We start from the raw sequence: 133,816 nt of genomic DNA on the forward strand, positions 1-133,816 counted from the left end.
TATTTATCAGAGATATTGGCCTGTAGTCCTTTTTAGTGGGGGTCTTTGTCTGGTTTTCACATTATGCATTTTAAAGTTAGAGAATAAAAAAACACAAAAGTGTAGTCATCCCCATTTTCTTTTATTTAAAGACTTTATTTATTCATTCATGAGAGACACAAGAGAGAGAGGCAGAGACATAGAAGAAGAAGTAGGCTTGTCACAGGGAGCCCAATGTAGGACTCAATCCTGGACCTGGGATAACACCCTTAGCTGAAGGCATATGTTCAACCACTAAACCACCCAGGTGTCCCTAATTCCCATTTTCTGATTAGTGGTCCTTACCCTTATCCTTTATTTCTCATTAAAAGTAGTCCTCAGCTAATCATTTTTAAAAAAACAACAACATATACTTCAAAGAATAAAAAGCTAAACACATTATTTTAATAGATTTTTTTTTAAAGACCCAAAGAAAAGTTATTTCAAAATGCAACAACCCAGATTTAAATTTCTATGGATAGGTCAGATAGCAGGCTGGATAGCAGGCTAGGTAAATGAATAAATAATTGAGAATATAGGAAAGATCAGATAGCAGGCTGGATAGCAGGCTAGGTAAATGAATAAATAATTGAGAATATAGGAAAGAGACTAAAAACAGCCATGGAAACATGCAAAGAGAGGTTAAGAAATATGGAGTCTACATAAGATCTAACTAAATATGTTTAATCTGAGACATCAAATCACAGATTCAAAAAGCCAAATGAATTCCAATTATGGAACATTATTAAGATAAATAGGACATCCAAATCTAGACACAGAATAGCATAAAAACAAGGAGTAAATTCCTTTTTTTACCCCCAAGAGTAAAATCTTAAAAGTAACCAAAGATTGTGCAGGAAAGGAACATGGTGGGGAATAGATTATGTTCAAAGGAGAAAAAGGTAGACAGCCAATTTTTAAATAGTAATTCTGAAAGACAAAGGGCAGTGGAATGACATTTTCTGTATGATCAAAAAAAAAAAAAAAACTCACCTAGGACTCTCGAGATGCAGTTAAAATGTACATCAAGAGTAAGAGGAAATAAAAACATTTTTAAACAGAGATTGGTTACCAGGCAGATCTCACTAATGAATATTTTAAAACATGTACATAAGCAAACAGAAGAAAAATAGTCCCAGATAGAAGTTCTGAGATGCAATAGGGGGAAAAAATTAAACATGCAGATCACTTTAAATAAACATTGACAATACATTATAAAAATTACAAAAATGTCAGGACACCTGGGTGGCTCAGTGAATGAGCATCTTCTGCCATGGGATCAAATCCCATATCCAGCTTTTGGTAGGGAGCCTGCTTTTTCCTCTGCTTATGTCTCTGCCTCCCTCTGTGTGTCCCTCCTGAATAAATAAAATCTTAGGGGGAAAAAGGTTGCAAAAATGTATTTTATTAGAGATACAAGACAGAGTTAAAACACAAAGCAACAATACACATAAGTTTGGAGATATGTAAGTTGAGTTAAAATATTCAAAATTCCTTGCATTATCATTATCCATGAATAGAGAGGAAAAAAATCCTCACCAAGATATTAGCAGATCATGAGTAACACTGTATTAAACAAATGAAATTACAACTAAATTCAGTTTACCTGAGGAATGCAAGTTTGGTTTAATATGAGCAAATATAATTCACCACATTGACACATTTAAAAAAAATTATCTCAATATATGCAAAATAAACATCTATTATCATTCAACATTCACTCATGATAAAACTTAGAAAACTAGTATTATAAGGAAATTTTTTCAATATAATTGTAATATAAAGATCCTCGGTGGCCCCATAATAAATGCCCTTTGGTGTTCTCACCTTTTCTAAGCGTAGGCAAGATCTATGATTTGATTCTAGCCATTACAACATGGCGAATGTAAAGGAATTTTACAGATATAATTAATTCAGTTAATTTTGAGTTAATCAAAAGGGAATTATTCTAAGTAAGCCTGATTTAATCAGGTGAAATCCTTAAAAGAGGACTGAGGCTTCTCTGCAGTGAAATTCTCCCTTTTTAGCTTCATGAAGCAAGCAGTCATAGTGAGGAAGCCTACATGGCCAAGAACAAGGAACAGCCTTGCTCTAGACTGAATATTTCTGTGTCCCCACTCCCAAACTCATTGTTGTGCCCAAGACTGTGAATCCGAGAAAACCACCAAGGAGCCGACACCGATGCAAGTACATGAGGGTTTAATAACAAGCTCGACCTTTGGCCTAAGTATACCTGACACAGCAGAGCAGGGACTTGGACCCTGAGGTGGGTTACAGCTGGGTTTTTATGGACTGGTCTAGGGGTAAGGTGGGGTTTTTCAGTAAGGATGGGGGTGTGAGAATCTCCAGTAAAGAGGTCTCACAAGCTCTTGCTTCCTTATTCCGATAAGCAATAAGGTGGTTTTTTCTGTAGCCGGAGTAGGGTAGAGTTCAGTTCCTGGTCAGAGTGGCCTGGTCACAGTGGCCTGAGATGGCTGCCAAAGCTACAATGGCAATAGTTGTGCCAATGTTAAACTTGAATGGCCCTAATTTTCTCAGCCTCCATTCTCATGACTTAAGTCTTAGTGTTCAATGTGATACTATTTGGAGGTGGTGGCCTTGGTAAGTGATTGTCATGAAGGTGGAGCCCTCATGATGGAGATTAGTGCCCTTATAAAGGAGGTTGGAGGGAGCTCCCTTGGCCCTGTGCCTTATGAAGACAGAGGAGGAAGACGAACACTCATGAACCAGGAAGCAGGCCCTCACTGGACACTGAATCTGCCAGTGCCTTGACTTTGGACTTCCCAGACTCCAGAACTATAAGAAATAGTAAGACAATTTATCAAGATAGCTGATGCTATGCTCAATATGCAATATAATTTTATTTCTATAAGCTATAAACAGGAAATGAAATTGATTTTTAAAAATAACATTTAAAATAGATAGAAAGTACCAAATAACTGGAAATCAATCTAATATATATCTTGTAGGACCTTGATAGGAAAATTTTTAAAATACTGAGTTAATCAATTAAAATATCATTTGGAAAACTCAGTGTTATAAATGTCTCTTCCCTACAAACTATTTATAGATTCAATGCAATTCCAATCCAAATCTTTGTGTTGTAAAGCTTGATAAGTTGATTATAAAAGACCCATGGAGCCCTTTCCCCTTTATTCTTTCTCTTCCCAAAGATTCCAGTTCAAAAGCGTAGAAACAGAAACAAGGAGCAGTGGTGTCCCAGAGTGAGGTGTTGGAGCCTGGCATAGAATGGGGAAAGTATAAATGTAGGAGGGTCACCCTACACAGTGTTAGAGCTCAAGACACAGCATCCCTGAAAGGTGAGTAACTTCAAATGAGGTATCACAGACTTCACAGGGTCAGGAGGCATCTGCACAGGGAAAGAACAGACCAGCATGGGTTTTCAGAGCCTGTGAGTGTGGCATGTCATCTGCAGAAGTGGCCTGGCACAGAGTGTCTCAGAAAGGAGGTATTTATTTTTAATTTTTTTTAATTTATTTTTTATTGGTGTTCAATTTACTAACATACAGAATAACCCCCAGTGCCTGTCACCCATTCACTCCCACCCCCCGCCCTTCTCCCCTTCTACCACCCCTAGTTCATTTCCCAGAGTTAGCAGTCTTTACGTTCTGTCTCCCTTTCTGATATTTCCTACACATTTCTTCGAAAGGAGGTATTTAGATGCCTCAAAATACTTCTCCCTAAAATGCTAATTAATTGTAAAGTACAACGTTAACATTATGGAGGAGAAAACTGAAGATACTACTCCAGCAATCAACATCACCAACAATGGGACAAATCAAAATTGTAGGTCACATGATACAATGCAATGAGAAGAGTAGAGGACCAGTTCAGTCATGCTCTTGCTAAAATATATGATCTGAATTTTATCATAAGGAAATATAAGAAAAACCCACATTGAAAGACATTCTAGGGCAGCCCGGGTGGCTCAGTGGCTTACAGTGGCTTACCACTGCCTTTGGCCCAGGGCACAATCCTGGGGACCAAGGATTGAGTCCCACATCAGGTATGGAGCCTGCTTTTCCCTCTGTCTGTCTCTGCCTCTCTCTCTCTCTCTGTCTCTCATGAATAAATAAATAAATAAAATCTTGCTATAAAGGATACTACAGACAAATGTCAAAGCTTTAAAAGAATATGAGGTTTGAATGATAGAGGGTATAGTTCATATAGCAATTGCACAACTGGGTATTTATCCCAAAGATACAAATGTGTGAAATGAAGGGGCACCTGCACCCCAATGTTTATAGTAGTAATGTCCATAATAGCCATTCTGTAGAAGGAGTCAGGATGTCTTTCAACAGAGGAGTGGATAAAGAAGATGTGGTATATATACACAATGGAATATTACTTAGCCACCAGAAGGGATGAATACCTACCATTTACATCAACGTAGATGGAACTGGAGGGTATTATGCTGAGCGAAACAAGTCAATTGGAGAAAGACAATTATTGTATGGTCTCACTCATAGGCAGAATATAAGAAATAGTGCAAACTGAATGGGGAATAATCAGAAAGGAAGACAAACCATGAGAGACTTAAGTCTGGAAAATATATTGAAGGTTGCTCAAGGGGAGGTGAATGGGGGGCTGGGGTAACTCAGTGATGGCATGGAGAAGGGCACGTGACTTGATGAACACTGGGTGTTATACACAACTGATGAGTTATTGAAAACTACATCTGAAACTAATGACCCTTCTAAATGTTGACAAATTGAATTTAAATTAAAAAAAAAAGAAAAAAATAAGAAAGGAATGTATACTTAACATACTTTGAATGGGTGTACATACATGCAGATTTTTAAAAATACAGTACTGTAAATGCATTTTATCTTCTTTCTGATTTTTCTAAATAACATTTTCTTTTCTCTAGCTTACTTTATTGTAAGAATATAGTATGGAATATATATAACACACAAAACATAGGTTAATTGATTGTTTTGGTACTGATAAGTTTTCTGGTCAACAGCAGATTATTAGTAGTTAAGTGCTTGGGGAGTGAAAAGCTCACAGATTTCTGACTACAGAGGATCAGTGCCCCTAAGCTCCACATTATTCAAGGGTCAATTCTATTAGTGTTGATTTTCTGATTGGCAGGGTTGTACGGTAGCTATGTGGAATGTACTGACTTGCAGGATAAAAATGCTACAGGAGTTGGGCATAATTTAACAATTTACTTCCAAAGGTTTTTGGGGAAAAGTTCTTTTTCTTTATTTTTACTTTTCTCTAATTTTAAGACTGTTCTCAAAAAGTAAATAAAAAATAAACAGAAAAGGTAAAAAGCCTTAGGCAAATCTTATCTCACCATGAGGAAAGAGCTATGAATAATATTTAAAATTAAAATTATACACAGGATTTATGGCATTATAAAAATTGTATTACATGTACCATTGGTGATAGCCTTAGCAGCAATATATCAAAATGATGTCTGTCTAAAGCCATAGGTACAGTAATAGAAACTGTAAAATACAAAAAAGCTATCAGTTAACACCACTGAAATATTGACAACTTGGTTGTTTAAGTGCTATTTAAAAGGCTGGTACTTGGGCAGACTGAAGCATGCTAGTTTCCACGTACAAAATATGCTTAAAAGTTAATTAGATGCCAAGAAACAGCTTAAAATAGTATATAAACTTTTATTACACACGATACAAAAAACATTTTCCTTTAATAAAGATTTTCGTACATCAGATATTTACTGGGAAACAATTAAAATGTTATATTAAATATCTAGGTAATAAACTTTTATTATAGATCTTTCAGATCATATAATTTTTCTTTAAAATCTCTACATATTCTTGTGATGCTTGCAGTACTAGATGTTGATTTAGATTTGATTCATCAGTAGATCCTAAAGAAAAGGATCTACAGGATCCTGATTCAAGTTCACCAGCAGCTGAAAAGAAAAAGGAAGATTTATATTCTTTATCTGAAATACTTTGTAGTTAACCACAAGTTAGTATAAAAAAGTTGGAATCTTATGAATGTTAAAAATGAAAAATATCTACATAAACTACAATATAAAATACAAGATTACTATTAAATATAGTTTGCTCACGATTGCCCACTGAATTAATTACTACTGTGGATAAACACTAGAGCTTCTGGTTTTCTCATTACAAGATGAAATTGCAAGACGATGACACAGTCCACCCCTGAATAATCATATACTATAAACTGAAAAATCAAACAGGCAATTTCTAGAGTCAAATATACCATGACAGGTTTAAAACAAGACATTATAAGAACACATAGAAGGGACATCCTGGTTTTCTATCAATGTTGTCTGCTTTTCAGTGAAGGGAATAGGTAAGCTGATACCTGAAAGATTACTCTCTGCAAAGCAGCAGAGTAGGGTAATAGCGAGAGAAGGCTCAACAATGTGGCAAGAACCAAATTGATTTGGGTGTTTGTATTCCACGCTAAGGAACTTGGAATTTTACCCAATGGCAAAACAAGTGGCTGGAGATTGAAATGTCACCTGTCAAGGGACAGCTATATGAACTATATAATTGCTTAATTAAGTATTACTAAGACAAGTCTGGTCTTTTTGGTCTTCTACCACTAGCAGAAACAAGAATTTGAGAACACCCACATTCAGATTGACAGTTCCATAGCGATGGCACAAGTGAAGGAAGATTACAGCCAAAAGTGAGAACAGGCACATAGACTTTGCAGATTTTTAAAAAGGTGTGAAACATGATGACCAAATGAAGAATAAATCTGTTATTCATTATGTTCATGTTTGACATTTTTTATTAGATATATACAAAAATTTTAACATAGAACCTATTACCTAAATAATGGAAAGGGATGCCATTTACTATTTGTAGTTTATTTCAGAAATTAATGACTATCTAAATTCGTAAATTTGGCAACATACCTTCTTTTAGTTCTCTAGTTATATTTTCTTCCAACATCTGCTGCATCTGAAATGTCAAATATTACTTATAATGTGCAAGTTAAACAAGAGATATTATTGTAGGAATTATATTTTGCTTATGAAATGTGGTCTGGAAATAATACTTTTAGAGAGTAAAAGTTACAGATTGCTTAAATAGAAAGATAATCACATAAATAAAATAAATCCCTACTTATTTTAATCTGGATAACTGAGAAGAGACATGTAATGCTATTTAGAGGAATAATAAAAAGTACAATTAATATTGATCAAACTGAATATACAAAATTTCTGGAAGAAGAGGACGATGGTGGAGGAGTAGGAGACTCTAGTTTAGTCTGGTGCCTGGAATTCAGCTACATAGCTATCAAATCATTCTGAACACCTGTCAACTCAGAGAACCAAGAAAAGAATTATTGCAATTCTACAAATAGAACAGTGACTTCTTTCTGCAAGGTAGGAGGTGTGGAGAAATGAATCCCAGGCATATATCAGAAGATAAACCATGTGGGCAGGGAGCCTTTGGAAGCCAGAAGCCAAGTCCTAGAAAGTGATATAGCAGCAGAGTGCACAATCAAAACTTTTAAGAAGTCTGTTCCAGTGAGGACATCCCTGTCTGAGAGGTGCTCAGGTGCCAACAGGGGGCAGCATCCTAGGTGGGACAGACAGTGTGGTCTCAGGATCCCCGGGTCACAGAAAGAATGGGGGCACCTGAGTATGGCAGTTTCCAAGGCATCTGAGTGGGGAAGCCAGCTGCAATCAGTGAGCTCAGGAGTGGGCATTCAGCTCAGTGTTGCCATAAATCTCAAACCGAGGAAGAGTCAGGTGACCACTTTCCAAGCAGGGGTCCAGAAATCAGCAAAACTGGGGGAAGACCTCCTCCTCCCCACTGGAGGAAAAGTGTGAATGGGGGCTACAGGAGTCTGCAAAGTTTGGAAAATTGAAAAGGGCTCATGTGCTTGAGACACAAATTCTGGTGCACAGGCTAGGTGAATACAGAGTGCAGACAGAAACCAGGGAGACACAGTAGGGAGAATAGGGAGTGAGATCTTTCAACTCCAGGGCTGGAGATTAGGAGGCTGCCATTTTCATTTTCATCCTCTAAAGCTGCCCAGAAAGCCTTCAGGGAACAAAAGCCACAGAGAGCAATCTGGAGCTGCTTACCTGGCTTGGCCCCCAGGCAAGGGTGGTGCAATCCCACCCTAAGCAAAGACACCTAAGAATCAGTGCAACAGGCCTCTCCCCCAGGAGGTCAGCAACAACATCCAGCTAAGACCAACTTTACTCATCATAGAGAGCTGCAGAACTCCAGTGCTAGGGGCAAAGAGTATATAGAATTCATGGCTATTTCTCATGACTCCTTAGTCTTTCTATTTTAATTTTCTTTTTCCTTTTCAACCAATTTTTTAATTTATCAACTCTTTTACTTATTTTTTAATTTACCTTTCTTATGGTTACATTCGATCCTTTCACTGCATTCAATATTATTCTTAAATATACAGAATTTTTTTTTTCTGTACCATTTTGGGAAGTAGTTTCATTCTAACAAATAGACTAACAATAGCCAAACTGTGGAAGGAGCCTCGGTGTCCATCGAAAGATGAATGGATAAAGAAGATGTGGTCTATGTATACAATGGAATATTACTCAGCTATTAGAAACGACAAATACCCACCATTTGCTTCAACATGGATGGAACTGGAGGGTATTATGCTGAGTGAAGTAAGTCAATCGGAGAAGGACAAACATCGTATGTTCTCATTCACTTGGGGAATATAAATAATAGTGAAAGGGAATATAAGGGAAGGGAGAAGAAATGTGAGGGAAATATCATAAAGGGAGACAGAACATAAAGACTCCTAACTCTGGGAAAGAAACTAGGGGTGGTGGAAGGGGAGGAGGGCGGGGGGTGGGGGTGAATGGGTGACCGGCACTGAGGGAGGCACTTGACGGGATGAGCACTGGGTGTTATTCTGTATGTTGGTAAATTGAACACCAATAAAAAATATATTTATTATTAAAAAAAAAACAAAAAAACCCCCAAAAAACCAAATACACTAAAATACACCCAGAATCTAGTATAGTGCTCTATTCTTATCTGTCTGATTATATTCTTTTTAAAATCATTCTTAATTTTCATATTTACAGTTACATTCTAACCTTTCATTGCATTTAATTTTATTTTTGCATATATACAAGTTTTTCAAGCTTTACAATCTTGGGATGCAGTTTCTTTTAACAAACAGACCAAAATATACCTAGTATATAGTATATTGCTCTGTTCTGTTCAACTGGCAGATAATATCTTTTTATTTTGTCTTTTAATTTCCATTTTTACACTTACATTCTATCCTTTGGTTGTATCTAATTTTATTTTTGTATATATACAAGGTTTTCTTTCTGTACCATTTTGGGATGCAATTTCCTAACAAACAGACAAAAATATACATAGGATCCAGTGTACTGTTCTGCTCTGTTCAGCTATCTAATTACATTATCTCCTTTTAAAATCTTTTTATCGGTTTTGGGTCTCTTCTGAGTTGTTTAGTGTACATTTCTCTGGGGTTCTTGTTGCTATTTTAGTAGTTTGTTCTCTTGTTCATCTATTCTTCTCTGGACAGAAAGATAAGATGGAAAAACTCACTGCAACAAATGGAACAAGAGGCAGTACTGACTGCCAGGAACCTAATCAGTATGGACATAAGTAAGAGGCTGGAGCTAGAGTTCAGAATAATGACAATAAAGATAATAGCTGGGCTTAAAAACACACAGAAGGCACTAGAGAATGCCTTCTGGAGAAATAAAATAACTAGCATCTGATCAAGTTGAAATAAAAAAGGCTATTATTAGTGAGATGCAATAAAAAATGAAGGCCCTAACTGCTAGGATAAATGAGGCAGAACATAAAAATAGGGAAATAGAAGACAAAATAATGGAGAATAAAGAAGCTAAGAAACAGAGAGAAGAAACCACCGGATCATGACAGGAGAAATTGAGGGATGAGTGGTACCATAAAGCAAAAACAATATTAGGATAATTGGGATCCCAGAAAAAGGAAGTAGGGGGCAGAAGGCATATTTGAACAAATGAAAACAGAGAGACCTTCCCTAGTTTGGGGAAAGAAACAGGCATTCAAGTGCCAGGAGGCACAGAGAACCTTCTTCAAAATCAATATAAAACAGGTCAATACTTCAACATGTAATAGCAAAACTTGCACGTTTCAGAGACAAAGAGAAAATCCCAAACAGGGCTTGGAACAAGAGGACCTGAACTGACAAGGAGAGAAACATTAGACTGGCAGCAGATGTATCCAAAGAGACCTAACAGGCCAGAGAGAGCTGGCATGATATATTCAGGGTGCTAAATGAGAAGAATATGCAGCCAAGAATACTTTCTTTATCCAGCAAGGCTCTCATTCAAAATAGAAGGAGAGATAAAAAGCTTCCAGGACAAACAGAAACTAAAATAATTTGTTATCACTAAACCAGCCCTGCAAGCAGTAGTAAAGGGGGAACTTTAAGCAAACAGAGAGACCAAAAGTAACACAGACTAGAAAGGAGCAGAGACAATACAGTGAAACAGGGACTTTATAGGTAATACAACGGCACTACATTCATATCTTTCAAGTTACTCTGAATCTAAACAAGCCAGATATCCCAACCAAAAGTCACATGGTATCAGAGTGGAAAAAAAGCAAGAGCCATCAATATGTTATCTGCAAGGGACTCATTTTAGACACAAGACAACACCAGATTGAAAGTAGTGAGTGGAAAACCACTTTTCATACTAATGTATATATATATATATATATATATATATATATATATATATATATATATATAAGCTCTGCTTTTTTTTTTTTTTTTTTTTTTTTACCATTTTGGGAGGATGAATGGGAATGAATGGGAATGGGAATGAATCCTCCCTGCTAGTTGGGAGGATTCAACAATACATTAAAAAGATTATATCCAGTCTCAAAGACTGGCAATCTTTATATCAGATAAATTAGATTTTAAACCAAAGACTGCAATAAGAGATGAAGAAGGACACTATAAAATAATTAAAGGGCCTATTCAACAAGGAAATAAAATAATTATAAATATTAATGCCTCTAAACTGGGAGCAGCCAATTATAGAAACAAATTTTCCTTTAAGATTTAAAAGACAGAGACAGAGGTGGGGGACACAAGCAGGGGGAGCAGGAGAGGGAGAAGCAGACTCCCCATTGAACAGGGAGCCCAGTCAGGGCTCAATCCGAGGACCCTGGGATCATGACCTGAGCCAAAGGCAGACGCTCATCCGACAGAGCCACCCAGGCCATTTTATAGACCAATTAATAACAAAATTAAAGGAATACACTGATAGTCATACAATAATAGTAGGGACTAACACACCACTCACTGCAATGGCCAGATCATCTAAGCAGAAGATCCACAAGGACACAAGGGCTTTGAATGACACACTGCACAAAACGGACTTCACAGATATCTTCAGAGCATTCCATCCTACAGCAACAGAATACACATTCTTCTCGAGTGCACATGGAACATTCTCCACAGCAGATCACATACTGGATCACAAATGAGGCCTCAACTGGTACCAAAAGATTAGGATCGTCCCCTGCATACTTTCAGACCATAATGCTTTGAAACTGGAACTTGATCACAACAGGAAATTTGGCAAGAATTCAAATACACAGAGGTTAAAGAATCAAACTAGGGAATTAAAGCACAATTTTAAAAACTCATAGAAAGAAATGAAAATGGGGATCCCTGGGTGGCGCAGCAGTTTGGCGCCTGCCTTTGGCCCAGGGAGAGATCCTGGAGACCTGGGATCGAACCCACGTCAGGCTCCCAGTGCATGGAGCCTGCTTCTCCCTCTGCCTGTGTCTCTGCCTCTCTCTCTCACTGTGTGCCTATCATAAATAAATAATAAAAAAAAATAAAATAAAAAATAAAAAAAAAGAAAGAAATGAAAATGGAAACATAACTGCTCAAAACTTTTGGGATGCAGCAAAGTTCATCCTAAGAGGAAAGTATATAGCAATACAAGCTTTTCTTAAGAAACAAGAAAGGTCCTAAATACACAACTTAACCTTACACCTAAAGGAGCTGGAGAAAAAACAGCAGATAAAGCTTAAATCCAGTAGGAGAAGAGAATAAAGATCAGAGCAGAAATCAATGAAATAGAAAAGAAAGGAACAGTAGAACAGATCAATGAAATCAGGAGCTGGTTCTTTGACAGAATTAATAAGATAGATAAACCCCTGGCCAGACTTCTCAAAAAGAGAACGAACCCAAAGAAGATTGTGAATGAAAGAAGACAGATCACAACCAACACCAGAGAAATACAAACAACTATAAGAACACATTCTGAACAACTGTATGCCAACAAACTAGGCAATCTAGAAGAAATGGATCCCTTCCTATCAAAACTGAAACAGGAAGACACAGAAAACCTGAACAGACCCATAACCAGCAAGGAAATGGAAGCAGTCATCAAAAATCTTCCAACAAACAAGAGTCCAAGACCGGGTGGCTTCCCAGGAGAATTCTACCACACATTCCAGGAAGAATTAATCTATTCTTTGGAAGCTGTTTATAAAAAATAGTAATGGAAGGGAAACCTTCCAATGCTCTCTGTGAGGCCAGCATTACTCTGATCGCAAAACCAGACCAAGACCCCACCCAAAAGGAGAATTACAGTCCAGTATCCCTGATGAACATGGATGCCAAAATTCTCACCAAGACGCTAGCTGGGAGGATTCAACAGTACATGAAAAGGATTATTCACCATATCCAAGTGGGATTTATGCCTGGGCTGTAAGGGTGGTTCAACATCTACATATCAATCAATGTGATACACTACAGTAATAAAAGAAAGGACAAGAACCATAGGATCCTCTCAAAAGATGCAGAAAAAAACATTTGCCAAAGTACAGCATTCTTTCTGGATCAAAACTCTTCACAGTGCAGGGATGGTGGAGCATATCTCAATATCTTAAAAGCCATCTACAAAAAGCCCACACTCAATGTCATTGTTAATGGGGAAAAACCAAGAGCTTTGCTGCTAAGGTCAGAAACACGACAGGGAGGTCCACTCTTACCAGTGTTGTTCAGCATAGTACTACCAGAAGTCCTAGCTTCAGCAATTAGACAACAAAAAGAAATAAAAAGGCATATGAATCAGAAAAGAAGTCAAACTCTCACTCTTCACAGAGGACATTAGATATCCCATGTGGAAAACCCAAAAGATTCCACCCCAACATTGCTAGGACTCAGACAGGAATTCAGCAAAGCAGCCAGATATGAAATCCATGCACAGAAATCAGTTGCATTTCTATACAGTAACAATGAGATGGAAGAAAGAGAATCTGAGGAGTCAATTCCATTTACCATTGCACCAAACACCATAAGATACTTAGGAACAAACCTACCCAAAGATGCAAAGGATCTGTACTCTGAAGACGATAGGACATTTAGGAAAGAAATTGAGAAAGATGTAAAAAACTGGAAAACCATTCCATGCTCATGGATTGGATGGACAATTATTATTAAAATGCTATGCTAGCTCAAGTAATCTATACATACATTCAATGCAATCCTTATCAAAATACCAGCAACTTTTTTTCATAGAGCTGGAGTAAATAATACTAGTATTTGTTTGGAACCCAAAAGACTCCAAATACCTAAAGGAATGTTGAAAAAGAAAGCCAAAGCTGGTGGCATCATAAGCTGGTCTTCAAGCTCTATTGCAAAGCTGTGATCAAGAGGAGATGGTCCTGGCACAAAAGCAGACACGTCGATCAATGGACCAGAAGAGAAAACCTAGAAATGGACCCTCAACTCTATGGTCATCTTCAATGAAGCAGGAAAGAAGATCTAATGAAGAAAAGACAATCCCTTCAGCAAATGGTGTGTGAAAATCAGACAGCCACATGTAGAAGAATGAAACTGGACATTTTCTTACACTGTACACAAAAGTAGACTCAAATGGATGAAGCCTCCAATTGTGAGACAGGAATCCATCAAAATCCTAGAGGAGAATGCAGGCAGCAACCTCTGTGACCGCGGCTGAAGCAACTTACTTGACATTTCACCAGATGCAAAAATGACCTACTGGGACTTCATCAAGATAAAAAGCTTTTGCACAGCAAGGAAACAGTTGAGAAAGCCAAAAGACAACTGACAGAATGGGAGAAGATATTTGCAAATGCCTTAGTAAATAAAGGGCTGATATACAAAATTTATAAAGAACTACTCAAACTCAACACTCAAAGAAAAATAATCCAATTAGGAAATGGGTAGAACAGATGTCTCCAAATACGATATACAAATTGCCAACAGACACATGAAAACATGCTCAACATCACTTGGCATCAGAGAAATACAAATTAAAATCACAATGAGATATCCTCTCACACCCTTCAGAATGGCCAAAATGAACAAGTCTGGAAATGACAGATGTTGACAGGGATGCAGAGAAAGGGGAACCCTATTTTGCTATGGTGGGAATGCAAGCTGGTGCAGCCATTTGGAAAGCAGTACCAGATGTTCCTCATAAAGTTGAAAACAGAGCTACCTATGTATGACCCAGCACTAGTAGGCATTTATCCCAAAGATCACTTTGTCAGTGATCTAAAGGGGCAAATGCACCCCTATGTTTATAGCAGCAATATTGACAATAGCCAAACTATAGAAAGAGATCCAGATGCCCATCGACAGAAGACTTGATAAAGAAGATGTGGTATACATAGAATGGAATATTACTCTCCTGCAAAAATAGAATGAAATCTTGCCATTTACAATAATGTGGATGGAACTAGAAGATATTATGCTAAGCAAAATAAGTCAATCATAGACAATCATCATGTTTTTTTGTCATGACACATTATCATATCATATGCAGACTTTAAAAACAAGACAGAGTAGCACAGGGGAAGAGATGGAAAAATAACAGATGACAGCAGAGAGGGAAACAAACCAGAAGACACTCTTTTTTTTTTTTAATGGAAGCATTTTATTTTATTTTTTAAATAAATTTATTTTTTATTGGTGTTCAATTTGCCAACATACAGAATAACACCCAGTGCTCATCGCATCAAGTGCCCCCCTCAGTGCCCGCCACCCAGTCACCCCCACCCCCACCCTCCTCCCCTTCTACCACCCCTAGTTCGTTTCCCAGAGTTAGGAATCTTCCATGTTCTGTCTCCTTTTCTGATATTTCCTACCCATCAGAAGACACTCTTAATCATAGGAAACTGTAGGTTGCTGTAGGGGAAAGAGTTGGGTTGGGTGGGTAAGTGGGTGATGGGCATTAAGGAGGGCATGTGATGGAATGAGCACTGGGTATAAGACGGATAAATCAATGAACTCTACCTCTGAAACTAAGAATATATTATAAGCTAATTAATTGAATTTAAATAAAAATAGTAAATAAACAAATGGAATTAGGAATGTCAAATAATAGACATAACTTCTGAAGAATATTGTTTGATCTTATTGTTACAAAAAGTTTATCTTTTTATTTTTTAAAAGATTTCATTTATTTATTCATGAGAGACACAGAGAGAGAGAGAGAGAGGCAGAGGCACAGGCAGAGGGAGAAGGCTCCATGCAGGGAGCCTGATGTGGGATTCGATCCCGGGTCTCCAGGATCAGGCCCTGGCCAAAGACAAAAAGTTTAAACAAGAGTCATTTTACACTTAATGTAATACTTTATGATTTTCAGGAATAAGTGCCCTTTATGAAAGTTTCATCAGTTATTTGCTTTAATAAATTATTCCTCAGAATGAGCTTTCCACTTCTAGAAAAATAAAATCTTAAGGTATGTTGTATGCTCTATTTTCCAGCACAGACTCTTAAATACATAAAATGAAGAAAGTGGTACTATCATAAAATCATGTGGAAATTATACTGGCAATATTGAGTAAAAATATTTTGTTATCTATATGATGACTGATAGATTTCACGTGGACACAGATTTCAGAAAATCTGTTTGAGGACAGGAAAGAATATAAGCTAGGACCAGTTTTCAAACTTAGCTTCTCATTGATAAGTTTCTAGAATTAGAAAAAAGGAAAAGAAATTTTAATTGTAACTTTGTTTCCTTTCTATAAATTAGGACCAATTCTTGAAACATTTGACTTACTATACTTATAATTATCTACTTAATTATGAAATAATTGGGAATATTTAAAACTACTGTTGACCCTTGAACAACACAGGGATTAGGGGCACTTACGCCTTTGCAGTGAAAACTCTGTATGATTTCTGATTCTCCCAAACTTAATTACTAATAGCCTACTGGTGATGGGAAGCCTTACTGATAACACCATTCATTAACACATGGTGAGTACATTACATGTATTTTACAATATATTCTTAAAATAAAATGATCTGGACAAAAAAACGTTGTTGAGCAAAACATAAGAGAAAATACAGTACAATACACAAAGAAAGTCCATGTGTAGGCAAACTAGACGTGCACAGTTCAATTTCATGTTGGCCAAAGATCAACTGTATATTACAAATATTCCTGTCTAGAATGTTCTTGCTTAGACTTTTCTTATAAAAGGTATCCTGTCATTGAATGCCCAAAATAGTGTCTAAATACGGTACTAAGTGGTACCTAGGTGGCTCAATCAGTAAAGTGCCTGCCTTCATTTGCTTAAGGAACTACCAATGTAATGTAATTATCTTTTTCCCAAAAGCACCTTTTCTAAATATTTACTTCTTTTTTTTAAAAGATTTTATTTATTTATTCATAGAGACAGAGAGAGAGAGAGAGAGAGAGAGAGGCAGAGACACAGGCAGAGGGAGAAGCAGGTTCCACACCAGGAGCCCGACACGGGACTCGTCCCGGGTCTCCAGGATCACATTCCAGACTGCAGGTGGCGGTAAACTGCTGCACCACGGGGGCTGCCTTAAATATTTACTTCTGTGACCTTTGTTTATTTCCAAGTGAGAATTGAGTTAGATGGTAGAAATAGCTTGAAATCCACTAATAGAACATATTTGCAATTTTATTTATATTTTTCCATTTGCCAAAAACATAGGGGGGTAAGAAAATTATACACATAAAAACAACATACCAGTAAATTTTAATTCAAAGATTTATTAATTAAAAGGATTTTCTCATAGCAGTTAGTTTTCAAACTACCAATCATAGAAATCTAAGGTTCCATTGGGGACACTGTAGGATTGAGGCACAAAAAGTCTACAGCTATAGTCTCATCTCTCTTTTAGCTACACAGCTCCACTTGTCTCTGCTTTATATAATACAGTTTAATGCCAAAAAAAAAATTATGTTCCATTCTTTGGAAAAAAAATTTTCCCAAAGGCATCAAAGACACTAATTTAGTCAAAGTCCCTAATTTTACATAAGAGATAAAAAGGGCCTCATAGAGATTGCAGTTTGCCTCAGGTCAAAAAAGCAGAGCTGCAGGCTAGGAATGTGCTTTCGGTCTTCCCAGGGCCTAGAGTTTTATGCCAGTTACTTCATCACCTTCAGGAAAAATACCTACATTTTTAACTATAACTGACAGTAAATGAACACATAAAAGTTTGGCATGTGGGTCAATAATGTCTAGGCATGAGGCACAAAACAGCTTTCTAATTAAATTATAAATTTTAAAGTCATGAATAAAAATAAAGCCATAGAAATGATCTTAACTCCTATTAGTAACAGTTAATATACTCCATTTATAAGCACAAATTTTTTAAAGCATAAGACAGGGAACCTGAAGGAGAAAATCTTTAGTTGAAACAAAGAAGCTGAAATGGAGAATATTCTTCCTTGAAAGAATTATTCATTTCCTCCAAATAAAACTTGGTTTACCAAAATCAATCAACAAATGAGTTATCTATGTTGTGGATTATTAAACACAAAGCAGGGATCCCTGGGTGGTGCAGCAGTTTGGTGCCTGCCTTTGGCCCAGGGTGCGATCCTGGAGACCCAGGATCGAATCCCACGTCAGGCTCCTGGTGCATGGAGCCTGCTTCTCCCTCTGCCTATGTCTCTGCCTCTCTCTCTCTCTCTCTGTATGACTATCATAAATAAAATACAAAATAAATAAAAAAATAAATAAACACAAAGCAGATTTCTCTTTACCATCTAATATACTCTGTCCAACTTCTCATCATTATGAGATTTGGTATGAACAAAAGACATGACTAACTTTAATTTAAATCCAGTCAGAAATCCAGGTAAACCATCATGACCCACAAGTGGACTTATCTCTACCTTCCTCAGAATAGGAAGGGAGATTTACCTAATGGGTGAATTGGGGAGAAGGCACTAAGCAGTACTTATGAGACTCCAAATCCCTTTTTGGAAAAGATGTGCTCACGCATGGTAACATGAATTCAGGTCTGCTCTCTTCTTTGTGGGATGGGCATCAAACATTTGTTTCCTCCATTAATGACTGTGTGGGGAAGTGCCTAATTTGGGATAAAGAATTGGGAAGCCCACTGTGGCTACATACCCACCCAAACCACATTCTCCAATCTGTTAGTATGTATTAGTAACAAAGCTAAGTTTAACTCCATCTGCCTGACTCCTGTGCTCTGAACTCAGAAAAAGAAGAGCACTGTCATCTGTCACCTACCCCACCACAGCTCCAATGAGAAAAATGACCACACAACACTTATAAAAATGTTTTCTAAAAAGAAAAAGTTTTCTTCTTGCTTGACTTTATAACTAACATTCATTGTTGAAAGCAATGTATTTTAAAGAGGGAAAATTTGGAAAGAACAATTTTAGAATAAAACAGAGAAAGTCAGACAAAATGAGGAGACAGAGGAGTATGTTACAAATGAAAAAATAAGGCCACGAGACAAAACCTCACAAAAATAACTAAATGAAACAGAGATAAATAGTCTACCTGATAAAGAGTTCAAAGTAATGGTCATAAAGATGCTCAGCAAACTTGGAAGAATGGACGGATTCAGTGAGAACTTCAACAAAGAGAAAATATAGAAGAGAACCAATTAGAGGAAAAGAATACAATAACTGAAATGAAAAATACACCAGACACAACATACAGCAGATTAAAAGATGTGAAGAACAGATCAGCAATCTGCAAGATAAGGTAGTAAAAATCATCTAAGCTGAAAAGCAAAAAGAAAAAAGAATTTGAAGAACTAAGATAAGGCAACCTCTGGGACAGCATCAAGTGTAATAATATTCACATTAGAGAGGTCCCAGAAAAAGAAGAGAGAAAAGGATGAAGAACTTATTTGAAGAAATAATAGCTAAAAACTTCCCTAACCTGGGGGAGAAATCAGGCCTCCAGGCCCAGGAAGCATTGACAGTCCCAAATAAAAGGAACTCAAAGAGGATCACATCAAGACACATAATTAAAGAGAAAAGGAGAATCTTAAAAGCAGAAAAAAGAGAAAAAAGAAAAGCAACTAGTTATATAAAAGCGAACCACCACAGGGATATCAGCTGATTTTTCAGCAGAAATTGTGGCATGATATTTTCCAAGTGCTAAGAGGAAAAAACCTAGGATATTCTTGGCAAGGTTTATAACCAGAACTGAAAGAAAGATAGAGTTTCCCAGACAAATAAAACTTAAAGGAGTTCATCACAACTAAATAGGCCTTATAAGAAATGTTAAAAGGACTCCTTTAATCAGAAAACAAAAGGCCAGGGTACCTGGGTGGCTCAGTGAGTGAAGAATCTCCCAGGACCCTGGGATCAAGCTCTGCAAGGGACTCCCTGCTCAGAGGGGAGTCTGCTTCTCCCTCTCCCCTCATCCTTTACTTGTGTTCTCTCACTCACTCTGCTCTCAAAAAAAAAAAAATAAAATAAAAGAGAAGAAAGAAAGAAAGAAAGAAAGAAAGAAAGAAAGAAAGAAAGACCCACCATAACCAGAAATAAGAAAATTATAAGAGACAGTTTTATAGTAAAAGCAAACATAGAGTAAAGGTAATAGAGCAATCATTTTTATAAAGCCAGTATGAAGGTTACAAGACAAAAGCAATAATATCAATTACATCTACAGTAACTAGTTAAGGGATACACAAAATACAAAGGTGTAAACTATGACATCAAATATATAAAACAAGGCAGGGTGTAAAAATTCAGTGTTTTCAAAATCTGTTTGAGCTGAAGTAACCATCAACTTAAAAGAGATTGCTATACATACATAGGATGTTTTATATGAACTTCATGGTAATCACAAACCAAATATTTATAATAGATACACAATAAAGAAGAAAGGCACCCAAACATAATACTAAAAGTCATCAGAAGAGAAGAGAGCAAGAAGACAAGGAAGCCGAATGAAAGATCAAGACTGAGGCCTCATTTAACATGAGCCTATGCTACCTTTCTCTACATTAATAAAACTATGAATATACTATCGAAATCATAAGCCTATGTACATTGATTGAAATGGGTATTTTAATAACAATGATACACCATGGAAATGAGTTGCTATTTAAAGACTCCCTATCACTGTCATCTTAGTCATCAATCATTCAAGTGATGGCATCAAGGTAAATATACGTGAATTTCATTTTAAATATCCAAATATTTGTGGGGTGCCTGGGTGGCTCAGTCAGTGAAGTGTCAGACTCTTGATTTTGGCTCAGGCAATGAGACCGGGCTCCACTCTGAGCATGGAGCCTGCCTAAGATTCTCTCTTCTCTCTTTCCCTTTACCACCTGTTCCCTTTCTCTCTCTCAATAAAATAAAATAAAATAAAATAAATAAAATAAAATAAAATAAAATAAAATAAAATAAATAAAATAAAATAAAATAAAATAAAATAAATAATAAAATAAAATAAAATAAAATAAAATAAAATAAAATAAAATAAAATATTTGCTTGACTTACTTATTTAGAAAATATCTACATTTGCTCAACAAGCCATTTTGTAAAAATTGAAATAGAATATAAGTAAAAAAAAAAAGTGTTATAAGAAAGCAATTAAGGATGTACTCTCATGTAAGAAAATGCTTTTATTTATTTATTCATGAGAAACACAGAGAGAGAAGCAGAGACATAGGCAGAGGGAGAAGTAGGTTCCCTACAGGGAGCCTGATGCAGGACTCAATCCCAGGATCCCTGGATCACGACCTGAGTCAAAGGCAGATGCTCAACCACTGAGTCACACAGGTGCCCCCAAAACATATAACATAAAAAGAAAAATCAATCTTTTTAGTGTTACAAGTTTATTTAATTCATAAAAAGGACTTACCATGGAATTGTTAAAATAATAAACATCCCTACATGGTTAAGCATTTGGATTCTAATCATTCACTATGTACAGGGGTGGAAAATTTGGGTTACAACAAGCTTTGAACTTCTTATAAACTATTGCTAATCAGAAAATAAGTTAAAGCATCTAAGTGTACTTCTGGTTAGTATGTAATAATATTTACTTTCCAAAATCCAATTTAACATAGCATTTCAAGAAATTTAAAATGGGTCCATTTGGAGGTGCCTGGGTGGTTCAGTTGGTTAAGCATTCAACTCTTGATTCCAGCTCAGATCATCATCTTGGAGTCATGGGATCAAGCCCCGAGTCAGGCTCCATGCTCAGTGGGGAGTCTGCTTGAGATTCTCCCCCTCTCTCTGCCTCTCTCCCTGCCTGGCCTGTGAGCACAGTCTCTTCTCTCTCATATACATAAAATCTTTTAAAAATAATAAGATAGACTGTGTTAGTTTAGTTGTATTTATTGAATAAAATTAATAATTGGTATCTCTTGAAAATAAGAGCTCCAGGAACTAAAAAAATACCATAAAATTTCTGTCCTATTTCCTTATTAGCACAAACAAGTATCACTTTTACTTACTGAGCATTATTCAGTTAACTCAGAATTTCACCAAAGTAAAAACAAAAATTTTATTGGAAATCTGAAACTCAAGAAAAGAAAAGATAATATAACTGACCTTGGTCAAGTAAGTATCAATGCTGTTATTTGAAGGGCGCGAGCTTGAGGTAGGAATCACTACATTTTCTCTTGGAGTAACATTTCTATCCAGCAGTAAACTACTAGTCAGATTTCCAACATAAGGCAGTTCCAAGACGGGTCTCATAGTAAGAGTGCTGTGGAAAGGTCTGTTCTGCTGTTTCTCCACCAGATATTTGGTAGTGATATCTGCCAGCCTCTCACTAGTCCTGTGAAGATTACACAACACAAATGCTTAGTGTTTCATTTTTCTCCAAATCATTCCTAAATGACCTGCATTTTTTTAAGTTTCCAGATAGTAAACAGAATGTGCCATTAAACAGTGTTTTAATGCTGAAAATGTGACAGAGCAGAGCTACTATATATAACCATAGGTTTAAAACTGTTCCAAAGGAGTATATATGATTCTAGGGATTCCTAACTAACAAGAAATTCAAATTAGGGGAGGGAAAGAAATGGCTGTCCGTGATGTACATGGATTGACAGGTAATACTTGCTACCTTCTGGAATGGCTGTAATTACAAGATTCTGGAGGATGCCATTACACATATTTATATCTAGTAAACCAGTTTAGAGACATAAAAATAAACCATCCCTCAAAGACATTTTCAAGATTGTGCTTTCACCACTCTTGTACATTTCACTCATTACCTCAGAGAAATTGAGTATTTGGCACCGAGGAATACCTCAGACCAATAATCTCTAGGGGCCAGGTTGATCACAGAGCTGTGATCAGAAAGGACTGAAACAGCTCCAGAGGCAATTAGCTGATAATAGTTACCAAGACCCTGGAGGTAGAATCTGCCCTTTTTGTCTTCCACACGCCCCCTCATGCCCACCATGATGCTATTTTTATCCACGTTGGGATTTATTTTTATTTATTTATTTATTTATTTATTTTTTAACATTTTATTTATTTATTCATGAGACACAGAGGCAGAGACACAGGCAGAGGGAGAAGCAGGCTCCCTGCAGGGAGCCTGATGCGGGACTTGATCCCTGGACCAGGATCACGCCCTGAGCCAAAGGCAGACACCCAACCTCTGAGCCACCCAGGTATCACCACTTTGGGATTTATACTGCCTTTCACCCGTATGTGAATCTTTCTGTATTTCACATGTACACCTTTATATAAATTAGAAAAGCTACAAAGGATAGTTTCCCTCCCCCCACCCCCAAGGCTCTCTAGTAATAATACCAAAGATACAATCAAGAAAGTTAATTTACCAATCTGCCAGGATGTGCAGTATTGGCACTTGATCTTTTGGGTTAAAGATGTAATCTTCTAAAAATAAACTCACTAATATTTCTATTTAGGGTAATTCTGACAATTTTATAATAGTATGCTGTCTAAATTATAAAGCTTTAAACAATTAGTTTGTAAAGACGATGAGACCAGATTAACTGAGAATATTAAGGGGGAAAAAATAAAGTCATATAAAACCAAAAAAAAAAAAAAAATGGAGGAGAGAGGCTAACTGTCCTGGATGAATATATAAAGGTAAGTTTATTTACAAACATTATTTTCCAAAATTATACTATTCAGTTGGTTTTCACTTCCTCACTTCCTACTCATCTCATAAACCCATCTCCATAAAAATTATGCTTTAGAGACAAATTAATAAGCTAAATCTATTTTCTATGATTCTGTTTTAACTTACTTGCTCAGTTTATTTGTCAATGACATTCGAATTTTTGATTCTTCTAGGTAGAGTTGCCTGTATTTTTCCAATTCTGCTTTATCTTCTTGAGAATTTTTGATTTTGGATATTTCAGATTCTAGCTCTTTAATTCTGAGTTCCAGTTGACCTCTTATTGAAGCATTATTACTTTCTCTTAACTGTTCTAAGTTTTCTTGAGATGCTGCTTGTGTCTAAAGCAAATTAAAAGCACAGTTTTAAAACAGCTATAACCTGGAAAATTATAGTATATTTCTTTCCTTTAGCTGTGAGTCAATGATTCAGAGAGGAATTTGAAAAAAAAAAAAAAAAAGTTAAGTGTAAAATATTTATCATCAATGTCACCTGAATTAAATCTGATTGATAAAAATAAAGTTCAATCATTCTTATATTAGTACTAGTGTGATCTGATAATTCAAAGAACAAGAGAATCAATTAAAAATTTTAAAAAGTGCATAATACAACCTAAGAATAACCCGATTCTTGATTTCTTCTCAGAGCATGTTCTCAGGGGTCCTGAGGCCAAGCCCAATGTCACAATCAGTATGGAATCTGCCCAGGATTCTTTCTCTCCCTCTGCCAATCCCCCTGCTCATGCTCAATAAATAAATAAGTAAATTAAAAAAATAAATAGAATCTTAAAAAAAGAAGAATAACCCAGGAATGGAATACGGAGCCCAGTGCAGGGCTTGATTTCACAAGCATGAGACCAAGACCTGAGCTGAGATCAAGAGTCTGCTGCCTAACCAACTGAGCCACCCAGACACTCCACGGTAAAAGTTTTAAATCACAATTTTTTTCTTTTCCTCTTAATAGTCTTGATTCATACAAACTGGTCTTAAAAATAAAGTGATTCTCAGGAGATCAATTTAGTGAGAATAATGATGAAAACAGAAATCTTTACAGGGAGGAACGAATGCCTCCAGAAATCTACCAAACAGATTGCTATAAAGGAAGCAGAGGCAGCATACACAATGCATATAACCAAAGTGTAATTTGTAGTGAAATAAATGCAAGCATATCACATACAGATTAATAAATTAAAAAATTAACCTGTAAAAATAGATTGACTTCTTTTAATTTTTCTACTATAACCAATCTTGCTCTCTCTTCAATCTCCCGTTTATACTTTTCTACTTGACTGCGTTCTACCACATTGACTTCTAAATGACTTCTGAGGTTTACTACTTTTTGTTCCAACTTCTTTTTATTCTTTTCTAGTTTTTCACATTTCCTCTCTGTTGCTTTCATAGATAATAACTCTTGTTGAAGAACTTGATTTTTTGCGTCCAGGTGTAGACACCTTGAAGATTCAGTTTCCAGTTTTGCTGTAAGATCATCAATCTGCATGAATAAAACAATACAGTTTGGAAGTGGAGTGAAAATAGTTTAATTAAAAACTATAACCAACATTATTTTTAAACATTTTATTTTTAAGTCTCTGTACTGAACCGTAGGCTCAAATTCATAATGCCGAGATCAAGAGTCACATGCTCAGGCAGCCCTGGTGGCTCAGTGGCTTAGTGCCACCATCAGCCTGGGGCATGATCCTGGAGACCCGTGATCGAGTCCCACATCAGGCTCCCTGCATGGGGCCACTTCTCCCTCTGCCTGTGTCTCTGCCTCTCTCTGTGTCTCTGTGCCTCCCATGAACAAATAAATAAAATCTTAAAAAAAGAGAGTCACATGCTCTAAAGTGTAAGTCAGCCAGGTGCTCCCATTTTAAAAATAAACTCATTTGCAATAAAATATAATCTATATTGTAGTAGAGTCTTAAAATGTGAAACCTTGAAGAACTTAGAAAATTAAGAACAAAGTTAAAACCACTAGGAGTTACTAAAATAGATTTCTGCTATCATTGTCTTTGCCACACAACATTTGTACTTCATTTTATGCTTTTATTTTTCTATGACTGCTTTGGATATTTCCTCCATAAAATACCTGTAAGTCACCTCTTAGTAGAAACTCTCTTATACAGGCATTTAATTTAAATAAATTTTTTTAAAATTTTTATTTATTTATGATAGTCACACAGAGAGAGAGAGAGGCAGAGACACAGGCAGAGGGAGAAGCAGGCTCCATGCACCAGGAGCCCGACGTGGGATTTGATCCCGGGTCTCCAGGATCGCGCCCTGGGCCAAAGGCAGGCACTAAACCGCTGCACCACCCAGGGATCCCTTAAATAAAATTTTAAAAAAGAAAAGAAAGTCTCTTACCCTTTCCCCCATCCTAACATGCCATACTTTTTAAAAATTTATTTATTCATGAGAGACATAGAGAAAGAGAGAGAGAGGCAGAGATACAAGCTCCACAGGGAGCCCGATGAAGGACTCGATCCCAAGACCCCAGGATCATGCCCTGAACCGAAGACAGATATTCAAACCACTGAGCCACTCGGTTGTCTCAATACTCCATTAATTTTTAAGAAGTTTTAGTAATATCATATTGACTTATGTAGGTCTGAGAAAATAAATGCTTCCTAAGAGAAGCCTTTGAAAATAAGACTCTAATTATTGAATCTATAATTACTGATTCTAATGCCACAAGCTTTTTTCTGAATTACAAATGATTTACACTAATTTGAATTGCACTCCCAGGAGAAATGATTCTCAGGGTTAAGAAATCACACCTCTCAGTATAAAAATTTAGTGAGATGAATCATATACTTTTGGACAAAAAAAAAAAAAAAAAAAAAAAAAGAATACCTAATTGAATAGTGTTATCTTATAATCCTCTGTTACTTCCCACAAAACAAGAGAACATACTAAGCAACAAAAACAACCAAAAACCTGACAGATTTTCACTGATGCTGAGTTGGGAAGAACTTCTTTCTTCTGGATATGATTGATAAGACAAGGTGAGTGGATGTGGCGGTTTTATAAATTTTTTGACACTTCTCCCATGATAATCCCACCCCTTAAAATGTGCTGACCTTAGTAACTGGTTTCCAGTGAATAGAATTCAGCAGAACTGCTGTGTAATTTTTAAGACTAGGTTAAAAAGTGTGATATAGCTTCCATTGACATTCTTTTTCTAGGGAAACTAACCCTTAGAATCTAGCTGCTGTGGGGAAGCCCAGGCCACCTGGTGTGTCTTCATGTAGACATTTCAGCTGAGACTGACTCAGCTAACATCCTAGCCAAAAGCCAGCCTCAACGGCCAAACATTTATATGAACATGGTTTTAGATGATTCTAGTCCCCAGCTTCCAATCATCTCAGGTGATACCAAATGAAGAAGAAATGAGTTGGCCTTATTCAGCTTTGCCTAAACTAAACACTTGTGAACCAAATAAATGCTGTTTTGAGCAACTAGGTTTTGAGGTGGTTTATTATGCAGCAATAAATAACTGGCACAGATAACTGATATTAAAAATAGGGTGCTGCCATTAAAAAAAATTAAACCTAAACCTCCTTTGAACCAAGAGGTAGGTGGAACCTGAAAGGATGTAGAGAAAAGTAAGAATGAAAACCAAAAGAGCTTCCAAGAGACTGTTAGTGGAAACCTGATGGCCCTTGAAGAGGCTGACAGCAAGGGTTCTAGGTAATTGAAGAAAATGACACTAGAGGAAAAGTAACTCGTGCCACAAACCACTTGAAAGTAAAATTGATATGAAAGATAAACTAAAGAAGGTCTATTCAGTATGAAAGAACCAGGACTAACTGGGTTCAAATATTTTTTCCACATTTATAGCCTTTCCATATGCTGAATTGTCAAATAATGCTAAAATAAAGAAATGGATTCTAGGTCAAGAACAAATCCAGGAAAACATGGCCTATGGATGAAGCCAAGACTATAAAATGTTTTGTTAAGACCTCAGAAGGACTTAAGGTATGCCTCAAATTTCTTTAAGGATCTTAAGAGTATGAGCTTCACAGGAGACCTCAGGTGAAAAGTTTATCTCAAAAAGACCTGGGAGAGTGGCTTTTCTACTGACATAAAGTCCATTGATAGTCACAGAAAAACTCAAAAAGTTAAGAAAATTACAGCATCAAAAACACTGTTTGTGAGTCTGGACTAAAAGAGACCTAGATAGCACAGATTGAAAATAGGCCTTTGGGTCTTAGAAGTCCCACAGGGAGGAAGCAGGCTGAAAACACAGCTGCAAACACAAGTAATTTCTTAAGGACAGACAGCAAAGAGCCATGAAGAAAAATTTCCATAGTTAAGACTAAGTCCTAACTGAAGAACTGATAGCATGCATTAGGCTGCATTTCAAACCTGCTATGGTCTAGTGTGACTTCCATCTTCTTTCTGAATGTAAGAGTCTTTAGCAAGTTACCAGAATGTTGTGTTTTCAATAGTAGAGAACTGTCTCTTTAATTCTCAAGTCTTCATTCCTATTGAGAAGACTTGCACTCAAGGGACTACACAACCCCGGCACCTTATCCCTGCTGCATCTGATTAAGATGGCAAGATCTTGGACTCCATCCTGAACCCGATGCCATGATAACTGAGATTTGTCGGAGGTACTAGGAGGAGATGAGTGTATTTTTCATGTGAAAGGAATAATGAAAATTATGGCCGGTGGGTAAATTACACTAAAAATTTGGTTCTTTAAAGGTGTCCATAGGTTTTAAAATACTCCATTAAAAAAAAAAAAAAAAAAAAGACTGTGGGCTAACCTTAGTGACTGGCTACTAACGAACCAAATATGGTCAATGTGATGTTGTGTGCTAGACTACAAAAGGCAACACAGCTTCTGCCTTGTTCTGTATCTCAGGCTGCTTACTTGGAATTTAGCCCCTCCTCTTGTGAGAAAGCTCAGGCCACAAAGAGAGTCCGGGTGAGCCAATGTAAGCATTTTGGCTTGCTTGCCCTAACTAAAATTCTAGGCAATAGTCAGCATCAACAATACCAGACAGGAAGTTTTTCTCTTGGTTTTTCCCCATTTATGATATTATCTGTGATTTTTTCATATATTCCCTTTATTATTGAGGTATGTTCCCTCTAAACCTACTTTGTGGAGGGTTTTTATCATGAATGGATGTTGTATTTCATCAAATGCTTTTCCTACATCTATTGAAATGATTATGATTCTTCTCCTTTCTTTAATTAAGATGGTGCATTACACTGATTGATTTACAGATATTGAATCACCCGTGTAACCCAGAATAAGTCCCATTTGATCATGGTGGTGATTTTCTTAATGTATTGTTAGATTCAGTTTGCTACTATTTTGTTAAGGATTTTTACACTAGAATATTGGCCTGTAATTCTCTTTGTGGTGTCTTTATCTGGTCTTGGTATCAGGGTAATGCTGGCCTCATAACATGAATTTGGAAATTTTCCTTCCTTTTCTGTATTTTGGAATGGATTGAAAAGAATGTGTACTAACTCTTTCTTTAAACACTTGGTAGAATTTGCCTCTGAAGCCATCTGGTCCTGGACTTGTGTTTGTTCTGAGTTTTTGGATTAGTGATTTAAGTCGTCTGCTGGTTATTGGTCTGCTCTAATTTCTTCCGGCTTCAGTTTTCATAATTTATGTTTCTAGGAATTTCTCCATTTCTTCTAGGTTGTCCAATTTGTTGGCATATATTCTTCATAATATTCCCTTATAATTGTTTGCATTTCTGCATTATTGGTATTTCTCCTGTGTCATTTGTGATTCTAATTGGGTCTTTCCCTTTTCTTTTTGGTAACTATGGCTAGAGCCTTGTCAATTTTATTAATCTTTTCAAAGAACCAGCTACCGTTGATCTGTTCTATTTTTATCTTTGTATAGTTTATATATAATTTATTTCTGTCCTAATATTTTTTAAAGATAGAAGGCGGGGGGCGGGGGAGGGGACCGGGCAAAGGAAAAGGGAGAGAGAGAATCCTCCAGTAGATTCCTTGCTGAGGTTGGAGTCTGAAGCAGGGCTCAACTCCAGGACCCTGAGAATATGACCTGAGCCAAAATCAAGAGTTGGCTGCTTAACTAACTCAGGCACCCAGACACCCCTATTTTTGCTCTAATTTTTATTATTTTCTTCCTCTGCTGGCTTTAGGCTTTGTTTGTTGTTCTTTTTCTAGCCGTTGTTCTTTTTCTAGCTGCTTTAGGTGTAAGGTCAGGTGGTTTGAGATTTCTCTTGTGGCTTGAGGTAGGCCTGTATTGCTATATAGTTCCATCTTAGAATCACTTAGGCTGCATCTTAAAGGTTTTGGAAAATTGAATTTCCTTTTTCACTTGTTTCCATATATTTTGAAATTCCTTCTTTTTTTTCCTGGTTGGCCCACTCATTGATAGATGGATGTTATTTCACCTCCATGTTTTTGTGGTCTTTCCAGACTGTTTTTTGTAGTTTACTTCTAGTTTCATAGTATTGTGGTCAGGAAAGGTGCATGGTAGGACTTCAATCTTCTTGCACTTATTAAGGCCTGTTTTGTGGCCTAATACATGATCTATTCTAGAGAATATTCCAGATCTGTATTCTGCTGCTTAAGGATGGAACATTCTGAATATCTCTTTAGTCCATCACCCATGGCCCAGTGTGTCATTTAAAGCCACTGTTTCCTTGTTGACTTTCTGCCTATTCATATAAATGGGGTGTTAAAGTACTGAATTAGGGATTTCTATGCCTTCCTAAAATATCCAAATTGTACACTGTGTTCATGGATACTTTTGTGATTAGGAATAAAAGCAACTAATTCCAATTAAAATATACATATAAAATAAAAATAACATGCATACAATTTTCTTGTATTATTACCAATTAGTTCTTTCATGTTTGTCATTAATTGTTTTATGTATTTGGGTGCTCCCATGTTAGGTACATAAATATTTACAATTGATAGATCTCCTGTTTGTCCACTTTGTTGGCCCTTCTTTATCTCTTGTTACAGCTTTGTTTTGAAATCTATTTTCTCTGATATAAGTATTGCTATTCTTTCTTTTGACATCTATTGGCATGATAAATGTTTCTTCATCTCACTTTCTTTTTTTTTTTTTTTTTAAATTTTTATTTATTTATGATAGTCACAGAGAGAGAGAGAGAGAGAGGCAGAGACACAGGCAGAGGGAGAAGCAGGCTCCATGCACTGGGAGCCCGACGTGGGATTCGATCCCGGGTCTCCAGGATCGTGCCCTGGGCCAAAGGCAGGCGCTAAACCGCTGCGCCACCCAGGGGTCCCTTCATCTCACTTTCAATCTGCAGGTATCTTTAAGTCTAAAAGGAGTCTCTTATAGGCAGAATATAGAGTTGTTTTTTAATCCACTCTGACACCCTATGTCTTTTGATTGGAGCATTTAGTCCATTTACATCCAAAGCAATTATTGATAGATATGTATGTGTCATTTTGCAACTTGTTTTGTGGTTGTTTCTGGAAATTTTCTCTGATTCTTTTTTGTGTCTTTGATGTTTTGCTGATTTTCTTTAGTGATATATTTGGATTTTGTTCTCTTCTTTGCATGTTTATTAGTGGTTTTGCCTTTGGTTTTGGGGTGTGTGTGTATGTGTGTGTTTAATATTTCTTGCAGGGCTAGTTTCACAAACTCCTTTAGTTTTTGTTTGTCTGGAAAACTCCATCTGTCCTTCTATTCTAGGTAATAGGCTTGCTCAATAGAGTACTCTTGGCTGCAGATTTTTCCCACCACATTGAATATATCATGCCACTCTCTTCTGGCTTACAAAGTTTCTGTTGAAAAAACTCCCACTAACCTTAAGAGATTACCCATGGAAGCTTCTGATTTGTTTTCCTGCTTTTGTTTTCTTGATTGGTGTATTTTGCAAATTTAATTATAATGTGTTTTGATGTGGGCCTGCTTTTGTTGATTTTGATGGGAGTTTTTTTCTGTGCCTCTTAGATCTTGGTATCTGTTGCCATCCCCAGATTAGAGAAGTTTTCAGCTATTCTTGCTTCAAATAAATTTTCTTACCCTTTCTCTCTCTCTTCTTTTACTGGGACTCTTATAATATGAATATTACTACATTTGATGGAGTCACTGATTTCCCTAGGTCAAATCTCATTTTGCATAATTCTTTCTCACTCTTATTCAGCTTCCTCGCTTTCCATTACTTTGTCTTCTATGTCATTAATTGGTTCCTCTGCTTCCTCCAGTCTGATGTTCACTGCATCAGGTGTGTTTCTAATTGCATTTATTGTACTCTTCATCTCGGATTTTTTTTTAACTCTTTTATCTCTGTTGTAAGGGTCTCACTGATATCTTCCATTCTTTACTCAAGTCCACTGAACATCCTTATGGTCACTGCTTTAAATCCTCCATCAGGCATGTTATTTATATCAGTCTCACTTTAATCTCTGGTACTGTGGCCTTATCGTGTTCTTTCATTTGAGATAAATTCCTCTGTCTTCTCATTTTGTCTAGGTCTCTGTCAGTTCCTCTGGGTTAGAAAAGCCAGTTATGTCACCTGTTCCTAAAGTAATGGACCACTGAAAATGGTCACATAGTGCCCAGGGCCTGGTGCTTCAGGGAGTGTCTCTAGGGTGTGCGGCATGCACTCTGCTACTGGGTTCTGGCTCCTCTATCCCTCAGGCCAGTCATCTGAGAGATAGGCTCTCAGTATCTGCTGCGGGCAGTGTTTGGTACTTGGCCTGAATCTAGCAGGTTTGAACTAGCTTGTGAAATGAGACCTGTCACACTCCACTGGAACTGAGACCCTGCAAAACTCTGGTCGGGACACATGGTGTCCGCAGGGGTTTGTACTGGTCTTCTGGGGGAAGGGCTTGCTGTGCTGGAACTGAGGCAAGCATGATTGAAAACGGCAGTTCCCCTGGAGTGCAAACGGGTGGTGGCTGGTGTAAGCAAGTTAGGCAGCTGGTGTCAGAGTGGCACTGATTCCCACAGGTGGCTCTGTGTTTGTGCTCAGGGTCAGGGGAGGGAAATGGCACCAGCCAGCTGGTTCCTTTGTTCCCAGAGACGTGTCTCCATGAACACTGCCTCTCAGGGACATGGTCTGAGAAGAGTGAGTAACTTCTCCACTCTGTGCCCCTGGTACTCTTCAGATCACTATTTCCATGCTGTATGCTCCGAGGTAGATTGCCTGCTGCCTCTCTCCAAGCATAGTGCCCTACAGATTCTATCCCAGCCAAGCCCAATAACCTTTAAAATTCTAGGCTTTAAGCCCCCTTTGTTGCAAGAACTGCCAAAATTCAGCCGCTCTCCTTTTCCAAGGCAGTGGCTATGTGCATTCCCAGGTGTTCCTCTCTCCTGCCCTTCACCATGACCACTACTCCCTCCCATCGGCAGCAAATAGGATCCAAGTCAGTGGCTATGTGCATTCCCAGGTGTTCCTCTCTCCTGCCCTTCACCATGACCACTACTCCCTCCCATTGGCAGCAAATAGGATCCAAGTCAGTGGCTATGTGCATTCCCAGGTGCTCCTCTCTCCTGCCCTTCACTATGACCACTATTCCCTTCCATCGGCAGCAAATAGGATCTGTTTCTCTCCTAAACTATGTCTCTATACTTCCTACTTTCTTTGAAGTGGCCTCTTCTCTCTCTTTAGTTATGGCCTTTGTTTTTTCAGTCTTCAGGTAGGTTTCTGAGGCATTTAGTATGACTTGATAGGTATCTAGTTGTATTAGTGGGACAAGGTGAGCCTAGGCTCCTCCTACCCTGCCACCATCTTCCTTTCTCTATGATATTTTTCTAAGATTCTCTTCAAATTACAAATTATTAAAACTAAGCAGGAACATTTCTTTTGAATTTCCCTTTAAGTTAAGGGAGAACAAAGACTGACAAGCAGAGAGACATATGATTTGAAGTGTAACAACTGAACTAGAAAGAGTTTAATAAGCAAAATGGAACCTTTTACCTGATTTCAATTAACTGCAATTCTAAAAGAAATAGGCAGCTTTGAGGGTTTCTAAATCAATAATCTTCATTCTACCTTCATCAGTGATGAAATAAAGAGAACATTAGGGAATAATTTATAATCTTTTCATTAACAAAACAAATGTATTGTTCTTTGGCACATTTAAGTTAAATACAAATTCTCCTTTATCTTACTGCAAGCTTATTTTTGTGGGGAGGTAAGACTGTCTCATCTTTATATTGTACTACAATGCTTCTCCATATCATACAAATTGGCTTTGAAATTCTTTTGTAATTCAAATTGCTAACCTAATATTTGTCTCTGATAATTCAATTAGATGCAACCTGATATTTTACAGGTGTATTCTTGAAATAATGTAATGAAATGTTTATTCCATTAATTATGCATTGAGCTATCAAACTACGCTATGCATATCTCTCTATTTCAGTAAAATAAGATGGATGTGGGCAACTGCATTTTCCAAGAATTTAAGATCTGTGCCAAGAACAGGATCAGCACCAGTGTTGTATGCACAAGAACCAGGTCAAAAGAGTATCTAATTGTGAACTTTAAAGATGATGGATGGATCAGCAAGACTTCCAAACAGGAAGGCTGATAGCCCAGAGTTAACCTTTTATATAAATGGTACTGAGACAAATGGATATCCACACACAAAGTAATAAAATCAGACCTCTACCTCATAACATATATACAAAATTAACACGAAATATTAAGAGCTAGAATTATAAAACAGAAAAAAATATAGGTGTGTATGTTTGTGATTGGATTTGGCAACAGTTTCTTAAATATGGCATCAAAAGACAGAAACAGATTAAATATTTCTCAAAATTTAAAAAATAAAACCTTTTTTTTTTTAAATAAAAACTTTTATGCTTTAAATGTAACCATCAAGAAAAAGTGAAAAGGCAAGGTAACGAATAAAATATTTGAAAATCCTATATCTGATAAGGGATAAGTAGTTAGAATATATAAATAACTCTTACAATAATGAAAAAACAATCCAATATAAAAATGGGCAAAAGAAATGATTAGTTCTTTAAGGAAGATATAGAAATGAATAATGACCACATGTAAAGATGCGATACTCAACATGACCAATTCTAAGAAAAATGCAAATTAAAACCACAAGATAGATGAAACTCAACAAGTGTATTATGCTAAGTGAAATAAGTCAGAGAAAGACAAATACCATATAGTTTCACTCATATGTGGAATTAAAAAAAAAAAACAGATGAACATAGGGGAAGGGGAAAAAGAAAGAGGCAAACCAAAAAAGACTCTCAACTATAGAGAATAAATTTAGTGTTGCTGTAGAGGTGGGAGGAGTTTGGGCTAGATGAGTGATGGGTATTAAGGAAGACACTTGTTCTGATGAGCACTGGGTATTTTTTTTTATTCAAGAGAGACACAGAGAGAGGGGGTGGGGCAGAGACACAGGCAGAGGGAGAAGCAGGCTCCATGCAGGGAACCTGACATGGGACTCGATCCTAGGCCTCCAGGATCATGCCCTAGGCTGAAGGTGGTGCTAAACCGCTGAGCCACCAGGGCTGCCCAGCACTGGGTATTTAAATGAGTAATCACTAAATTCTACTCCTGACATCAATATTACATGATATGTTAACTAACCAGAATTTAAATAAAAAATTGAAGCAAATGAAAATACCCCCACAACATGTCATTTTATACCCAATAGGATAGTTATAATAAAAAATAACAGATAACGACAAACATTGACAAGAATCAGCAAAAATGAGAACCCTCAAACACTGGTGATAAAAATGTAAAATGGTGCAGCCAGTTTGGAAAATAGTCTGGCAGTTCCTCAAAGGTTTAAAAAAAATGTTAAAGACAGTTACCATATGAACTAACAATTCCATTTATAAGTATATACCGAAGAGAAATAAAATGTTCATGCAAAAACTTGTACATGAAAAAAAAAAACTTGTACATGAGTATTCACAATAGCATTGTTAACGACAGCCTAAAAGCAAAACAATCCAAATATCCACCAAATGATAAATACATAAATAAAATGTGGGTTGTCCATACAGTGGGATATTATCCAGCAATAAAAATAATAAAGCACTGACACATACAAAATAATCTAAAGATGTGCTAAAGGAAAGAAGGCAGTCAGAAAAGATAAAATATTTTGTGATTCCATTGATACGAAATGTCCAAAATCAGCAACAAATCTATAGAGACAGAGAGTAGAGTAACAACTCCCTATGGCTAAGAAGAATAGGGAAGGGGAAACTAGCATGAGGTGACAGTTAAAGGGTGTAGGGTTTCTTTTTAGGGTGACAAAATGTTCTAAAATGGATTGTGGTAATCTTATGTTCATTATATCTCAATAAAGTTATTGCCAAAAAAATATATCAAGTATGCAAAATTAACATACAAATCAGTATTTCACTGCTCAAAGCATGGAGTGATTTATTTCTCAATGATTTTAGAGTCCAAAAACTAATTAAAAATTACCTTATGTTTTAGCATATTAATCTGAATATCCATTTCCGTTTGACTGGTTTTTAAATCTCCATAGAAAGGAAGCTCTCCATTTTCATATTTACTTAACATCCTTCTTGTCATGTTTAAGAGGTTCTTAAATCTGCAGAAGGTATAGAATGAGTAAGTCAGGTCCTTTAAGAGAAAATATTTAATATTCAGTTATTTATTTAAATATTTATTTAAATAGATAATATGTTCTATCATATAAACAAATCTATTAATTATGATATCTCATTTGTTCTAATCTCACGTTGTTTGAGAAAATACCAACTAAATTATATTCCTAGGTAAAAAAAATATGAAAAAGATTTTTACGACACATATGGCAGTTAAAGAGTTAATAGGGTCACTATATTAAGAGTTCTTGTAAGTTATTTTTAATATCTATTTTCAGTATTTAATATAAAAACTGATCTATTATTAAGTGGCTATCAACCAGAGACTAGCAATCCACGGTGAAGAGGAAAAGCATCCTCATCTATTAATGTTTTAAAAAGACACAAAAAATACATTTTGGTACCTACCTACCTGTCTACAAGAAGAAAAGAAAATACAGACAAAAAACATCAAAGGAGATCATTCAACAGAAAGAGAAAGAGGAAAGAAAAATATTTAAAGTCTGAGTTCAGAGGAAGAAGAAAGAGGCAGAGCTTTAGAAGAAAAGAAATCAGCAGAACGATAATGTAATAGTCTATGAGACTGTTTTAAAAAGAAATCTAATATCTTGGCTAGCAGACTCTTAGTAAAGTGAGGGGATGCAAAACAATGCAGAGAACACAGTTAAATGAGAAAGTATTGACGAATCAGAGCACAAGTTAAGCACTCAGCAAATAAACAGAAAGGAAGCCAAGTGGGAGCTTCAGAACATCAGAAAGACATTTTTTTTATCTGAGTGGTAAAAATGCAATTGTTCATTTTATTCTTAAGTCAGACATATATTTTTGTATGAATGATATATTTTATAACTAAAAAATGCAGGAAGAAAATGTAAGCCACTTGAGTCAGAGATGGCAGAGCAAGAGGAGAACATAGTTTTGTCTGATCCCAGAAATTCAGCCAGAGAGCTATCAAATCATTCTGAACACCCTGTGAAATCAACCAGAGATCTAAGGGAAGAATTGCAGGACTTCTACAAATAGAAAAGTGTCCACTTTCTGCAAATCTTTTTTAACTTTCATTTTTACAGTTACATTCTATTCTTTCATTTTACCTAATTTTAATTCTGTATACATGTAAGTCATTCTATCTTCTCTTTCCTTTGGATAAATTACTCTAAAAACAGACCAAAATGTACCTTGGATATAGAATATTGCTCTCTTCTGTTCAACTGGCTGATAATATTGTTCTCATTTTGTCTTTTAATTTCCATTTTTACACTTACATTCTATCCTTCGGTTGTATCTAATTTTATTTTTGTATATATACAAGGTTTCCTTTCCTTATCATTCTGGGATGCAATTTCCTAACAAACAGACAAAAATACACATAAGATCCAGTGTACTGCTCTGCTCTGTTCAGCTCTCTAATTATATTATCTCCTTTTTTAACCTTTTTATCTTTTTTGGGTCTCTTCTGATTTGTTTAGTGTATTTCTCTGGGGTCATTTTTGCTATTTTTATATTTTGCTCTCTCATTCATCTATTCTTCTCTGGACAGAATGACAAGATGGAAAATCTCACTGCAACAAAGAGAACAAGAGGCAGTACTGACTGCCAGGAACCTAATCAGTATGGACATAAGTAAGAGGCTGGAGCTAGTGTTCAGAATAATGACTATAAAGATAATAGCTGAGCTTAAAAACACACAGAAGATGCTAGAGAATGCCTTTCTGGAGAAATAAAACAACTAGTATCTAATCAAGTTGAAATAAAAAAGGCTATTATTAGTGAGATGCAATAAAAAAATGTAGGCTCCAACTGCTAGGATAAGTGAGGCCTCAGTGGTTGAGCATCTGCCTGTAGCTCAGGGCGTGATCCCGGAATCCAGGATGGAGTCCCATATCGGGCTCTCTGCATCGAGCCTGCTTCTCCTCCTTCTTGCCTCTGTCTCTGCGTCTCTGTGTGTGTGTGTGTCTTGTGAATAAATAAATAAAATCTTTAAAATATTCTAAAAAGAAAAATGAAATCTTGCCATTTGCAATGATGTGATGGAACCAGAAAGACAATCAGAGTAAGACAATTATCATATGATTTCACTCATATGTGGAATTTAAGAAACAAAACAGGGCAGCCTGGGTGGCTCAGCGGGTTAGCGCCTGCCTTCTCCAGAGCCTGGTCCTGGAGACCCGGGATCGAGTCCCACGTCTGGCTCCCTACATGGAGCCTGCTTCTTCCTCTGCCTCTCTCTCTCTCTCTCCCTCTGTGTCTCTCATGAATAAATTTAAAAAAAAATCTTTAAAATGAAAAGAAACAAAACAGAGTAGCATAGGTGGAGGGAAGGAAAAGTAAAACAAGATGAAATCAGAAAGGGAAACAAACTGGAAGACACTCTTAATAGAAAACAAACTGCAGGTTGCTGGAAGGGAAGGTGATTGGGGAATGGGGTAAGTGGGTGATGGGGATTAAGGAAGGCACGTGATGGAATGAGTACTTGGTGTTATATAAGACGCATGAATCACTGAACTCTACCTCTGAAACTAATAATTCACTGTAAGTTAATTAATTTAAATTCAAATTATAAAATAAAAAGAAATAGAAGTCAAACCAAGATAATTTTTGATATTGTTACATGATGACAGGTAGGTTTTTAGATATTAGAATATCTGTTTTAAGAACACTACTAAAAGGAAAGATTATCTAAGAACAAAGATATCTTGCAGAAATAATTCAAGGTGGACAATGAAAAGTGCAGTTGACTACCTATGTTAAAGGCATTGTTGTTATTATTTAAGGAATCACTGAACAGTAAATCTAGTATTTTGCAAAAATTTCTATTTCTGATTTATAAAATAAAATTACAATTAAATCAATTAATTAATGGTTAAAGTGGTGTGAAATATTATAGTCTTACCCAGTATTCTCTTTTTCTAATTCATAATTTTTCTTCACCTCTTGATCCAAACTGAATTCCAGAGATTGTTTTAACTCCATACATTTCTTTAGACTTTCCTTTTCATCGATAGGCTTTGAAAAAAATTTTTCAAGAAAATTAGTTTCAAAAATCTAGAGACTCCTTTTATAAAATATTATTTCTCATGAATTCATGAGTAATATGTATTTAGACAGGTTTATAAAATACATATAAAATATAGTTTATGAACCAAATGTCAATAAAAACAGATTTCAAAAATAAGGACATTTCTTAAAACAGCTTAAACTGATTCTATATTTTCATCATTTTTTCCTAGAATTTAAATTGCCAAAATTTACTCATGAAATACAGAGGTTTTTATCCATATTAATACTAAGTATTAATGAAAAAAATTAAAGTGGTTATACTTATATTTTAGTTTCTAAAGATGCCCTAGAAACATTTTCATCAATATCTTAAGATACTCTTGGTTTTGTGAGATCATACCTTATTAAGATAATATCTGAAAAATTCCCATGCAGTACCCATTATAATTTTGAAGATCATCTAACTTTAGGATACTCTCATTCTCTGGAAGCATTTCAAACATTCTCTGCAAAATTTCAATTTCTTTTTTTCCATTAACCACTTTTCTCTTTAAATAAAATTTAAGTCTTCCCAGTATTATATAAAAACATTTTCTTACTCTTGTGGCATTTTTTATCATCTTGCTTTTCCCCTTTCACTGGACTTGAACATTCTTTAATGTGTCATCTCAGCCACAGATTCATCTTTTCATTGCTTCTTTTACACTAAAATCTGGCTTTCAATCCTGGAATTCCACTAAAAAATCTTGAGGGCCATCAAGGATCTTCTTTTAATTTTTTTAAATTTATTTATTTATGATAGTCACAGAGAGAGAGAGAGAGAGAGGCAGAGGGAGAAGCAGGCTCCATGCACCGGGAACCCGACATGGGATTCAATCCCGGGTCTCCAGGATCGAGCCCTGGGCCAAAGGCAGGTGCCAAACTGCTGCGCCACCCAGGGATCCCAAGGATCTTTTGTTGAAAGTCCTTATCCTGCTTTACTACTCAGCAGCAGCTGAAAACAATGACCATACCCTCCCTCTGCTCTTCTAATCCTATTTAATTTCTAAATGACACCAACTGCTGACATTTACTCCCTGACCCTTGCTATTCCTCTTTTGACATGCTCTCAGAGTTCTCCAAATCTCAAGGCTTCAAAATCAGAATCTCTAATCTACATTTTCAGCCTTGACCCATTTACTGAGGTCATCTGTCCTTTTCAATCTTCCTTCTAGTTCTTCATAGACATTATTTTCAACCACTCACTCAAAAGCTGTTACCTGATGTGGATTACCTTTGTAGTTAGCTAATCTGTTATTTTTATATTTTTAAAATTTATGTACTTGAGAGAGAGAGCACAAATGGGGAGAAGAGCAGAGAGAGGGAGAAGCAGACTCCCCGCTGAGGAGGGAGCCTCATGCAGGACTCAATTCTGGGACCCTGAGATCATGACCTGAGCCACAGCAGACACTTAACCCACTGAGCCACCCAGACACCTCAACACATCTAATCTTGTACATTTTATGTTGACCCTTTTTGATATTACTTTGAGTGTATTTTTTTTAAGATTTTATTTATTTATTCATGAGAGACACACACACACACACACACAGAGAGAGAGAGAGAGAGAGAGAGAGGCAGAGACAGGCAGAGGGAGAAGCAGGCTCCATGCAGTGAGCCCCATTTGGGACTCGATCCCAGGACTCCAGGATCATGCCCTGAGCCGAAGGCAGAAGCTTAACCACTGAGCCACCCAGGCATCCTGAGTGTATTATTTTTTAATCTCAGGGGGCACCCTTACCCTCAGGATGCTGACCATTGTACTTTGTCTTGCCTTTTTGTTATATTGCAAAAGTTCTTCCCAAGGGTCAGATTATGAATGGTTTGTCTTTGTTTCCTTTTGAATACTTTCCTATTCCATAGAGATTTGGACTTAAGGAAGTTTTCTTCTAAATTCTTTTCAGATACACACTTGACTATATTGTTCAGAAGCTTAAGTCGGCTAGAGCTATCTCTTCTTCTCAATCCAGATTTCTTCACCTCAAAATTGTGTCCATCAAATATCTTAACACAGGCAGTCTCTGTCCTGGGGATTTATGAGGTAAGAACCTTCTACAGAAATTAGGGCTATGAATGAAGTTGGTGGAAAGCTATTTAAGTTTCTGTTTTAAAGGGTAAGCTTAAAGTGGCTAATGTTGGGCTGGCAGGATCAAGGGGGAATTGGGAGGCACCAATAAAATGGTGGCGGGCCTTCCATTTTGTTACCCCCGCCTCAGAACTTTCCTGCCATCAGCAGACCACCCAAGCACACGTCATCAGGGGTACACAGGACCTATGTAGCTAACCTGAACCGTACCTTACCCAACCTCCATATAAGGGCATAAGCAGTTATTGCCCCATACCAATTCTACCAGTAATATGCCCTAATACCTATCACCCCATACAGACATAACCCCTTACCTCTTCCCTTAGAAAGCTCACATGTACTCCTTTTGGGTGTGACTTCCCTGGCTTCACTCCCTTGTGGGGCCATGGAACCTTGCCCCAGAGCGTGTTCCATTAAAAGCCTGCCTCAACCAACTTTTGCCTGGACTCTATTTCATTTCACTACCAATCGGATGAAACCTGACAGCTAATAATTTTATACCATTACTCTAATTCATTTCTCTAGGAATCTACAGAATATCTATGGATATTCTTACAAAGTCTGTAACATGTGATGGCTTCCCTAATAGATTCCTGTATGACATTGTAGGGGGACAACTCATGGCACTCTCAGTCACAGAGATAAGACTCCTTACCAACATTTTGTCATGTTAACTGCATGAAAAGTACAGTAAAACAATTTGAGTAGTTTATATGAAGTCATGAAAAAAATTTTTCTTTCGATGTTTCTTTGGCCACAAAAAGGACCAATCAATAGAATGTGCTCATTCTAATGAAATTTGCATGTACATAAACTTGGTGACTGAAAGAAACTAGTTGTAGGTCCTTCTACCTCACTGTTCCAACTTAGAAGTCACAATGCAATCTTCTCATTGATAACCACTCCTATAAAGGAGGGTATGAATGGCATGATAATCCTGTACTGCTTGGTAAATAGTTATATAGTTTTCACTACCTATCAATGAGCTGGTATCCTGGATTGCACATTAATCTTTTCTGAGATTGAATTGTTAAATCTCTGAAAGCCAGATTAACTCGAGGGAATAGAAAATAATTAGTTGCAATGAATACTAAGAGCACTGTGTTACTATGTAAGGTCCTGACTGAGCAGTCATTTCTACTTTTTCACTGGCATTTCTTTTCTTTTCAAAATCCAACAAAGACAAAACTACGTTCCTTTGAGAAAAATGTTTGTATAATTACCTAGTAGTCATTCTTTTTTTTTTCCTAGTAGTCATTCTTAATGAAGACAAGTTACAAGTTTGTAATTACAAATCACTACAAATTATTAGTAAAGTAATCCATTCTCAAAATCTCAGTAAAGGGTTTAGATTATAAGAGAAATTCAGAATTCAAGATCAAATTATTTACTTAAAGTTTGGGGAATTTTTAAACATATTGAAAAATATTAACAGGGACGCAGACATTAGTATACCAATATTCACAGCAGCATTACTAACAACAGCTAAGAGGAGAAAAACCCAAATGTACACTGACAGGTAAACAAAATGTGATATATATAAAATGTTGCTTTGTTTAGGCTATCACAGTCTATTTTATTAAAGTCTTAACTACAAAAATTATTGATTTATGAATTCAGTGAACTTTATCTATAAAGAGGAATTATACCAATAGTAGTTAAGTAGCAACAATATGAATATTTTTATGAGTGAGAATGTTCATATTATCCAAAATGTTCTTATACACTACTACTAGAGAAATGAAACTCCTTCTCAGTAGGACAGAAATTAAGAGACTGACTTACCGAACTTGGACTTAACAGGTCTTCCTGAAGCTGTTCAATTTGGCCTGCTTGCTTCTTGATTGTAACTTTTAACTTGGCATTTTCAACTTCAAGCCTAAAATGCATATTTTAAAATATTTATTCTCAGACACAAATTTTAAACATACCACATAATTTCTAAACAAACATCTAAAGGTCTTACATAAATTTTTTAATTTTTATTTATTTATTTATTTATGATAGTCACACAGAGAGAGGGAGAGGCAGAGACACAGGCAGAGGGAAAAGCAGGCTCCATGCACTGGGAGCCTGACATGGGATTCGATCCCGGGTCTCCAGGATCGCGCCCTGGGCCAAAGGCAGGCACCAAACCGCTGCGCCACCCAGGGATCCCGGTCTTACATAATTTCTTAAAAATTTAAAAAGTAGATTTGGCAATTGTGCCATTTTTCTGGATGTATTTCATAATTAATGTACAAAATTTAAAGATCATAAGCAAAAATTATGCATTTCAATATCACGCAAAGCTGAAATTTTTACCCAGCTAAACAATGATGTATTTATCATAATGGATATATTTCTTATACTATACTACTTATCTGCTTTATAAATACTCAAGTTATTTTCTGTGCTGCTTTAAATTATCTCTGCCTCTCTGTGTGTCTCTTATGAATAAAGAAATAATCTTTTTTTAAAAAAAATTATACTTTTGTATGTGATCTTGTGACTTCTCAATACATCCTACAGCCTCTGTATATCGATCCTGTGCTTCACGTAACTAAAAGAGAAAAGAAATACTTTTAACTACTGACAATCTAGTATAAATCATAACCTGTTAAACAAAATTTCACTGGACATAGACACTCTACATACTGATTTATGGTTACAGCAGAATTGTACTGCTACAATAGAGACCTATATCTACAAAGCCCAAAATATTTACAATCCCTTTACAGAAAAGCTTACTGACCACTCTTCTAGTATTAAAACATAACATTTTTAATGTTTTTAAATTATGTTTTATCAGTAGATATACATATTTATATATTGTTCAAAGGAGGAAAGACAGGAAATTACCTTATAGTAAATATTTCTAATTTTCTATTCCCAGCACCACAATTATAATTTTAAATATTCACATTTATAAATGACCATGGTTATCCCAGTGATTATAAAAGTTAACATGCTACTTTCAGTGACAATCAGATATTTCAAGTAATAGTATAAGAGGCAGTATCTTAGTAGGAAGCAGAATATGCCTGGATCTGAATTCCCAACTCCTCTGGGTATTAGCTGTGTGACCTTAAACAAATTATTTCAAATTTCTGCATCTCACTTTCTTCATCTGTAAAATGAAGATAATAATAGTATCTACCTCATTGTGATGCTGGTAAGATTAAATTAGGGAATATACATGAACTACTTAGAAGAGTATGTGGCACATACCAAATTCTAAGTGTCTGCAATTAGCATTATTGTTGTTGCTGTATTTTATGTTTTAACAATACTTGATATTTTAGGCAGATAGCAGGCCAATGGAAGTACTCTCTTACACAAGTTATATTGAAATCATTCTTCATACTACTTACTGAAAGTGGTAGCAAATGGGGAGCATGAGGCCCAGGATGTAGCCTCAGAACTCCAAAAAAAATTTCACTAGGGATGCTTAGGTGGCTCAGTCAGGCATCTGCCTTGGGCTCAGATCATGATTTCGAGGTCCTGGGATTGAGCCCCCCCACATTGGGTTCCCTGCTCAGCAGGGAGCCTGCTTCTCCCTTTCTCTCTGCCCCTCCCCCTGCTTGTGCACTCAGGCACCTTTACTGTCTCTCACAAATAAAATCTTTAAAAAAAAAAAAACCTTTTACCAATTCCACTAGCCAATGGTACTTTCTTCCACTTACAATAATTTTAACTTACTTCCTCTCTATACTACTCAATGAACAATACTCATGGACTATGGTGCAAACAGTAACTCCTAGACTGATTGTTAAATAACTTACATGACCATCAGAGGCAAGGTAAAGCCACTGACATGGAAATAATGGACTCTTGCTAAACCAATGTTCCCAAATTGTTTCATGTTCATATTGTTTATCTTAGCAACTGTTTATGTTAGAGGGCTTTAGCAAGTACTCTGATGAGTAGAGATTTAGGCTCTGTGGTGTGGCATATCAGAAAAACTGTCCCTAGAGGCACCTGGTTGGCTCAGTTAAAAGAACACCTGACTGTTAACATTCAGGTCTTGTTCAAGCCCCACAGTGGATGTAGCAATTACATAAACAAATAAACTTAAAAGAAAAGAAAACCTGTCCCCAGAACTTTATAGTTGGTAAAGTGCTGTAAATCTGTAAATCTCAGTTCTGGCTGCATAATGAAGGAAGGCATATTTAGACTGTTTTTCCATAATGAAGGCGGGAAAAACAAGCATCTGTTTGAATACATTGTCTTATCAGATTAAATGCTTTTAGTTTTACATTTAATTGCTTAAAATACATTTAGGATACAGCTTTGTTATGTCAATGTTTTTCTATCAGAAATTACGCTATGTATAAAGTACTTAATTTTATCCTAAAAACTAAGTTAAAATATTCTTAAATTTATACAAGGATAGGTGTCATACATATAAATATAAAATATTTTCCCTCTTAGATACGTTTGTACATAGACAAAATTGTCATTCATGAAAAAAATAAAAACAATGTAAAATAAAGGACTAAACTGGTCTGTACAGACTGGATAACAAGAGTGAAAAAAGTATGTTCAAGGGGAGTTAGAATAGTTAAAGAAAGCCTCTTGGAGAATAAGAGACAATGAGCCAGGTCTCAATAGTGTAGGATTAGGCAAGAGAAAGGGAGACTAAAAAAACAGAAAGGGTAAAATGAATAAAAGGCTAAGAGATGGTAAAATCAACCTAATTAACTCAGAGGATAAAATCTGATGGCAGAGAAATACAAACAGATGTCCAGACAACAACTAAATCAATGTTCACTGCAGCATTATTAATGGCCACAAAGTGGAAATAACCCAAAGGTGCATCAAATGATGAATGAACAAGGGCTTTAGCCTACAATGGAGGACTGTCTGACCATCAAAAGATGAAGCACTGACATATGCTAGAACACAGGTGAACCCCAAAAACAGGAAGTGAAAGAAGCAAGTCACAAAGGACCACACATTGTGTGACTCTCTTTATATGAAATATTCACAATAGGCAACTCTATAGAGACAGGAAGTAGACTCTTGGTTGCTGCAGGTCAGGGGCAGCAGCTAAGGGTTTCTTTCTTTTTTTTTTATTTAAAAGAATAGTTTTATTGGTGTTCAATTTGCCAACATATAGAATAACACCCAGTGCTCATCCCGTCAAGTGCCCACCTCAGCTAAGTGTTTCTTTTCAGGGTGATGAAAATGCTCTGATGGCAGTGAGAGTCGCACAACTCTATAAATGTACTCAGAGACAACTACACATGTTAAATTGGTAAAGTGTATGGTAGATGTATTATATCTCAGTAAAGTTTTAAAAAAATCCAATGGCACCACCTAGATAATTTTCTTAATTCTCTCTTTTGGGTGTATATACTATACATCATCTGAATTTTTCCATGCATTTATAATATATCTAAAAGGAAAAGAAAACGATGGAAATGCCTCAGTTGCATTAGTCATAAAGTAACCTTTCTGTAAAAGTTATCCTGAAATCAGTACAGAGTCTATATCTATCCATAAAAGTGAAGATGAGAAATAAGATGATTTTCCAAAACATTCCATTAATATCTTCTGATTTTAGCTAGCTCGCCTCATCATGGTAATAGAGATATTATTAAAAAGCATTGTTTAGGGCACCTGGGTGGCTCAGTTGGTTAAGCATCCACCTCATGATTTCAGCTCAGGTCATTGTCTCATTGGTGGTGGGATTAAGCTGGCCTGGGGCTCTGTACTCAGCAAGGAATCTGCTGGAGAGTCTCTCCTTTTCCCTGTGACCCCTTCCCACTACACATGAGTGTGCATGTATGTGCATTCTCTCTCAAATAAATAAATCTTTTAAAAAATTTGTTTAGCAGGAAAAAAAGTCCCTCAATTTGTGTGAATAATAATTGCATAAGTCTCAACTTTCCTAGTAAATGCTATAAGCAAAAACATATAACACAGATAGCAGAATGGAAAGTCAGAATTTAATAAATAAGTGCATGGTGAAGACACTAAAATTATGCTAAATTAAAATGAAAATACAAAACAAAGTGGTCCATGGAAATTAGCATTCTACAACACTTTATATTATTTAACAGCTACAGACAAACTGTTGACATGTTATATTTAATACATACCTGACTTTTGATTTGATCTAATTTCTTCTTTAAATCCTGTACCTCATCTTCTAAATTAATACGATAATGCGATGTAACCTCCAATGAAGCCTCTGACATAGATTGTTTTTTCAGGGCATCAGCCAGTTCTTGTTGAAATTGTCTCATAACTACCTAATAAGACACTTCTGTTACTGATTTTATAAATGATCTTATTATTATGTTAATAATATGTAATTCTAACATATGTACTTTATCACCACATACATCAACTCACCTTCTTTTCCTAAAATGTACACACTGCTGTTTATTGAATTTGGCTAAAGATACAAAAAGTGTTACCCTCCTGCTTAGTCAGTGTTATGTTACTTAGATAATTATTTCAACCTCACTACCCATTCTTTGTTGATGAATTTGCAAAGCTTCCCAGCCTGCTGAAGTCTCAAAAAGAAATCAGTATATAAGTGAGACTAGCAGTGGTAAATTCTACATTAATGAAATGTTTTCTCTCTTTTTTATTAGAGGCTTAAATTAACTTCCAAGTTCTTCACATAGTCAACCCTTTGCTCAAAACCTTCCAATAGGTTACTATCTCAGAACAAAAGTGAAGTCATTCTAATGGCCTTCAAGCCCCCTACATAACCTGGCTTCTACCTCCCTCCTTGACCTCAGCTCCTAGGGCTCCCTTCCCTGCTCATGCTCATTCCACTCCTGCTACACAAGAATCCTGCCACCCCTCAGTAGCTGGAAATGGAGATCCAGGGACAAATCAATAAATCACAAAAGTATAATTTTCTTTGTATTGGAAAAATTTATGCCCAAATGATAGTTAATTGAGTTTTGAAATGAGCAAATTATTTGAGTTATTTGAGTTTTGCTAAAACTCACCACAGTTATCCCAAATTATGATTTGATGAAAAATAGATGCCTTCAAAGAGTCAAAAGGTCATAAGAATAAATGATTTGAGAGTAAAAAATTAAATTTATATAAATAAAGATAAAAGTATGCTAACCAAAAATGTATAAAAGGCTACCAAAAGAAAAGTACTGAGATACAGTATCTACACTTCAGTTCATGTGACAAATCTGGAATTAGCTGTCAAATTAATCCACTTAATTGAACTTCAATTTCAAAATACTCATTTAGGTATGAGCCTTTCCAGTTTTCTGTTCATCATGGTATTAAAATGTGGTGACAATAACTACAATTATTTTAGTAGTATTAACACTAAATTATTTTTTTAACACTCAATTACTAATATCAGCCTACTTTTTTAAAAAATTTATAACTTAACCTCTTGAAGTTTCATACATGACATGGCATTTTTAATCAAATTAAAGCACCTCTTAGGTCTAATTTTTATTTGCTGGATACAAGTACGCTGACTTACACTCTCTATATTTTTTATGCTCAACTAGATTCAAAATTGAGCCATAATCAATCAGGTCATGAACTCAGGGTCATGAGTTGGAGCTCTGCACTGGGCATAGAGCCCACTTTGGATTCTCTCTCCCCACTCCCACTTAGGTGCAGGCACATTCTTTATCTTCAAAAAAAAAAAAAAAAAAAAAAAAAAAAAGAAGAAGAAGAAGCCATAATCAAGCATTACTTTGAATTTTCTCTCAGGAAGCTTGAAAAATATTTGTCTTTCTGAATACTTACTTCCCTTTCTTCTTTCTCCTTCTCATACTTATATATTCTTTCTTTTAAATGGTTACATTCAGTGATTAACTCCTTATTTCTTTCTTGCAGTATAACACTTTGTTTTTCACTTTCAGCTTGAAGATTTCTTACAATAACCTGAAACTGGTCTTGGATATCAATTACAGTCTTTTCTTTACAGTCAACTTTGCTGTAGGCATCATCTATTTGCTGTCGGAGCAACATATTTTCACTTTGTAGTTGAGATAATCTCTCTTCTAAGGATCCCTGCTTTCCAAAGTATTTATTCACTTTACTTTGCTCATTTTGATACTTCTGTTCAATTTCCTTCTTCTGACACTGGGTTTGTTTTAGGTTTCTTTGTACATGTTCTAAAGCCAAAGTCTTTTCTCTGAGAGCATCTCTTGTGTGATGCAGCTCAATTTCTAGGGTATTGAATTTACTTTCAGCTTTAGAAAGTTGCTGAGAAAGCACCTCATTGTTATCTTTTAGGTTAGACACATCAAAGTTCATTTTGTCCTGTAAACGAAACCACTCATCTTTTGCTCTCTGGAAAGCAAGTTCTAGGTCTCTTTTTGATGCCTGACTTTGATCATGATCTTGTATAGCAGTAGCAAGTCTAGCTCGGTATGATTGAATTTTTGCTTCTAGTCTTTCTTTGTTTTGCTTTTCATTGTCCAGTTGAGAGTGTAGCATTGTATTCTCAGTTGTCAGAACATTGAGCTGTCCCGTATATTGGAATACTGTATTTGTTAATGTTACCTCATTCAGTTTTATGGTCTTTTGAAGACTGTCATTCTTTTCTTTTTCAATTTCAATGTCTTCACAATATTTCTTTTCCTTTTCCTGATTCTGGTTCCTTATTGTGTCTATTTCCAGTCTTAGCATGGCAATTTCATCCTGCAACATGCGGTTTTTATGTAACAGATCTTTTGCTTTTTCATGAGTAGGAGAAGCCTAAGTAAAATGAGAGTCTTTTAGTTGGAACTCAATAAAATGACATCATGATTTTCTCTGAAATTAAAAAATAATCTCTGTTTATACAATGAATAGGTTGCAGTAAGTGGATATCCAACTAGAAAAACATAAAGTTGGATTCAAGCCTCAAACCTTTATACAAGCATAAATTCCCCAAAGTTCAAAAATGTAATTGAAGACAATGAATGCATGAAAGGAAAAAAGAAATCATGACAAAATTCTAAGAATCTCAGAATTGGAAAGGTCTTTCTCTGATTTACAACAAACTCAGAAGGCCTAAAAAAAAAAAAAAAGACTAATATATCTGACTACACTAAAATTGAGTTTACTCTCTGATATCGAACACAGTCCACAGGAAAATACTTAGCTCTGCATATATTTGGACAGATTAATTTCCTAAAATTATTTTTTCCTGAGAATATTCCATAGATGTTATACTTTTGTAACATTTCTATAGTCAGTTATAAGAATTATATCTACTGATAAATGACAAATCTAGGCATCATACTATAAACACTTCTGCATACATTAATGATCTCTTTTAGTTATCATAATTCCAGAATGGGGAGGTTAAAAATACTAAGTGAGCTGCAGGACTTTCCCCAGGTCTTCGTACTCCATTACTAGTGTTTTGCACCAAACTGCAGCTACTTCTCTAATGTAAAACATAAATACAAAAGAAGCCTTATATTTCAGGAGTGGCTGGGTGGCTCAGTCAGTTAAGCCTCTTCCTTCAGCTCAGGTCATGAAAAGGTCTTGGGGTCCTGAGATTGAGCTTCATGTCAGGCTCCCTGCTTGGCAGAAAGCATCCTTTTCCCTTTCCCTCTGCCTGCCACTTCCCCTGCTTGTACTCTCTCTGTCAAATGAATAAACAAAATCCTTTAAAAAGAAGCCTTATATTTCAAAATACCAATGCCAAACAAGGTAAAATTTATACAGCTCCTAAAATATCACGAGATTATCTGTGGCTGCAATAAATTTTATTTCCTCTTCAGATGTTTACACTGGCAATAAATGCAAAATAGGGGAAAATACACTGAGCTATTTTATTAAGAACAAAATACTAATCAGTAAATTTTCATTAAGTATATATTACAGCATTTGATTGTTTCAAAAGCTCCTTGTAATGAAATTGGATACTACTTGGAGCAAATTGTTAACTTTTCACAAAAGTACGAGCCTAACATCCAAAGTAAGGTCTCTGAACAGGCTATACTTTTCCTCCTGTTCATCAGTGGAAGTGTGAAACTAACCTCTCTATGAATATAGAGGTGGTGAAGTAATTGCCAAAACTAAAACCTATGTTGTTAATAGCAAGAGTTTTGAGCTTATGGAAAGCTCATCAATTCCTATGGAAAATAATAAAAACCTCTTCTTCAGATAAGGATATTATGAATGTCACTATTTGACCCTTGTAGACAAATGCATTTAAATTAACTAATGAAAAATAAGGGCAGCCTTGGGTGGCTCAGCGGTTTAGCGCCACCTTCAGCCCAGGGCATGATCCTGTAGACCCGGGATGGAGTCCCAAGTCAGGCATCCAGCATGGAGCCTGCTTCTCCCTCTGCCTGTGTCTCTGTCTCTCTCTGTGTCTCTAATAAATAAAAATTTAAAATTAATTAAGTAATTAACTAATGGATCAAAATGCAACTCCCCTCACTTCACTCCCCAATATATATATACTTTATATATACTGTATATGTATAAAAAATATTATATATTTATTAAATATTGTATTAATATATATTTATCGGGATCCCTGGGTGGCGCAGCGGTTTGGCGCCTGCCTTTGGCCCAGGGCGCGATCCTGGAGACCTGGGGTCGAATCCCACGTCGGGCTCCCGGTGCATGGAGCCCGCTTCTCCCTCTGTGTCTCTGCCTCTCTCTCTCTCTCTCTGTGACTATCATAAATAAATAAAAATTAGAAAAATATATATATATTAAATATAAATTAAAAATATATTTTAGAAATATATTTATATATTATATATATACAAATATATACACATACTTTATATTTTCCTCTATACTTCCCATGATGTACAGTGTTGTTTTTTAAAATAAATATACATATATGGAGAAAAATAATAATTCCAATATACAGATATATACATACAAATACACACACACATGTACTTCAAAATAACTAAAGAAAATACCTCAGAATTCATTTTTGTATGAGATATTTCTATTTCCTTTCGTTTGCAAAGGTGATTGTTTAGAATTCCATCTTGTAATATTCTGGCATTCTGTTCTTGAGAGAGTTGCCTCTGAATGTCATTTCGCTCTTCTATAACCTAGAAACACATTTTCATTAGGAGTTTGGATCATATGATTAAAATAAAGTCAAAAGCCTTAAGAAAACTTAAAAAAAGTCTTCAAAAGTAGTCTTTTAAAACAAGGATTTTTATCCTGCATGAATAATTCAAATTTTAATTGAAATGACAGCTAAATGTGTCATAGAGTAAAAATATAAGTAGACATAGTATTGTGAAATAAAATTTCTTTATAAAACATTTAACTAGTTTCATCATGGTCTCAAAGCAATTTAGCCTCTATTTTAACATAAAAAAAATCCAAAACTGGGGCACCTTGGTGGGGCTCAGTGGGTGAAACATCCGACTCTTTTTTTGGCTCCGGTCATGATCTCATAATATCAGGGTTGTGAGATTCAGCCCCAAGTGAGGCTCTGTGCTCAGACCAGAGTCTGCTGGAGATTCTTTTCCCTCCCTCTTGCTCTACTCTGTCCCCCTGCCCATGCTCTGTCTAAAAATAAATAAAATTCATTTTAAAAACAAAGAAAACGAAAGCCAATATTTATTGGCTTTTATCTCAATTTACATTCAATCCCTTCATTGAGAAAATATACATACAACATATATGAGAAACCAAGAATTCCAATAAGGTAATAATTTTAGCTATAAATATAATGGTTGTTCCTATTAGGATAAAATTAAATTTTTAATCTATTTCAAACCTAATAATATATATTAAGTCAAAAGGATATTATAAGAAATATTGATGGAAATATAAAATTCTTGTCAAAAATTTACCTGATTCAAATTGTTTTTTACACTCTTCAATTCCAGGTCTAGTGTTCTAAGATTAAGCTCAAGTTGTTGTTTCATTTCGACTTCTTTACTATATTGCTCTTCTTTATTTCTTAATTGCTCCCTAATTTTTTCATATAACATATCAGCACTTTTTCTCTTTTCTTTTTCCTGTTTTAAGGTAAATCTGCAAATAAATGTGTTCATTTTAAAATGTGTTTTGTTAGCAATAAAAAGTTTATTTTATAATCTGGTTCCAAACATGTTGTTTCATTATCCAAATGAAATTTTTATGTTCTCAATTTTTTTCCTTTCTAGGGCTCATGTTTTTAATTTCTCACTTCAATCTCTTCCAAAGGATAGACATAGATATATATACAGTTGAAAAGAAAGAATGAGAAAGCATTATACCATTTAGTAACTTTTAGTCAGTAATAACTCTGGTAGTTGTTGTAAGGAAAGGAATTCTGAAATTATTCAGGAAAGTTAGAGTTGAAGATTACCATTTTCCCCACATAGTCATAATTACTCTTCAAATAGGATAGATAATTTAGTTACTAACTAAAAAGAGAAGTTACTGTTTATCAACAACTTTATAAATTCACTAGAAATAAATTTTTACTTCATAAAACATCAAAGGTACCTCTAAAAATAATCTACAGTGTAAGACAGCATCTGCACATGTTGTTTACACAACATACACCTGCAGATTACTGTGATCCAGCAGTAGACTAGGGAGTCTAATATTTATTGCCCCATACTTTTTATGGTTCTTCTTTTGCAATATTCTCAACCTTATTGATTATTATAAATTTTATAAATAATTTGAAAACTCCTTTTAGAACACAGGATCCATATTAATTAAGAATAAAGAGTAATATGTGCTTTCAGCATAGACTTTTGAAATAATTTTCTTTACATGAGAGAAATGTTGAAAACACTTAACCATTAATCATTTTCCATTTTACTTAATAGCCCCTGCATATGTTAAGAATAAACCCAAGTTTAAAAATTTTTTCTGTCTTGAGAAAAATTGACCATTTTACACTGTTGGTGGGCATATAAATTATTATTTTTTTAATTTATTTATTTATGATAGTCACAGAGAGAGAGAGAAAGAGGCAGAGACACAGGCAGAGGGAGAAGCAGGCTCCATGCACCAGGAGCTCGATGTGGGATTCAATCCTGAGTCTCCAGGATCACGCCCTGGGCCAAAGGCAGGTGCTAAACCGCTGCGCCACCCAGGGATCGCATATAAATTAATATAAACTTTCCTGAAAACAATTTTAAAATATGGATCAGAGACCTTCATTAAAAAATTTATACTTTAACCAAACAATACTACATTAAAGAACTTATTCCAAGTAACCAAAACTGTAGAAACAGAATTAAATAAGACATTCCTTATAGCATTAAAATATAGAGAAATGAAAAAAAAAATAGAGAGAAATGTAAAACAACCAAAATTCAATTTGTTAAATAATGAGGTCTCCATATGGTGAATTTCTATATGGTCATTAAAATTATGATTTGGAATATACATTAAATTGTTAGAAGTATTCACTGTTAAGAACTTGCTATATTATTTCAAAGAAACTCATACTTCACATTACTAAAGAAGTTTTCTTCCCTATAAAATCCCAGAAGGCAAATTAACAATTACAAAACTTCTCCTACACAACTATAGTATAAAAGTAAATATTTTAAGGGGTTCCTGGCTGGCTCAGTTGGTAGAGCATGTGACTCTTGATCTCATAGCTGTGAGTTTAAGCCCCATGTTGACTGTGGAGCCTATTATATATATATAAAAAAAGTAAATAGTTGAAATATTTCCAATATTTCCTTAAAACCAGGATGTCATACCTCAAACTGCAGAGTTCTTGTTCCCATTCCACTTTTTGATGCTCTAACTGTGATTTCATTTCTTTTGTTTCTGATAGCTCCTTTTGTAGTCCATTAATCTTATATCCCATTTTTTTAATTCTTCTTATAAGTTGTTCACAGTCATTTTTTTTAAGTTCTATTAATCTTTCATATGAAAGAATTGCATCCTGGATTTTCAATAGACTAACAGAATCTACATCAGAGGGAAAACAAAACCAGAAACAAAATATATGAGGTATCTGGGTGGGTCAGTTGTTAAAGCATCCAACTTTTGGTTTTGGCTCAGGTCATGATCTCACGGTTTTGGGATTGAGCCCAGCATTGGACTCTGCATTCAGCACAGTGTCTGCTTAAGATTCTTTACTCCCTCTCTCCTTCCCCTTCTGTTTCTCTCCCTCACCCCCTGCTCATTCTCTCTCACAAATTCATTATTTAATAAAATAAAATATATGAGTACTTTTTGCATATAAAGGACTGTGTATTTTCACATTCATTCATTCATACATTAAACAAATATATATTAAGTAACTTCAACATAAAGATATTATAGGGGCACCTGGGTGTCATGGGATTAAGCTCCATGTTGGGCTCCCTGCTTAGTAGGGAGTCTACTTCTCCCTCTCCCTCTGCCTCTCTCCCTGCTCATGCTCTCTCTCTCTCTAATAAATGAATAAAATCTTAAAGAAAAGAAAACATAATCAAAACCTTTCTAAACTTAATGAAAACTATAATCTCACAGATCCACAAAAGATCTGGCTAGGAGAGAAGAAATGGAACTAAACTATTGTAATTTTTTAAAAGATTTTTTTAATTTATTCATGAGAGACATGGAGAAAGGCAAAGACACAGGCAGAGGGAGAAGCAGGCTCCCCGAGGTAGCCTGATGTGGGACTTGATCCCAGGACCTTGGGATCACAACCTGAGCCTAAGGTAAAGGCTCAACCACTGAGCCACCCACATGTTCCCTATTGTAATTTTCTTAAACTACATATGATGTGGTATAACATTACAAGAAGGTGGACTGTGATACTGGAGTCATATGCTTTAAACTCTAAAGCAATCACTAAAATAACATTACAAGAAGGTGGACTGTGATACTGGAGTCATATGCTTTAAACTCTAAAGCAATCACTAAAATAGCAAAACTAAAGAATTATAGTTATGTAAGCAAAGCACATCCATATGTATGTATGTATGTATACGTATAAATTAACTCATAAAAATTAGTTGATTAATCTAAAAGAAAGCAGAAAATGAAGAAAATGGGAACAAAGTAGATAAGGCAAATGGAAATCAAACAGGATGAGAAATTCATATCAACTGTATCAATAATCACATTAAATGAAAATGGTCAAAAAAAAGAAAGAAAATGGTCTAAAAGCCTCAATTAAAAGGCAGACTGTCAGAATGGATAAAAACAGTAAAAGCCAACTATATGCTGCCTATAAAAAACTCACTTTAAAGGTAAAGACACAAATTTGTTACAAGGACAGAAATATGATATACCACATTCACACTTGACAAAAGAAGGCTGAGCTTGAGTAGCAATATTAATACCAGACAAAATAGGTTTCAAAGCAATATATATTATCAGTAATATTTAAGGTCATTTTTTAATGATAAAGGATCAATAAATAAGCATAACAAACCTAAATGTTTATTAATCTATTAATAAGGTCAAAATACATAAGGCAAATATCAACAGAACTACAAAGAGAAACAGGCAAATTCACAAATATGGTCTAGGATTTCAACAGGCAGAAAACCAGCAAGGATATAGTAGACTTGACCACCACCATCTTTCTCAAGTATCCCATGGAACATTTCCCAAAAGAGATTATATTCTGGGTCATAAAATAAACCTTAATAAAAGGGTAGTCAAAAGGACTGAAGTCATGAAAGTGTGTTCTGTGACCACAAAGTAATCAAATTACAAATCAAGAACAAACATATCTCTGGAAAACACTCAAATATTTGCAAACTAATTAATGCACATCTAAATAACCCCTGCATCGGGGTACTGAGGTGGCTCAGTTGGTTAAGTGTCTGCCTTCAGCTCAGGTCATGATCTCAGGGTCCTGGAATCAAGCCCCATGTTGGGCTTCCTGCTCAGGGGAAGAGGGCTTTCCACTGCCACTCTTGCCCACCTATGCTCTCTCTGTCTCTCTGTCTCTCTCTCTCAAACAAATAAAATCTTTAAACAACCCTTGGGTCAAAGAAGTAATGAAAAAAAGAAATTAGTATTCTGTACTGAATGAAAATAAAAACACAATATGCTACAAATTTCTGGAATCCTCCTAGAGTAGCACTTATCTCAACATTTATAGCACTGAATGTATCTATTAAAAAACAAGAAGGTGCCTGTGTGACTCAGTCAGAAGTGGCTGCCTTTGGCTCAGTCATGGTCCTGGAGTCCTGAGATCGAGTCCCACATCAGGCTCCCTCCTCAGCAGGAACTCTGCATTTCCTTCTCCCTCTGCTCTTCCCCTCCCTATTGCTCATGTTTTCCCTCTCTCAAATAATAAAATCTTTTTTTTAAGTTCTCAAATCAATGACCTTTAGCTCCACCTTAAGAAACCAGTAAAATAGTAGTTAAAAAAAAAAAAAAGTTTGAAACGTATGGTTATATAGAAATCTGACAGAATTTTTTTAAAAACTACTAGAACTAATAAATGAACTCATCAAGGTTGGAGGATATAAAATCATTACACAAAAATCAACCATATTTCTAATATACCAGCAAAAAAACCAAAAAATTTAAAATATATTATTACAACTTCTTTGAAAAATAAATAATCACAGGTAATATCATAAAAGATAGGCTTATACACACTAAAAACTATAAAATATTGCCAAGAAAATTAAAGAACACTTCTATAAATGAAGAGATATACTCTGTTCAAGAGTTGAAAAGTTCAGTATTGTCAAAAAGCCAATTCTCTCCAATTAATCTGTAGATTCAACATAATCCAAACCTGATTTCCAGACCACCAGTGGTTTTGTTTCTGTTTTTGTTTTTCTTAGAGAATGACAAGCTGATTCTAAAATTCATATGGAAACACAAAGTATGAAAGGATCTAGAATAGCAAAACAACCCTGAAAAGAAAACTGGAGGACTAACACCACCTGATTTCAAAAATTATTACCAACTGGTAGTAATTAAAACAACATGATTTTGGTGTAGATAGGGCCAGAGAGATCAATGGGAAAGAACAAAGTCCATAAATAAACTCATACATATATGGCCAACTGATGCAGACAAAGATGCAATGGCATGAATTGGAGAAAATAGAGCCTTTTCAATGAATACAACTGGATATTCACAAAAGAATGAACTTGGGTCCATACTTTGCATCATAAATAAAAAAGAATACAAAACAGATCACAGATCTAAATTTAAGACCTAAAACTATAAAACTTTGTTTTTAAACTGCAAAGATTCTAATATAAAGCATGAGATAAGACCTTTGATGTTGTGCTAAGCAAAGATTTCTTAGATCGAAAGCAAAAATCCATAAAACAACAAATGGATTAACCAAACTTCATCAATAAGAAAAACGGCTCTTCAAAAGACACTGTGAAGAGAATGAAGAGTTACAGACTGCAAAAAAATCTTTGCAAAAACAATATAGGTGATAAAGGAACTGTATGTAGAATACACAAATAATTCTGAAAACTCATCAAATAAGAAAACAAGCAACCTAATTTTTAAAATGACAAAAGATTTGGACAGTTCAAAGAAGATATACAGATGGTAAATAAGCACATGAAAGTATGCTCCACATTATCAGTTATTAGGGAAATGTATATTACAACCATAATTATATATTATATATATATATCATATATATATATATATATATAACATACCCATCAGAATGGCTAAGATTTAAAAAACTGATAAGACTAAGTGCTCATGAATATATATGGAGGAATTAAAAGCCCTAATACGCTGCTGGTGGGTTTAGAAAAAGTACAATTATTTTAGTAAATAATTTGGCAGTTTCATAAGGGAATATAAAGGGACATGAGACTAAAGAGTGATGGATATGTTAACTGTCTAAATTATGATTATGTGTATACATGTCAAAACTATCAAATTGTACACTTCATACATGTGCAATTTAACTAAAGCTGTTGGAAAAAGAAAACCTCTATTATATGAAAAAACATCTAAAACAGTAGCTGAGACAGAAATGGAAAGACAGATAGGAACCAATACAAGATGATGCTAGCAGACTATGATCTTTCACCTCATAGCATTAGTAATAGCTAAGCTTTAAGCAAGGGAGTAACACAATGAAATGTAAATGTTTAAAAATGTATGGTAATTATGGTTGCAGTGTACACCAAGATCCTGAGAGGTGGAATGGCAGGGAAAACAGTCCTGAGGTTAGCTCAGTAAACTAGGAGAAAAATAATGGTAACCTGACCTTGGGTGAAGGCACAGAAGAGAAGCAGAGTTCACTAACACATCAAGTGTGCCATTCCCACATAGACAACTACAGTGGAAATTATAGTTCTTTGGCTGAGAGTATTCAACAGGTCTCTATTTTAATAAAAAACATATTTCTGAGATGAGTAGCTCTATAACACATCAGTGTTGTGTGGCACAGCGCTAGATGAGATGTGCACATATTACTACAATCATATACACAGAAAAAGGCTTTATATTTATACAACAATCCTACCTGTACAATCCATGCCAAGTTGTTCAATGAGCAACAGGGAACTCTTAAAATCAGAGTAATGCAACTTACAATCCTCTGAAGGTGCTTCAGATGACTGAGTTAAGTCATCAAGGTGTTCCACAGAATTCATTTGCTTTTTGACCTATAAATAAATAATACTATATCAAAATGTCATCCAAATATTTATAAAATATACTAAGTGTACAGAGATGATAAATATCCATCTTTTTATAAAAACAAAAGCATAGGTAGTTTTTAAGTGAACTGATTTTTATCAAAAAGACATTTATCAATAATTAGTGTTTCTGAATTTTTTGACAGTAAATGTCTATACAACAAAGGAAGATTTTCTATTTTTTTTCACTATGTCTTTCATAAAGTAACTTTTTGCCATGGAATAATATTTCTGATAAATATGAAATATCAAATAATAAAATATATCATAAATGAAATAAAATTATACATATATATTTTTTTTTACCTTGTTCTTTTCCTTAGACATTTTCTTTGCAGGTCTAGAAAAACAAATGATTCTTTTCAGGCAAATATTAAATATTTAAAATACAAAAAATATTTAAAGCATATCTAAGTAATATTAATGGTAATATTAACAAAGTATTAAATTTAGATCAAGGTGGAAAAAGTAAAGGAAAATCATATTACTTGCATTATTTGATGGGGTAAATATATTACATTTTTTGTTGTCATTTTCAATAAAAAAGTTTTTACTGGCACTAAATCAATTTGAAAAGTGCAAATTAACTTTTTTTATGAAAGAAACCCTTTTTAAATAATCATGATATTAGTGTTTTGAGGTTTTATTCTGTAACTTCTATGCATTATTTTGAACACTTTACATATCCTAAAGGTATTTTAAGCCTTGCACCAGTCCTATGAAGTAGGTAATTATATGAGGTATTTTACACAGGAAGAATATGAGGCACAGAAAATCTAAAGAACCTCCCCAAGCCCGTACAGCTGGCAGGAGCAAACCACCCAGAACTCAAGTGCAGGAAATGTCTTAACAGATACCCAAAGATTGGGATTGTCCCCTGCATATTTTTCAGACCATGATGCTTTGAAACTAGAACTAAATCACAAGAAGAAATTTGGAAAAATTCAAACACATGGAGGTTAAAGACCATCCTGCTAAAAGATGAAAAGGGTCATCCAGGAAATTAGAGAAGAATTAAAAAGATTCATGGAAACTAATGGGAATGAAGACACAACCATTCAAAATCTTTGGGATAGAGCAAAAGTGGTCCTGAGGGGGGAAATAAATTGCAATATAAGCATCCATCCAAAAACTGGAAAGAACTCAAATACAAAAGCTAACCTTGCACCTAAAGGAGCTGGAAAAGGAACAGCAAATAAAACCTTCACCCAGCAGAAGAAGAGAGTTAATAAAGATTCAAACAGAACTCAATGAAATAGAGACCAGAATAACTGTGGAACAGATCAACAAAACCAGGAGTTGGTTCTTTGAAAGAATTAATAAGATAGATAAACCATTAGCCAGCCTTATTAAAAAGAAGAAAAGACTCAAATTAATAAAATCATGAATGAGAAAGGAGAGATCACCACCAATGATTCACTATGACCAAGTGGGATTTATCTCCGGGATACAAGGCTGGTTCAACACTCATAAAACAATGTGATAGATCATATCAGCAAGAGAAAAAATAAGGACCATATGATCCTCTCAATAGATGAAAGAAAGCATTTGACAAAATACAGCATCCATTCCTGATCAAAACTCTTCAGAGTGTAGGGATAGAGGGAACATTCCTCAGCATCTTAAAAGCCATCCACAAAAGGCCCAAGGTAAATATCATTCTCAATGGGGAAACACTGGGAGCCTTTCCCCTAAGATCAGGAACAAGACAGGGATGTCCACTCTCACCACTGCTATTCACCACAGTACTAGAAATCCAAGCCTCAGCAATCAGGAAACAAAACGAAATAAAAGGCATTCAAATTGGCAAAGAAGAAGTCAAACGCTCCCTATTCACAGGTGACATGATACTGTACATAGAAAATTCAAAAGACTCCACCCCAAGATTGCCAGAACTCATACAGCAATTCGGTAGTGTGGCAGAATACAAAATCAATGCCCAGAAATCAGGGGCATTTCTATACACTAACAATGAGACTGAAGAAAAAGAAATTAAGGAGTCAATCCTATTGACAACTGCACCCAAAAGCATAAGATACCTAGGAATAAACCTCACCAAAGAGGTAAAGGATCTATACCCTAAAAACTATAGAACACTTCTGAAAGAAATTGAGGAAGTCACAAAGAGATGCAAAAATATTCCATGCTCATGGATTGCAAGAATGAATATTGTGAAAATGTCAATGGTACCCAGGGCAATTTACACATTTAATGCAATCCCTATCAAAATACCATGGACTTTCTTCAGAGAGTTGGAACAAATTATCTTAAGATTTGTGTGGAATCAGAAAAGACCGTGAATAGCCAGGGGAATCTTAAAAAAGAAAACCATAGCTGGGGGCATCACAATGCCAGATTTCAGGTTGCACTACAAAGCTGTGGTCATCAAGACAGTGTGGTACTGGCACAAAAACAGACACAGAGATCAATGGAACAGAATAGAGAATCCAGAAGTGGACCCTCAACTTTATGGTCAACTAATATTCGACAGGGGAGGAAAGACTATCCATTGGAAGAAAGACAGTCTCTTCAATAAATGGTGCTGGGAAAACTGGACATCCTCATGCATAAGAATGAAACTAGACCACTCTCTTGCACCATACACAAAGATAAACTCAAAATGGATGAAAGTTCTAAATGTGAGACAAGATTCCATCAAAATCCTAGAGAAGAACACAGGCAACACCTTTTTTGAACTTGGCCACAGCAACTTCTTGCAAGATACATCCATGAAGGCAAGGGAAACAAAAGCAAAAATGAATTATTGGAACTTCCTCAAGATTAAAAGCTTCTGCACAGCAAAAGAAACAGTCAACAAAACTAAAAGACAACCTACAGAATGGGAGAAGGTATTTGCAAATAACCTATCAGATAAAGGGCTAGTGTCCAAGATCTATAAAGAACTTAGTAAACTTAACAGCAAAGAAACAAACAATCCAATCATGAAATGAGAAAAAGATATGAACAGAAATTTCACAGAGGAAGACATAGACATGGCCAAGAAGTGCATGAGAAAATGTTCCGCATCACTGGCCATCAGGGAAATACAAATCAAAACCACAATGAGATACCACCTCACACCAGTGAGAATGGGGAAAATTAACAAGGCAGGAAACAACAAATGTTGGAGGGGATGTGGAGAAAGGGGAACCCTCTTGCACTGTTGGTGGGAATGTGAACTGCTACAGCCACTCTGGAAAACTGTGGAGGTTCCTCAAAGAGTTAAAAATAGATCTGCCCTATGACCCAGCAATTACACTGCTGGGGATTTACCCCAAAGATATAGATGTAGTGAAACGCCGAGACACCTGCACCCCGATGTTTCTAGCAGCAATGTCCACAATAGCCAAACTGTGGAAGGAGCCTTGGTGTCCATCGAAAGGTGAATGGATAAAGAAGATGTGGTCTATGTATACAATGGAATATTACTCAGCCATTAGAAACGACAAATACCCACTATTTGCTTTGACATGGATGGAACTGGAGGGTATTACACTGAGTGAAATAAGTCAATTGGAGAAGGACAAACATTATATGGTCTCATTCATTTGGGGAATATCAAAATTAGTGAAAGGGAATAAAGGGGAAAGGAGAGAAAATGAGTGGGAAATATTAGTGAGGGTGGCAAAACATGAGAGACACCTAACTCTGGGAAATGAACAAGGGTTGGTGGAAAGGGAGGTGGGTGGGTTTTGGGGTGACTGGGTGATGGGCACTGAGGGGGGCACTTGGCGGGATGAGCACTGGGTGTTATGCTATATGTTGGCAAATTGAACTCCAATAAAGAAAAATTTAAAAAAAAATGCTGAGAGTGAGAACCACACACCAAGAATACTTTACTCAGCAAAATTATCATTCAGAAATCAATAAAATCAAATCGATTAATTTGATAAATAATAGAATGAAAAAAATTATATGATCATTATATGTGTAGAAAAAACATTTGACAAATTCAATTTCTTTTCATGATTAAAAACTCCAAATAAATTGGGTACCAAAATGTCACACCTGAACATATATGAGAAGCCATAGCTAACACCATATTCAGTGGTTAAAAAAAACTTAAGGTTTTTCTTCTAAGTTCAGAACAAATCAAAGCTGCCCACTTTAACACTCCTAGATTCAACATGGTCCTCGAAGTCATAGCCAGAGTAGTCAGGCAAGAAAAGGAATAAAAGGCATCCATATCAAAAAAGAAGAAATAAAACTGTCTTTGTTTGCAGAGGATATGATTCTATATGTAGAAAATCCTGAAGACATCACCAAAAAGCTGTTAGAACTATTAAAGATGAAGGATATAAAATCAATATACGCAAATCAGTTATATTTCGATACACTAAGAACAAAATATCTGGAAAAGAAAGAAAAAGATCCCATTCACAAAAGCATCAAAAAAACCAAAATACTCAGGAATAAATTTAACCAAGGAGGTGAAAGATTTGTACACTAAAAACTAGAAGACATTGATAAAAGAGACACAAATAGGAAGAGGTCCTGTTGTTTATGGATTGGGAAAATTAATATTTTTAAATACCCACATCATTCAAAGCCATCTACAGATTCAATGCAATCCCTGTCAAAATTCTAGTGACAATTTTTTCAGAGAAATAGAAAAACTATTCTTTAATTTGTATGAGACAAAAAAGACCCCAAATAGTCAAAGTATTCCTGAGAAAGAAGAACAAAACTGGAAGCACCACACTTCCTTTTTTCTGTCACAAAGCTATAGTAAGTCAAAACAGTATGGAACTTGCATAAAAGCAAACATAAAGACCAATGAAATAAGGATGCCTGGGTGGCTCAGTGGTTGAGTGTCTGCCTTCGGCTCAGGTAATGATCCCAGGGCCCTGGGATTGAGTCCCACATCAGCCTCCCTACAGGGAGCCTGCTTCTCCCTCTGCCAATGTCTCTGCCTCTCTCTGTATCTCTCCTGAATAAAAAAAAATCTTTAAAAAAAAGACCAATGAAACAGAATCAAGAACCTAGAAATAAATCCATGCATATAGTCAACTACAAGTTGATAAGGGAGCCAAGAATATTCAAAGGCAAAAAGATAATCTCTTCAATAAATGATGCTAAGAAAACTGGATATTCACATGCAAAAGAATGAACCTGAATTCCTAACTTACACCACTCACAAAAATTAACCCAAATTGGATTAAAGATTTTAAATGTACAGCTTTAAACCATAAAGCTTCTAGAAGAAAAGAGTGAAAAAGCTCTCTGACATTGATCTTAGCAATGATTTCAGAAATGGCATCCAAAGTACAAGCAACAAAAGTAAAAACCGTGGAACAACCAATGTTTCTTTCTGCACAGCAAAAGAAACAAGCAACACTCCAATTCCATTCACACTGAGCATAGGGGAAGGGCAGGAAAAATAAGATAAAAACAGAGAGGGAAGCAGACTGTAAGAGACTTTTATTAACTGGGTCACTCAGTCAGTTAAAATTGCATCTGCCTTTGGTTCCAGTCATGACCTGGGTCACTCAGTCAGTTAAAATTACATCTGCCTTTGGTTCCAGTCATGACCCCACGGTCTTGGGAACTAGCCCTGCATAGGGGCTTCCTGCTTAGCAGGGAGTCTGCTTCTCCCTCTCCCTCTGCACCTCCCCCTGCTTATCCTCTCTGGCTCTCTCCCTCTCTCTGTCAAATAAATAAAATCTTAAAAAAGAAAAAGAGAGAGAGACTTAACTATAGGAAACAAACTGAGGGTTGCTGGAGGGGAGGCAGGTAGAGAAGATGGGGTAAATGGGTGATGGACATTAAGGAGAGCTGTTGTGATGAGCACTTAGTGTGCTTATATGCAAGTGATGAATCACTACATTCTACCCCTGAAACTGATAAAACAATATATGTTAACTAACTTGAATTAAAATAAAATCTAAAAAAAAAAAAAGAAAAAAAGAAAAAAAAAGCAACATAATTAAAAGGCAACTTACAGAATGGATGAAAATATTTGCAAACCACATATCTAAAAAACGGTTAATATCTAAAATATAAAAGGAATTCATACAATTCAATAGCAAAAAACAAATACTTCAATTAAAAACTAGGGAAGGCACCTTAATAGACATTTCCTCAGTAGATATTCAAATGGCCCATGGTACTGTTGTTGGTACACTTTCGTATAAATTGGTATAGCCCCTATGCAAAGCAGTGTGGAGGTTCCTCAGAAACTAAAAATAGAACTATCTTATGATCCAATAATCCCATTTCTAGGAACATAGCTGAAGGAAATGAAATCATTATCTCAAAGAGATATCTGCACCCTATGTTTATTGCAGCACTTTTTACAATACCCAAGACATGGAAACAACCTAAGTGTCCACCAGTGGATCCATGGATTTAAAAAATGTGATATATATTTACAAAGGAATATTTTTATCCACAAAAAAGAAGGAAACTCAGCCATTTGTGACATAAATGAACCTCGAAGGAATTAGGCTAAGTGAAATAAGCCACACAGAAATACAAATACTCTATGATCAGACTTGCATGCAGAATCTTAAAAAAAAAAAAAAAAAAAAAAATCACAGAAACAGACTGGTGGTTGCCAGGAGTAGGAAGCTGTGGGAAATAGGTAGATACTGGCAAAGAGTACAAACTTCCCCTTACAAGATTATTAAGTTCTGAGGGTCCAAAGTACAGGACTGTGATTACAGTTAACAAAACTATATCATATATTTGAAAGTTGCTAAGAAAATAGATCTAAATGTTGTCATCACAAAAAAGAAATGATAACTATATGAAGTGACAGAATTAACACTATTATCATTTTACAATATAAAAGTGCATCAAATTAATACAGGCATACCTTACACCTACACTGTTTTATGTCACTTATAATTCAATTTGGAAAAATTCAAAAATACTCATATGTAGTTATATGTCATTTGAAAATAGCAATAATCTGATTATTTTATTTTAATTTTGTTTGAAAATAAAATGATTTGGGGGCACCTAAGTGGCTCAGTCGGTTAAGTGACTGCCTTCAGCTCAGGTCATGATCTCAGGGTCCTGGGACTGAGCCCCCTATCAGGCTTCCAGCTGAGTGGGAAGTAGGCTTCTCCTTCTGCCTCTGCCCCTCCTTCCTGCTCCTGCACCCTTGTTCTCAATCTCTCCCTCTCTCTTCAAAATAAATAAATAAATAAATAATTTAAATAATATTTTAAAGGGAAAAAAGAAAAGAAAATGGTTTGGTAACTTTTGCATACTTTTACCCTAGTATCTAATCCTAATACGAAAAAGCTAGATTTAAGGGATGCCTTGGTGGCTCAGCGGTTGAGCGTCTGTCTTTGGCTCAGGGCATGAGCCTGGTCCCAGATTGAGTCCCATGTTAGGCTCCTTGAGAGGAACCTGCTTCTCCCTCTGTCTGTGTTTCTGTCTTTCTCTATGTGTAATGGATCAATGCCGTCTGGCCTCACTCACCAACCAAACAATGTCAGCTTCTCCCTCCTGAAAGATAGCCAATATGGGACAAAATCACTCTGATACACATGCCTTGAGTGCTAACCAATCAACAACAGTTTTACTCACATTATCATTTGCTTCAGATGATGACAAACCATTTAATTCTCTGAAAGTCTCCCAAATCTTAAACTCTACTTTTCCTGAAACCCTATATAAGAATTGAAGACTAAAAAAAAAAAAAAAAAAAAGAATTGAAGACTACTCTGTCAGAAAAGACAGTAAGTGATCAGCATAGTTCCCTCTTATTAAGCAATAAATTCCAACTTCATCTTTTTATTTCAGATATTGAGGGCTCAGAATCCTTTGGAAAGTTTTTAAAAGTCCTACAATAATTTACCACCATATTTCATTTTCCTTAATGAAACATAAATGAAGTTTGCTCTTCCTTTGTTCAATTCTACTATAATTAAGACTAACATAAATACCAGTAAAAGAATAAGTAGCAAGTAACCATAACATTAAACCCCCCCAAATCCAAAAAATGCAGATAGCTGACAGGTTAAATTGTCAGAATGGACCCATGTTAAACTTTCTTTTTGTTTAAGTGAGAATTGGTATTATGTTAAAAACAAGACACACGGGTTAAACTCCATTCACTCAACATTTATTGAATAGCATTATATATGCTAAAATGTTCTCTAAGCACTGAAGACACAGCCATGAACAGAAAAATCCTACTCATGAGTAAAGTAAACATAATAACAATAGACTACCCAGGCAAAATACACAGTATGAGAGGAGAAAAACTAAAGCAGAGAAATCAAATTTCGATGTGTTGCAGGGAAAGGGGTGGTTGAAATACTAGTCAGGATAAACCAAGAAGGGCCTTGCTGAGAAAGTGACCTTTAAGCAAAAACCAGGGAGAAAAGGAGGGAGCAAGGAGTAAGCCATGAGGATACCTGAGAGAAAAGCACTCCAGAGAGAATTACTGGCAAGTACAGAGGTATCCCTGAAGTGTTTATAATTTGAAGCAGGGTGGAGAGGGGGTGTGGGTGGGGGGGGGAAATAGTGAGAAATTCAAGTGTGGCTGGACAGAATGAAAGGGATAGAAAGTAGTTCAAATCAGAGAGAGAGAGAGGGAGGAAAGGATAGGGAGAGACCTGAGATGAATAAGTCATATAAGGCCTTGTAGGTATTAGAAAGAACTTCAGCATGTACTCTGAGGAATGGGAAGCAATTAGGTTTTGAGCAGAGGAGGACATAATCTGACTTATGTTTTAATAGATCCACTGTGTTTAGAATTAGTGGAAGCAGAGAAAAAAGAAAAAAACAAGAAGACAAATTAGTTGTTACAATAATATAGACAACACATGATAGTGGCTTGGTCATGGAAGATGTGTTTGGCTTTTGGATATATTTTGAGAAAAGACCTGACAAGATTTGCTGACAGATTAGATGTGACATGTGTGAAAAAGAAAAAAGACAGGAGTCAAAGACGATACCAATTTTTTTGGCCGAGCAACTGGAAGAACTGTCATTAACTCAATTAGGAAAGACAGGAAGGGCAGTATAAGAAAGAATATTAGTAGTTCAATTTTGGACATGTTAAGTTTGCCATACCCAATAGCTATCCCAAAGAGATATCAAGTAGGCAGTTTCATACAAAGGTCTGGAATTATGCAGAGAGATTTGGGCCAGAGACATAAACTTGAGGAGCATTAGAATATACAAAATAGTAAAAAACAAGAGAAAGAAGATCAAGGATTGATTCCTAAGACTTCAAGGTGTAAGAGGTGAGGGATGAGGTGAAAGAAGCAAATCAGGATGAGATATACAGACTAGAAAGGCAGGAGGAATCCAGGTGAGTGAATGATATCCTGAAAGCAAAATGAAGACAGAATTTTGGAGAAGAGAGTTTTCTATTGGGGCAAATATTGCTGATAGATTCAATAAAATGAGATCTAAGAAATTATGTCTAGAGTTATTAAAGTGAAAATCAAATGGTAACCTTTTTATTAAAGTGAAAATCAAATGGTAACCTTTTTATTAAAATGAAAATCAAATGGTAATCTGAAAAATCAATTCTGGAGTAGTGGGAGTGAAAATTAATAGAGTGAATTCAAGAATGGATGGGAGGGAAATGAGGATCACTGAGTACATGATTCTTTTAAGGATTTCATAGCTAAGTGGAACAAGCATGGGTGATTTAATTATCTTGTTTAGCTGTAGTTTTCAATCCTTATACAATGATGTAGAATTTTTGTAATATTTTGGAGTTTTTAAAATTATATACATGTAGCACTAATTTTTTTTCTTAATGCCAGACCAAGGGACAACTGGATGGCTCAGTCAGTTAAGCCTCCAACTCTTGATTTTGGCTCAGGATATGATCTCACAGTTGTGGGATCAAGTCTTGCATTGTGCTCTGCTCTCAGTGCCAAGTTTGCTTGTTACCCCCATGCCTCCCTAACATAAATAAATAAAATCTTGAAAAAAAAAGCCAGACCAAGACATCAAATAATTCACAAAATTATACAACCAAAACACTCCTCAAAACTTTTCTAGATATATAAGAGTATATAACCTGATTATCATTTTTCTCATGCTTAGAAAGACTATGGAAAAACTAAGTTTCAATAGCAGTATTATACATTTGATAAAAATCATTTAACTCTAAATTATCTTATACTATCTAAAATAATTAGTCATATTAAAATTCTATAAGTATAAGGGGTTTGGAATGCAGAAAGTATTGCTATTTTGTAAACTGAATTTTCATAAATTATATAATATGTAGTCACTATTGAAAAATTTGGTGTGGTGCATGTTGAAATATATTCTGTTTTAAAAGGATGGATAAGGGGCACCTGGGTGGCTCAGTCTGTTAAGCATCTGCCTTCAGCTTAGGTCATGATCCTGAAGTCCCAGAATCAAGCCCTGCTTCAGGCTCCCTGCTTAACAGGGAGCCTGCTTCTCCCTCTGCCTCTGCTGCTCTCTGCACTCATACTCTCTCTCTCTCAAATAAATAATCCTAAAAAATTTTTCAAAGGAAAAATAATAGCATGTATGCAAGGTACCTTAAAAAGAAGACTCACTGCATTAGCAACCTCTTGGTTTATAGCGCAGGGAACAAATGTTTATATAGAATATGGGACAAGTTGCCAGGTGAAATCTCTTGGGAATGTTCAGATCAATTTGAGAGTCCAACATTTGAGCACTCATGCATTGGGAACCAAAACCAAAAACCTAATAATTAGCAATTTTGTTGGTAATAAGGTAGAGTGCTAGCAGGCAATTTCCTTTTGCAACTCAGCAGATATTAACAGTATCCTAAAGTTTCTGTTAAGATATCAAACTAAACACTTTAAATATATTTTGTTAAACAATCAAAACCCTGTAGACCTAAATTCATTTTTTCAAATCATCACATACTGCAGTTTTATAGGTGTGAAAATTTACTTCCTTATGGATGGATAGTTGGAGTACTTCCCACTTTTTGATAAGTGAATGCTGTAATAAATAATCTTAACATATATGTATATATACATATATAACATGTTTATGTAAGTATTCTTAACATATCTGTCATATTTTATATATATATACTAATATATAATAAATTTGCTTAAAATGTGAGTGTCTAAGTGTTGACACAAGTCATGTTTTCCTCTAGGATCTACTCCTGGCAATGAAACTGTTGGGATAAAGGGACAGCATATTTGAAATTTTGAAATGCACTGCTACATTGCCCTTCAGAAAGGATTTGTCAATTTCTTTTCTTTTTTTTAAAGATTTTTGTTTATTTATTCACAAGAGACACACAGAGAGGCAGAGACATGGGCTGAGGGAGGAGCAGGCTCCCCATGGGAAATCTAATGCAAGACTCGATCCCATGACCCCAGGATCACAACCCGAGCCAAAGGCAGACATTCAACCACTGGACCACTTAGGTGCCCCAGATTTGCCAATTTCATTTAACAACAGTGTATGAGAATGACTTTTTCCTCACATTTGCTAACCTAGGTTATTATTTTTTTAATTAAATATTGATCACTATGCCTGCAAAAAAAAATGGTATCTTGTTGGTCTTCGCATTTTTCTAACACCCAGAGTGGAATATCTCTACTAAAAATATAAAATGTGTTAATTATGAACATTAGATCCAACTAGAATTTGCTTTGTAGAAAAATGATAATTATCTACTGTTTTAATATTGCTATAGGCTTACGCATCAGAATCTTCATTCTTCATAGTAGGAAACAGGTGGTTATCAGTTTTGCCATTCTTTCTTTGTTGAATTAGTCCAGCAGCAGCAGCAGCATATATGTTTTCTGCTCCTTCCATTTTACTACTCTTCTGCTTCTTCCTTTTTTTTTCAATCTTCAATGGAAATTTGATACTAAGGATAATTGTTACTACTTTATTCATTAAAAAGAATTTTCTTCATTAATTATATCATTTGACTCAGTTCATCATAATTTTAATCAATAAAAATATTTTGCACTTCATCATTACATGTGATTGCAATTTTTGTAAATTCTGCTTCATTCCTGTTTGAATAAAAACAGAATTTTCTAAAATTTCAAAAAGGGCATTCTTAATTTTATATTCATATCTATACTTTGCCACCTAATATTCCCAACTTCACCACATCTGATCAGCAAATTTCAAAGAAATAAAAAGACAAAGACACAAAAATTTGTCCTCTTCTGTCTTTACCACCTGGGTTTGCCTAAACAGACAGATTTAAAGGATGTGACATTGTGGTGCTCCAGGAACAAATAGAAAGGTTTCCATTTTTGCATTGAGCTGTTCTTTCCCCAACTGCTTCTTATAATTCTTTTTTTCATTTGGATCCTAGGGCTATCAAAAGTCACTGTTCATTAAAATATGTGAAGCAAAGTTCACCATAAAACAAAGCAGAGCAAAACTGATATTAGTGTAGAATTTTGGGAAATGAGTAATGCTCCCCAAATTTCATATTTGATAACCATAAAATTTTATAGCTAGAGGGTATTAAAAGTAATTATCAACTTTAATTCCATTTCCTACTGATAATGGGAGTAAAACCAAAAAAGGTTACATGATTTGTCCAAAGTTCCTAAAGTGGCATTACCTAGCATCAAAAGAGATGAAACAATTCCTTAATGCTGAATGAAATAAATTACCAAACAAATTCATTAAATTAATTAGCTACACTAAAAGTGTGACTTTGGCACAGTTATTAAATACCTTATTTGAGGATGAGGCACTTAGCTAATTTTTATTTTAAAGGAGGATATCTCTAGATTTTTGTTTATTTTTACCTCTAAAGTCAGTTGTCTCCATTAGAGTCAAATACTGAAGGTTTGCTGTAAATCTATGCTACCTACATGATAAAAATCATATATGCCAAAATATACCATACTTTATTAAACATAATGTAAAGGTTTGACTCAACAGAAATACCTGAGAATGGTGATTAAATAAACATATATATATGGGCATCTGGGTGGCTCAGTTGGTTAAGCATCTGCCTTTGGCTCAGGTCATGATCCCCAGGTCCTGGGATCAAGCCCCATGCATCAGGTTTCCTGCTCTGCTGGGAGCCTGCTTCTCCCTTTCCCTTCTACAGGTGCCCCCCCCCCCCCCAGTTGTGCTCTCTCTCTCTCTTTGTCAAATAAGTGAACCTTAAAAAAATATTTTTAAATGTGGAGGAGATGCCTGGGTGGCTCAGTCTGTTGGGCCTCCAGTTCTTGATGACTCAGAGCTGACTGAGGTCATGATCTTGTGGTCATAGGATCGAGCCCAGCCTCAGGCTCCTCACTCACTGGGGAGCCTGCTTCTCTCTTTAGCTCTCTCTCTGGCTGCCCCTCACCCTGCTCACACTCTAAATAAATAAATAAATAAATAAATAAATAAATAAACAAATTAATTAATTAATTAATTGATTAAATTCTGTAAGGAAAAAAGTCTGTTTTTAAAGACACGTAGAAAAAACTGTTGATAATGCAAATATTTGTTACTAAAAATATCTCAAAGTAGTCATGTTGGAATTCTACGTTCAAAGGATTTGAGGAAAGCAGAGAGGATTGCACATACTGAAGCAATAAATAGACTGGTTTAGCTGAAATATTTGTTTATATCCCTTCTCTTAGTTATTGCTTCTTTTCCATTGTATTGTTTATGGAAATGCAATTTATATTTAAGCCAATAGATAAAAACCCTAGACATTGTGATATATTTTTTAAAGATATATGTATTTTAGAGAACAAAAACAATAGCATGAGAAAGGCACAGAGGGAGAGAGAAACTCCAGCAGACTCCATGCTGAGCACAGAGTCCAATGTGGGGCTCTATTTCACAACCCTGAGATCACAACCCAAGCCAAAAACAAGACTTGGACTCTCGACTGACTGTGCCCCCCAGGCACCCCAAGATAATCACATTTTTTACAGCAATATTCTCTATGGTTATTTTGGTTCATGAAGTCACAGGGTGCATAGCTAAATCAGCTTCCCAGTTCATACACCACTTGGGAAACTGAAAGAAACTTAAGGAAAACAAATATATTTTCTTGCATTCCTATCATTTAGATAGCAGAAATAATCTATTTCCAAACACAATTATATATTGAGACAACCCATTTTATACATGAGCTTTCTTCATAAGTGGAAAATCAAATTGGCTCAGATAATTGATAAAGAGGAAAAAACAAAAGAGCAGCAGCTCTTTTGGAAGTTGAACTTTCAGGAGTTCTACTTGTAACATGCTTTTCTCATTCTTAAACCTTTGCATATCTTGCTGTCATTCTTCTTTTAGATATACTTCTGATGTTCTGAAACTATGAGGTAAAGAACTCATGTTTTCTAATTCAGGTTCCATACTTTTATAGTTTTATAGCCTGCATATAATGGCTTCTAGAACAAGTCTTGTATTGGTTTTGTTTTCTTGTGTTTGTAATAGCAGAAGTATCATGCCTTTTCATTTGAATCATTTGTTTCATCACATTGGAGTGAGCAAGCCACAAATCAAAAAGGCTTTCTGGGTCACTATACAGAGGGATATACCCAGTGTCTAATTTACAAATAGTAGTATTTTGGTTCATATTTTCGGCCATCTGCATGTCAAACTCTTGGTCTTCTTTCATTTCACATGTAACTAGTGGGTTCCTTACTTTTTTATTTTCAGTATCATTATAAAAACTCTTATTTTTGTTACAAACATGCTCAATTGGTTTGTTATCATTTTTAAAGTCTGATTTATTTTCATGTAAAGAAAGCTTAGATGACTGGCAAGCACAGTCCAGGGACCCAAAGTGAATGAGAGAGAATGACATTTTTGAGACTAGACTCTTTTTATTCAGGGAAGGCCTGAGATACTACAGAGACAGACACTCCAAATTCATCTTTTTCCTCACAATCAAGTGTAATATTTGACAAATTAGATGGTATTGCCTTTAAGTCTGCTCCTACTTTAGAGTCAGCATGTAGTGGCTCTTCCTCAGGATAAGTAGTAATTTGTTATTTTTCACAAATTTAAACCAAACTTCTGCTTTAACTCTCTGCTAATGAGTTTTACATTATTTTTCCAATCTAATTACCCTTGTTTCATCCACATTTCCTCATACTTTTACACACAAGGATGTTCTGAGTGTACAGATCTATCATCCTCTCTATCACATTCCTTATTCATTTCTGATTCTTGAGCCATTTTTTGCAGTTGCAAAAATGGAATCCTAATTTGCTTGGTTTGACTTTCAGATGTCTCTTCTGCCAGGATATATGTTTGTAAAATAACTTTATCCTTAAGTAATCAAGTATGGACAAAGGAAAATTAGAAAATAATTAAAATTTTGTTATTTGCTGCTCCCAAGTCACTGGATTATAACTAAGAAGTGAAGACAGAAGAAAACCACAAATCCATACACTTAAATTTTCTCAGGTTTTTTTTTTTTTTAACTAAATAATTCATTACATGTTACATCCACCAAGAAATGAATTAGATGATTTTTAATGTTACAAACTTAAAAACATTTTATCTCATCATATCTTAAACAGTGAGCTCCTACAATGCATTTTAGGGTTTTTGTTTTTGTTTTTTTAAAGATTTTATTTATTTATTCATGATAGTCGCAGAGAGACAGAGGCAGAAACACAGGCAGAGGGAGAAGCAGGCTCCATGCAGGGAGCCCGACGTGGGCTTCGATCCTGGGTCTCCAGGATCGTGCCCCAGGCCAAAGGCAGGCGCTAAACCACTGCACCAGCCAGGGATCCAATTTTAGGGTTTTTAAAAAGATTAATGACTAGAGAATAGGCAAACTAAATTATTAGGAGCCAACATCAATTAACATCAATCAAAGAAAAGTAAATTTCTACATTTTAATTCAAATTATGTACTATGAGAGTGTTAAACATTGCTATACATTATGTGCTTGTATCCAGCTCTAATATCTTGTAATGTCCACTGAGAGTGGATAAGAAAAATATTAATAATACTTACTGATTTCCTATGCTGAAATAAAATAACTGAAAAAGTTATTGTGTATAATCCAACTATAAAGGTCCCATCCAGGAAGGTGTGATTCTACAATAGGCAATTGTGTTGATTTTGTGACTCCATTCTCTGAAGTCAACTACACAGAGATCACAAGGCAGAATAAATCTTTAATCTTGGCATTTGTAACTGGCAATAGAGAACTAACACACTTTGAACTACTGAGAATTACTCCTTGTACATGAATCTAAGTCCGTAGTCATCACTGTTATACTGCTCATAATTTCAACTGCTTAAACATATGATTCAATATTTGAAGCTACCTTCTTTATCATGTAAAGAAGTTACAAAAATGAGAGAGGCTAAGAATATTTAGAAATTTTTTTGCCTCAAAAAAAATGTTTTTGCCTCAATTCCAAGGATGAAGTTTAGGTAACCGTTACTAAAAATTACAACAATATTTTAAGTTTTGTAACTTGTAAAGTTTTATTAAAACTAAATATTAAATTATAATATGTTGATTTCAATATGTCTGCTCAAAGATAATTTCACTTGAACCATGTTACATTAGTAAAGCAGGGAAAACAATATAAAATCAGAAATTTAAATTTAAATTTTTACATACCTGTGGGTGGTTATTTTCACTTTCATCGGGTCTTTCTTGCTCTTCCTCTGATGCCACTTCTAAATCTAGTTCTGCTGACAAATCTATAGATTTAATTAAAACAGGCTACTTAGAATGGTTAGATAAAAGTTTTACCTCTATAAAAATAGAAAATAATATTTTATCAATTAAGAGTTTAAATTAATCTTTAGTTGAAAGTTTACTTTAAGAAATACTTCTAATTATCTAAAATTTCAACAAACCATTTGAGAAATACTAAATGTCACCAGGTTAAAGGCACACAAACATCTCCAAGATTCATTCAGAAATTCATCCACTTAACATCAATGAATAAAACAATCAGAAAGAAAACAAAAATTTAAAATACAGTAGAAACATATAAAATCACAAGAGATTATTTTCTACTTTGTAACAGTAACTCTTAACACCCTAAGCTTCAACCACAGCATTATTCATCATTTCCAAAATTACTAGTACTTTTCATGCCTTTATTAGTGTACCTCGTCCCTATGGGTGTATGTCCCTGAGGAGCAAACATTATGAAATGTTTTCCTCTACTACTTAGCAAATTTATTTGCATCTTTTAGGACTAAGACTGCTATGTAAAGTCATCCTTGATTATGAGTATCCTTCCCCAGATAAAAATGATTCTGTTTCTTTGGGGTTACCTTAGTACTGTACAGATTTTTCTAGTGTACCTTTATCACCTGAACTGTAAACTACTTCTTTATGTATCTAGTTCTTTTGCTCCTACACTGTATGGGACAATCTCAACCTCTCTGAGAGAAGGGGAGGAGCAGAAGAATAGAGAGAATTTTGAGTGGGTTCCACTCCCAGTGCTGAGCCCCACGTAGGGCTCCATCTCACAAGTCTGAGATATGACCTGAACTGAAATCAAGAGCTGGACGCTCAACCAACTGAACCAACCAGGTGTCCCTGTAGGGGACATTCTCTTAAATCATCTTTGTGTAAACAGTCTTTATGTTACTTAGTAATTATTTACGGAGTTCCCACTAAGTGCTAGGGTACCAGATTTAAAAAAGCATGTATATATAAGGTGTCAGGAATAGCTTTTTTAGAGATAATGCCTAAACTGAGACTGCAACAGTGACATCAGACAGATTCAAAGGGATTAGAGGGCAGAAAATGGGGAGAGCATGCAAGGCTGTAGTAAGACAAGGGAGAGAAGCACACAACAGGGTAAACATTTGCCTAAAATACAGGGATCAAAGAGGAAAACATCACTAGCAGTTCAGGATGTCAGAGATAAGGGCAGACAGTATAAAGGGCAAAAGATGGAGAGTTAGGCAGAAGTCAAGATTATGAAAGCTTTGTATGTAATTTTAAGATGCCTGGACACAAATATGTTTTCAACAGTGGTTCATGGTCATATATACATTTGAGACAGATCACTGTAAATGCGGTGGGGAGGGATGAATTTGAGGGGCACTGTAATAAAAGACAGGAGATGAATTAGAAGGCAGGAATGCAAAACAAAGATGATACACACCTGAACTGACAGAATGGTTCCAGAAATATTCAGAATATAAAATTATCAGGGCTCAGTACAGAATAAACCTCTATTAAGTGAATCAACAACAATCCTGGGTCCCTGGGGAATTGTGTTCATGACTTTATAAAAGGCATCAAGTGAAAAGAAATAATTTACATGAGCTGTTTTAAATTGCTTGTATTTATTTTGTGATTTTTCTATTTCACATTTTCTTGTGGTACAGGAGCCTATAGGTGTTTTGTTTTTAAAGTCCTGCTTCTTGGATCTACCAAGCTCATGAAGAAGTAACAGCAAACAAGTCACTTGTATAGGTCAACAACTTTGGATTTACAGCATATACTCACTACTCTAGGAGATAATTGAAAATCTTTAGAAAATAAGTTAATTCTAGAAGAAAGAAAATAACATAAAACTATAAGAGTGAAAAAATATTGTATGACTTATTAGTACAGACATGATCATATGACTGATAAAGGACACTGGATTAACTGGTACAATAATTAGAATTAGAACACATGTTAGATGTGGTTAATCAACTGAGAATCTTAGTAGAATTACAATTGACTTTCTATATATTATTTTTGAATGATACAGTGCCTTAAAACCAATATTCCTTGTGAACTCTTTACTCATTTAAAATAATAAAACAGCACCTGGGTGGCTCAGCCAGTTAAGTATCCAACTCTTGATTTCAGCTCAGGTCACAATCTCATGGTTGTGAGACTGAGTCCCGCAGTGGGCTCCATGCTGAGTGTGGAGCCTACTTAGGATTCTCTCTCTCCTTCTGCTTCTCCCTTCCTCCTCACTTTCTCATTCTTTTCAAAAAAGTAAAATAAAAATAATCAAACAAAGAGATGGACTATACCAACATAGCTGAGAAGAGAATACTATGTAGTAAATTCTCAACAATTCCCGTTACTGCTGGGAAAGTCAACTCCAAAATAAAGTCATAGAGAATATAGGAAATATTTTAATATTCTGTTTGAGAAGGTGCTTTTTTTTGTTGTTGTTACAGTGAATATAGTATGACCAATACTTATGAATTTAGAGCTAAAAAACTAAACTAAGAAACTGTTTTGCATAAACAATCTTTACATCTCTATCTAGTTTTCCCAACTGGTCCCCAAATTCTAAATATAATCCTGCTACCCACTCTCAAGTGAAAGCTGAATACGAGCCTAAAAGAAATTATTTTCTTCTAATTCTCTTTCTTATTTATATGTATCTTCGGTTAGAGGAAGAATGCAAAATGTCTTGCTAAAAGATGCTCTCTTTGGTAGTATGTTGCATGAAAGGAGTCAACACAAAGTAAATTTTGCCACAAAATTAGTTTTGAAAAATCAGAACTATGGTAAAGTCATGAAGAGTCTGAATTCTCTATGATTCTTTTTTACCTTTTTTGCTCTCTCTGTTTTCTGGTAGCTCTGATTCACACAGGTCATGGAGTGTAGAATTCTCTAACAGAAACACAGCTCCAATATTAATATTTTCTTTATCCATTAAGGTCGTCTGTCCAAATTCTCCGGATGCGGACTCAATTTTTGTCATTGGTTGTGATACAAATGGGCATTTATCATCAACTTTCAAATCCCCAGTTCTTTGACAAGTCTCATTACCGAGGGATAAACTAGAATCCCAATCGGAAAAATCTGAAAACAAAGTTTCATTTATTAGAATGTAAATAACAATACAAACTTAACTAATTTGTATAAATTCTTTTCTTAGAGAAACAGTCCCAAGTCCTGCTCTTCTCCCAGACACACTGCTTACCACTCATTCGCAGCTAATTATATTTTACATGTCCTATACTTGGCATTCACACAGATGAATTTAACTCTCATTTTTTCTTTTTTATTCTCTAGTATTACATAGTTTAATTCACTCACCAAGCTCTATTACATACTCTATATTCCATAAAAGCTCTGTGCATTGATAATTAGGATTCTTCAAGGTCTGAATGTTTTTAGTTCCAAACTGATGTCTAACCATTTATTTTATGTTTAAGTATGGCATTTTGCATTCTAAAGACATGAGTTTTATTTATTTATTTATTTATTTATTTATTTATTTATTTATTTATCAGTTTTATTTATTTATTTATTCTATTTATTTATTTTTAAAGATTTTATTTATTTACCCATGACAGACAGACAGAGAGAGAGAGAGAGAGAGAGAGGCAGAGACATAGGAGAAGGGAGAAGCAGGCTCCATGCAGGGAGACCCACACAGGACTCGATCCTGGGTCTCCAGGATCATGCCCTGGACTGAAGGTGGCGCTAAACTGCCAAGCCACCAGGGCTGCCCAAGACATGAGTTTTAAAAAACTTTTAATGAAAGGTACTACTTTAATTATAATGAGATGGTCTTTCCTCGATGAACCAAAATTCTCAGAATTTAATTTTTGGACAAATATATTTATATGAGAAATGAAAGTCTTGGGTAATATAATCATTTCCATGTAAAAACAAAATAAGTCTCAATCCACACTGAGATCCAAAAACTACAGTGCCATGAAACAGAAAATGAATATATAACAAAACTACTGTCCCTTGTTTTAAACAAGATTGGTCTGATTTAAACCTCTTAAGGGAGGGGATCCCTGGGTGATGCAGCGGTTTGGCGCCTGCCTTTGGCCCAGGGCGCGATCCTGGAGACCCGGGATCGAATCCCACGTCGGGCTCCCGGTGCATGGAGCCTGCTTCTCCCTCTGCCTATGTCTCTGCCTCTCTCTCTCTCTCTCTCTCTCTGTGACTATCATAAATAAATAAAATTTAAAAAAAAAAACACAATTAAACCTCTTAAGGGAAAGAAAAAAGCAAGAAATGCAGAAATGAAACTTTAATGCCCATTTCATCACAAAGACCCCTTTATCATTTTAGGTCCATGAACCCTGTACATGGTTTAAATCAGTTCTCCCATGTCATCTGAAAATCCCCAAAGTCCCAAGATCCATCAATTCACAAAATCCAAGAGGTCAAAACTATCTTCATAATAATACCAAATGTTATTTGACATTTTCACTCTCATTCTCTTATTTACAGTAAAGTTTTCTGAAGATAAAATGTGTGATAGCATCACAACTCGCATGATTAGTGGATCACAGCTCTAATGGCTAACAACATGAGATTGTGCATGCTTGTGTTTTAAATGTCTAACTTCTAAGATTGTAAATATCAACAGATACAATCCACTTAAACAGACATTCTTTGGAATTCCCAATAATTTTTTTAAAGATTTTTATTTATTCATGACAGACAGAGAGAGAGAGAGAGAGAGAGAGTCAGAGACCCAGGCAGAGATAGAAGCAGGCTCCATGCAGGGAGCCCAATCTTGGGACTCCAGGATCACATCCTGAGCTGAAGGCGGTGCTACACCACTGAGCCACCCAGGCTGCCCTCCCAATAATTTTTAAATAGTACAAAAGGACTCTAGGCCAAAAAGGTTCAGAATTACTGTTTTAAGATTGTGTCTACCAAATATTAAGATACAACTAATTCTTTCCCACATTTTTAATAATCAAAGTCACCATACATACCTGCACGTGCATGCACACACACACACAGAGTCTGCTAATCAGAACAAGTGTTTCACTTAAAATGATTAATATAATACAAAGATGAAATGAAGTTCAAACACAACTGACATGTTAGCAAGTGAAGCTTTGCTTTAGGTAATAGAATTCAAATAAGTATGGTGAACAGTGGAAAAGTCTTAGAGTCTAATAATTAACTTCTGGGAATCCCAAAGAAGTAAAGGAATTCCAAACTGGGAACATTAGGATTTCAAAACTTAAAAGTAGAAACTTGAGCTAAAGCTTACATTTTTAAAATCTCTTTCTCTTATGTTTGTAAATATCTTTTGTTCAAACATGGATATCAGCAATGACACCTACCTTATTTATGTCAAATCCTTCAATTAAATTTGCCACACACACACACACACAAAAATAAAAATTAAAAAAAAATTGCCACACACACACACACAAGAATTTGGTATAAGAAGATTATGGGCATTCCAAATATTTTAGTGTACTTCTTCCCACAGTTAAATTTGTACTGTAAAATTTACCTGATCTGGACATTTGTTGATCTTTCCCTGCTACTGCTTCATTAGTAACAGAATCTTTCACTTCAGTGGTAGACTGGAAGGGTATTGAAACAATATGATTAAGACAATGTATATTTCATACAATCTGTAGTTAGAAATTCAAAATAAAAATACATAAGCTTTACCTTCCAATGAAGATCTTTTCCAGGAGATTCTAAAATGCAAAAGGGACATGTAGTTTATACGTAAATATGAAAGGCAACTATACATTCCTGCAGTTAATATTAAGGTGAATGAATCCTCATGCTTGGCTTTGAAAGTGATTACATTTGGTTTTGATCTTTTGTTTCTAGAGATAGGAAAGTGGGTTAAGACAGCACAAGAAAGAAATAAGAACCCATTATAAATATTGGAAAAAACAGAAATATATGTTCAACATAACATGCAGTTAGGATTTCAAAAGTAAGATGATGTTTCAAATGAAATCACTAAATGTTGCACATATACCAACGTGAACATGCTGATTGATGGGGGAGAAAAGCAATCTTTAATCAGAGGAACAAATGATGACTGAGAGGATAAATGTGAAAGCTGATGGTAGAATGCAACAGTACATCCTGATTGCAGTATGGCAGAATCATTGATACCATTCTACTACAAGTATTTGCCATGTTCTTCAATTTGTCCCATAATTTAAGCAGTACACAGTTATGATGACAGTTCAATTGAATGCATAATTTATTTTTCATTGGAGAAAGTGTTATGAATTGATCAGCCTGGATATACTTGTAGGATAATAGTTAATAAAAGTATTCATTTTTGTCTATACCCATGTGGGCCACTGGTATGCCTACATTTCTTGTATCCTCTAATTTAGCCATCTTAAAGTTTCTTGACCCATGCACGCAAGAAGGTATATAAAACACATTAAGAAATAATGTATAATAAGCTTTCAATATGGAACTATGACTACCAAAATGAGAAAAATCAATTTAATTGCCACCAAATTTTTAGATACTAGAAATCTGTATTTCAAAATCAGTGTCATATTTACTGATAGTAACAATTTTAGCATTTAATGAATGGACTCTATCATTTCTTGTGTTTCCAAAATCAGTCTGATTTGGTAGACCATGTCAGTCTTGAAGAGGTTTGTTTGAAACAGCTGTCACCCCCCAAAATTAGCTATCTTAAAAAAACACCCATGCTTCCATATTCAAATTAATCTCACTTGAATAATGATTATCAATGTAACATATATCTTTGAGATCCAGTAGATTTGAGAAAGATGAATGGTGGCTATGTTTATCCCAAGTCTAGCTCCATTTGCTCTCAGTATTCTTTGTTGAGCAGCTGTGATCTAACCTGTTTCAGTACAAATAAACTCAAGCTATCTAAAATGAATGCTCTAGAGTTTCCTCACCAACTTCAAAACTCCCTAACTAACATAACTTTCTTTTTTCCTCTCTTTCCCTTCACTATCCCCTGTCTTCAAAAGTAATTTCTGGGGGCACCTGTGTGGCCCAGTCAGTTGGGTGTCCAGCTCTTGATTTCAGCTCAGGTCATGATCTCAGGGTTCTGGAATTTAGTCCCATGGTAGGCTCCTCACTCATCAGGGGTCTGCTTAAGGATTCTCTCTCTCTCTCTCTCCCCATCTCCCTTTGCCCCCTCCCTGCTCGTTGACTCTCTCTAACATAAATAAATAAATCTTTTTAAAAGGTAATTTCTGGTCTATGGTCTTGATTCTTTTTGCTTTTACTATCTTTTTATGGATATTCTCCACCACTTCTTTCCTCTTTGTTTAGCAATAATACCTTGCATTTATACCTTCTATTTCTGTATCTCCATGTTGAGAAATAAAAAGAAAATAATGCTTTTCCTTGATCCTGTTATGTCTTGAAATATCCAAGAGCCTTTCCAGATTTCTCTACAGGGAAGTCTACTTCCATGCTACTGAGCACATGACCCAAGGACCACCGACACTGGCATCATCTGAGAGGTCAAAACACAGAATTCCAGACCTGCTGTTCATGGTGTGCATTTTTAACAAGGTCTCAGGTGATTCACTACAATTTGCAAAATTCTGGTCCACACTGAATCTGCTGCCGCATTCCTTTACCTTAACCTTCAAATATCAAGCCTCAAGTTCGTCACTAACAATTCTCCAAAACTGAAAATGTATTAAAAGTCACAAATGTTCTAATGGACTTTTTATCAGGGCTAAAGCTTCCTTGATCTCCCCCTAATTGACCCTGCTCTCTTTTTCCTTCCAATTCTCTTTTTTTGCACTAAATGATACTAACTTATGAAGTACCACCATTTTATATGACATTAAGGTACACATAATTATTTATTTGAAAGGTGTGTTCATTTATTTGACACAGAGAGAGCATGCACAAGCAGGCAGAGCAGCAGACAAAGGGAGAGGGAAAAGCAGGCTCCCAGCTCAGCACGGCTCCATCCCAGGTCCCGGGGATCATGGCCCAAGCCAAAAGCAGACCTTCAACTGACTAAGCCACCCAGGCACCCCTAACATATATACATTTATAGTTGACTAGGACATAGCTCTGCATAATCAGCTAAGTCAATCCTTAATGTCTTCCCAACAGTGAGAAAAACTGTTAAGGGTGGGAAAATTTTGGTTTACTACTCTGACAAGTTTTGGTACTGGAAACTCACTTGATATTATCCCCACATTTCAAATAGTTTGCTTCTCCTTTTAAAAGAATTCTTTTATTTTACCACCTTCCATTATAAAGTGTTACTTATTTTCATCCATTTACTCCCTGTACACTCAGCCTTTCTCATCATTCCCTCTTTGCTCTTTTCCAACTATTTCCAGACATTCCTTAGGTCTTGGAATACCTGGAAATGGAACAAGTAATTTAGCTCCTTTAGTGGTACTCTCAATTTAATCTGTAGCTGACACCTGATAAAATATAGAACTTACCTCCTTTTCACATCTTTCTCCTTTCTACACATTTAATAGGTGATTTTCTTTGGATATTAGGATACATCAGAATTTCTGTTTTGAATCAACATTCTATCAAATGACTTTTTATAAAATACAATTCTTACCTTCTACTTGTTCATTTAATATACTTTGCCCTTGTTGATCTGCACCTCCAGGTAAACAATCAACAGATTTCTTTGGAAGACTTGCAGAAATACTCTGTTAAAATTAACATCAATAATGAGTTGCATAAAAATTTCCTAGTCCTTTTCTAAGAAAATATTTGAATGCTCTGCTTTAATAGCAATCAGACTTACAAATAGGAAAAGCATGTATTGAAAACCAACACATTTAAAAACCTCATCTATGCTCTCTAGATTAAGTGTGCCTTTTAGTTTTCATTTGGCCATTAACTCTAAAATGAACATGGAAGGCCAGAGTAAATACTTTCACAGACAAGAAGACTGACTTATACGTACATTTCAACAAGGAAATAACAAAACACCTGACTCTACTTTGCATTCTCCACCAGAACAAAAGGACAGTAAAACTATGTATTGAAACAAATTCTTTAATAAGTATATTTGCTATAAATCTAAACTGTTCCTAATGGCAGAAAGTTTTTTAGTGTTAAAATAAGATACTTGGCATGATAATAAACCTTGGAGTACACCATGTTGAGTAGAAATAGAACACTGTGGAAGCTGGTGCTTCATTTAGATAAACAAAGGCTTGGAATTTTTATTGGTAGGAAAAATGGTTGAATGAAATGGCAAAGTAGGAAGAAAAACTTTTCTTGAAATTATGTTTAAATAGTAGCAAAAAATTTTAGATATAGGTATGAAATGTTTCAAAAAGTATAGTAAGCTTTCAGAAGGGAAGAATAAGAACATTTATTGAGGCCAAACCTGTTGGGACCCCTCTCACTCCTAAGAGCTTTCTCTATATCTTTACTTAATAAACTTCTTTCATTTTACTCACACACAGAAAAAGAACATTTATTGATTAATCACCTAAAAGGTACCAGGCATTTGTTTTAGTATGCACATTTTCTTTTCTACACTCAAAAATATCAATTGTTATAACAACGGGGTGGGTCTTCCTGCTTCCTGGTTATTCTAAGACATTAGAGTGAAATGATGAACAGATGTGCTCCATGGTTCTCTCTGTCCAGAATGTCCTTCTCCAAGACATTCTTGCGACTGGTCCTTCCCATCCTTCACTTGGCAGCTCTGGCCACACTCAGAGAGATTTTTTTCTGACTACCAAGATTCCACTCCCATTCTCATCCCCATCCTAAATACAAACGCCTCCAAAATTCCTAAACTAACGTTTCCATTTTTTTATATGAAACACTGATAGTGACTTAAAATGGATCATTGTTTCCTAATTTTTCTGCTCCTACCACTACACCCTGTACAGCCTGGTCATAGTTAGTATTCAGTAACAGAAATGTATTTGTGAAGCAGTGAAAATCATGTCACTGAGGGGGTGCCAGGGTGGCCAGTCAGTTGAGCATCCAAATCTTGATTTCAACTCAGGTCATGGTCTCAGGGTCATGAGATCAAATCCCACATTGGGGCTCTGTGTTGAGCTTGAAGCCAACATAGGATTCTCTCTCTCCCTCTCCCTCTGCCTCTGCTCCCCCTCCCCACCTGCTCACACATGTGCTCTCTCTCTCTCTCTAAAAAATAATCATCATCCTCATCTCACTGAGAAGGTCTAAGTACCAAATCACTATGCTTGAAGAATGCAAGGGCTGAGGGTGTTGAAGGCCACACAGTCAAATATTCACAAATGACTTGATTCCCCAAAAACTTAACTACTCATCTCCTATTGAATTTCCTACTTTAAGAGCAATTAGACTTAAAAATAGGAAACGTATATATGAAAAACCAAAACATTTAAATAAAAGACTCATATATATGTTCTCTAGATCTAAGTTACTTTTTAACCCTCATTTGGCCACTGACTGTAAACTGAGCATGGAAGTCAAGTAAATTATAAATTAATGTTGACCTTACCAATAACATGAAGTCAATGAACAAACTTTGTATATGATAGGTATTATACAATGTATTCTTAAATATAAACTAAAGAACAGGTTATTAAGAAAATCATAAGGAAGGGAAGCTACATTAAGAAAGTACTGTATCGAAAAGCATCTGTAAGTGGACAGACAGTTCAAGCCCATCTTGCTCAAGGGCCAACTCAACGTCTCTAATCACAGGCTATTGAAACTTAACATACCCCAAATTACAAATCCACCTGTCCACTCTAACTTTCCCATTCTTTTCTTAACACTTGCCATTTTACTGTCCTCAGAAATTTCACATTTATAAAACATGCCCTCTATATTTAGTAAGTCACTAAAATACTGCTGTGATCACTTTTGCCTTATATTTCTAGAGCATTCTTTACAGCTTTACAAAGTGCTTTCACCTTTGTTACCACATTTGGTTATGACACATACCTGAGAGGTAGGTATTAGTACCATTTTTATGAATGAGGTCACTGACATTCAAACAGGTTAAACAAGTTTTTCTGAGATCCTACAGCTAATAAGTAACAGAACCAAGATGGTAGCACATCTTTTGACTTCAAATACAGTGCTCATGCCACTGTAGAGCAGCTGCCTCTACTAAGACATAGATAGGCCCTTTTTACCTTCTTCCATAGTTGTCACCTTAGAATAGGTCATCATTACTTTATAGTTATGTTACTCTAAGTAGGGCTGCCACAAAGATATGAAGTGCATGCTATTTTAACTATCCAAAATGTTTTTACCTTTTAAAATACCACTAAACCAGGGAGGGCTTGATGGCTGAGTCAGTTCTGGGATCAAGCCCCAAGTCATCAGCCTCACTGCTCAGTGGGGAGCCTGCTTCTCCCTTTCCCTTTACCCCTTTTCCCACTCATGCTCACCCCCCCTCTCAAATAAATAAATAAATAAATAAAATCTTTACAAAAATAAATGAATAAAGCACCACTAAACCACATTGTTATTATACTCCCAATGCTCCTTGTAGATCTACCTGACAATCCAAATATAATACTTTTAGGGTGCCTGGATGGCTTAGTTGGTTGAGCATCCAACCCTTGGTATCAGCTCAGGTCATAATCTCATGGTCATGGAATCAAGCCCTGTGATGGGCTCTGTGCTCAGAGTGGTGTCTGCTTCAGATTGTGTCTCCTTCTCCCTCCCACTTGCTCACTCTCTCTCAATAAATAAATAAATACATAAAATCTTTAAATAAATCTTTAAATAAATCTTTAAATATATATTTGATAAATAAAATGTGATATAATATATATTACACATAATACACAAACTATATATAAATATATATGCCTTATATAAAAGGATATAGAAATTATATAAAATATAAAAATATATTAATATAATATATTTAATATATAAACATAATGTATATTATATATATTTTTATATATTTATATAAAACTATAATCCAAACTCTCTCTAGATCTCATTAGAAGTTTTGCACATCCATATACACCACAGAATCATACATTTCACCATAGGTTGACCTAGAGTAATTCTTTAGCTTTTTAGATAACTTCAAAACCCAAACTTGGGATGCTTGGGTGGCTCAGGGATTGAGCATCTCCCTTCAGTTTGGGGTGTGATCCCAGAGTCCCCGGATTGGGTTCTCCATGGGGCTCCCTGTGGGGAGATTGCTTCTCCCTCTGCCTGTGTCTCTACCTCTCTGTGTGTGTGTCTCTCATGAGTAACTGGATGGAATATTTTTAGAAAGGATTCCTTAACACATTTTTAAAAAAGATTTTATTTATTCATGAGAGACACAGAGAGAGGCAGAGACACAGGCGGAGGGAGAAGCAGGCTCACCACAGAGACCCTGATGTGGGACTTAATCCCTGGACTCCAGGACCATGCCCAGAGCATAAGGCAGATGCTCAATCACTGAGCCACCCAGGCATCCCGATTCCTTAACACTTCTAAGCTCAGTTTTCTGCAATACTACTACACACCTTTCACTAAGTTAAGCTTGCAAATTAGCAGAACTGTAGTATTATATTTAGCACATAATTATCAAATACAGGTAAAAAGTATAAGGAATTAGTTTTTATTGGCAAATGCAGAGATGAGAGTGTAAAGTCTAAGCATTGGTTTTATAACATCACTCAATGCTTATATTTTAAAATAATAAGAAGACAGTACCTCAGAATCCCAAGGTGAACTATCTTCTCGCTCTAAAGCTGACATCCTATCTGTAAAATATAGTCACAAATACATTAATGAGAACATGTATTACTATGAATTCTAAACACATATACAAGCCTATCCCCATTCACAAATATTTTAATAAAATAAAAGTATTAGGAGATAAGATTTTTCAGAGGGTGGAAGCATTTTCAGGAAGAAAAAGTTGGTAGTAGTTGGGATACTTAGAAAGATAGCAAAAGAAAATTCACTTAATGAAATGAAATGGATAACATATTTGGATCTACATACTTTCATATTGTTTTATACAAGCATGTAAGCATAGAAAAAAACTCATAGATTTTCACTGACTTACCACTTGTATTATTTTTGTGTGCTCTATCAGCAGAAGTCAAATTGTCATTAACTGTTTGCTTTTGTGGAGCACTTTCAATAATATCAATACCATTGTCCTTTTTTTCAATTGCTGGCTTCGTTGCTCCTTCCTATATGAACACCACCAAAAACAAAACAAAACAAAACAAAAAACAAAAAAAAACCACTCCAACATCAAAAAACATCACATTAATTCACTTACTCACTCCTCAGAAAGACAAATACATACCATATCTGTCAAGTCATAGGCACTATCATGGAGTCTGCCCTATAGGCTAGTAGGGGTACAGATGGATGAAAATAAATAAGAACAGAAGAGGATCATTCACTAGTTCTACAAGTGAAGTGAATAAAGTACAGTGAAGGCACAAGGAGAAAAAAAATGCATATGGGAAATCAAGAAATGCTGCGAAGATAAGGCTGTATCTTCAAAGACAAAGTATAAAGGAGTGTGTGAAGGGCATTCTAGCAAAGGTAGAATGATCAAAAGGAGAAGCAGGAAATAACATAGTAAGTGACAATAGCTCAGAATGTGGCAAAACTAGGACACAATTATTGGGAATGGGGTAAAGAGATATAATTGGAAAATCAGGATTGAACCAAAAAAGACAGGGGTCATGTTAGGATATGAACTGTCTCCTTCAGGTAATGGGGAATCCACTAAATAAGCAGAGGAGTTACATCATCACAAATATATTTTAGAAATATAACTCCAGTATCAATGTAAAGATGAACATAAAGGAACCAAAAGAGAAGAGTATTTCAAAATTATAGGTGAGAAAGTGAATTACAGTAATAAGATGTGAAAAATTATAAGCAGGTACAAGATACTGAATGTGGTGGGGTGACTGGATGTGGTGATTTTTTAAAAAGATTTATTCATTTATTTATTTTTTGAGAGAAAGAGAGAGTGTGTGTCCATGCAGGGGGAGAGGCAGAGGAAGAGGAAGAGAGAAAATCCTCTTCCCATTCAGCCTCCCCACTCAGTACAGAGCCCAACACAGGGCTCAATGCCAGGATCCTGAGATCATGACCTGAGCCACCATTAAGAGTCAGATGCTTAACCAAGTGAGCCACTCCAGTCACCTGGATGTGATGTCACCTAATTTTAGGGAAGCTTGGAGTGCAGGATTTTTTTTGCTTCAGTATTCCAATGGTGCTATATACTAGGATGGCGAAAACAAAGGACAAGCAGATTACAAAGTCAGGAAAAGGAAAGGGTCAGAAATAATATCTTCAGTCTGGGACTTCACCAAATTTGAAGCACCCAGGGGACTTACAAAGTAAGTTTTAGATAAATACATTTGGAGTAGGAAAAAAATGACAATACTAAGGAAAACCACATGATGTTAAAAAGATAGTTATCTATAAAATATACTAACCTGATATAATTAATGTCAACCTACATAAAACTCTGAAATTTTCAAAATAAAAATAAAGGAAGGGGGGAAAAACCATGGGATTCAATATTTCAATTATATACTTCAACATTACTTTCTAGGACAGAAAATACACTTTTATTAATATAGGCAAGTAATGAGCACCTGGATGGCTCAGTTAGCTAAACATTCAACTCTTGATTTCAGCTTAGGTTATGATGTCAGGGTTGTGACACTGAGCTTTATTTACATCAGGCTCCACGCTGAGAAGGATGTCTGCTTCTCTCCTTCTCTCTGCCCTTCTCCCCTTTCTTAAATAAATAAATCTTTAGAAAAATGCATATATACATATATATGTATATATACATATGAACAAGTATTCATTTCTGTAACGAATACCATTTTTTAAATAATAAATTTCTTTTTTATTGGTGTTCAACTTGCCAACATACAGAATAACACCCAGTGCTCATCCCATCAAGTGCTCCCCTCAGAGCCTGTCACCCATTCATCCCCACCCCCCACCCTCCTCCCCTTCCACCACCCCTAGTTCGTTTCCCAGAGTTAGGAGTGTTTATATTCTGTCTCCCTTTCTGATATTTCCTACCCATTTCTTCTCCCTTCCATTCTATTCCCTTTCACTATTATTTATATTCCCCAAATGAACGAGAACATATAATGTTTGTCCTTCTCCGATTGACTTATTTCCCACAGCATAACACCCTCCAGTTCCATCCACATCAAAGCAAATGGTGGGTATTTGTCGTTTCTAATGGCTGAGTTAATATTCCATTGGATACATAAACCACATCTTCTTTATCCATTCATCTTTCGATGGACACAGAGCCTCCTTCCACAGTTTGGCTATTGTCGACATTGCTGCTATAAACATCGGTGTGCAGGTGTCCCATCGTTTCACTGCATCTGTATCTTTGGGGTAAATCCCCAACAGTGCAATTGCTGGGTCATAGGGCAGGTCTATTTTTAACTCTGAGGAACCTCCACATAGCTTTCCAGAGTGGCTGTACCAGTTCACATTCCCACCAACAGTGTAAGAGGGTTCCCTTTTCTCCGCATCCTCTCCAACATTTGTGGTTTCCTGCCTTGTTAGTTTGCCCCATTCTCACTGGTGTGAGGTGGTATCTCATTGTGGTTTTGATTTGTATTTCCCTGATGGCAAGTGATGCGAAGCATTTTCTCATGTGCGTGTTGGTCATGTGTATGTCTTCCTCTGTGAGATTTCTGTTCATGTCCTTGCCCATTTCATGATTGGATTGTTTGTTTCTTTGGTGTTGAGTTTAATAAGTTCTTTATAGATCTTGGAAACTAGCCCTTTATCTGATACGTCATTTGCAAATATCTTCTCCCATTCTGTAGGTTGTCTTTTAGTTTTGTTTTAAGAGTCTTGAAGCTTAAAATTTTTTTTTTCATTTAATGGATAGAGATTAAGAACCTAACTTAGCTAAGAAAAAATTTCAGTTTTAATTAATAAAAAGACTAAATAAAATGCTTATTTATGTCCTCTCTTTATTCTCAAAAGATCTAAAATCAGCCAAGATTATACTACACAGTAAGTTTCATTAGAAACCACAAGAAAGACACTGGCCAAAACTCAAAATTCATAATAAATCTGATTACAGCTTAAAACAGATTTCACTATGCATTATCTATAAACTCAAGTTTTGCTAAATTAAATACAGGCTATCATACTTTATTAAACTTAAAAGGATAAAATTTCCTTTCAGTTCTTCATAAAAACCAGCTGTCATTCAGAAGAGTCTGAGCATTTTTTTTATCTGACTTTCTTTTCTTAATTTGCATTTAAAATAGTTTCTATCATATTTTATAATATACAGTATCTGTTCTCCCTTAGCCTCACTACTGCTGGTTTTTTTTTTTTTATAATAATCTCTCTAAATTATTCTATCTTTACATTCATCTTGTCCTTCTTAAATGAATTCTTCCCCCACACTCCCTCCTTCATCTTCACATCCATCTAGCTATTCTTTCCAGTTGCTTTCTAATTCTTTCTTTCTTTCCATAATGGCATACCTAAGATTTGTTTATTCCCACCAACTGTTACAAATCTCAACCCAGTACTTACTTCTCTGTTGTTATTACACTGTTTTCTCTTATATTCTTGAGGGCTTCCATTTCTTCCTAAGATTCTTTTCATTATAAGGATATCAAGAGGATGGTATGTGAAAAAACATGGGGGAAAAATTCAAAACAACTTACCTTTGTAACACCAAGCATTGCTAAAGACGTTTGAGGAGTTCCAGGTGATACAAAAGCAAGAGGAGAATAGTCAGAGACATTGACTGATGGTTTCCAAAGAGTTTCAGTCTTATCTTCACTTGCAAAATTGTTCTCAGCAAATAAAGGTCTATCTTCTAGGCTCACAATGCCACATTTTGCCCCTATTTAGTGAAAAACAAAGTAAAGAGTACATGAAGGTATCTGTAACTTCAAATTACTAAATAACACAAAAATGGACAAAACTCAGTGAATAACACAAATCTTCAAATAGCTTACTCTTGGCTCGCAGAAAAGCAGCCATTAGCTCTCTTAAGTTTGGTTTCGGGACAGCCTAGAAAAAAATTGATAGTTTTCAGGATTACAAGTATCACATTTCATAAAAATAACTGTAATATTCACCATTACCAAATGAACACCATTACAAAAAGAACACAGGTTTTGGAGATCATTCAAATACAGATTCAAATCTCAGTTGTGCCATTTACTAACCTACATTTTCTCATGGGGTGAAGATTATAAGAGATTTAATAGTCCCAAAATGTTACTTTTCTTACCCCTAACTGATTATTATACAAAGTCTTCCTCAAAAAGTTAAAAATAGAGCCATCCTATGACCCAGCAATTGCAGTACTGAGTATTTATCTAAAGGATACAAACATAGTGATTTGAAAGGACACCAGCACCCCAACATTTAAAGCAGCAATGACCACAATAGCTAAACTACAAAAAAAGCCCAGATGCCCATTGACAGATGAATGGATAAAGAAGATACGGTGTGTATAAATACAATGGAATATTACTCAGCCATCAAAAAGAATGAAATCTTGCCATTTGCAACAACATGGATGGGACTAAAGAGTATTATACTAAGTGAAATGTTAGTTAGAGAAAGACAAATACCATATGATTTCAATCCTATGTGGAATTTAAGAAACAAAACAGAGTTGCATAGGGGAAGGGAGGAAAAATAAGATAAAAATCAGAGAGAGAGACAAACCATAAGAGACTCTTAATCATAGGAAATAAACTGAGGGTTTTGGAGGGGAGAGGGTTGGAGCAATTGGGTAATTAAGTGATGGGCATTAAGCAGGGCACTTGAAATAGTAAGCACTGGGTGTTGTATGCAACTGATGGATCACTGAATTCTACCTCTGAAACTAATAATACACCATTTATTAATTAAAATGAATTTAAAATTTTTAAAAATACTTTCTTTACAAAAATAACCTAAAATAAAAATTTATCCCTAGGTAATTGAAATTCAAAAAAACTAACATTAAGAAATGTCATTATTGGGATGCCTGTATGGCTCAGTGGTTGAACATCTGCCTTTGGCTCAGGGTGTGATCCCAGAGTCCCACATCAGGCTCCCTGCATGGAGCTTGCTTCTCCTCCCTCTGCCTCTGTCTCTGTCTCTTTCTGTCTCTCTCATGGATAGATAAATAAAATCTTTTTTTTTAAATTAATTATTTTATTATATTTTAAAAATACATGATTTATAGTTGCATGACTATCTCTTAGAAAATATTAAAATTTAGTTTTATTTTATTTAGGCAAGTTGGAATTACAAACAGTTTACGTTGCTTTTGTTTGTCAAAATGCTAAGGGAAAATGACTGTTTAAAGTCAGCTCCTTCAGGAAAGAGAAAAAAAAATAAGCCTTGTGGGGTAATGATTCAGGAATGAAAACCACAGACACACACAGACAAGAGAAAGCCATAACCAAAAATATTGACAATGGACATAGAAAGAGATGGACAGAAAGAACAGACTAAAGAAATGGTATTTTTTTCTGTAAGGAAAAATTAGGGTAGGGGAAAATCATTAAAAAAAAAAAACGTGGAGGGAGAAGAAGAAAAAAGGAAAAACATAAGACACGACCATTCAATCAAGCATGAGCTTAAGGCAAGGAAAAATATAAGTAATAAAAGGCCTGTGGGAAAAAAAAAAGGCTGTGGAAAAAATGTAGGTATTTTTCAGTATATATATATACATACACACATATACAATACAGATGAATGGATACACTATATAGAAATATACAATATAAAGAAAAGCCTCTATATATAACATACATATACTATACATATTTATAACATGTAATTGAAAAAAGTTTGAGACTTTTGTTTATACTATATACTATATCCCTAATAATACTGACTTGTCTCACTCTACAGTTATTTGTTTATAAATATTGTAATAAAGAATTTAGTTTTGGGATGCCTGGATGGCTCAGTGGTTGTGCATCTGCCTTCAGCCCAGGGTGTGATCCTGGAGTTCCAGGATAGAATGCCACATCGGGCTCCCTGCATGGAGCCTGATTCTCTCTCTGCCTATGTCTATGCTTCTGTGTGTGTGTATCTTTCACAAATAAAAAATAAAATCTTAAAAAAAAAAAACCTTAGTTTTTTAACTATAGAGTAAATTTTTCAATTAGTGGTCATCTAGCACAACCTGGAAGCTACAAATTATCACTAGAGAGAGAAAAAAAATTGAAAAAGAAATGTTTCTAACACATCAACTTTCCACATGGAAAAAGAATTGGTAGTGAGAATTCTAAGAAGAAATGTATACCTTGAAAGCCTATATCTAATGGAATATAGATGGGGTTAAAAAAACAAAAAGGTAAGGAAGTTTTATCTAAAATTCCAAGCTGACAATTGGAGGGTACTAAAATACATAACTTTCTTTCTTAATTATTTATTTATTTCCTCAACATAATTCATTTAGCTTGTAAATCCTAAATGTGAAAAGGAAATATAAATTTGAGCTACAATTTTTAAATTTATATATTTATGACTTAGTATGCATAATACTTATAACATCCTATTATGCAGAATTCCATCTGTCTGCAAACTTACTCACATTAAAAAATTATTAAATTGCTTCTTCCAAGCAAGATCTTATTCTAGGTATTTCAGGAGATGCACAATTATGTTTCCTAATATAATCTATTACTGTAAAATGATGCAGGAGCTTATTCATTTTAGAATATGTAAATAAGTATAAAGCATCTGAAATTTTAAAATCTGACACAAGGACTATGAGTAGATATTTTTAACACTGTAATATAAAAGATTTCTGAAAATGGACATTTTACATGTGGTTATAAAAAGCCTCTGCTTGTAGAGCCGATTATTATTTTAGGCAAAACTTGTACTCTTCACTTAGATAAAGAGTGTTAACAACACCCTTAATGGAATTATTTCAAAAACACAGTGGAATACTTTTGCAATATAAATAGTGAGAAACAATCTCTGAATTTCCACAATTTCTATTATTTTAGTCTAAATGTAACACAAAGGATAGAAATAGAGAAATCAGTCCTCTTTGGTAAAATTATATGCTACTAAGATAAAAAATATCCAACAAAAAAGGTATCCAAGAAAAAAAACTACAATAATTGGATCCACTAAAGATTTCAGTTAGGCATGAGTATTATAAAAGTAATGTTAGAAATAAATAAATAAATAAACAAACAAATATTAGTATAATTTAAAACTCACAACAGTAAGAATTCTGATCCTTGACCAAATGTCATTTTTCCGCCATTATGGGAAAGCTTTTCCCAATAATAGTTTGCTGTCATTATACATTTCGAGCATATATTTTTTCACCGATTTACAAAAATAAAAAAAAGAAAAATTTTCAGCTTGCCAGATTTCTCTAAAATGTTCTGAACAACCTTCCATTACAAACATAAAATGACAAGAGGCAAGCCACTGTTATATTTTAAGAGTAAATAATATGCAACACTAAATTCAGAGCAGCAAAATTAATTTTACAAGAGAGTACTTTACCTTGGTACCAAAACTTAAGTCTCCATCTGATGAAGGCCACGAATCATCAGTATCTGGTTTACTGGAAAGACTTTAGAGCAAAAATATAAAACAAATACAAGTTCATTTCTTTTTTAAAAAAATTAAGTAAAAGTTCAGCTGTTAATTAAATGAAGTTTCTTGATATAATTAAAATTTTGCCTCACTTTTGTTAAGCTTTTATTTTAATTCCAGTATCCTTAACATATAGTGTTACATTAGTTTCATATATACAATATAAGGATTCAGTAATTCCATATATCACCCAGTGCTCATCATGACAAGTGCATTCCTTAATTCCCATCTCCTATTTCACCCATTCCCCTACCAACCCCCCCTGGTAACCATCAGTTTCTTCTCTACAGTAGTCTGCTTCTTGGCTTGTCTGTCGTTTTTTTCTCCTTCACTCATTTTAATTTTGTTTCTTACATTTTACTTAGGAGTGAAATCATATGTTATTTGTCTTTCTCTGACTTATTTCACTTAGTATAATATGCTCTAGCTCCACCATGTCATTACAAATGACAAGATTTCATTCTTTTCTATGGCTGAACAATATTCCATTGTGTATATATATACCACTTCTTTATCCACTAATCTATCAACACACACACTTGGGCGGTTTATTGCAAATAATGCTGCAGTAAAAACATGGGGTGCATGTATCCCTTTGAATTGGTGTGTTTGTCACATTTGGGTAAATATGCAGTAGTGCAATTACTGGATTGTAGGATAGTTCTGTTTTTAACTTTTTGAGGAACCTCCATATGGTTTCCCACAGTGGCTGTACAAGTTTGCACTCCCACCAACAGTGCAACAGGGTTCCTTTTTTCTCCACATACTCATCTACACTTCTTGTGTTTTTTATTTTAGCCATTCTGACAGGTGTGCAGTGCTCTCTCACTGTAGTTTTAATTTGCATTTCCCTGATGATGTGTGATGCTGATGATCTTTTTATATGTCTGTTGGCCAACTGTACATCTTCTTTGGAAACGTATAATGTCTTCTGGTCATTTATTATCTGGGTTGTGTTTTGGGTGTTGAGATGTATCAGTTCTTTATATTCTTATACTAACCCTTTATCAGATATGTCATATGCAAATTTCTTCTCCCATTCTGTAGGTTGCCTTTAGTTTTGTGGATTGATTCCTTCACTCTGCAAAAGCTTTTGATTTTGATGTGGTCCCAAAAGTTATTTTGCTTTTATTGCTCTTGCTTCAGGAGACATAACTCCCCCCAAAAAAAAATTTTTTTTAGCAAAAAAAATGTTGTTACAGCTAATACCAGAGACATCATTCTCTGTGCTCTCTTCAAGGATAAAATGGTTTCATGTGACATATTTATATCTTTAAACCATTGTGAGTTTATTTTTGTAAATGGTGAAAGAAAATGATCCTGTTTCATTCTTTTCATACACCTATTCAGTTTTCCCAGCATCATTTATTGAAGACACAGCCTCTTCAAACCACTGGATATTCTTTCCTGCTTTGTCAAAGATTAACGACATAGTTATGGGCTTATTTCTGGATTTTCTATACTATTATACTGATTTTTGCATCTATTTTTATGCCAATACAATAGTGTTTATATTACCACAGGTTTGTAATATAACTTGAAATCTAGCATAGTGAGACCTCCAGTTATCTTTTTCTTTTTCCAAAATAGCTTTGGGTATTTGAGGTGTTCAGTGGTTCCATAGAAATTTTAGGCTTGTTTGCCCTAGTTATGTGAAACATGTTGTTGGATTTTAATAGGCATTGCACTAAATTTGTAGATTGCTGTGGGTACTATACACATTTTAACAATAGGTGTTCTTCCAATCCATGAGCATAGAATGTCGTTCCCCTTCTTTGTGTCATCTTCAATTTCTTTCACCAAAGTTTTATAGTTTGTCAGAGTACAGGTCTCTCAAAATTTGGCTTGTTATTTTTTAAAAGATTTTATTTATTTATTTATTTATTGGAGAGAGAGAGAGAAAGAGTGTGCAAGTAGGCAGAGAGGCAGGCAGAGGGAGAAAAAGAAGCAGGTGCCCCACTGAGCAGAGAGCCACATGATGTGGGGCTCCATCCCAGGACCCTGAGATCATGACCCAAGCCAAAGGCAGATACTTAACTGACTGAGCCAGCCAGGCGCCCTTTGGCCTCAGTGTTTTTTGTTTTTGTTTTTTTTTTTTAGGTTTTACTTGTGTATTCATTAGAGACACAGAGAAAGAGACAGAGACACAGATAGAGGGAGAAGCAGGCTCCATGGAGGGAGCCCAATGTGGAACTCGATCCTGGGACCCCGGGACCATGCCCTGAGCCAAAGTCAGATGCTCAACCGCTGAGCCAGCCAGGTGCCCCTTGGCCTCTGTTTTTAAAAAAGTTTTAGTTATCTATTTTGCTTTCACCTCTCCTATCCTGTGAAATATCCAGTAAAGGCCCCATATCTTAGTTCCCATAACTAAGTGTGACAGGTAAAGAATTCTCTGAAATGTTTGAAAGCTAATTATACAAAAGTTAACCACTGTGAATTATCACCTTAAACCTGTCAGAATGGCTAGAATCAAAAACACAAAAAAACAAGTGTTGGTGAAGATGCAGAGAAAAAGGAACCCTCGTGTGCTGGGGATGCGGATAGAAATTGGTGCAGCCACTGTGAAAAACGGCATGGAGTTCCCTGAAGAAGTACAAATAGGAATACCGCATGATCCAGTAATTCTACTGCTGGGTACTTACTTACCCAAGGAAAAAGAGAACACTAATTTGAAAAGATATATGTACCCCAATGTTTATTGCAGCATTATTTACAACAGCCAAGATACGAAAGCAACCTGTGTCCATCAACAGATGTATAACACACACACACATACACACACACACACACACACACACAGAGGAGTATTACTAAGTGATAAAAAGAATTAAATCTTGCCATTTGCAACAATGTGGATTACCTGGAGGGTAAATGAAATAAGTCAGACAGAAGTAGACCAATACTATATGATTTCACTTATATGTAGAATCAAAAAAGCAGAACAAATGAACAAACAAAAAGCAAAAACAGACCCATAAATACAGAGAATTCTGTATTGCCAGAAAGGAAGTGGGTGGGAGACTGACAAAATGGGTGAAGGGAAGTGGGAGGTTCAGAATTCCAGTTATAGTAAGTCACAGGGATAAAAGTACAGCATAGGGAATATAGTCAATAGTATTGTAATAGCATTATGCAGTAACACATAGTAACTGCACTTGTGGTAAGCATGGGGTAACAATATGGACCTGCTGAATCACTATGCTGTACACCTGAAACTAACATAACATTGTGTCAACTATACTTAAATTTTAAATAAACAAACAAACAAATGTTAAAGAACAAATGTATATGTTATTAGTGGGAATATTACTCCCGGAGCGATTGAAAGATTAAAAATTATAAAATTCAACTTTTTCCCCTCCACAAGTCCTGCTTTATTTACATAGTTTATTTACATAAACTAGCAAGACGTTAAAAATCGTCAAGGGCACTCAGATACCCAGGAAGAGAAACTGCTATAAAAACAGTCCTGATAGCTGTGCCTCTATTTCGCTACACAATGCCTAATATTTTCTTTTTTGTGAGCTCCCACTCCTGGACACTCCTCTGCAGGGCTCCGTGGCACTCTCCAACGTTTAAGTCTTTAGCCTGCCAAGGCACAGACTCCCAAAACAAGGAAAGGCCTAAATGACCAAGAATAGGAGCTATCTCCTGCCCCTGGAGAACCAGCTAAATGGAGTCTGAGTCATCCAAGCAGTCATCTCAATGCAGGCATCTTACCAACTACCCAGATGAAGCTCTGTTATTGATCTGACAGCCAGTCCTACTCCACCAAACCCTACACATACATGGGATGGGCAACCAAGAATTAGGAAAAGAGGTGGAGCGATGACAAGACCACTATCTTGGGCCATTCATCTATATACTTCAGAATCTCCCTTTCCCCTATTATTTGAGAGGATCTAAGCCACCTTCTGTAAGTTGGGGTAGAAGTCGGTGATATCCCATTCCTATTTGCTGTAAACACTCTTGCCAGTGGCTCAAATGATTTTAATGTTTCTCAACAGAAACCCTGAAGTATGCTAGTTCCTTCAATTAAACCAACAAATAAAAAAGCTGCTCAGGACTCTCTGGAACCCTCTATTTTAATATACCTTTCTAAACAACACCCAATATCTTGTGTCCTTCGTTCTTGTAATTCATCTGTATCTATCTTGTCATAAACCCCAATATTCTGACATCTTTTCTAACACTCTTATTCCTATTCAACCAGTGTGGTTCTTCTTGAAACGTGCCCTCCCCTGCTAATTCCCAGTAGACCCACTCCCTATCTTTCTATGGTTAAAACATTCACCTACAAGATGAGAAAAAGAGGGGGAAAAATCTAAACTTAAACCTCATTTCTGTCACGGTATCAAATCCAAGCAAGTCACTTTAATCCCTTTTGAGTTTCAAATTCTCCACTTCAACAACCACTTGGTAAGGATGTTAAACATGGGTTACTGTGCCAGGGGGTATTTTGATTAACGCATCTCTAAATTCTTTAAAACCCTGAAATTCTATCTGCTTTTCTTTTTGTCTGTAGAAAAATGCAGAATACTTAGCTGGCAGAAATGGAAAAAAGTAATGGAATAAAATAAACACCAAGAAAATTGGAGAAGAAAATTAACAAAAAAATCAAGTAAAGCCTATAGAAAAGTCATGGAGAAAAAGAAAAAATTCTACAAAAAAAAAAAAAAAAAAAAAAAAAAGAAAGAAAGAAAGAAAGAAAGAAAGAAAGAAAGAAAGAAAGAAAGAAAGAAAGAAAAAGCTTCACAGAATTTATCAAATGTGCCAGCCTAAAGGGGGAAATTAGACTGAGAAGTCAGTAAATAGACAATTGCTTAGAAACATCTGCTAAATAGATGATACATTTAATTAATGTAACATGGTCTATACCTAGATTACGTATCCTTCACTCTCAGAAAAATCATTCATCTCAAGGGGAGCAGACGGCACTAAATCTAAGAACTCGCCACACTAGGGCTTGCTTATGTAAAAGGGCTTGCTTACTGTGGCCATAGGTAACTGAGATCCACTCCAAAATCTTTGACAGTAAAAACAAGAAACTAGTTACCACTGCAATAATTACCTCTAGTTATTACTAGTTGTGTCCAATATATTAGGAAAATGCTTGGACTAGCCTGGTTCTTAGGAAAACTCTAAATCAGAGTTAACACATAGTGAAATTCGACTTTCTGAGTTGATCTAAGATCTGTATCCTAATTCCAGTGCTGCTGAGGACAAAGGAATGGATGTGGGAGCCACACAGGCTAACAGTCAAATCATGGGTCTGCTACTCATTAACTATGGAATCCTGGGTCAATTAATCCACCTCCCTGAACCACAGCTGACTAGTTAATAAAAAGTAGGCTATAACAGCACAGCTACTTGGTGAAACTATTGCAATGACTATATAACACATATTAAGCACATAATATAGTGTCTAGCCCAGAAGAGAACACTCAACAAATGCTTTTCTCTGCACTCCCTTAGTTAACACATAATTTTTAAAAATCCATAAAAATCCTACCTGCTTAAAGAGTCTTCTTCAGAATTCTTATCCACTAGTAAAGAAAGCAGCAAAAAACATTTTAAATCAACAGTAGAAAAATACAGAATATTAAAAGTGTAAGACCGATGATGACTTGTTGAAAAGTATTCCTTTGGACCATACCTGGAAACCACACCACAGTGGATATTAATTGTACTATTGGTAGGCAGTTAATGCATTAAGAAATCTCATTTTCTCCTCTATATTTACCAAATTCAAGAAAAGAATTCTAGTTATCAGAATGTGATACCTACAAGTGAATGTTTCTAATGACCATTATTGTAACCAAACCCCATGAGACTGACAGGAAATGGTATCATTAGCAGAGTCATTATCATAAAGTGACAATGGCAAACTTAAACAGTATGAGTTTTCTGGACTTCCACTACTAGGAGCAGTTAAAACAGACTATACATATTTGGCTGGAACACAGCGGAACTTCTCCAGCTTTTCAGTAGAGACTGTTAAGTTCAGGATGAAACACCTCATCACAAAGTTCAGCTCAGCTGAGGCCATGCTCCTGGGGTCCTGGGTGGAGACCCTCAGGGAGTCTGCTTTTCTCTCTCCCTCTGCCCTCCCACCTCACTTCTGCTGTCTGTCTATCTCTCTCTCAAATAAATAAATAAACTATTTTTAAAATATTTTCTTGGGGATCCCTGGGTGGCTCAGCGGTTCAGCACCTGCCTTCCGCCTAGGGCGTGATCCTATAGTCCCGGGATTGAGTCCCACATCAGTCTCCCTGCATGGAGCCTGCTTCTCCCTCTGCCTGTGTCTCTACCTCTCTCTCTCTGTGTCCCTCATGAATAAATAAATAAAATCTAAAAACAAAAAACAAAAAACAAAAAAAAAAAAGGAAAGGAAAGGAGAGAAAAAATACTGCCAACCGAAAGCTGAAAAGGATACAACTGGAATACTGATGACATCACTGAACCATCAAAACAATTCTGGTCCCTATTGTTTTAGTGCCTATTTGGTTTTTTTAAAAAGATTTATTTATTTATTTTAGTGATAGCATGCATGCAAGTGAGGGTATAAGAGTGGAGGGGAGGGGCAAAGAAAGAGAATCTTCAAGCCAACTCCCCAGTGAGCACAGAATCCAATGCCCAACACAATGTGTGTCTTCATCTCATGAGATCATACCTGACCCACCAAGGGTTGATGCCTAACTGACTAAGCCACCCAGGTATCGCCATTATAGTCACTATTAGAAGTCACCTGCTAGGGGATCCCTGGGTGGCTCAGCAGTTTAGCACCTGCCTTCGGCCTAGGGCATGATCCTATAATCCTGGGATTGAGTCCCACATCAGGGTCCCTGCGGGAGCCTGCTTCTCCCTCTGCCTGTGTCTCTACCTCTTTCTCTCTCTCCCTCATGAATAAATAAATAAAAATCTTACAAAAAAAACCAACAACAACACAAAGATAGCTCTATTCTATTATGAGCACCTTTAAAGACCAAAACTCTATTTCATCTTTGTTTCCTATAACACGCAAAACCAAAGCCAACCTACAGAATTTCTGTGATAGAGATCCACTAACTTAAAGGTTTCTTCCCACATTTCAAACCATACAATGTACTAGGCCCCACATCTAGGAAGCAATGTTAACATCTTTGTTACTGGGAACCATTTTTGTGCTTTGATTATAATTTGTTGAGCCCAAGTTGCCCTATTTGAATATTTATGATGATAATCTTTTAACTAATGGCAGTAGAGTATCTTATTCCTACAAAATTATGGTATTATTCAACAAACAGGAGAAAACATTGTCTTTATTAAGTCAACAATTCACATTTTGACTTAAGAGAAATGAAGTTACTAATAGTGAGATTGTGTTGATATAACATGTAAAATAATGTACTCTTCTCACTTCTCAACAGGCTTCCGTACTATAGTTACATTTTAAAAAAACAACCTCATTGGTACTGCTGCACACTAAGTTTTGCAGTTCTTATTGTTTGCCATTTCTATAAAGTACCAGCAGGGTATTGCAGAGTTCCAGTTTTAAGGATAGTTCCTTTTTAATGAGACAAATCACTATGTAATAATATTTGCGAAGTGAAATCTACTTGTAAAAATTAAAAGATCCATTTTTATAAGAAGTATAATTTTTTATAATGTTTATAGAGGAAACATAAAACATACTAACTTAAAAATCTTTTTTTCCTTATTTACACAAAGATACTATGTGGGATTTTAGGTATCAAAACTAATAATAAGGGACCTGGGTGGGTCAGTGGTTGAGCAACTGCCTTTGGCTCAAGTTGTGATCCAAGGTTCTGGGATTGAGTACCACATCGGGCTTCTGCACGGAGCCTGCTTCTCCCTCTGCCTATGTCTCTGCCTCTTTTTGTGTGTCTCTTATGCATAAATCAATAAAATCTTTAAAAAAACTAAAATAACGAATTTTTTTCAGACAATATTGCCTCATATCTTATATTTCCTACAATTAACTTCTTAAATAATTCTGAATCCTAGACTATTAAGAAAGAAATTAAGAAAAAAATACCCATGCAATTTACACATTGGATTTCTTTTCTTTTTTTCATTGCTCTTTCATTATCAAAACTTCCTTACTCTGACTTCATCTATGTTAGGACCACCATATGTAATTCACTCTAAAAAGTCATACCTAGATTGTGACTTTGTGAAGAATTTTCAGGTTTCATTTCTTCTTTATGTTCAGAAATTAGTTGGTGACTGCTACATATAACAAAGAGTGATAAACAATGTTACTCTTTTAATACTGATATGAAAGACATTTACCAAATGTACCAAATTCTTGAGTATTTCAAACAATATCAGAGTTAACATCAAAACTTAAATTACCCAATAGATACTTAAAATTTATAAGTTCTAAAAACTTTTATTAAGTATGTAATTATAATTAAAGGAGAATCAAAAGTAAGATCAACTAGTCATGAATTGAGGGCATTATAGCTCAGTAAACTAAGAGCTTGCCATAATGGAAAGTGTCTCAAACCCTGAAGTCCTAGCTCTATAACCAACAGCTATTTGTTCTTGGACCAGGCACTTCTCTTCCAGTCAAAGTCTTCCTCTAAAATAGGAATCTTATTGTCTTAGTTTACAAGGTTGTTAGAGGAGGATTTAATGAGATATTATACCCAAAACATGGCCTCTCAGGAAAGGTGATGCCCACTACTCTGGGAAGGGCAATATGAGACCTTCCATGACCTAATAAGAAAAGGCACTCCACAGGATTTAAAGCAGGCTTGGGGTATAGATCTAGGAACAAGGGGGAAAGCAAAGTCCAGTCTCTTCCTGTAGCATTATTTGAATGTCTTTAACAGCTTAGAATGGTCACAACTAAAATCTGCTAGCAGAAAAGACGAACAAAATCCTCAAAGGATAATTCATCATGAAGGTCTGGGCTAACATATGGTTTCCACATAAGGTTTTTGAGTGTGAAGGAAAGGGTGTATGGGGCTAAAGCCAGGAGTCCCAGCTGCCAGAACAGCACGCCGGTGCTTTGGAATAGCAGCTGAGCACATAATCATATGTAATAAACTAAAAAAGGTTGTAAGTTTGAAGTCTAAGTGTGGATCACCATGAGGACTGAGGAATGAAGATCAGCAAGGGCATCCTGGGAGTAAAAGTCAATCATGATCAGAGTGCAGAACCAGTTTCAATAGTGATGCTGCAGGAACAGAATCAAAGGAAACCACAGAATGATGAGCATGTCCTTTTTTCCATCCAAATGGCTTATGAAGGAGGAATGTCTCTCTGGTATTAGGGAAGCCCTTATGTTCTTGGAAAATTCAAGGGGGGAAGTATAGGCCATAACCCTCAAGGAAAAGTATAGAGTTTTCTACTGAACTGAACATCTTAAGACACAGGTAACTAGTTAGAAAAAACAGATAATGAGGTGCCTGGGTGGCTCAGTAGATTAAGCATCTGCCTTTGGCTCAGGTCATGGTCTCAGGATCTAGCCCTGTGTCAGGCTCCCAGCTCAGCAGTGTTGGCTTCTCCCTCTCTCTCCGCTGCACCTCCTCACTTGTGCTCTCTCTCAAATAAATAAATAAAATCTTTTTTAAAAGCACCCAGATGTAACATTATGTGTACCCCACGCAGAAGGGTTATAGTTGGAATGAAACAGATACAGTGAGGATCCCTAAGGATAAAGGTCTCAAGAGTCCTGACATAAAGAATCCTGCACCCATTGCTACTCCTAACTAGTCTAGCCTTTTGCTTTGTTTCTGGGTGATGATAGGCTCTAACTCACTGCCATCCCCAAACTACCTGAATCAAATTATAACTTCTCAGCTGTTACATAGAAAGTAACAGTATTTTACCATATTTTAAACCCTGGTATAGTAATAACTAGCATTTTTAAGTCATTTTCACTTTATTTTAAAATTTTATTTACTGAATCATGACAGACTTACAGAGAGAGAGGAGGCAGAGACATCGGCAGAGGGAGAACCAGGCTCCTTGCAGGGAGCCAGATGTGGGACTCAATCCTCAGACCCCGGGATCACGCCCCGAGTCCAAGTCAGATGCTCAACAGCTGAGCCACGCAGGTAGCACAGTAATGACTAGCATTTAATGAAAACACTTATATATTAAAACTATTAATAATAGCATATTCTTCTGCAGTCCATCCATATACATCTTAAGGAAACCTTTCTAAAGAGAAGCCTGAGTATATTTCATGGTTCATCTTTTACATCATATTTTATAGCAAGCTTGAGGACCGTTCTAAAATAACAGAAAGATAACTTCATCCTTAAGAACTCAGAGTATTTAAGCACCTAATTTGATATATTTTATCAGGGTAACATCTCACTTGTTGCTACAGAATTGACCACTAACATGTTCAAGTGTTCATCTTTGAAAATTACCCCCATGGCTAAAATGAAGGAACAATAAAGAAGCCTATTGTTCCACATGAGTATTATATTAGAAGTTGCTAATTTAAAATCCTTTGATGAACAAGAAACTATGCTGAGATCACTTGTCTCAATAGGTGAGGGTTTTTAAAAAGAATTCTCCATTTTGCAACACCTAGGTGGCTCAAAGGTTGAGCGTCTCTGCCTTTGGCTCAGGGCCTGAGTCCCACATCGAGCTCCCTGCATGGAGCCTGCTTCTCCCTCTCTGCCTGTGTCTCTAGCTCTCTCTGTGTGTCTCTCATGAATAAATAAATAAAGTCATTTTAAAAATATTCCCCATTTCTTCCTTAAACTGATACAGTGTACCTCCAAGCCACCTGGAGGCCAGGTCAGTGTAAAAGCTATTTACAGGTTTAAAACAATAATATTAATACTACTACTAATAAAACAGACATAGTTGCAGTTAATGATGCTAAGTTAAGCATGTAGTAGGCACTAAATTAAATGCTATATATATAAAATATTATTTATACACAACCAGCCTTGAAGAATATATTATTATCCTCTTCTTCATATCTGGAAATGAATGCATCTGGTGATGGTAAATAATGTTTCCAAGGTCACATATCCAGCAAGGAGGCAAGCTAGGAATTAAACCTAGTCTTCTGTGAATCTAAAGCCCATCTCTTTTCTCTTTATCACCCAACTATGATTTCTCCTCATTAAAGTAAAAGTCTATTCAAATAAAGTTCTCTTTCATCCTTCTACTGATACCAATTAAAAATGAAAATAATAAAACATACAGGACATGAAAAATAAAAACTGATGAACCCATAGTAGCTGGTAATGGTAATTAACCACTTCAGGATCATCTAACAACATCAGTATTCTTCCACAAAAAGTAATAATGCAAAGAGTCATCCAAGAAACAAAACAACTCCTATTAATGCTTAATATGCATCTTTTAAGGAAAAGTACGAAGTAGAAACTTAAAAAACATTAATAAAAGGGTTAAGAGGTCCAAAATTGTGTTATAAAATAACTAAAAGTTGGGAGTCTACACTATAAAACTAATATTAATATGAAACCCTTTTAGCTAATATAAAATCATAGGGCAAAAAAACTACTGCAAATGACATCGATCAATTTTACAAAGGATTCTGAATTCTGCTATACACTGTTCTTCATGTTGGCCTGTCAGAATAATTGCTTTCTACCTAACTGATCTCATGCCGACATTTTTACCACATAATTATAAATTAATCCTCTTGCTACCAAGCTAACCTTTCCAACTTGAGAAATTGTTAAGGTTTAAAGAAAAAAACATAACAAAAAATACTGTACCTTTTAACCTTATCAACTGCAAGTATATTTGCTCCTTTTCCTACTAAAAATTTCACCATTTGCTCTTTGTTTTCATTTACAGCAACTAAAAGTGGTGTCAGGTCATCCTGTAAAAGTGCAAAAACAACTTATAATTTACAAAATTACATATTTGCATACTGAATTGTAAAACTTCTAAATGATCCTCTAAACTTAAACATATAGAAAGAAATAAAAATAGCCCCTTCCTTCTCATCCCTCTGTGATTTTGCTAGCTTCTCCTTCTTTTTAGAACACTCCTTTCTCAGGGAGCCTGGGTGGCTCAGTTGGTCAAGTGTCTGCCTTCAGCTCATGAGCTCAGGTCATGATCCCAGGGTCTCAGGATGGAGCCCCACCTTGGACTCCCTCTGCAGCAAGGAGCCAGCTTCTCCCTCTCCCTCTGTCCCTCCCCTCCACTTGTGCTCTCTCTTCTGCTCGCTCGTTTTCTCTCAAAAAAATAAAAATTTTAAAAAGTAAAATTAAAAAAATAAAATAGACCTCTACCTCTTCAACAGATGAACGGCAGTCATTCTACAAACTCACTTCAAACGTTGCCTGGTTCCAAGAATCTTTGCTTCTATCACAATATAGATCATGGTATACTCTAGTTATTTTATTTCACCCCATTTAACCAAGAGCTTCTCAAAGGAAGGGGTTATTTTTTTTTTATCTCTGTATCCCCAATCTCTAAAACATAGTAGTAAATACTTAAAGTATTTTATTGATTTTAATGAATATCTCTGGAGTTGTGTTTCTTATATTCCAAAGAATATATACTTGCAAGAAGGTACATACTGTGCCCCAAAAGAAAGATTCAGTGATCATTTGTGTTTGAGAAATATTACAAAACTGCACTATATATCTAGCAGAAAAGAAGTCCTAAATTTGCTTATCCCCATTTGACAATACCTTTTAGTAGCAAACCTTAATATTTGAGAAATAAGAGTTCCCAGGGGTATAGTTTTAAGAACTTTCCAATAAAAGTGAAGGTTTTCTCCAGGTTGTACAAACTTGCTTGATTCTGTTCTATCAGTGGTATGGGGAGCTCAGATGTCAACATAAATCACTTCTGCTCCAAATAAGTCACTAAGGAGATGGACTCTGAATGAAAAGAGAGAGGTTTCAGGGCACCTGGTTGGCGCAGCTAATTGAGGGACTCTTGGTTTTGTTTCAGGTGGTGATCTCAGGATCGTGGGATCAAACCCTGCATTGGGTTCTGGGCTCCCCTGGGTGCTCAGCACCAGGTTTGTTTAAGATACTCTCTCCCTCTGCCCCTCCTCCACCCCCACAAGACTGTGCATGTGTGCGCTCTCTCTCTGAAATACATAAATCTTTGTAAAAATTAAAAATAAAAATAAATAAAAATAAAAGAAACAAGATTCAAATGAACTTTGATTGCTTAATACTAAATAATCCTTGGTTAAGGAAGGCACATGATGAGATGAGCACTGGGTTTTATACTTTATGTTGACAAATTGAAATTATTTATTTTTTTAAAGATTTATTTATTTATTTATGATAGACATAGAGAGAGTGACAGAGAGACGCAGAGACACAGGAGGAGGGAGAAGCAGGCTCCTTGCTGGGAGCCTGACGTGGGACTTGATCCAGGGACTCCACGATCGCGCCCTGGGCCAAAGGCAGGCGCTAAACTGCTGAGCCATCCAGGGATCCCCTGGCAAATTGAATTTAAATAAAATTTTAAAAATAAATCAATAGATCCATAAATAAGTAGTCCCTGAAATTTCTATTATAAAATGATTAATTTTTATCTTAGCTGTTATAAAGCTCAATATGAGATTTTAAAATTTTACCTTTTTAATTTAAATTCAGTTAATAACATATAGTGTATTATTAGTTTCAGAGGTAGAGGTCAGTGATTCATCAGTCTTATGTAACACCCAGTGCTCCTTCCATCATGTGTCCTCCGAATGTCCATCACCCGGTTAACCCATTTTCCCACCCTACTCCCTCCAGTGACCCTCAGTTTGGTTCCTATAATTAAGAGTCTCTTATGCTTTGTCCCTCACTCCATCTTTTTTTATTTATTCATCTCTTCCTCTATGATCCTGTTTTGTTTCTTAAATTCCACATGTGAATGAGATTATATAATTGTCTTTCTATGACTGACTTAGGATATTACACTAAGGAAAATAAGTCGATATGAGATTTTATTCTCAATTATAATAATTCTGGGACGCTAATGCATATCTACTTCTAAAAAAAACCTGTTTGGGGATCCCTGGGTGGCGCAGCGGTTTGGCGCCTGCCTTTGGCCCAGGGCGCGATCCTGGAGACCCGGGATCGAATCCCACATCAGGCTCCCGGTGCATGGAGCCTGCTTCTCCCTCTGCCTATGTCTCTGCCTCTCTCTCTCTGTGACTATCATAAATAATAAATAAAAAATTAAAAAAAAAAGAAATCCTATTAAAAAAAAAAAATAAAAAAATAAAAAAAACCTGTTTGTATTCTAGTTTCCACTATGATTGCTATTTATAATTATTTTATATTATAGGCAAAATGTAAATCAGAAATAAAAATATAATGGCTTATCAATAAAAATTCCTTTTTTTTTAATCAATAAAAATTCTAATACTGGATGAGCACTGGGTGTTTATATACTGGCAAATTGAATTTAAATAAAATATTTTAATAAAGCAAAAAATTCTAATACTGATTTATACAGATTATTTTTAGCATAATCAAAGCTACTAAATTATTTGCATTTTGGGGGAATAATACCAAGGAGGAAGATAATACTATCTGCAATATGCATAATCTAGCCAACTAGAACCAGGATTAACCACAAATGGCTTGCAGATATTCCAAAAGGAATATAAAAAACAACTTATAAAGTCTAATTTGGAAAATTCATTCCTGAGGGACCTGGGTGGCTCAGTGGTCGAATATCATGATCCTGGGGTCTTGGGATCAAGTCCTGCATCAGGGTCCCCACAGAGAGCCTGCTTCCCCTCCCTGTCTAGGTCTCTGCCTCTCTCTGTGTCGCTCATGAATAAATAAATAAAGTATTGAAATAAAAAAGAAAAAGAAAAAGAAAATTCTATTTCTAAGAAATTAACATAAATACATAATATATATTATAAATTAATATGGATTATCCTGAAAATCTTGAAATCTTTATCAACATATACCATAAACAAACACTTGTAAAACAATCAATGTGATTCATCATATCAGCAAGAGAAAAACCAAGAACATATGATCCTCTCATTAGATGCAGAGAAAGCATTTGACAAAATACAGCATCCATTCCTGATCAAAACTCTTCAGAGTGTAGGGATAGAGGGAATATTCCTCAACATCTTAAAAGCCATCTACGAAAAGCCCACAGCAAATATCATTCTCAATGGGGAAGCACTGGAAGCCTTTCCCCTAAGATCAGGAACAAGACAGGGATGTCCACTCTCACCACTGCTATTCAACATAGTACTGGAAGTCCTAGCCTCAGCAATCAGACAACAAAAAGACATTAAAGGCATTCAAATTGGCAAAGAAGAAGTCAAACTCTCCCTCTTCGCCGATGACATGATACTCTACATAGAAAACCCAAAAGCCTCCACCCCAAGACTGCTAGAACTCATACAGCAATTTGGTAGCATGGCAGGATACAAAATCAATGCCCAGAAATCAATGGCATTTCTATACACGAACAATGAGACTGAAGAAAGAGAAATTAAGGAGTCAATCCCATTTACAATTGCACCCAAAAGCATAAGATACCTAGGAATAAACCTAACCAAAGAGGTAAAGGATCTATACCCTAAACACTATAGAACACTTCTGAAAGAAATTGAGGAAGACACAAAGAGATGGAAAAATATTCCATGCTCATGGATTGCAAGAATGAATATTGTGAAAATGTCAATGTTACCCAGGGCAATTTACACGTTTAATGAAATCCCTATCAAAATACTTTCTTCAGAGAGTTAGAACAAATTATTTTAAGATTTGTGTGGAATCAGAAAAGACCCCGAATAGCCAGGGGAATTTTAAAAAAGAAAACCATATCTGGGGGCATCACAATGCCAGAGTTCAGGTTGTACTACAAAGCTGTGGTCATCAAGACAGTGTGGTACTGGCACAAAAACAGACACATAGATCAATGGAACAGAATAGAGAACCCAGAAGTAGACCCTGAACTTTATGGTCAGCTAATATTTGATAAAGGAGGAAAGACTATCCATTGGAAGACAGTCTCTTCAATAAATGGTGCTGGGAAAATTGCACATCCACATGCAGAAGAATGAAACTAGACCACTCTCTTTCACCATTCACAAAGATAAACTCAAAATGGATGAAAGATCTAAATGTGAGACAAGATTCCATCAAAATCCTAGAGGAGAACACAGGCAACACCCTTTTTGAACTTGGCCACAGTAACTTCTTGCAAGATACATCCATGAAGACAAGAGAAACAAAAGCAAAAATGAACTATTGGGACTTCATCAAGATAAGAAGCTTTTGCACAGCAAAGGATACAGTCAACAAAACTAAAAGACAACCTACAGAATGGGAGAAGATATTGGCAAATGACGTATCAGATAAAGGGCTAGTTTCCAAGATCTATAAAGAACTTATTAAGCTCAACACCAAAGAAACAAACAATCCAATCATGAAATGGGCAAAAGACATAAACAGAAATCTCACAGAGGAAGACGTACACATGGCCAACATGCACATGAGAAAATGCTCTGCATCACTTGCCATCAGGGAAATACAAATCAAAACCACAATGAGATACCACCTCACACCAGTGAGAATGGGGAAAAGTAACAAGGCAGGAAACCAGAAATGTTGGAGAGGATGTGGAGAAAAGGGAACCCTCTTACACTGTTGGTGGGAATGTGAACTGGTGCAGCCACTCTGGAAAACTGTGTGGACGTTCCTCAAACAGTTAAAAATAGACCTGCCCTACGACCCAGCAATTGCACTGCTGGGGATTTACCCCAAAGATACAGATGCAACAAAACGCCGGGACACCTGCACCCCGATGTTTATAGCAACAATGTCCACAATAGCCAAACTGTGGAAGGAGCTTCGGCGTCCATCGAAAGATGAATGGATAAAGAAGACGTGGTTTATGTATCCAATGGAATATTACTCAGCCATTAGAAACGACAAATACCCACCATTTGCTTCCAGGTGGATGGAACTGGAGGGTATTATGCTGAATGAAGTAAGTCAATCAGAGGAGGACAAACATTGTATGTTCTCATTCATTTGGGGAATATAAATAATAGTGAAAGGGAATATAAGGGAAAGGAGAAGAAATGTGTGGGAAATATCAGAAAGGGAGACAGAACATAAAGACTCCTAACTCTGGGACACGAACTAGGGGTGGTGGAAGGGGAGGAGGGCGGGGGGTGGGGGTGAATGGGTGACAGGCACCGAGGGGGGCACTTGACAGGATGAGCACTACAGAACGGGAGGAGAACTACAGAAGTGTTCTGTAGTTTTTAGGGTATAGATCCTTTACCTCTTTGGTTAGGTTTATTCCTATGTATCTTAAAAGCCATCTACGAAAAGCCCACAGCAAATATCATTCTCAATGGGGAAGCACTGGAAGCCTTTCCCCTAAGATCAGGAACAAGACAGGGATGTCCACTCTCACCACTGCTATTCAACATAGTACTAGAAGTCCTAGCCTCAGCAATCAGGCAACAAAAAGAAATAAAAGGCATTCAAATTGGCAAAGAAGTCAAACTCTCCCTCTTCACTGATGACATGATACTCTACATAGAAAACCCAGAAGACTCCACCCCAAGATTGCTAGAACTCACACAGCAATTTGGCAGTGTGGCAGGATACAAAATCAATGCACAGAAGTCAGTGGCATTTCTTACACACTAACAATGAGACTGAAGAAAGAGAAATTAAGGAGTCAGTCCCATTTACAATTGCACCCAAAAGTATAGGATTCTTGGTCTTGATTCAGGTGATGATCTGAGTCATAAGATCCAGCCCTGAGTCAGGCTCAGTGCAGAGTCTACTTCAGATTCTCCCTCACCACCTCCTGCTTGCATATCCCCACTCACTCCCTCTAAAACAAATAAAATCTTTAAAAAGAAAAAAAAAGGAAGGATGAGGATCATTGTGAGCCTGGGTGGCTCAGAGGGTTAAGCATCTACCTTTGGCTTAGGTCATGATCCTAATCCTGGGATCAAGCCCGGTGCTTCAGGCTACCTGCTCAGTGGGAAGGCCTCTTCTTCCCTCCATCTGCCTTTCCTCCTTACTCATGTTTGCTCTCTCTCATGCTCTCTTTCTCTCAAATAAATAAAATATTTAAAAATAAAAAGTATCATTATTTAAAGTGAAACCCTAGACAGTTATTTCCAAATATTATCATTCAGTAAATGCTTGAGCTTCCAAATATGAGAAATTGACCCTATCTATGGCACACAACAGTGTTTCCGCAAGGGCAGCCACTGAAGGCAATGCACGTCAATGAAAACACAGGGAGACTAGCAAGTGTGGTCATCACCAGCTCCCCATGGCCACCTACCACCCAACTGAGGAACTACATAGGCTGAGCAGGAGCTACTCTCTGGAATGGGAGGCCTCACCGTGGTACATGGCTGGCAGAGTGGCTACCAGCACAAGCAGATACCACCTGTAGGATGTCATGACCTGATTCCCTTGCTCTCATCTTCTGAACCTTAGGGCCTAGAGTGCCCACGGCCTATTACAACCTGCTGGTTTCTCCTCGCATTTACACTCACCCAAGCTACTCCTCTGGGTCACGGTCTCCTACTCATCCCCAGAAGCACCCATTTCCTAAGCCTCTGCACAGTACTCAGCCTCCATCATCACCTCACTCCCCTCTAGGCCTTCAATCCTGGGCTCTGAGGGCACCATCTACTCCCAGGCCCTAACGGGAAGATTTCCTTCCTGGGGTAGAAGGGGGGCTGGGAGATGGAACTTTGCCTTTTACATATGCATCACTTTTTTCTAGGCCTCCCTGCCTTGGTTTTGGAGTTGTTTCCATGATGACAGGACCTGATGTATTAAATTCAGCATCTGTGTGTACATATATATATGTGTATGTGTGTGTGTATGTTTGTGTGTGTGTGTGTATATAAAATAAAATCTTTTACAGCTAAATATATAATATATTCATAGTGTCAAATACTTTGTAAATAAAGTTGATCTGTACCTTGTTTTTTGCCTCTATATCTGCATTCTGTAAAAGCAGCTTCTCTGCTATTGATACATTGTCACCAAAGGCTGCATAATGGAGAGCGGTGTTACCCTTGTTGTCCTTAAGATTTGGATCAGCACCGTGTTCCAGCAGAATAGTTGCACATGCCTCTTCTTGGCATTGTACAGCCTGTCAGTATTACACCAAGAAACAGAATATAATTTGGGGGAATTTAAATTAAACATGCCACAGGTTTACCAACAACTTATGTTTAAATGCAACAAATGTTCATTCCAAGTAATTAAATCTAATCTATCTCAGGCAGACTTAGCTGTGACCACATACCTTCATTAGAGCTGTCCTACTTTCATCATCACGGAGGTTGAGCTGGCATTTCCTCTCTACCAGGATAGTCACCACATCAACATGGCCATTGGCACAGGCCAAGTGGAGAGCAGTCCTGTGAAAGTGAAAGGGCTTGTCAGGAAATTACAGTGTACTATTTCAAAACATGCAATTAATTAATGTAATTGTAAATGTTAAATAGCATGTTTTTCTTATGACTTCAAAACAAAGATTTAGTTTTCTTTTGAAGAAAGTACAATATTTATTAGTGATTATTCACCACTCTATTAAAAGAGCAGCCTATCTGATTAGGAAGAGCATGACCTCAGGAGGCAGCTCAACCTGGGTTTGATTCCTACTTGAACTCTGTCACTTAATAGTTATCACTTAGCTTTTTCACAATTTCCTCATCCACAAAATGGGCATAGAAATACTTATGTTGAGTCTCCTGTTTGGCTCACTATGAAGAGCATGTGACTCAATCTCAGGGGCCAGGGGTTCGAGCCCCATGTTGGTTATAGACATTATTAAACAATAATAATAAATAAAATAAAGCATAGTTATCTCACAAGACCTCATCATGATCCTTAAATGGGGAACTATGCACAGCGTTTAGAATACTTCCTAGGAGAAATATTATAACTACTACTACAACTTACAAAGACAACATTCAATTAGGTAAAGTGATCCAATTATGCCTTCTTTGCAGCTGTGTTTTAAGGATGAGCAAGAATACTATATTTCAATGATTCCAAGATGCTCATTTTGTCACCTTTTAATATCTCTGACATTGCAATGCAATTTATAATTCAAAATGTCTTACAACTATAAATGGCAGTATTTTAAAAAATTTCTCCTTGGTACATAATGTAGTGGGGCATCATACAATCTATGGTGCCTTAAATGAAATAATGGCATATACAACAGGTCTATTGCACTTCTAGTCATATGGTCAGCATTTTATTTTTCAAGAACTAAAAAAAGTTCTAGTTCTTGAAAGCTTAATGGGAAAAGAGGACTAAAATAACAAAAGAATTTTTTTAAAGTAATTCTTATTTTGATTTTCAAAGAACTTTAAGCCAAAAGAAACTGAGGATTCATGACCAGGGACAGCTCATTTTATTAAACATTTAAATTAATGGAAAATATTTAGATTTATAGAAATCAAGTATTTCCAATTATAAATATTCATATTTAATACTATTATAAATTTCAAAAAGGCAGGTAAAGGTTATCTTCTACAATTTCCTATCTTCAGAAATGTTTTCATTTGACAGGAAGTTCCAAGGAAAAGCTTCAGTTGAGATTAAGTCCTAATACTTCAATTTTAAATTTCTTATCTTAGGGGCACCTGGGTGCCTCAGCTGGTTTAATGTCTAACTTTTGGTTTTGGCTCAGGATGATCTCAAGGTTATAAGATGGAGCCCCACATTAGGCTCCGTGCTCAGTGTGGAGTTTGCTTGAGATCCTCTCTCTTCTCTGTCCCTCCACTCTCCCACGACCCTCTCTCTCTTTTTAAAATAAATAAATCTTTAAACGTTACAAAATAAAGTAAAATTTCTCTTAGCAGTGCCTGGCTGTCTCAGTCAGTAGAGCATGTGTCCTTAATTTCTCTATACAAAGATTACTTAAAAATAAAAGTTTTTAAAAAATAAAAAAAAAATTTCTCATCTTGCTCATACTGGGCAACATGAAGTCTTTTTAAGAATGAAAAGATCTGAGTAGATTATGTCTGCTACATAACCTGTGTTTAGGTTCTGTTTGATAAATAGATGGACTAAAAGGGTAGATACAAACATTTGGGGAGTTCAATATTTTTAAAAGATTTATCTATTTGAGAAAGAGAGAATGCATGAGTGGGGTGAAGGGCAGAGGTAGAGGGAGACAATCTCAAGCAGTCTCCCACTGAACATGGAGCCCAACAGGGGATTCAACCCCACAAACCTGAGATCATGACCAGAGTCAAAATCAAGAGTCTGATTGATGTTCAACTGATTGAGCCAACCAGGCACTAGGAGAGTTCAATATTTTTAAAGAAAACTTTTAAAAGTAAAGTAATATTTTGAAATAGGAATAATCATTTATATTTGCTATTTTTTATTTTTTCAGAAGACGGATACTACTAAAATTCTATAAGCTTTTGCAATATCATTTATATTTACTAGTTTTTATTTGCATAAGGATTTAACTAAAATAAAATTATCATTTACTTATTACATGTTATAAAGCTGCACATAACAAAAACCATGTGGATATATTTAATGTATGCATAATAAAATCTACAGGTACAGATAAAAACATTCCCCTTACTCCCGAAGAGGCTAAAAGTTGTCAGAAAATACCATTCCCCCACCTCTCAAATAATTTTAACTAGAAAGAGGGACACCTGAGTGGCTCAGTTAGGCATCTGCCATTGGTTCAAGTCATGGCTTAAGTTAAGGCAACTTAACTTTAAACAGTAGTATAAGTACCATCATTCTTTATCTTCACAAAGCTTGTAGATGGAAAATGGGACTTTATTCCTTTTTTTTTTTTTTTTTTTTTTTAGATTTTATTTATTTATTTGAGAAAGAGAGAGAGAGCGAGAGCACACCAGCAGAGGGGAGAGGCCGAGGGAAAAGCAGACACCCACTGGGCAGGAAGCCTGACCCGGGGCTAAATTCCAGGACCCAGAAATCATGACCTGATAAGAAGTCAAAAGAAGCCAACTGACTGAGCCATCCAGGGGCCCCTATTTCATTCCTTTAATATTCCCTGTAAAATGAATATATATAAATATATATGTATTTTAATAGTTTTATTTATTCATGAGAGACACAGAGAGAGAGGCAGAGACACAGGCAGAGAGGGAAGAAGGCTCCATGCAGGGAGCCCAATGTGGGACTTGATCCCAGGACCTCAGGTTCACGCCCTGGTCCGTAGGCAGATGCTCAATCGCTGAACCACCCAGGCATCCCTGAAGATATATTTTTTTATCTGATACACATATGTCGTAAATATTTTGCAAGTACATTCACATTTATTTTGTTAGTATTATTTTATGATATACAGAGGGTTTTAATTTTTTATGTGGCTAAATCAACCTCCAGAATTCTTGCTTTTAAAGTCATTCTTAGGATGGTCTTCACCAACATAAGAAATGGGCATATAAGAATTTGTGTTTTCTTCTTTTGTACTTTATTTTGCATATTTAACATTTTTAATCTGCATTCCATCTGGAACTTATTTTTATGAGATAAAATTCTAGCTAGTTTTCTTCAAATAGCAGATATATCATCAACACTATGAATGATTCACCTTTTCACCAGCATCAAGTTATAAAGTCTTAACATATATTTAGATGTTTGGCATTTTCTATTCTGTTCCATTCATTCATCCGGCTTTTCAGCTATTAGTAAACGAATAATTTGTGGAAATTTAAGCTACATTTTTAATATCTAGAAGGGAAAATCTGTCTATTCTATAAAATTTTTCTCTTTTTAAGTTTTTCTTTTAGTTCCAGTTCGTTGACATACAGTGTTACATTAGGTTCAGGTGTACAATACAGTGAATAATTCCAAATTTTTTTAATTTGATCACAATGAAAAAAGAGAGACAGCATGTATAAGCTCAAAATTTAAAACCATAACGTTTTTATTGCATTGTGGAATACTGATAAACACGGGAAAAGTACACATTTTCAGAAAAATGAGTCTTCCTATTCACGGACAGAACCATCTTCCCAATTCAAAATCTCCTTCCAAGATCTCTCATAAAATAATATAGGTATGAACTGTATACAGATATAAGTCAGATATTGCCCTGTATTCAAATAATTCTCAGTCTATATGTTGAGCAATTCTGGGAATTACTTCTCTCAACATGCACTTTTTAATAACATTGGTATAAGAAGATGTCCATTAAAAATAAATTACTATATACAGTTAATTTCATTTCTTTTCTCTTTTAGGATTTTATTTATTCATGAGAGACAGAGAGAGAGAGGCAGAGACATAGGCAGAGGGAGACGCAGGCTAGGAACCCGACTGGGGTTCTCAGGACCCAGGATCACGACCTGAACCAAAGGCAGATGCTCACCCACACAGCCACCCAGGTGTCCCCTTAATTTTGTTTCTACTACTATTGAAAATCCGTTAAATCATGGCAAAACTGTCTGTAACGTGCTCCCTACGGAGGCAGCTCAACCTGGGTTTGATTCCTACTTGAACTCTGTCACTTAATAGTTATCATAACTTAATAGTTATGAACGGGTCCGAAGGCAGCTGAAGACGTTTTGTTGCTCCGTGGGCCGGAGTAGACCCCAGGTAAGGTTCCACGACCTAGGTACGTGCTGCGGGGCCACCAGAAGAAAGACGGCCAAGCGCCCTGGGTGGTCACCCAGGGCTCAGCTCTCCAGACTCAGGCCAGCAAGGTGAGCGCCTCTCCCCGTCCGCCCTGCCTCCTCCCCGCCAGCTGCGAAGTCCCTATTACCTGTTCATCTTGTCTCTATCATTCAAGTCATTTATCCCCAGCAACAGAATCCGCTGCACTTTCGCTGCGTTGCCCCCACTGGCAGCTTTGTGGATCTTTCTGAGATCTCCGACTCGGATGTGGTACCCGGGGCCCGGGTTGGCGAGTTTGGTACCATTCAGGCGCCGCGAGTCGGCCCTCCGCGGGCTGATGTTGAAGCCCAAGGGCAGCTCGCCCCTCTTACCCCTGAAGCTAAACATTTTCTTCATCGCAAAGCTTTCAGGCTTCACAGACACAGGTTTTAGCCGCCTCTACAGCTCAACACTTAGCGCTAGAAATAAGGCAAGCCGGCCTCGCGGCAAAGTCCCAACAACTGAGCTCAAGGATTTAGAATCTTCCTACACAGAACAAATGTAACCCAGCAACGCTACTAAACACAAATGCGCCTGCGCGCCTCAGAAACTGCGTCACTGCGCCTGCGCACAGAGGGCCGGTGGCCAAGGGTGCCCAAAGCGCATGTGCAAAGCCCAAGCTCTCAAATCCCCGGATTCCTCGTGGGCTGAGCTGGCTTCCCTTCAGACGTTGCCAGGGCGGCTGAGCGTTATGGGACATTTACAAAAGACTCTGGGGTGTGGAAAAGTAGTCTTCCGGGCCCTGAGTGGCTCGGGGTTTGAGTGCCCTGAGCCCGGATTCTGGGATCAAGTCCCACCTCAGGCTCCCTGCAGGGAGCCTGCTTCTCCCTCTGCTTGTGTTTCTGCCTCTGTCTCTCTCGTGAATACGGAAATAAAATAAAATCTTTTTTTAAAAAAGGAGTCTTTATATACGACTAGGGCTAGAGTGCATGAAAGCACGTTCCCCCAGAATACTTCCCTAACGAATGCTCTCCCTCAGTTTATTTCTCTTCCACATCCCTCGGGACCCCTGTCAGTCTCCATGGAATGCAGCGGATGCAGCCAACAGAAAACTGTTCTCATGGTCAGACGTGGCAATGTGTATCATCAAGCGCAAGCTCACAAGGGGAGAACAATTCACATTCCCTAGATGAAATGAAAACCCGTTTCTGCATGCCTCATAACCCTCCCATTTGGCCCTTTTGGCCCAGCTTTACGTTTACATTTTATTTTTATTTTTTTGCTGTAATTCGCCAATTTAATCTTTAACTTCAATCCAAGTTTTAGTTTGGAGTGTGGTGCAACATTTAAGATTTTTTTTTTTTTCTTTTTGAGAGAGAGAGAGTGGGAGAGAGAGAGAGAGAGAGACAGAGGAATATGAGCTGAAAAAATAAAAATAAACAGAGGCTTAACCAACTGAGACACACAGGTGCCCCAACATTTAAGAACTGTTTTTAAAAAATAGTTATTTGCTTCTAAATAATACGTCTTTTCTCACCTAGCTTAAAATGCCACTTTATCATAAATTCTGCTATGTTTTTCTGATTCTGTGTTTTACATCGGGTTCAATTGACCAGTCGTCTTGTCTCGGTACTCTACTATTTTAACTTCTTTATAGAATATGTTTTAGTATCCATTACAGGTGCATAGTTCCCTTCTTAATCTTCTTTTCCTGTATTCTCTTGGTGATATTTACCTCTACGTTATTTGAAATGAATTTTTAATCACTATGCCAAATTTAAAGAATTCATGGTGAGAATTTGTAACTACATTAAAAGAATTAATATTAACAGAATCAATCTCCTTGAATCAGTGTATTTAGATGCATGTCGTGTCTTTGAGTTCAAGTCTTATTTGACATCCCTCCTTAGCTTCCAGAAGGTTTTTCCCTTATGTAAATCCTGAATACTTCTTGATGTATTTATATCTGGGCTTTTTCATTTTTCTACTGCAATGATATATTTTTCAATTATAACTTGTAAATGTAATTCTTTTTATGTCTGTGTAATTATTTGGCGAAAAGTGAAGAACTTTTAAGCTACATATTTGTTAATAGAATTTGGCAGATTTTGGTAGGTACTTAAGGAAGGCACAAATTGGACGGTAAAGATTTCACCAGAAAGATCTAGTATTGAAGAATCATATGATGCAGTTGACACAAAATCAAGTAAAATGCAAACAGGATGGGTTGTTCATATATACGTGTATGTGGCATACATGTATACTTATATGCTGTATACTGACTGTCTACAGAATCTCCTTTTAATTTGGTAATTGATCCTCTAATTACAATGGGACTATAGGTGACATTGTGGGTGACACAGATAGAAAAAAAGCAGGAGCACACCCATGACAACAGTTAATAAAAAACCTACCTCCAAACTCACAAGATTCCTACTACATTTTTTAATGACTTTAAGAATTAACCAAAGTAGGAGCCCCTGACTGGCTCAGTTAGTAGAATATGCAACTCTGGATCTTTGGGTTGTGATTTTAAGGCTCATGTTGGGTGGGGAGCCTACTTTTAAAAGGGAGAAAGTGGGGGCTCAGTTGGTTATGCATCTGCCTTCAGCTCACATCATGATCTGAGCGTTCCTGAGATCAAGCCCCTTGTCAGGCTATGTGGTCAGTGGTCAGTGGGAGCCTGCTTCTCCCTCTCCCATTGCTGCTCCCTATGCTTGTTCTCTCTCTCTCTCTCTCTCTCTCTCTCTCCTCTCCCAAATAGATAAATAAACTCTTTTTTTAAAGGAATTAACCAAAAAACCTAATGGCAACTACTGTTGCATAAGATGCACCAGCAAAATTGGGAATTGTCTATTTTTACAGAAAGACAAATGCATAGATATAAATGTAGGCACTTATTTTAGAGGCCATTTAATGTCATTTTGTGTGTATAGGTTGCATGATTTGACAATAAGTTGTTTGGAATGAGCAACCTAGAAACTAAGGGGGTAGGCATCTTCAGAAATTGCTGCTGGAATGACCTACAGAACTCTGGAGAGCACTAGGGTCCCGGTTAGGAGGTGGCTAGTTCCAGGACAGTTGTCTTCATTGGTGGAAGAACAATGAACAAAAACAAAGAAACAACATTTCTTGGACCTATTCAGCTTAGCCGGAACAAATGGTTTTGGTGTGTGTGAGTGATTTCAACTATGATCATCAAGCATTGGTCTCCTACAGATGCCAGCTAGAAAATTATCGTTTTGTCCTTAGAATTCCCCAGGGTGACTTATGAGACCAGTAAAGGCTCTCTGCAGTGACAATTGAATAGAAGACTCTGACATTTCCTAATGCAGCCTGCAATGAGAGGCAACAACATTACCAGGCTATAAGGAGATAAGAACTCCACACCAGGACTCCAGGTATGTTGAAGAATTTGGTTGACTGTAGTGTTTTTGTATAGATCAGAGATACTCAAAGGGAATATGGGAGTCCAACTCTGAGATTCTGTGCTCCTTGGTCAAATGCTATGTGGATCTCCCAAGACTTTCTCACAATCACCTGAAATCTAAGATATCCATTCCCAGACTTCTGTGGAAAATAATTTTAGATCTAGAACAGACATCCTCTGGAAAGTTCTTGATTAGAACTCCCATCCCCATCCAAGTCTCATGTATGCCCTGGTTCAACTTTGCTGCATACTGATTTGGTAGTTATACCAATGAAAATAACAAAGTGTTAGAGTAATATTTGTTTTATGACAAAACAACTGAGATATGAATGCCTTAACAAATCCCTTAGCTCAGGTTTTCCAATTCAAATTCAGGACTGTCATGAATGTTTTCTCCTTTTAAGTGTTGCCAAGAAATTCACCACACACTTTGCATAGGGGCACCTGGATGGCTCAGTCAGTTAAAAGGCTTCTTTAGCTCAGGTCAGGACTCAGGGGCCTTGGGGTTGCCTGCCTTGAGCTCCCTGCTCAGCGGGGAGTCTACTCCTCCCCCTCCCTCTGTCCCCACACCCACTTGTGTTCCTCACTCTCAAATAAATGAAAATATTTAAACAAAAAAACCCCACTTTTTCATAACTGGTTATTCATTCTTTTGGACATCTCTTCCCTTGCAGTCCACTGTATCTACTTAGGAAAACTGAAACTATATCATAATTAAACCTTGATGTGAATATGAGGGCTCCAGTGTGCTGATGGTGACCTGGACCACTGTATACTGGAGATCCCTGACCTGGGTGAACCACCTCAAAGGGTCTGTAAAGTTAAATCAGAAACACATAATGAAAACCTTTATTCTGGCATTGTGAGAGTCAGTGAGGGAACAACAAACATGACATTGCGGTATTCACGGAGTGAGGTGAGATTTAGTGCCACATTAAGGTGAGCACAAAGGGCCTATGGAGTAATGTAAAAATGAGGGTAGTGAGTCAAGGATGGATGCACAGGAAGAAGCAATATCAAAGCTAAAACTTAAAGAATGAATAGGGGTTAGCCAGTGGGAGGGAGAGAAGCACATTCCAAAAAGAAGGGATAGTGTATCAGTGAGGGTCCAAATAAGAGACAAACCACTTAGTAATTTGAACAGGGAATCTTTAACACAAAAAATGATGAACTTTAACAGGATCAACTATAAAGGTGAGAAAAGAAATCCAAATATCCTAGGGTGCAAGATTACCCAAGAAAGATTACCCAAAAGAGAGATTCCCAAGACTGGGATTTAGATCTCCTTGAAGGAGATGTCTGAACTGCAACCACTGAGTTGCCTTGGCCAAAGCTGGTCCACGCTACTCATCATGCAAGCAGAAAATATCCTTCAGGAGTGCAGGGAGCCCCGTCTGATAAATGGATGTGTAGAGAGTGTCAGGGCACAATGATCCCACCAACCGCCAGAGCAGTGCAAGGCCTCCAGTGTATCATATGCACATGCAGAAGGATGCAACAAACCCCTTAGGGATACAGCAGAGTGAAGGCTAAGGACTGGAGGCACAGAGAGAGAGTAGGGTGTCAAGAGCATTTGCTGGGGGCATGGTATCCTTCTTAGGAGGGCCATTGTCTGGAGTAGGGACTGCATGCTCTGGAGTGCACAGCTGGGAAGAGTACTTCTGATGCTGGTGAAGGAGGAGGAGGAGGAGGAAAAGGAGGAGGAGAAGGGAAGGAGAAAGAGAAGAAGGGAAGAAGGAAAGGAGGAAGAGAAGGAAAGACAAAGAAGACAAAGATGAAGATGAAGACAAAGATGAAGAAGAAGGGAAACAAACCAGAACATGGGCCAGGGCCAGTGCTCAATCTCCAGGCAAACAGGAACAACCCTCTGGGACACAAATGAGTTGAGGTTGGTAATTGGATGCACAGAGGCAGGACTCAAAATTCTCTGCCATTTGCTTTGCTATAATCACATCTTTAGCAACTTTGAACCCTCCTTCCAGTTAGTACTTTTGTGGTACACTCTTCAGACTTCTCTTTCCATCTTTTAATTACTATCTCATCATAATTTATTAATTCTTTGTATAAAACTTTTACTGTTTAAAATACTATGTTATATCTGTCTTCTGATTGCACCCAGACTAATATAGAGGCCAGGGAGTCGCACTATTCAGATTTGTCTTCAAGAGCATCTAACATACTGAGCACAGTTGAGTTGTAGGTCAAAAAGTAGACAGCTGCTACATTTTCATATTCACTGTAGCACTCACACCAAGGCCTTGTGTCTCTGCTAGGCTGTGTCCAGCCAGTGACTGAGCACAGAAGGTTTACTAAAACCAAGTCATTTCTGTCTCCTATAGGGCTTCTCTACAAGAAAGTTTCTGATGGAGACTCAATATCAGAAAACTCCAAGGGCCTGCACTCTGATTCTACAACAGGGACTTGCCCTAAGATCCACAGTAAAACTTTTCTCCACCACTGACACCATGGATATCATAGGGTCTACTGCAACCTATGACAAAACAGTGGCGCTCCTTAAGCACAGCCTGCACCTGCTGCACAATTCATCTGCTCTGAGACCACTGAAGTCTTGCATTCTTTAGTTTCACCAAGGTGTATGGATGAAAGGAGTACTCAGTGTAGGACAAGGTTAAAAACCCTTGTACCATGGACATGGTGGATTGTTGTGGAGGCCTCTCTTGGGTATATTTAGCAGCACTCCTGACACTGACCCACTAGATGCCAGCAATATCCTCAGTTGTGAGGATCAAAAATGTCTCCAGATGAATCTATTGTTAGCATAGTGTCTATAGCTAATAATAATGCATTGTATACTTCAAATTTGCTTAGTAGACTTTATGTTAATTGTTATTACCAATTAATTAATTAATAAGGGTGGGAGGAAACTTTGGGAGGTGATGGGTAGGTCTATGGCCTTAAGGTAGTGGTCGTTTCACACAGGTATATACTTATCCACAAACTCACTGAATTCTATACATTACATATGTACAGTTTTCTACATGTCAAAAAAATGTCTCCAGACACTGCCAAATGCCCGCTGAGGTGTAGAATTATTCTACCACCACCCCACCCCCAACTCATTGAAAATTAGTGGTGTAAAATATGCTACCTCCAGAACCAAAAGAGGTCTTCCAGTTTCTGCCTTTGTGAAAAGGTATTCAAAATGTGGCCATTTTTCTTTCACTCCTGTGTGAATATCCTGGCATGCCCACTAGATGCCTCAAAACCTCCCTGAAATGTCAATTCATGTGGTCTTGCCAAGAGCACAAAGCATTATAGCTACTTACTACTTATCATGTCAAATTAGCATGGTGTCAATATGATAGGCCAATGAGATATTCTGGGGATGTTCAAATGGTCTAGTTATATGAGTTAATATAGCCCTGAGACAAATGAAATGACCGGACACTGTCTATTCTACAAAAATATGAACTATTTCTGATTCACTAGCGGAATAGAAAAGAATGCATTTGCCATGGTGAGATACCATGTACCTGATGTCTTATTAATCTTTTCTGGTGGCGATAAGAGGTGCACGATAACTATGACTGGAACTTCTATTTGATTAAGTTTATAGTAACTACAGATACTTGCCACAATCTCTCTAGTCTCTGAATGGGCCAGACTAGTGAATCAAGCAGAAATGTGATAGAGCTCACCAGCCTTTCATCCTTTATCACTATTCCACTGCATCTCTCCTAGCACTATCACTTTGAATCTCTCCCAGCATTCAGGGTTGTTTTGGTTTACTCTTTCAAATGAAGGGTTGGAGACAGTTTCAGAGGTTTCTGTTTGAACTTTTTAAATTTTTGAAAAAATATTTTATTTCCTTATTCATGACATACACAGAGAGAAAGGCAGAGACATAGGCAGGGGGAGAAGCAGGGACCCTGTGGGGAACCTGATGTAGGGTTCAATCCTGGCTCTGGGATCATGCCCTGAGCCAAAGGCAGACGCTCAGTCAATGAGCTACTCAGGTGCCCCTCTGCTTAAACTTTTATACTATGATAGCTCTGATGACACAGGTCAAATATGTAATGTGGGGGTCACTCCCACTGCCATGCATATTAGTTCTAATCATGCACTCAGAGACCTGGGAAATGAGCACTGCAGTGTAAGTGTGCAGACCTTATGAGTAAAACTTTAAATTTTTATTTGCTTTACTTCAAGGTATTCATTAGTTCCATAGAAATTTTAGGCTTGTTTGCCCTAGTTATGTGAAACATGTTGTTGGATTTTAATAGGCATTGCACTAAATTTGTAGATTGCTGTGGGTACTATACACATTTTAACAATAGGTGTTCTTCCAATCCATGAGCATAGAATGTCGTTCCCCTTCTTTGTGTCATCTTCAATTTCTTTCACCAAAGTTTTATAGTTTGTCAGAGTACAGGTCTCTCAAACTTTGGCTTGTTATTTTTTAAAAGATTTTATTTATTTATTTATTTATTGGAGAGAGAGAGAGAGAAAGAGAAAGAGTGTGCAAGTAGGCAGAGAGGCAGGCAGAGGGAGAAAAAGAAGCAGGTGCCCCACTGAGCAGAGAGCCACATGATGTGGGGCTCCATCCCAGGACCCTGAGATCATGACCCAAGCCAAAGGCAGATACTTAACTGACTGAGCCAGCCAGGCGCCCTTTGGCCTCAGTGTTTTTTGTTTTTTTTTTTTTTTAGGTTTTACTTGTGTATTCATTAGAGACACAGAGAAAGAGACAGAGACACAGATAGAGGGAGAAGCAGGCTCCATGGAGGGAGCCCAATGTGGAACTCGATCCTGGGACCCCGGGACCATGCCCTGAGCCAAAGTCAGATGCTCAACCGCTGAGCCAGCCAGGTGCCCCTTGGCCTCTGTTTTTAAAAAAGTTTTAGTTATCTATTTTGCTTTCACCTCTCCTATCCTGTGAAATATCCAGTAAAGGCCCCATATCTTAGTTCCCATAACTAAGTGTGACAGGTAAAGAATTCTCTGAAATGTTTGAAAGCTAATTATACAAAAGTTAACCACTGTGAATTATCACCTTAAACCTGTCAGAATGGCTAGAATCAAAAACACAAAAAAACAAGTGTTGGTGAAGATGCAGAGAAAAAGGAACCCTCGTGTGCTGGGGATGCGGATAGAAATTGGTGCAGCCACTGTGAAAAACGGCATGGAGTTCCCTGAAGAAGTACAAATAGGAATACCACATGATCCAGTAATTCTACTGCTGGGTACTTACTTACCCAAGGAAAAAGAGAACACTAATTTGAAAAGATATATGTACCCCAATGTTTATTGCAGCATTATTTACAACAGCCAAGATACGAAAGCAACCTGTGTCCATCAGCAGATGTATAACACACACACACATACACACACACACACACACACACAGAGGAGTATTACTAAGTGATAAAAAGAATTAAATCTTGCCATTTGCAACAATGTGGATTACCTGGAGGGTAAATGAAATAAGTCAGACAGAAGTAGACCAATACTATATGATTTCACTTATATGTAGAATCAAAAAAGCAGAACAAATGAACAAACAAAAAGCAAAAACAGACCCATAAATACAGAGAATTCTGTATTGCCAGAAAGGAAGTGGGTGGGAGACTGACAAAATGGGTGAAGGGAAGTGGGAGGTTCAGAATTCCAGTTATAGTAAGTCACAGGGATAAAAGTACAGCATAGGGAATATAGTCAATAGTATTGTAATAGCATTATGCAGTAAAACATAGTAACTGCACTTGTGGTAAGCATGGGGTAACAATATGGACCTGCTGAATCACTATGCTGTACACCTGAAACTAACATAACATTGTGTCAACTATACTTAAATTTTAAATAAACAAACAAACAAATGTTAAAGAACAAATGTATATGTTATTAGTGGGAATATTACTCCCGGAGCGATTGAAAGATTAAAAATTATAAAATTCAACTTTTTCCCCTCCACAAGTCCTGCTTTATTTACATAGTTTATTTACATAAACTAGCAAGACGTTAAAAATCGTCAAGGGCACTCAGATACCCAGGAAGAGAAACTGCTATAAAAACAGTCCTGATAGCTGTGCCTCTATTTCGCTACACAATGCCTAATATTTTCTTTTTTGTGAGCTCCCACTCCTGGACACTCCTCTGCAGGGCTCCGTGGCACTCTCCAACGTTTAAGTCTTTAGCCTGCCAAGGCACAGACTCCCAAAACAAGGAAAGGCCTAAATGACCAAGAATAGGAGCTATCTCCTGCCCCTGGAGAACCAGCTAAATGGAGTCTGAGTCATCCAAGCAGTCATCTCAATGCAGGCATCTTACCAACTACCCAGATGAAGCTGTGTTATTGATCTGACAGCCAGTCCTACTCCACCAAACCCTACACATACATGGGATGGGCAACCAAGAATTAGGAAAAGAGGTGGAGCGATGACAAGACCACTAACTTGGGCCATTCATCTATATACTTCAGAATCTCCCTTTCCCCTATTATTTGAGAGGATCTAAGCCACCTTCTGTAAGTTGGGGTAGAAGTCGGTGATATCCCATTCCTATTTGCTGTAAACACTCTTGCCAGTGGCTCAAATGATTTTAATGTTTCTCAACAGAAACCCTGAAGTATGCTAGTTCCTTCAATTAAACCAACAAATAAAAAAGCTGCTCAGGACTCTCTGGAACCCTCTATTTTAATATACCTTTCTAAACAACACCCAATATCTTGTGTCCTTCGTTCTTGTAATTCATCTGTATCTATCTTGTCATAAACCCCAATATTCTGACATCTTTTCTAACACTCTTATTCCTATTCAACCAGTGTGGTTCTTCTTGAAACGTGCCCTCCCCTGCTAATTCCCAGTAGACCCACTCCCTATCTTTCTATGGTTAAAACATTCACCTACAAGATGAGAAAAAGAGGGGGAAAAATCTAAACTTAAACCTCATTTCTGTCACGGTATCAAATCCAAGCAAGTCACTTTAATCCCTTTTGAGTTTCAAATTCTCCACTTCAACAACCACTTGGTAAGGATGTTAAACATGGGTTACTGTGCCAGGGGGTATTTTGATTAACGCATCTCTAAATTCTTTAAAACCCTGAAATTCTATCTGCTTTTCTTTTTGTCTGTAGAAAAATGCAGAATACTTAGCTGGCAGAAATGGAAAAAAGTAATGGAATAAAATAAACACCAAGAAAATTGGAGAAGAAAATTAACAAAAAAATCAAGTAAAGCCTATAGAAAAGTCATGGAGAAAAAGAAAAAATTCTACAAAAAAAAAAAAAAAAAAAAAAAAAAGAAAGAAAGAAAGAAAGAAAGAAAGAAAGAAAGAAAGAAAGAAAGAAAAAGCTTCACAGAATTTATCAAATGTGCCAGCCTAAAGGGGGAAATTAGACTGAGAAGTCAGTAAATAGACAATTGCTTAGAAACATCTGCTAAATAGATGATACATTTAATTAATGTAACATGGTCTATACCTAGATTACGTATCCTTCACTCTCAGAAAAATCATTCATCTCAAGGGGAGCAGACGGCACTAAATCTAAGAACTCGCCACACTAGGGCTTGCTTATGTAAAAGGGCTTGCTTACTGTGGCCATAGGTAACTGAGATCCACTCCAAAATCTTTGACAGTAAAAACAAGAAACTAGTTACCACTGCAATAATTACCTCTAGTTATTACTAGTTGTGTCCAATATATTAGGAAAATGCTTGGACTAGCCTGGTTCTTAGGAAAACTCTAAATCAGAGTTAACACATAGTGAAATTCGACTTTCTGAGTTGATCTAAGATCTGTATCCTAATTCCAGTGCTGCTGAGGACAAAGGAATGGATGTGGGAGCCACACAGGCTAACAGTCAAATCATGGGTCTGCTACTCATTAACTATGGAATCCTGGGTCAATTAATCCACCTCCCTGAACCACAGCTGACTAGTTAATAAAAAGTAGGCTATAACAGCACAGCTACTTGGTGAAACTATTGCAATGACTATATAACACATATTAAGCACATAATATAGTGTCTAGCCCAGAAGAGAACACTCAACAAATGCTTTTCTCTGCACTCCCTTAGTTAACACATAATTTTTAAAAATCCATAAAAATCCTACCTGCTTAAAGAGTCTTCTTCAGAATTCTTATCCACTAGTAAAGAAAGCAGCAAAAAACATTTTAAATCAACAGTAGAAAAATACAGAATATTAAAAGTGTAAGACCGATGATGACTTGTTGAAAAGTATTCCTTTGGACCATACCTGGAAACCACACCACAGTGGATATTAATTGTACTATTGGTAGGCAGTTAATGCATTAAGAAATCTCATTTTCTCCTCTATATTTACCAAATTCAAGAAAAGAATTCTAGTTATCAGAACGTGATACCTACAAGTGAATGTTTCTAATGACCATTATTGTAACCAAACCCCATGAGACTGACAGGAAATGGTATCATTAGCAGAGTCATTATCATAAAGTGACAATGGCAAACTTAAACAGTATGAGTTTTCTGGACTTCCACTACTAGGAGCAGTTAAAACAGACTATACATATTTGGCTGGAACACAGCGGAACTTCTCCAGCTTTTCAGTAGAGACTGTTAAGTTCAGGATGAAACACCTCATCACAAAGTTCAGCTCAGCTGAGGCCATGCTCCTGGGGTCCTGGGTGGAGACCCTCAGGGAGTCTGCTTTTCTCTCTCCCTCTGCCCTCCCACCTCACTTCTGCTGTCTGTCTATCTCTCTCTCAAATAAATAAATAAACTATTTTTAAAATATTTTCTTGGGGATCCCTGGGTGGCTCAGCGGTTCAGCACCTGCCTTCCGCCTAGGGCGTGATCCTATAGTCCCGGGATTGAGTCCCACATCAGTCTCCCTGCATGGAGCCTGCTTCTCCCTCTGCCTGTGTCTCTACCTCTCTCTCTCTGTGTCCCTCATGAATAAATAAATAAAATCTAAAAACAAAAAACAAAAAACAAAAAACAAAAAAAACAAAAAAAAAAAAGGAAAGGAAAGGAGAGAAAAAATACTGCCAACCGAAAGCTGAAAAGGATACAACTGGAATACTGATGACATCACTGAACCATCAAAACAATTCTGGTCCCTATTGTTTTAGTGCCTATTTGGTTTTTTTAAAAAGATTTATTTATTTATTTTAGTGATAGCATGCATGCAAGTGAGGGTATAAGAGTGGAGGGGAGGGGCAAAGAAAGAGAATCTTCAAGCCAACTCCCCAGTGAGCACAGAATCCAATGCCCAACACAATGTGTGTCTTCATCTCATGAGATCATACCTGACCCACCAAGGGTTGATGCCTAACTGACTAAGCCACCCAGGTATCGCCATTATAGTCACTATTAGAAGTCACCTGCTAGGGGATCCCTGGGTGGCTCAGCAGTTTAGCACCTGCCTTCGGCCTAGGGCATGATCCTATAATCCTGGGATTGAGTCCCACATCAGGGTCCCTGCGGGAGCCTGCTTCTCCCTCTGCCTGTGTCTCTACCTCTTTCTCTCTCTCCCTCATGAATAAATAAATAAAAATCTTACAAAAAAAACCAACAACAACACAAAGATAGCTCTATTCTATTATGAGCACCTTTAAAGACCAAAACTCTATTTCATCTTTGTTTCCTATAACACGCAAAACCAAAGCCAACCTACAGAATTTCTGTGATAGAGATCCACTAACTTAAAGGTTTCTTCCCACATTTCAAACCATACAATGTACTAGGCCCCACATCTAGGAAGCAATGTTAACATCTTTGTTACTGGGAACCATTTTTGTGCTTTGATTATAATTTGTTGAGCCCAAGTTGCCCTATTTGAATATTTATGATGATAATCTTTTAACTAATGGCAGTAGAGTATCTTATTCCTACAAAATTATGGTATTATTCAACAAACAGGAGAAAACATTGTCTTTATTAAGTCAACAATTCACATTTTGACTTAAGAGAAATGAAGTTACTAATAGTGAGATTGTGTTGATATAACATGTAAAATAATGTACTCTTCTCACTTCTCAACAGGCTTCCGTACTATAGTTACATTTTAAAAAAACAACCTCATTGGTACTGCTGCACACTAAGTTTTGCAGTTCTTATTGTTTGCCATTTCTATAAAGTACCAGCAGGGTATTGCAGAGTTCCAGTTTTAAGGATAGTTCCTTTTT

General features: G+C 36.3%; 1 protein-coding gene across 3 annotated transcripts; it reads right to left on the reverse strand.

Annotated features, from left to right (window-relative positions):
• Positions 1-5,652: 5,652 nt before the first annotated feature.
• LOC144313759 (ankyrin repeat domain-containing protein 26-like) lies at positions 5,653-120,843 on the reverse strand. 3 transcript variants are annotated; one of them, XM_077896999.1, is made up of 33 exons: positions 120,428-120,843; positions 115,958-116,072; positions 115,628-115,801; positions 108,436-108,542; positions 104,874-104,944; positions 102,225-102,258; positions 96,620-96,689; positions 93,097-93,151; positions 92,800-92,981; positions 89,163-89,292; positions 88,805-88,854; positions 84,729-84,822; positions 81,836-81,864; positions 81,672-81,744; positions 78,998-79,252; positions 76,091-76,173; positions 71,219-71,370; positions 59,884-59,917; positions 59,403-59,544; positions 54,691-54,904; positions 52,831-53,014; positions 51,937-52,074; positions 48,800-49,756; positions 47,158-47,310; positions 43,543-43,613; positions 42,857-42,950; positions 38,840-38,952; positions 35,801-35,930; positions 24,595-24,885; positions 23,524-23,735; positions 21,843-22,071; positions 6,920-6,965; positions 5,653-5,932 (listed from the first exon to the last, which is right to left on the reverse strand). In XM_077896999.1, exons 1-33 carry the CDS (start codon positions 120,673-120,675, stop codon positions 5,796-5,798), a joined length of 5,067 nt encoding a protein of 1,688 aa, XP_077753125.1. In that variant the 5' UTR covers positions 120,676-120,843; the 3' UTR covers positions 5,653-5,795. The 3 variants fall into 3 exon arrangements, with proteins under 3 accessions (XP_077753125.1, XP_077753126.1, XP_077753127.1); XM_077897000.1 differs by lacking the exons at positions 115,958-116,072; positions 120,428-120,843 and adding an exon at positions 109,378-109,554 and having other exon boundaries at positions 115,628-115,766; XM_077897001.1 differs by lacking the exons at positions 102,225-102,258; positions 108,436-108,542; positions 115,628-115,801; positions 115,958-116,072; positions 120,428-120,843.
• Positions 120,844-133,816: the final 12,973 nt, after the last annotated feature.

The sequence above is a fragment of the Canis aureus genome, chromosome 5, assembly GCF_053574225.1.
Source record: "Canis aureus isolate CA01 chromosome 5, VMU_Caureus_v.1.0, whole genome shotgun sequence".
Taxonomy (NCBI): domain Eukaryota; kingdom Metazoa; phylum Chordata; class Mammalia; order Carnivora; family Canidae; genus Canis; species Canis aureus.

Bases quoted from the DNA above. Each gene is read 5' to 3' on its own strand.
- LOC144313759 (XM_077896999.1), bottom strand. From the start codon at position 120,675: ATGAAGAAAATGTTTAGCTTCAGGGGTAAGAGGGGCGAGCTGCCCTTG. The intron at 92,982-93,096 runs GTAAGCTATTTG...TTCACTAAATAG, and splicing joins TGCTTTTCTGCGAGCCAAGA to GGGCAAAATGTGGCATTGTG. The intron at 81,865-84,728 runs GTAAGAATTGTA...TTTGCATTTTAG, and splicing joins ATTAAATGAACAAGTAGAAG to AATCTCCTGGAAAAGATCTT.